Source organism: Pogona vitticeps, chromosome 1, assembly GCF_051106095.1.
Source record: "Pogona vitticeps strain Pit_001003342236 chromosome 1, PviZW2.1, whole genome shotgun sequence".
Taxonomy (NCBI): Eukaryota; Metazoa; Chordata; class Lepidosauria; order Squamata; family Agamidae; genus Pogona; species Pogona vitticeps.
The window spans coordinates 328,651,591-328,795,769 of record NC_135783.1 but is presented as its reverse complement, the minus strand read 5'-3'; the positions used below and the strand labels follow the sequence as shown (position 1 = coordinate 328,795,769).

General features: G+C 40.9%; 2 protein-coding genes and 2 long non-coding RNA genes across 5 annotated transcripts; 1 reads left to right on the top strand and 3 right to left on the bottom strand.

Annotated features, from left to right (window-relative positions):
• Nucleotides 1-35,288: 35,288 nt before the first annotated feature.
• Nucleotides 35,289-37,349, bottom strand: GPR65 (G protein-coupled receptor 65). Its single transcript, XM_078383715.1, has one exon. It carries the CDS (start codon nucleotides 37,191-37,193, stop codon nucleotides 36,165-36,167), a length of 1,029 nt encoding a protein of 342 aa, XP_078239841.1. The 5' UTR covers nucleotides 37,194-37,349; the 3' UTR covers nucleotides 35,289-36,164.
• A 16,725-nt stretch (nucleotides 37,350-54,074) lies between these two features.
• GALC (galactosylceramidase) lies at nucleotides 54,075-116,980 on the top strand. Of its 2 annotated transcripts, none has more exons than XM_020814907.3 (17): nucleotides 54,075-54,344; nucleotides 54,612-54,680; nucleotides 61,698-61,761; nucleotides 63,392-63,505; nucleotides 71,239-71,378; nucleotides 72,944-72,982; nucleotides 88,001-88,131; nucleotides 96,618-96,773; nucleotides 98,339-98,463; nucleotides 99,984-100,111; nucleotides 100,944-101,033; nucleotides 102,556-102,645; nucleotides 103,787-103,931; nucleotides 104,501-104,681; nucleotides 106,232-106,392; nucleotides 112,032-112,108; nucleotides 114,137-116,980. In XM_020814907.3, exons 1-17 carry the CDS (start codon nucleotides 54,201-54,203, stop codon nucleotides 114,278-114,280), a joined length of 1,998 nt encoding a protein of 665 aa, XP_020670566.3. In that variant the 5' UTR covers nucleotides 54,075-54,200; the 3' UTR covers nucleotides 114,281-116,980. The 2 variants fall into 2 exon arrangements, with proteins under 2 accessions (XP_020670566.3, XP_020670567.3); XM_020814908.3 differs by lacking the exon at nucleotides 88,001-88,131 and adding an exon at nucleotides 79,996-80,123.
• Nucleotides 82,449-86,886, bottom strand: LOC144586068 (uncharacterized). The gene is made up of 2 exons (XR_013540783.1): nucleotides 84,309-86,886; nucleotides 82,449-83,302 (listed from the first exon to the last, which is right to left on the bottom strand). It is a non-coding gene; the product is annotated as an uncharacterized LOC144586068 (long non-coding RNA).
• Nucleotides 116,981-128,856: 11,876 nt separating the features above from the next.
• LOC144586067 (uncharacterized) lies at nucleotides 128,857-129,960 on the bottom strand. The gene is made up of 2 exons (XR_013540782.1): nucleotides 129,774-129,960; nucleotides 128,857-129,175 (listed from the first exon to the last, which is right to left on the bottom strand). It is a non-coding gene; the product is annotated as an uncharacterized LOC144586067 (long non-coding RNA).
• Nucleotides 129,961-144,179: the final 14,219 nt, after the last annotated feature.

Below are 144,179 nucleotides of genomic sequence, written 5' to 3'. Positions count from 1 at the left end.
AGCAGGCTGGAGCTGTCTGTGGTACTTTCTCTGTCCTGCTTTTAAAGATTGCCAGGCAGCACACTAATTTGGGTTTGTAATGTTAAACAGATATTTTCCTCTGTTTTTGTAAAGGCAGATCTGTACAATATCAGAATTTTGATTTAAGAGAAGACTTAAAAATCTGAAGACACACAAATAATACTGTTTTTTTTCAAAATCAGTCAATAAAAGGAATATTTTGATGAATTTGATGGTTCTCTTGAAGCAGGATTCCCTTTCTTACAGAGAATACAGTAAAGATGCTGGTGATGAATGATAAATAAAGTATCAATGAGTAGTGAAAATGTAATGTCTTTAAGCGCAACATTCCCAGATCCAGGCAACGAAGCTCCAGCAGTAAAATCGATGAGAATGTATCGATTTTCATGAATTAATCTTACAGCACATAATCGAGGATGCATTAAACATACACACTTGGTGACAGGCATGCTAATCTGCTCATATATCTTGCTGTTGTTTTGGCAGAGGCGCATGGAGCAACATTGATTCTTCACATACGTCGTGGTTGTATGTAAATGATGTGAAATCAGAAAAGTCATTTGTGTTGAGTTCTGAAAAATCTGTAGCTTGTCTATGATATGATATGATATGATATGATATGATATTGTACTGTCTTTCTGTAGGAGACATAAGGCAGCTCACAACTATACAGTAACAAGTTTAAGCAATTGTACAAAACTATAATAAAATGCAATTACATATTAACCAAGACTGAAAAATTTGAAAACAATTTCACATTAATCAAGATTTAAAACAACATTTAAAATATTTACATTTCTGAAATTTAAATACTGTATTTAAAATATCTAAATTTCATAAACAGAGAATTCCCCACGCGCTCAAGTATTGCATAAAAGCCTGCCTAAAAAGGAAGGTCTTTTACTTGATGACAGAAGGACAAGAGAGAGGGGCCGAACCTGTATTCTTGGGACAGCGCATTCCAAAGCCTGGGAGCAGTCGGAACTAGAAATACCGAAACAGCAGAAACGCGAGGGTTGGCTTCAGTCAAGTTCTTTGTAGTCCATCATCCTGTATCCAACTGCTCACAATATAAGAACGTTTGCAGGGATTCTGTTCCGAGTGCTGTTGTCTTCAGAAGACTGAGCCTTTATGTCTTCTGCTCTTCTGACATGGAGATTTCAAAACCCACTGGCTGTCTATAATTGGCATGCAGTAACATCACAAAGCTTTTGTGTCAAATAAAGATGGTAAAGTTTTCCTGATCTTAGTAAACTACGATTTGAAATAGTTCACTTAAAAAAAAAATCTCCAACACATTTAGAAAAAAATCCCGATGATATCCACATTTTGATTTTCACATTGTTTTTTGAACTTCATTGAGGTGTTATTAATCAGATTGTAAGATATCTCATGAACTCTGCATCAAAAGATAGGAAATCCATATTTAATGAATAAGAGTACAGTATTATTATTGAAATGCAGTTTGAACTAAAAATAAACCCTATCTATATGCTTTTTAAAAAGGATAGAAAGATCTGACTCAACGTAAGTACAACTAAAGTGTGTCTTAGACCTAAGGAGAGTTTTGGAACTCTGCTGGCTGGCAGTCCTTGGGCACAAAGATTTACAGATTATAACAATTCTAGGACAAGAAAAGTGCACAGTAGGACTGTGAAGTTTTCTTGAGCCTGCTGTGTCACAGATGACATCAGAAACTGAGCACCTCATTAGCTTAAAATGGAACCTTTAGATCACAGAGTGGGTCATGCCGATTTCATCTATATTGGGGAAACTGAAATGAAATGTGATGAGCCTGGAGGAGTGGAACATCTTGTCATGATAGAATTCATCAATCCATGCAGCAAATGGCAGTTCTAGTTGGATGAAACTGGCTCTTTGGTAACTAGTTGTGCATCCCAACATTCTGCATTTCCATATCTGGATCCTCCTTGGTTCTGTGTTCAGCAGACAATCTCTTCATGACTGACACTCTTCTCTTTATGTACATACAAAAAAAAATCCTTTTTTAAAATCACCACAATTTTTAAATGAGCACGTTTTCCCCTAGTAATCACGTTGGGTTCTTTCTTTGCTCTAAGTGGTTTTATGGCCATTAATAAGCTTGGCTTTCCACCTTAATCTGTTTTTCATATTAGCAATAGTTATTATTCCCACTAGGGTTGCGGACACTTTTTTTTTGTACTACCACTAGCAGAATTCCTCAGGCATCATGCCGAGTAGCCATCTTACCTGGGCAATTCTGGGAATCATAGTCCCAAAACACAAATCTGCATGCATCACCACCATCATCTTAGAACGACAGAGCCAGAAGGGACCCTATGGATCAGCTCCTGTGAAGAAAGCACAGTGGGGAATCGAGCTCCCAACCTCTGACTCTGGAACCAGATCCCCAACTCACTGAGCTATCCAGCAGTTCCTTCTCAGGTTCTCTCTATGCAAGGAATAGGAGCTGCCTTGTCTTGTCTTGGGTCAGACCATTGATAGGTACATTTATTTTAGTGTTTTCAAAATAAGAGTATTTTCTAGGTTTTTGTTTTTGTTTTTAGTATTTTATGAATGAGAAGCTCCAAATGGCTCTTCACCAGATGGGTTACTGAAGGTATTTTGCACTGGACACCAAACTTAGGATCGTCTACACAAAGCATGTAGCCTAACATTGTCTCCCTCCCCCTTCCCTTCCTTCCTAGCGCAATTGATCTAGCCTGTGTCAAAGTGGATTATAATATAACACATGAAAGAAGACAGGGGTTGGTGAAATACAGTGAAGGTAAAGAGAAAAGAAGTCTGCATGTGGGTTTATTAAATGTGTCAGGTTGAATTATAAATAGGTAGTTCAGTGAAGTAGAAGACCTGACTACAGTGGGGTCTTGACTTGAGAACTTAATCCGTATTGGAAGGCAGTTCTCAAGTCAAAAAGTTCTCAGGTCAAATCTGCATTTCCCATAGGAATGCATTGAAAACCATTTGATCCGTATCTGCTCTTTCCCGTCCATAGAAACTAATGGGAAGCTGATAGTCCGCCTTCGACCACTAGGGGGGATATTTTGTTTCTTTTTTTCTTAGGTCAAGAAAGGTTCAGGGAAGGCAGGGAAAATACAGTCCAGGCAGTCCAGTACCAGGCAGTCTGAAGACTGTCTCCCAATCCACTCTCTAAACGCTGGGAGGAGTGAGGAAGCAGACAGGCACCTTTTTCACTGGCCAACAGTTAACTGAAAGTTCAAATTTTGCACTTTCCCTGCCTCCCATGTGGGTTTTTTTCAGTTCTTAACTCAAATCTAAGTATGTAAGTCAAGTCAATATTTTCCTATGAGAGTGGTTCTTAAGTCAAAATGTTCTTAACTCAAGCTGTTCTTAAGTCAAGCCCCCACTGTATGGACCCAAGGCAGAGGAGTTCAATTCCCCACTGTGCTTCTCGGGAGAAGAGCCACTGTACATGGTCATGGGTATTATACCTAGAAAACCCTTTCCATAAGGGTTTCCATAAGTTGGAATCACCCTGACACAATTATTACTACTAATGCATCGGGGCAGTATTACACAGAAAAGGTGTATTTTTAGGAAGACTTTGAAGGACATAAAGGAAACAAAGCCATGCATGTGTTCCATGAGGCTGTTCTTAGTACATTATATGGGGCAATGAGAAAGAAATAATGTCTTTTGAGAGGCCAGTAGACCCTTAGATGGTTGAGATGAAGAAAGCGTGCTCATGGTGAGACATTCATTTGACCAGATGGGAAAGACAGATACAAGGGTGGCAAAAACATGTCGGCTTGTGGAAGTAGAGAGTGATGTCTCTTTAAGAAACTTGATTTTGTCCAGCTGAGAGTGAAGCAACCGTTGTTCCAGGCATTGTGGTTCAATAGCTGCAGCATTGGGCTATTTCCCAGTAGAAGAGTAACATTCATAATGAAAGTAACATGCATAATGTTACTAATGAAGTAACATTCATAATGAAAGTAAGTATTAAGTATTTCTTGCATTACAGATGAAAGCCCACCTGTAACCCTCCATAGGTAAGGAAGTTGCCTGTCAATTTCTACCTAAATCTGTTTATGAATTACTCAGAACAGATGGCATTTCCCTTAATTTAATTTGGCTGTTAGACTTTCTCAGGGGGATAATTTTTGATCTAGAGATCAATGCAATTATGAAGATCAGAGTAAAAATTCAGCACCTGCTGTGTCAGTTTCCTTGTTGGATTGGATGCAACAAGTAAATCACCAAGCGTCAGTGATTTGTGGCTGACTGATCTGAAAACAGCATTTAGTGGTGTAGCTTGTGATATAAGCTTCTCAACAATTTTGCATTTGCTGCAGAATGCATCTCCCTGCCACCCAAGCATTTAACACAATAAAGTATCAGCTCTTAAACATTTGGAGGCAAAGTATAAACACATACACAAGGGCTTTATATGGACATATTTGAAATGTGCATATTTACAGATTCACTTCCACCTCCTCCATTGTTTGTTCACTTCTTATGGAACAGGTGGTGAAGGATGGGCTCCACTCTTCCTAGTGCTCTCTGTGTGCTAATTTCTGTTTTGCAGAAACTGTAAAAAAAAGATAAATGGAACAGTGATCATGGGGCCCTTTAATATTATTGGGTTCTAGCTTCTGCCAGCTAACTCTTAGGAAGAGGACCTCTTTTTACTCTACTGAGCATTTTAAGGTGGAGAATGGAGATACAAATAACAGAAGTTGTGACCTTCAGAACACATAGCATTGCCAAGTCAGCAGCATCTTATTCCTGAGATTTGGGCTGAAAACTAGAGAGCTGAAGAGGGCCCTTATCATGTCATAGAGACAGGGTAGGAAAGAGTTGTGAGGTAGAACTGCTACTGGGGATAGCTCGCTGTGGAAATGGGTATTTGGGGAGTTTGGGTAAATGGGTCCAGACATCTGGATCTGGAAACCGGGTAAAACTTGGCTAATCCAGCAAACAGGCCAGAAGGAAAAACACAGGTTTTCAGAGGCTGGGTAGGCAACAAAGTGTGTCCAGCAGCTATAATAGTTTGCTGTTGCTCCTGTTAGGGTTGACATCCTGCATGGCTTTCCTTATAGCGCACAATAAAGGTGGAGGATTTTTCAGGTCTACACTACCGCTGTGGAATAGAGCAACATCTCTTTTGTCTTATGGCTCCAAGTCCCAAGAGTCTCTCTGGGTGATTCTAGACAACTTCTGGGACTGGAAGTCCTAGAATTCTAAAAATCACACTTCTAATGGGTCCTCAGACTCGAAGGTCGTCTCACACAGAGCCATCAAACATCTTCTCCCATGAGAAGTTGTCCTCATTTAGTGATTTTTCTTCTCCACTTGGAGATCTGGGGAAGAAGAGCAATTCCCTGAGACTTCTGTGGCACCTGAAATATGACCCCCAACTCTGAAAAGTTAACCTTTTTGGACAACAGATCCCAGAATTCCAGTCACCTTGTTGGCTGACTGACTCCAATCACCTTTTCAAATGTAATAATGTTTAAGCCTTGCTTTTTCATTTTTAATTTCATTTTCTTTTTGTTTAAGGATTTGAATTTGCCTTGATTCATACTTTTCACATTCCATGATACAATTATATGCATTGTGCAGCTTTGGACCTTTGTTTTTTATCTGTGTACTTCAACAATTACATGTGCTTTCAGCTTTAATCTAATTATTTAATTAACAATAATGCTATTTGTATTAGAACCGTAGAATCATAGAATAGTGAAGTTGGAAGGGGCCTATAAGGCCATCAAGTCCAACCCCCTGCTTGATGCAGCAATACAAATCAGATATCTTAGACTTATCTTGTCTAAGTTTCCCTTGAATGCCTCCAATGTTGGAGCACTCACCCCCTCTAGAGGTTATTGGTCCCACTGTCATAGGTAAAGGTAAAGGTTCCCCTTGACAATTTTTGTCCAGTCGTGTCCGACTCCAGGGGGCGGCGCTCATCCCGCTCTTCAAGCCATAGAGCCAGCGTTTGTCTGAAGACAATCTTTCCGTGGTCACATGGCCAGTGTGATTTAGACACGGAACGCTGTTTACCTTCCCACCGAGATGGTACCTATTTTCGTTTCGTTTAGTCGTTTAGTCGTGTCCGACTCTTCGTGACCCCATGGACCAGAGCACGCCAGGCCCTCCTATCTTCTACTGCCTCCCGGAGTTGTGTCAAATTCATGTTGGTTGCTTCGCAGACACTGTCCAACCATCTCATCCTCGGTCGTCCCCTTCTCCTCTTGCCATCACACTTTCCCAACATCAGGGTCTTTTCCAGGGAGTCTTTTCTTCTCATTAGATGGCCAAAGTACTGGAGCCTCAACTTCAAGATCTGTCCTTCCAGTGAGCACTCGGGGTTGATTTCCTTTAGAATTGATAGGTTTGTTCTCCTTGCAGTCCAGGGGACTCTCAAGAGTCTCCTCCAGCACCACAATTCAAAGGCATCAATTCTTCGGCGGTCTGCTTTCTTTATGGTCCAGCTCTCACTTCCATACATCACGACAGGAAAAACCATAGCTTTGACTATTCGGACTTTTGTTGGCAAGGTGATGTCTCTGCTTTTTAAGATGCTGTCAAGATTTGTCATCGCTTTCCTCCCAAGAAGCAGGCGCCTTTTAATTTCGTGGCTGCTGTCTCCATCTGCAGTGATCATGGAGCCCAGGAAAATAAAATCTGTCACTGCCTCCATATCTTCCCCTTCTATTTCCCAGGAGGTGATGGGACCAGTGGCCATGATCTTAGTTTTTTTGATGTTGAGTTTCAGACCGTTTTTTGCACTCTCCTCTTTCACCCTCATTACAAGGTTCTTTAATTCCTCCTCACTTTCTGCCATCAGAGTGGTGTCATCTGCATATCGGAGGTTGTTGATGTTTCTTCCGGCAATCTTAATTCCGGCTTGGGATTCCTCCAGTCCAGCCTTCCGCATGATGTATTCTGCATATAAGTTGAATAAGCTGGGGGACAATATACAGCCCTGTCGTACTCCTTTCCCAATTTTGAACCAATCAGTTGTTCCATAGCCAGTTCTAACTGTTGCTTCCTGTCCCACGTATAGGTTTCTCAGTAGATAGATAAGGTGGTCAGGCACTCCCATTTCTTTAAGACCTTGCCATAGTCTGTTGTGGTCCACACAGTCAAAGGCTTTTGCATAGTCGATGAAGCAGAAGTAGATATTTTTCTGGAACTCTCTGGCTTTCTCCATAATCCAGCGCAAGTTAGCAATTTGGTCTCGAGTGCCTCTGCCTCTTCGGAATCCAGCTTGTACTTCTGGGAGTTCTCGGTCTACATACTGCTGAAGCCTACCCTGGAGGATTTTGAGCATAACCTTGCTAGCGTGTGAAATGAGTGCAATTGTGCGGTAGTTGGAGCATTCTTTGGCACTGCCTTTCTTTGGGATTGGGATGTAGACTGATCTTTTCCAATCCTCTGGCCACTGTTGGGTTTTCCAAACTTGCTGGCATATTGAATGTAGCACCTTAACAGCATCATCTTTCAAGATTTTAAATAGTTCAACTGGAATTCCATCACCTCCACTGACCTTGTTGTTAGCCAGGCTTTCTAAGGCCCACTTGACTTCACTCTCCAGGATGTCTGGCTCAAGGTCAGCAGCTGCCTTGTCTGGGTTGTCCAGGATAGCCACATCTTTCTGATATAATTCCTCTGTGTATTCTTGCCACCTCTTCTTGATGTCTTCTGCTTCTGTTAGGTCCCTCCCATTTTTGTCCTTTATCATGTCCATCTTTGCGCGAAATGTTCCTCTAATATCTCCAATTTTCCTGAACAGATCTCTGGTTTTTCCTTTTCTGTTATTTTCCTCTATTTCTTTGCATTGTTCATTTAAGAAGGCCCTCTTGTCTCTCCTTGCTATTCTTTGGAAGTCTGCATTCAACTTTCTGTAACTTTCCCTATCTCCCTTGCATTTTGCTTCCCTTCTCCTCTCTGCTATTTCTAAGGCCTCGTTGGACAGCCACTTTGCTTTCTTGCATTTCCTTTTCTTTGGGATGGTTTTTGTTGCTGCCTCCTGGACAATGTTACGAGCCTCTATCCAAAGTTCTTCAGGCACTCTGTCCACCAAATCTAATTCCTTAAATCTGTTCTTTACTTCCACTGTGTACTCATAGGGGATTTGGTTTAGATTATACCTGAGTGGCCCAGTGGTTTTTCCTACTCTCTTCAGTCTAAGCTTGAATTTTGCTATGAGAAGCTGATGATCAGAGCCGCAGTCAGCTCCAGGTCTTGTTTTTGCTGACTGTATAGAGCTTCTCCATCTTTGGCTGCAGAGAATATAATCAATCTGATTTCGATATTGCCCATCTGGTGATTTCCATGTATAGAGTCGCCTCTTGTGTTGTTGGAAAAGAGTGTTTGTGATGACCAGCTTATTCTCTTGACAAAACTCTATTAGCCTTTGTCCTGCTTCGTTCTGAACTCCAAGGCCAAACTTCCCTGTTGTTCCTTTTATCTCTTGGCTCCCTACTTTAGCATTCCAGTCCCCTAGAATGAGAAGAACATCTTTCTTTGGTGTCAGTTCTAGAAGGTGTTGTAAATCTTCATAAAACTGTTCAATTTCAGTCTCCTCAGCAGTGGTCGTTGGTGCATAAACTTGGATTATTGTGATGTTGAAAGGTCTGCCTTGGATTCGTATTGACATCATTCTATCATTTTTGAGATTGTATCCCATTACAGCTTTTCCCACTCGTTTGTTGACTATGAGGGCTACTCCATTCCTTCTACAGGATTCTTGCCCACAATAGTAGATATGATAATCATCTGAGCTGAATTCACCCATTCCTGTCCACTTTAGTTCACTGATGCCCAGGATGTCAATGTTTATTCTTGCCATCTCCTGTTTGACCACCTCCACCTTCCCAAGGTTCATAGATCTTACATTCCAGGTTCCTATGCAGTATTTTTCTTTGCAGCATCGGATTTTCCTTTCACTTCCAGGCGCATCCACAGCTGAGCGTCCTTTCGGCTTTGGCCCAACCACTTCATTAGCTCTGGAGCTACTTGTACTTGTCCTCCACTCTTCCCCAGTAGCATGTTGGACGCCTTCCGACCTGAGGGGCCCATCTTCCAGCGTCATATCTTTTAGCCTTTTGTTTCTGATCATGGGGCGTTCTTGGCAAAGATACTGGAGTGGCATTGCCAGTTCCTACTCCAGGTGGATTGCGTTTAGTCGGAACTCTCCACTATGTCCTGTCCGTCTTGGGTGTCCCTGCACGGCATAGCCCATAGCTTTTCTGAGTTACTCAAGCCCCTTCGCCACGACAAGGCAGCAATCCATGAAGGGATTGTCCTCTGAAGATACCGGCCACATAGACTACCTATTTATCTACTCGCATTTGCATGCTTTCGAACCGCTAGGTTGGCGGGAGCTGGGACAAGCAACGGGCGCTCACTCCATCGCGTGGATTCGATCTTACGACTGCTTGGTCTTCTGACCCTGCAGCACAGGCTTCTGCGGTTTAGCCCACAGCGCCACCACGTCCCCCCACTGTCATACTGCTCTAATAATTTGGAAGTACTGTATTTTCTGATATTTAATTGAAATCTGGCTTCCATAACCTTGTTGCATGTCCTGCACTCTGGAATGATCCTGCCCATTCTCTGTACGACAGCCTTTCAGCTATTTGAAAAGTGTTATCATATCACCCCTCTGTCTCCTTTTCTCAAGACTAAACATTCACAGTTCTTTCAGTCTTTCCTCCTAGGGCTTGGTTTCCAGTCCCCTGATTATACTTGTTGCTTTCCTCTGAACTTCCAGAGCACAGAGTTCTGACTCCTGTCCTCTGAAGATACCGGCCACAGAGACTGGCAAAATGTTAGGAAGAAAAACCTTAAGAACATGGCCAAACAGCCCGAAAAACCCACAACCATTGTTTTAATTTGTCAGAATCCTTCTTGAAGTGTATAGTCCAGAACTGGACACAATACTAAAGGTGAGGCTTAACCAGTGCTGGATAGGGGGGAACTAGCACCTTGTGGGATTTGGAAACTATACTTCTGTTAATGCAGCCTAAAATAGTATTTGCCTTTTTAGTAGCCACATCACACTGTTGGCTCATATTCAGTTTGTGATTTACGACAATTCCAAGATCCTTCTCGCTTGTAGTATTGCTGAGCCTGGTATTTAGCTTTTGCTGTTCCCCGCTAGCTGATTGAGCATTTTCCTGCTTTAGATTCCAATCTTCTAACACTCCCATTTCAATCTGGATCATATCACCATAGGGTTTTTGAGGTCTAAATATTCAGAAGTGGTTTGCCATTGCATTCTTATGTTTAGTACTCAAAATCCTTTGCCAGTGTCACCTTCCAATACTGCTAGTAGTCTGTACATGCCCTTCAAGAATATCTGTAGTCCCATCACTACTGGAACGATCAATTCCCTATGGATGTGATTGGAATTTCCTGGAGGATGAATGGATCTTGATCTGGTGTCCCAGGTTTGATCCTTTCTGCCTTGAGGGATGCTGCTAGATGTCAGGACTAGACATGGGGACGAATCAAGATATTTGTTAAATATCCCTGAATAGTCAGATATTCGTTGCTTGGTATTCTTGGGGTCCAGAGACACCAAAGAATGTGAAGCAATGAATATAACCCTTTTATATTTGTTCCTTCGTTCCCTATCTGCTTATGCCCCCGCGGATCAGCTGTTCCTCAGGGGCATAAGCAGAGAGGGGGTTTCCCTTTGGGCAGCTTGTTAAAGCCTGTTTGATGGAAGTCCCACTGCCGGGGCTGGGGAATGCCTTGGTTCCCCTTTCCTCCTCTTCCTATGCCCACATGGCATAAGAAGAGGAGGGAAGGAATCCAAAGGGGGTCAAAGAGATCCCCCAGCCTGCCGCTGTGGGATCCCTTTGGTTCCTGCTTTCCCTCCTCTTGCTATGCCCCGCAGGAACAAAGTGATCCCGCAGCTGTGCTGACTTACTTTGATCCCTTTCCCCCTCCTCTTGCTAGGCTATTCGTGGTTCATGGGTCGTCAAATTTTACAACCCACAAACCCAGACGAAGTGCCATTTTGGTGTTTTGTCCTTATCTCTAGTCAGGACGCATGATGGAGTACAACCTCCTGATCGCATTACTCTCAGTTTCCATGGTATATTTAAACTCTCTCTTTACATTAAGGTGTACATGCAAAAGAAGAATTTCTGAATAAATATTCTTAAAATCTGAGGTAAAGGATGAAAGCTAGTGACTGTCCAAAGTAATCCGTCAGCTCATAATTGAACAAGAATTCAAAACCTCAGCTGTTTTGACGTTATAGCAGGGGAGTGTAACTAACATACATCTTTGGCCAAAGGACGGTAGACACTATCTAAAAAAATAGAAGAGGCAGTCCTTGTTCCCTGAGCACACAGCTTTGGAAGGGATGTGCATGATGAGGTGAAAGAGAAGGGACACTTACCTAGCTAGCCAGATGAATTGAATTAGCCCAGATTATCTGTGGATTGAAAGTTACATAAACCTCACATCCCTCGGTCTTAAACTTGGTTTTGAATAGCCTTAAAACCATAGGAAGAAAACATATAGTGAATGCAGATCTCATGTGGTGGGTTCACATAACGCTGGAAATACATCTAATCTAGAGAATTGGTGGGATAATTATAATACTCATAATGGGATGGCTTCCTGAAAGGAAAGAGTAGCTTTCTTTGTGTGCTGTGACAAATTAAAAGCATTCAAAGAAATAAACATGGTTGCCAAGGTAACTGCTGTTCATTTCAAAACTACATTTGGTAAACTATACTTAAAAAAAAATAACTAAAATTGAAAATAATGGTTTGTATCAAAGCAACTAGGAACAGACTGATCTTTTTTAAAGTACTTGAGCCACTGCTGTTTTCTGCAAATACTTTCTGAGATGTACATCTCTGCCCTCATACTTTCTTTCACAGCATTAAACTGAAAATACATTACTTGGGTTGTGGAGGAAAGCCTTCTTGGCTGTTAAAATGAAGGGTGGAACAAGTGCTAATTCACATATGCTTTCAAGTGTGCACTTGAAAATGCAAATTACTCTTTTTTGTGTATATCCCATCCTTTCTCAAGGGATCAAAGCAGCTCACATAATCTCCCTAACTCAAATGTTATCATTCTACATCCCTGAAAAGCAGTGACAACTCAAGATATTTTGAGGGTGAATTTTAGTCGTGGAGGTAGTTTCTCCAGTTACCAGACATACTGGCTGGCAGATTCTGAGAAGTATAGTCCCCAAAAGTAGCACACATCCCCCCTCACCCATTGGGGTAGTCTAGTTCAATCTAGTTACTGGTGACTACAGTGAACCAATCCAACCCCTTTTCCATAGCCATCCACTCCTTTCTGGATCACTGACAGGGATCGCTTCAGTTATTTTAGTTTCAGTCATATCTGGTCACCAATACTGAACCAAACTGGCACTAGTAAGTGTTTCCTAGGCATGACAGCTGGGTGCTACATCATGATATGCAGTACAATCAGCCTTCATCTTCCAATTTGTTTGAAAAAAAACCTGGTTTAGAAACATAGAATCACAGAAAAGTGAAGTTGGAAGGGGCCTACAAGGTTATCAAGTCCAACCCCCTGCTCAATGCAGGAATACAATCAAAGCATATCTTTGATATCATATAAGTTCAATAAAGTAAAGTAAAGTAAAGTAAATATCAGGTAACTGATTCCACTCTCCTACTGCTCTAACAGTTAGGAAGTTCTTCTTGATATTCAACCGAAATCTGGCTTCCTTTAACTTGAGCCCATTGTTGCATGTCCTGCACTCTGGGATGATTGAGAACAGAACTTGCCATTAGCCTTTTGTAGCCACATCACACTGTTAGCTCATATTTAGCTTGTGATCTATGACAATTCCAAGATCCTTCTCACTCCTAGTTTTGCTGAGCCAGGTATCCGCCATCTTGTAAATGTGCAATCGGTTTCTTTTTCCAAGGTGCAGTACTTTGCACCCTGTTGAATTTCATTCTGTTGCTTTCGGCCCAATGCTCCATCCTATAAAGGTCATTTTGAATTTTGTTTCTGTCTTCTAGGTTATTAGCTATTCCACCCAATTTGGTATAATCTGAAAATTTGACATTCATTCCCTGCACTCCCTCATCCAAGTCATTAATAAAAATGTATTGTCTAAGACTTTCACTGTGGGGATCCGATGGTTGTTGTAGGTTTTTCAGACTGTTTAAGAACATGGCGAAACAGCCCGAAAAACCTACAACAGCCATTAATAAAAATGTTGAGAAGCACTGGGCCCAGGACCGAGCCTTGGGGTACCCCACTAGTTACCTCCTCCCAGTTACAGAAGGACCCATTAATCATCACTCTCTGAGTATGATTCCGTAACTATGAATCATTCCAGCAAGTTTCAGTTTTTCCTATCAAGTCATACTTACCCTCCTGAATTAAAATTTCCAGTTCTTCTTGTTTGTTTCCCATACTCTTGGCACTCATATACAGACACCGGAGGGTGTGTGATTTGTGGCCTGTTTGTCTTTGTACATGTTTATGAGTATGATGATTATTATGATTATTGTTATGTTTATTATTGTGCTTATTGTGAATGTTACTATTATTAACCTTTTGATCAGTTTGGTCCATTCCTCTTATTGTGTGTAAGGCTTCATTTACCCTTAACACAGTGTTTGTGTCTCCTTCCCCCTTCCAATTCAGTTTAAAGCCCTCCTGATGAAGTTCTTCATGCTGTGGGCAAACACATTCCTCCCAGTCCTTCTTAGATGCAAGCTGTCTCTTGCTAGCTGTCGTTTTTCCAGGAAGATTAGGCCATGGTCCCAAAACCAAATCCTTCTCGTCAACACCACCTTCGTAGCCAGTCATTCACCCAGAGGATCTTCCTTTCTCTTTCAATTCCTCTTCCGAGCACCGGAAGGATGGAAGAAAAAACTATTTGGGCCCCAAAGGCCCTGAGTTTCCTTCCCAGAGCTTCAAAGTCAGACGTGATTTCTTGGTAGCTCCTCTTGGCTGTGCCATTTGTTCCCATGTGGACAAGTAGAAAGGGATATGTATCTGTAAGTTTTATAAGTGATGGCAATCCCTCCATCAAATCCCTTATCCATCCTCCAGGGAAACAGCATACCTGGCAAGTCCATGGATCCTCCTGGCAAATTTTGGGCTCAATTCCACATAGCAGGGAGTCCCCTACTACAACTACTCCACTCTTCTTCTTTTGTAGGGTGTGGGTTCAGTGACTATATTTTGCTGAGCTTCAACCCTACTCATGTCCTCCTGTGGGGTCTCTTTTGCATCCTGTCTGACAGATTCTTCTTCAAGTAACTGAAAGCGGTTTTGTAGTTCCACCAGGAAAAAGTGTCTTCTCCTTCTTTTGCTGTGATTCTTTTCCATGGTGGTTCCTCCACTATACTGTATTTGTAGCCTCTACAGCATTTTCCTCCACTGCACTGTTTTCCATCAGCAGTGCCCCCTCTGACAGCTGCTGCTGCTCAAGAGTTCTATCAATGTAGGCTTCATCTTCCCTGATAGCCTTCAGTGTGGCTACTCGCTGCTCTAGGTTTCTGACTTTCTCTTCTAACAGTGCCACCAGTTTACACTTGTTACATGTATATAACATTTTTCACTCAGTTTGCAATCCAGCATTATGTCATTTATAATTATGAAGTATGGATCATGGCAAAACAATGTCAAGTGCTAAAACAATTCAGCGCAATGCCACTTACGAAAGGGATAGCTACATTGTGAAATGCATTGTAAAAGAAAAAAAGGCCTGATAAATTCTCTGACTGCAGTTGTATTGGAGACTGTCAGTTAACTCTCATCTACATTCTTGCCAAGAAATGTTTGTGCAAAATAATTTTGGTGAAATTTGGGACCCAAATTACTATTTAATATTGTTAACAGAAGTAATGGGCTTGGCTCATGCACCTCTTACTTTGCAATAGTCATGTAGAAAGTTTGCTTGAAATGAGCTCTCCCAAACATGAAGTGGGGGGGGAAACGACTCTTTTCCCCCCAATAAAGAAAAGGAAATTGAACACAGGAGTGGCTGAGGGTGCTTAAAAGAAGCCACAGCATTATCTTCCTGCAAGGAATTCACATCAGTGGCTCTAGAAAAAGTTCTGCTTATTGCAGAGATTGTTTCCCTTTTCTCAGTAAGTGGAACTGGCTAGATAGCATCACCATGAATGCAAGGATCAATTGAAATGCCATACCACCTTTTTCAGGTAACCCTATTTAGCCTGATCTAGCTCAGGATAGCTTGACTGCCTAGTCGCACCCTAACGTCTCCAAGTGCCACATCTGCATGTATAGCAAAGCTGTTTAACCTATTTTTGTTGCAGTCTCACAACACCTGGAGCATCACACGTTTCTCATCTGTGATCTAGGTTTTTCCAGAGCTTAATCTTTACCTTTGTATCTTTGGTGCTCATAGATATCATGAGTCCTGCTGAGAAATGGATAACGCTTTGCAAATATTTGAATGAGCTGAGATTTTTTTTCCTGTTAAAAATAATGCCGAATATGTGTTAATGTAGCAGACGGCATGTGCCCAGTACAGGAGCATTTGCTTTGGTTAACATGCTTTTTGCTAAGCTAACAAGGACATACTTTGTGCCATTCACTTAAAAATAGTGACACAATATCTGTTTCAAGAAGACAAGGGATGAAGTTATATGGGCTCTTCTAACATATGAATAACACTTGCCAATTTTCATTCGGAAAGGGAACTGTATTTGACTTTGCGTCCTTTGTGAGCCTCAGCAAAATCATTGACCTTGACTAATATGTTTAATCTTCTAACTTTAAGTTTTCAGTACTGAAATAACTACTATTCTCGCAGTGCAGTCATTTCCTTAGCTGAATATTAATAATAAAATCATAGCTTGATTAAATGCTTGATCTTTAAAAACTGAACTTCCATTTTCAGACTTCTTAAACTCATTTGTAAAGAGCCATGATGCTTATTTATAATGACATTAAAGTGCCTTCTAGATATTTCAGTTCCCCACTGCCTACCCAAGGAAGTTTTAATATTGTTCTGTGAGAAGTATGTTGAGATTTTTATATGAAATGTATTAAATATTAATGTTGTATAGTTAAATGTAAAATGGCTGATTTTACCTGAGTCACTGTACTTGTATTAACGGGTGGGTATCAAGGATTAAGACTTAATGTTGTACAGCTGTGTACATGATGAAACTTTGTGTAACAGAAAATGAAGTAATGTATTTTCTGATTGGTCACAGAACTTTACATAAGTCATGTGTAAAATGAACGTCTTTATCTGCTGTAAGTCAGATCACTTTTTCCTATACCGTGTGTTGCTTCATGTCATGTCATGTTGCCAGAGGAATGTCTGTTCTCTATGTACATATGTAAATAGACTAAGTTGTTGGTTTTACTCTCTCAGTGTCATAGTGTCATAAGTATCTCTGCTAACCAATATCTCCTTACTCTGCTGATGTTATGAGAATAAATGTTATAATCAAAATTGTCAACATAGTGATCATAGGATCACTTTCCTTTGGAAGAGACATAATTAGAGACTTGACATTTTGCATCTGATATGTTGTTTAATTACGGTGATAAGAGTAACAATATGGGACTCTGCATGGCACTTTTCAGAGTTCAACAGAAATGCAGCATAATAATTCAGGGGAAATCGAAAAGGGAGAGGAATGAGGAATGGATTTGGTTACATATTATTGAGGAAACAGTTGGCCGAAGTATCAGATAATGGTGTCTTTTCTTTCCCTAACTGTTCAATTTGGATGTAGAACACAGAACATGGAAAGCTACATTAGATTTAGATGAAGGAGAAATGAACAATGGAAGAAGAAATATCCATAATTGAAGGTATGCAGACAACACTATAGTATTGGTGGAAAATAGTAATGATCTGAAACAATTGCTTATTATTTTAACAATGAAGGTTAAAAATATTTCAAGAGGAGAGAATGAGAAGTCTGCCACAATTTTGTAAAAGAAAAATGAAAAGATACATTTTTAGAGACAGTGAGCTACCCTATTAACTCATTTTTCAGCACATGTGAACGCCACATTTAAGCAAAACCTTTCAGGTGTCTCTGTCTATTATTTATGACTAAGGGGAGGATTTCTATGACATGTCATTTTTTCTGGTGAAAAGACCAGATTACTCATAAACATGTTTGAACTTGCTTATGGGTTCAAATGTAGGTTGCAGAGAAAATGTGAAATATCACAGAAATCATTCCTTATTTATGACACTGTGGAGAATATGGCCAAAATCCTTTTGTGTAATGCTAATGGATAACATTTGGAGCAAACTGCCTAAAATTATGAAATCACTTGGCCACTATCTGTTGCAAGCTGAAGAACACAATTCAGTACCTAACAAGCAATGTCGATAGTGATTTCATAACTTGAAACAATTTGCCTCAGACACTTACACCAGGGTAGCTACTCAGGAAGATTCTCCCTGCACTTGGAAGCCTGAAATTAAGTATGGAATAAAGCAAAGCATTTGTATTAATTTTCTTTCATTTATGTTATGTCTTTTCTCCAAGGTATTCAAGATATGATACATAGCTGTCCATAGTTTACCCTCACAACAATGGTGTGAACTAGTTTTGCCTGAGCTGTAGTGACTGTCCTGTGGTAAACCAAACCATTTCATAAATGGCGGTGGTGATTTGAATCTTGGGTATCCTCAACTTTGGCTCAAAATGTTAACTGGCTTTCTATACAATGATTCATACAAGGAATGAGTTTACAACAAGCACTGTCTCCAGAAAAGAAAAGTCAGGTAGGATTATTTTCCTTGGTACTATATCATCATCCATTTACTCTTAAAACTATTTTCATTTACAAGCCCACAAAGACATGGAGATATCCATCACCATTCTTCAATCACCAATGAAAGGCTTTCTAGATGTCATGAAAAGCTTTCAGACAACATTTGAATGAGTAAAAGGAGGGGTAACCACCTGAATTGGAAATAAATATGTTTACAGCCTGGGGAAAAGTAATCTAGCCAATATACTTTTTTTAAATGATGCAGCATAAAGTATTCAAATAACAAATAGAAAAGCATGGTTGTAAATTATCTGCGGCTATTGCCTCAGGCATCAGAGGCATAAAAGAGCTTGCATTGTTTAGTTTCAGAATGACTTCCATTATTAGAGTGCACCAATCTACCCACACATCATTTTTATGGATCTTACACCACTGCCTACTAGAATTGAATCATTTTGTTTCATTTCTATTTTTAGTATTAAGTTCACTGAAATTTGTTACCCTGCACTTTACCTCACAAAATAATTCCACTTTCTTCCTCCCCCTTATGTGTGTGTGTGTGTGTGTTTGTAAGAGAGAAAGAGAAGCCTCATTCAGTTGGTACTGAATGTAGTTGTTATTGATATGTGGGGGAAGCATGGGACCCTATAGGGATCCTATAGACCAGTGGTCCCAAAGTTTTTTGCCTCCACGGACTGGTTTAGCGTGTGGGGGCGGGGGTGTATCTGTCTGTGCATGGGAGGGGCCGTGGGAGGGGCATGCATGCATCTGCATGTGTGGGGGGGCACGGGATTTGTCTCTACAGCCTGGTCCTGGCAAGGCCACGGACTGGGACCGGTCCGCAGACTGGGGGTTGGGGACCCCTGCTATAGACTAATTGGTTGATTGGAGAATCAAAGTGAGCAATACATGCCAGAAGCATCTTCCCACTATTCATCCCCTCAGAACAGAAGCCCTGAAGCATTTTTGTCGCTTCCAAGACTATGAGAACTCCTCAGTTCCAGTAAGAGTATGCATAACATCACAAAAATGTGCTTAAGCTGATATAAATGTTTCTTTCTGAAACATATCACAGTTCTACATCCCTTCTTGGAATTTCTAGTGCCTCTTTAAGGATCATGTTCCTCTGGGAACCAATATTTTAATGGGAGATGCTAGGAATTGAACCTGAAAGGTTCAGTATTCAAGAAATACACTTTACCACTGACCTGCAGCAGTCTGCTTAAATTTACATCAGTTTTTGCAATAGCAACATATCACCAATGAAGTAATGGCTTGCCATAATGCTCCCATAAACATCATAAAAATATTGATTTTCAGACATTCCTGTGATATGCTACAATGAACTGCTATTTAGTTTTGAATGCAATTTGGTATGAATGTCCAAGGCTCGGGAAAGCTCATGAATTGCTATTTGCTTCTGAATAGTATTCAGTCATAAATACTGAAGTTTGAAGCATGGGAGAGATAAACATCTCTCTTTTCCCAGTAGCAGGGCAGTCTATGTAAAATAATATCAAAGGAATTCCCCCTGCTTGACTGTGAGCCATTCCTAACTCTAATTCTAGTCAATATTTACACAATTAAAAGGGACCCCACACGACCACCTAGAATACTGCCCCCAGCTTACAGTAATAGGTTACAACTGTAGAATTGCAGATATCACACAAAAAGAAAGTACTGTATGCTCAGAAATGGGGAGGGGGAAGAAATTCCCATAATTCACACTAGTCAATAATACATTCAAAATAACAACAAAAGACAGCCCCCTGCATTGAGGAACTTATAAGCTAAACTTCAATGTAAAAGAATCAACAGATGGACAAGATGAAAGATGAAAGAGAGGTATGAGTTGGCTCTGCCATTCAACATAATGAAGTAGCCAGTTTTGACAGGTGAAATTGGGTGCCGTTAAGGAGTATCAAATGGTTGGCTAATATATTATTATTACTGCAGAATTTGTGCTTACAGAATGTTGTGTTATTTCAGAATGATGTCTGAAAATCCTGTTGCATAGCTCTGCATGCACAACTAGAATGATGTCAATATCATCAGCAAATCACTGAATTGGCTTCCCTTGCCAATTCGAGGCTGCATGACATAATTCCCATTGCATAGGCAAAGCTATGCAAAAGATTTCAGCCTGTAACTTATTTTTGATGGAGGTACCTTGAAAATTACTGATATATTCTACATATATGCAAATACAGCATAACTGGTGATTCACCGCATCACCAGTTACATTTGACAGATTCTGGCCCCATTAGAGGAATCACCATTCCTGTGCCTCTGTCAGTTCTATTCCGAAGCTGAAGGTTTGTCAATTAATTCCCTGATTTATGCTCTAGTGAAGAGAATAAGGATGTTACCAATGTCTTTCTTATAGGCTCTTTCAGGAGTATTCTCTTAACTAGCATTTCCTCAAGGCATCCCACACTGATATTTCTATCCATTGATGGTTTGTGATTGGAGGAGAGACATTTGCCCAGAAATGGCAGTGTGAGACACTCCTCTGGACAATAGTCACACATTTGGAAGGAATCCAAATAGACAATCTAAAATCCCCACCAGTTTACAGCAATATGTTAGAATTGTAGAACTGTGAGTAATAGACATATTAACGCAGAGAATATATGCTGGAAAACAGCAGGGAAAATTACTGAGTTTCATCCATTAAGTGAACCTGCTTTTGCATGGTTGCTAATTTAAAAAATTGCAATGTGGTTAGTACCAGAGGTATTTCAGTTCAGCCAACACTGCATAACCAGCCGTTCATCAGGATGATCCTGAAATACAGTATATGTAATAGGGGGCAAATTATATGGTCTGTCTGCTCTACATAGGATGCAAGACCCCCATGGGGAATATTTTTGTCAGTTTTATGAAAAATATGCCCTGGAGAATTGCAAAGGGCAAGATATTGGAGTTCATTTGATGCTAAATGTCTTGTTAAAATTTTAAAGACAAATCACTATCATTTCCTAACACGTGTGCTTCAGAAGTCAACATAAGCTAATGCAGCATTAATGGGGGTGTATCCAGATATCACCCTAACAGACCCATTAGAATCAACAGGACTTGGCTAATCATCATGACTAGCTTAGGTCTCATTGATTTCAGTGGGTGTACTTTAAGCTGACTTAAGTTCAAGGACTGTGACGTTCAATAAATGTAAAAGTCTTTCCTTGGAAATGCACAACAAAACAGCATATGGGGTCCTACTGTGATGTCTTATTTATTGAAATGTTGAAGTTCAATGTTGGAGGGTAAGGACGTAAGAACAAGTCTGAACTGTACAGAGAACAGAATATTCCAGGATTTCATAGGTATAAAGTACTCAGAAGTGGTTTGCCAGTTCTTTCCTCTAGTCGCACTGTAGGACAGGGCATCTTGCCCCAGACTATACAGGATAGCTCTTCTCCCAGTGGGGAATCAAATTCCTGCCCCTTGGCTCCAGAGCAAAATACTCCAATGCACATGCAATTCCTATACTCGATGCTGGTAAGATATTTGATATATTCTGGTCAGAATAACATGATATACGTAACTGGTAATCTAGGAATGATAAGACTGCAATTTATAGCTGTGAATCCTTCACAGAGGTTTTTTTTTTTTTTACTGAACCTTAATGTTTATAAATGGCTTTATAATATTACTGTCACTTTCTGCTGCTGTAAGAACAGATATAGGAATCTGGCCATAGATCCAGAGGTTGGGAATTCCTATCTGTGAACTGCTGTGTGGGAAGGGAAGAAAATTCAGCATGCTAAAACTTGCCATAATGGAATCATAGAACTGCAAAGCTTGAAGGTATTTGAAAGTTTAAATCCAACCTATGCCAAGGCTCAATGCTCAAACTGAGGATCTCTATACCTAAAATATCCCCAACAGATGGCCATTCAAGTTCTGTTTAAAAATATCCAGTGCAGGAGTCTTCCAAATTAGCCTTTTTCACATAGCTCTTAGCATCAATTTTCCCCCCCTGAAGTTTAATTGGAACTTCCCTTCAGATGTAGGCAGGTCAAAATTGGTGGAAAAAACATCAGTAATATCAGATGACAACATATTACTGGCAGAAGGCAACAATGACTTGAAATAACTCTTGATGAAGATAAAAGAAGAAAGTGCATGAGCAGGACTACAGTTGTTTTTATTTATTTATTATTTATTTGATTTATACCCCACCCATCTGGCCTAAAAGGGACAGCTCATTGAGAATAGAAGCATTATGATTACAGAAGTACTATATAACTTTAATGTAAAAAATTAAAAAACTGAAATTGTTAAAGATTTCATAAAATAATTAAACTAGATTAAGACTGCAGCCAAGAAATCAGGAGACTCAAGAGAGCAAGCTAAGAAATAAGTAGAGATCAGCAAATGCAAGGATGCATAACTGGAGATGATAATCATAAAAATAACTGTATTTCCAATTACTATGTATGGATGTGACCGCTGGACAGTGAAGAAAATAACATTAAAATATTTGTTCATTCAAATTACAGTGCAGGAGGAGAGCTCTGCAGATAGCATTTCTACTACTAGCATGTACTGCCAGAAAGTGGGTCATAGATCAAATCAAGCCTGAATTCTCTATAAGCAAAATTTACAAAACTGAGGCTGTTGTAATTTGGTCCCACCATGAGAAGGCAGGACTTGCTTGAAAAGACAATAATGGCTGGAAAAGTTGAAGGGAGGAGGAAAAAAGGAAGGCAAATCTGAGATGGGTTGACTCTAAGAACGAAACAGCAGTTTTGAATTTGCTGAAGAGGCCTGTTAATGAAAGGACATTTTGGAGATCCCTTATTCATAGAGTCACTGTAACTCAGAGGCAACCTGAAGGCACAGAACAACAAGACCCAATACAGTATATGCCTTCTCTCTCTCTCTCTCTCTTCCCCCCTCCTCCATAAAGCAATAAAATATAGTTTGGTTGAAGCTAAGAAGGACATGTGGTCTCCTTAATCAATTTGTATTGACTCTTCCTCTGCAACTGCACACACCACTGAAGTACTTCTGAGCGACAAAAATAGACCTTGTCAATAGGAGGTCAGAGGGGTGATCAACTTGTTTTGCTGATGGCTTCCAGAAACGTAATTCTTAATTCAATGAAAACAAAAGGCAGTGCTTTAGACTTGGGAGGCTTCAAGGTCCTCAGTAACATTCCAAGGCAAGCTATGCCATTATTTCCTCTCAAAGATATATACCCACAGGTAATATTTGAGTAGCGCTTGCCCATAATATGTTGATTTTATTGGTTTTAACTTTTTTACTTTACTTTTTTAAAAAAAAAAAATAACCAAACCAAAGATCCTTAGAAAAAGAAAGTTGCCTGCAGATGGACTTATAGAAACTTGTAGGTATCTTTTTAAGCACTCTTGGGCATCTTGTTGTGTAGGACAGGGTAGCTCACAGCTAAGGGTGGAGGTTTAGAAAGGATTAATATTGAAGAAACCTATATGTGGGACAGGAAGCAACAGTTAGAACTGGTCATGGAACAACTGAGTGGTTCAAAATTGGGAAAGGAGTACTGCAAGACTGTAGATTGTCCCCCAGCTTACTTAACTTATATGCAGAATACATCATGCGGAAGGCTGGACTGGAAGAAACCCAAGCCGGAATTAAGATTGCCAGAAGAAATATCAACAACCTCCGATACCACTCTGATACCACTCTGATGGCAGAAAGGGAGGAGGAATTAAAGAACCTTGTAATGAGAGTGAAAGAGGAGAGTGCAAAAAACGGTCTGAAACTCAACATCAAAAAAACTAAGATCATGGCCACTGGTCCCATCACCTCCTGGGAAATAGAAGGGGAAGATATGGAGGCAGTGTCAAATTTTATCTTCCTGGGCTCCATGATCACTGCAGATGGAGACAGCAGCCCTGAAATTAAAAGGCGCCTTCTTCTTGGGAGGAAAGTGATGACAAATCTTGACAGCATCTTGAAAAGCAGAGACATCACCTTGCCAACAAAAGTCCGAATAGTCAAAGCTATGGTTTTTCCTGTCATGATGTATGGAAGTGAGAGCTGGACCATAAAGAAAGCAGACCGCCGAAGAATTGATGCCTTTGAATTGTGGTGCTGGAGGAGGCTCTTGAGAATCCCCTGGACTGCAAGGAGAACAAACCTATCAGTTCTAAAGGAAATCAACCCTGAATGCTCACTTGAAGGACAGATCCTGAAGCTGAGGCTCCAGTACTTTGGCCATCTCATGAGAAGAAAAGAGTCCTTGGAAAAAACCTTGATGTTAGGAAGGTGTGATGGCAAGAGGAGAAGGGGACGACCGAGGATGAGATGGCTGGACAGTGTCTGCGAAGTAACCAACATGAACCTGACACAACTCCGGGAGGCAGTAGAAGACAGGAGGGCCTGGCGTGCTCTGGTCCATGGGGTCACGAAGAATCGGACACGACTAAACGACTAAACACACACACAATATTGAAGAAAAGTGGAAGCAAAATAGGGAAGGGTATTTTTAAGCGGGGGTGGGGGGCACAACTGCCACATGGGATTGACACTGACTTTGAAATGTATTTATTTATTTTTTTAAACATGGAGTATGCTGATGTTGTTACGTGCTGCCAAGTCATCCTGGATGCACGGCGACTCCATGAATGAGCAATCTCCAAAATGTCATGTCCTCAGCTGCCTAGTTTAGGTCTTGTAAACTCACATCTGTGGCTTCCTTTAGGGAGTCAGTTCATCTCACATTTGATCTTCCTCTTTTCCTGCTACCTTCTACCTATCCTAGTGTCATTGTGTTGTACAGAGAATCCTGACTTCTCATGATGTGCCCAAAGTAGGGTAGTCTGAAGAAGAGTCCTGTAAGACCCCCCAAACACACCTATTTTGATATTTTGGTGGCCTGAAGGTACTGCCCACTCTTCTTTTTTGATGTTACAGAAGGTGGCCTGAAGGTACTGCCCACTCTTCTTTTTTGATGCTTTTCTGTCTGGCCCTGCACATCAGCTTATACATGCATGAATTCTTTATATGAACAGCAACACAAGAGTGCATTGTGCTTGGATTTTGTAAGTAAACTATGCTTCACTGGAGGCAGCCTTAAGGGATTTTAGGATGGAGGGTTAAACAGAGCTGTCCTTGTATTAACTCTTACGCTTCTGTTTCTGTAACACCAGCTCAAGCTTTCTTACTGCCTGTTCCACCTCCTAGCTAGAGGATGAGGATAAAGCTCCCACCCTAACATCCATCAGACAATCTATCTAGATGATGTGAATGACTTCCATACGCTTCTGTTCAAAATATTTGGCCATATATTTAGCTACTCTGGCTTCTTCCTACCTTGTTGTCATATATTATCCAAAAGAGATTTATGAATCATTCTCTACAAGGTTGCACCCTTCTGATCTGAAGATATAGACAAGGGAACTAATCACATCAACCAGAAGTCATTTATTCTCCCATGAGAGCACTGCAAAAAACCACATTACTACTTCACACCTTCTGCAGAACATGTTATTCACCTTTCGGGCAAAATGGATAGCCTGAAGGATAAGCTTTACTAGCCTAAGGGGGGGTGGGGAGAATGGCATTATAAATGAACAATTGGGTATCTTTTGGGTAAGGCTGTAAATCAATCTGAACCAGATATTAGCTGAGTTCAAGAAACAGACACTTTATCTAAAGTTTAATTTTGAAAGAGGGATTCAGTGTTTGTTGGGAAATAGCAAGAGGATAGATTAATAGGTTTTAACTGTCTCTCTAGTGGAAAACAGTGTGTTACATTTTATATTCCATCATTCTTGGAATTAATAATTGTCTTCCACTCAGCATCAGCACCCTGGATTTCCTGTCCTGCCTCCTCTGGGTGATAGACACCAAACTGCAGAACATGTTTGGCTCTCTGCCAAACTGGCATAAACCGCCAAACTGGCAATTTGTGCCCATCTCTAGTGACCAGACAAAAACAGCAACAAAATAATTCAATGAATGATCCATAATTTAAAAGCATTATATTGTAATCATGTTGGCCAATATTACTGGCTCAGGACATTCTGCTGTCTCAGGCTACGGACCACTTAGCCCGTTACTCTCCTCTATGATAGAAGCTTGCCACCCATTTCCTGTGAAATTATTGCCCAGGATAAACTGTAGATCAAAACATCAGCTGATCTTTATTTTCTGATATTTTCCTTCCAGGAATTTATTCTACTGAACACAGTTAAAATATAGCCATTAGTATGCCAGATGTGTTTAGGCAGGGAAAATAAAAACTCTTCTTTGCTACATTTCCATTAGTCCCAAATGCCTTTATTTACATAAGCTACACATGTGCAAGCAGTGGTAGATAATTGATCTTCACTTATTTTCAGGGTATTGCTATTAATTTGAAAAGTTCCTCTGGAGACAGTGCTCTCGTGACAATGGACTCACTCACAAAATAATCATGAAACATCAGCAGGCTGGTAGTTAGTGTGGGTTCTGTAGCAAGGGAGTTATATGTTGCCTACAATGTGCCCCAGCCAGCAGTCTAATGGCTGCATTTTGAACCAGCTGAAATTTCTAAACAGTGTTCAGAGGTGTCACAGAGAGCGTGTTGTTGTTGTTATTTAGTCATTAAGTCGTGTCCGAATCTTCGTGCCCCATGGACCGAGCACAACAGGCCCTCCTGTCTTCCACTGCCTCCTGGAGTGTCCCCAACAAATTTTTGGTATCACCTGGCAGGACAAAGTTCTAAATAGAGTAGTCCTAGAATAAGCTGGAATGTTTAGCATATATATATTTCTGAAACGGCGATGTCTATGTTGGCATGTCGTGGGAATGGCTGATGGTCGGATTCCTCTATGGAGAATTAGTGCAGAGAAAGTGCCCCAGAGGGAGACCACAGCTGCGATAAAAGGATATCTGCAAGCTGAATGGACCTCAGCCAATGGGAAACTTTGACATCTGAGCATTCAGCCTGGAGGCAGGGGGTGCATCACAGCTTCTCCCAATTTGAAGAAACCCTTGTCCAGCAAGCCGAGGCAAGAGACAGTCCTGAAACCAGCAAAATCAGGGAGCTGGACAAGGGACAGATTGTATTTGTTTTCAGTATGGAAGGGCTTGTCACTGTCGAATTGGCCTTCTCAGCCACACTAGATGCTGTTCCAAGTCTTCTATTCAGAGCATGTTACCATAGTCTCTCAAGACTGAAGGATGCTTAATCTAAAGTCTGCCATATTCTGGACAGTGGAAACCTCTCTATTCCTCTTTACATCCTCTAAAGTTGATCATCGTCCAAGTGACATCACATCAACAGTACATTTGATGTGTATGTAAAAAGTCAGAAAAGCTCTGATTTAGAGGCAAGAAATTAGCATATTTTTGAATTGATGCTACTCATCTGTCTAGAAACTTAATTGTAAAAATATGTTAGGAAGCAATTTTTGTTGTTTAGTTGCTAAGTCGTGTCCGACTCTTCGTGAGCCCATGGTTCAAAGCACGCCAGGCCCTCCTGTCTTCCACCGCCTCCCAGAGTTTGGTCAAAAGGAAGCAATAGTAATACTATTTAACTCAAAATGCAATATCCTAATGCATTTAATGCCTTAAGTTATTTATTTATATTTTATTATTTTAATTTTTTGTTATGTCAAACCATATTTTAAATGTTACTTATATATGTTGTAATCCGCTCAGAGTGGCTTTGACCAGATGGGCAGTATAAAAAGTAAGTAAGTAAGTAAGTAAGTAAGTAAGTAAGTAAGTAAGTAAGTAAGTAAGTAAGTAAGTAAGTAAGTAAGTAAGTAAGTAAGTAAGTAAGTAAGTAAGTAAGTACATCTAGAAATTCTCTCTTGTTTCTAGTGCTCTTAGATTTGATGGTATCTCTCTTGCAAATAGGCAAATCAAATCAGATAGACAATGAAGCCTAGAATTGCTCGAGAAAGCTCTGTTTTCTCTCTCTGTGTGTGACTGTGCATGAGTATAGGAGATGTACAGGACCCAAATATGAGGGTCATATTTCTTGTTTAGGTAAATTCTGCTATTCCTGCTATTACAACATTTTTCATTCAGGCACGCAATTCTTTCAAAGTTCTGTGCCTGAACAATCTCACCTGTCAATGAAGCCCATGTTCTGATGAGGTAAGCACAAAACATTAAAAAAGGGAGTTCTTGTTTTGCTCCAATGAACTTATGAAGATAAATCGTTAAGCCAGAACCACACAAAAATTCACCAAAGTCAAACGTTTTGAAATAACAGACAAAATGATGAATATTGTTGATATTCATAAGGACATGGAGAAGAGATGATATATTGTGTTAAAAATACTACCTATACATCTTTAACTAGCATCTTTAAGCACAGGAAATGAAGCTATCATAATGTAACTGCCATATAAAGCATTGATAGAAATAATACATGAAATATAAAAATTAATTGCATTAGCTAATCAAAGCGTAACAGCTATCAAGTGGAATATCAAAGCATTAATATTAAAATGTTAAACCCCCAACTTGGGTACCATTTTCTTCCAGCTCAGCTAAATTGTGCTATCTAAATTGCCAGCTGTAAAAGAGATGCATGCCTGCCATTCCAATAGAGAGTTCAGGACCTTAAATTCAGTAAAAAGTTACAAAAAGTGTAAAAGAATTTTCAAAAAGATTTTCCAGGAAAAATTTCAAAGAAGACTCAGAATTTGGAAAGGATCAAGAAGAGAAATAATAAAGGCCATATTTGGTAGCAAAGTCAAATTCAACAGAAAAAAAATACATTTTCTTTCAAGAACCTATTCAAAGCTTCAGGAAAGAAAGTTGCTGCTGAAATAGACAGCTAACTACCGTAGAAGCTTTCCAATTCAGGAAAACCTGCATTTCTTCCCATACGCACCTAACTAAAAGTTTCATAACAGAGCAAAGAAATAATCACCAAGCAATCTAACCCAAAGTACACATCCTTTGTCTCAGAAAAGATAAAGCAAAACTATTCACTTCTGCTAACACTCCAAAAATAGTGTGTATTCTGGCCAATGTTGTTTTTCTTCAATTAAAATTGACTCTATTGATTACTTACCGGATGAAAACATTAGCAACCTCTTTGAGTTCTCCTTTTTAATTGAGGGCCATCTTTCAAATATCTCAAACTTTGTTTATCAAGTGACATCCAATGTACAGCAAACCTAACAAGCTTTTCATTGTATGTGAGGCATTTAAGAGTGGTTTTACTAATGCCAGTCCCTAGTAAGTAACAGCTAATGTCTGGGCTAAACTATTCATTTGTGGCAGTCCATGAATAAGATTTATGCCAATTGCATTAAAATAACATAAAAATTCAGTAGAATTTTAGCTATTATTTCATAGCTGGGCAATTCAAAAATAAGCTCTTATTTTCATATTTTTACTGAGACTTCCTAATACAAGATAATGTAGTTCTGTCTTTTCTGCAACTAACCTGTAGTAGTTTTAAAAGAAACAGCTTTTGGAATGCTTCTCATGATACATACAGGATATATTTGTAGTTTTTAACTATAACTGTATAGCTGCAAAGAAACCCAAGAAAGCTGGAGAAAATCCATCATGCTGTTTGTGAGCCAGTACCTCAGCTAACAGGAAGCCCAGGCATTACCCAGAAGAAGAAGAAAAAAAAGGTGCAATCATAGTCGTGCCCTTCTTGTGGACCTCTCATAGGCAACTGGTTGGTCACTGGGTGACCATCATTCTTAGCTAAAATATCTCTTCTTCTAACTTGAATGTATTGGTTCAGATCATACACCCTTGTCATAGCTATAGGAAACAAGTTAGCTCCATGTTTCATGTTAGCCCTCCAAATATTTGAAGATGGCCAGCGTATCATCTCGTAATCTTCTCTTCTCTAGGCTAAACATACACAACTCCCTCAACTGTTTTTTCATATGGGTTGGTTTACAGATCTGTTGCCATCTTGATAACCTTCTACAGAACACCCATCAGCATTCTGATATCCATCTTAAACTGTGGTGCCCATAACTAGAAATCGTATTCCAGATCAAGTCTGATACATATGTTGCCTTAGAAGCCCTGCTGGTTTGGTGGCACTTATTCCCAGATAACTGTGCATAGGACTGAAATGTCATTCACATGTTACAGTTGTCACTGCCAGATATCAAAATATATTCATATATATTACATGGATAGCTTTCAGGCGATAGCTGTGCTAGTCTGTTCCAGAAAAACAATGAAGAGTCTTGAGGTGCAGTGTTTAAACTGCAGTACTGCAACCAAAACTCTGCTCAAGACCTGAGTTCAGTCCCAGGTACCTGGCTTGAGGTTCTCTCAGCCTTCCATCCCTCCAAGGTCGGTAAATGGAGTACCCAACTTGCTGGGGGTGGGGGCGATATATATAGCCTACATAATTAAATTGCAAGCCACCCAGAGAGTGCTTTAAGTGCTATGGAATGGTATACAAGCAGTATATTTTGCTTTTTTTTCTTTTCTCTTTTGAGGTACCTTAAAAGACTTTTTTATTTATTAGACCATTAGACATGGTCCATCTGATTAAATGGAGTGCAGAAAATGCTCAGTAATATTTGTTTGTTTCTAAGCTGCCACAAGACTAGGGCCATGGAAAGAGAGAAGTGTGTTCATACACAAGTTAGTCAACAGGTGGCACTGTGAATTCATGGAGAGTGCTTTCTAGCTGCTGTTTTATTCTTGTCTAAGGGAGAAGATAGCTTCCTGGCTCATATCCTTTAAGCGTCCTATGGTCTCAGTTCCCCCCACAGTATGACATTCACATCTTTCTTAGCCTCATCAGGGTACATCTATTGCATTCTGGCACTGCAATGAATTCTTGATCAATTGGTGAATATTCTGTTGTGTCATGTGACTGTGGAAGGGCAATCACATAAGTGCTCTCCTGATTCTGACAGGCTCCTGTTTTATGCCCAATCTCACATTGGTTGGGACACTGATCGTGAAACTAGTTACATGATTAGTTATGCTGGAGTTGGGGAAGGGTTATGTGATTTCTCTTGTGCCCTCAGCATGATATTAACCATTGTTTGAAATGTATGTCTTTGGTACCTAGCATTGCACCACCTACCTCTACAATTGTGTACTGCATTTCCATACATAAAAACTGATAAAAGCTATTTGAACTGATAATTATATATTTGAGTTTATTCTTTAAAATAGATTTATCTGAATCTCAGATCAAAGTCATTCTTTCGATGTCTCACATATTCCTGGATATCATACCAGTGAGAAGTGTGGGGCCTAATTAGGCTGAATTTCAAACACTAAAAGTTAATACCGTTTGTAGTGTGATGCCATTTTCCTTAGGGTAAACAAAAGAATGCTTTAATTTATTCAGCCTAACGTTAATTGGACTTACATTGCTAGGCTGAGTGGCCACAAGGTTATATTTTCTTCCGGAAGGCATGGAACTGAATATTAAGCAGATCCCTTCACTGACTCCTGGGTTTGTTGATGATATAAATTGTCCTGCTTATCAGGCCACATAATCACACTATCATTTGAGGAATCATACCTTGAAAGGCTTTTCAAATGAATGAATATATTAAGATGGTTCTAGTCCATTATAAACAGTCACAGAACTGGAAGATCAAATAAGGGAACATCAAGACTGTAAAGCTATATAAGATGATTATGCAGGAAATGGAAGAGCCTTACATTGTAATGTCTGAGGTAACAGATTTTTAAAAATTTCTTCTCTTAAAGAGAACAGCTATGGGGGGCAGACATTCCTCTCTTGACTTCAAGAGAGGCTCCAAGACAGTATAAATTATCCTGCTTGGGTAGATTATTTCAAATGTCATGAGAGCCTGTGAATTTTTATGTAAATTATTATTAAATTATATTGAATTGTGTAGGACCCTTTCCAATCAACATCTGGAAGTGAGAGATTGTGGGATAATCTACATGCTATTGATAACCTCTCAATAAAAGATGAAATTCCTTAAGTTCTAAGAGCATCTGATTGTCAGAGCAGGAGCCTTTTACATCTCTCATTATTTGCTAAGGGACTTACTTTCTTTTATAATTGGCCACTGGCCAAACACAGGGTTCATCTGCAAGCATGATCATTCAGTCATTAAGGTCTGCCTGAAACATGTCTTTGGAAGGCCAGTGGATTTTAGCTTCTAATGACTGGTTAGTTGTAACATACAGTTTGGCCTTTAGCAGGCATGGCTGGCTGGATTAGGTGACTGGTTTGGAGTTTGATTTCCCACTGTGCCTTCTGAGAGAACAGCCCACCTCTGTGGCCTTGGGCAAATTGCACAGTCCCAAAGTGCCCTCAGGAAGGGAATACCATTTCTGAGTGTCCTCTACCTGGAAAACTCTGGAAAGGATCACAATAAGTCTGAATTAACATGACAGTGTATAATTATTATTTTATTAGAAGACGTGGTTGGCATGCCTGAGGGCACTGGGACTGAGGCCAGGACACATAGGCCACCAGCTCTTATCTGTTGAGGGACATTGCCCAAGTACAGTGAAGGAAAAACTGTGATCTTGTAGAACTTCTGGGGTTTTATATATATACTGGGTATGTTCCAGTTGAGCTGAGACAACTGTTCCCAAGCTCTTCTTTAAATGAGGGGGGCTTTAAGGCAGAACTTGCTTTTCAACTGGTAAGTGAAGAGATTCCTCTGCCCCTCCTAATAATAGTTTTCACATCTCTCTGCAAGACATGGACATAAACTGCCCTCTAGTGAAAAAGATAGCGTAAGCCAATTGTTTTAGCTCCTTTTGTTGTGCTATGCTGTACAAGAAGAATTGCAGACAAGCAAGTTCATAAATTTAGGTCACATTATTCCACAGAGCATAGAATGACTGGGCTTAGTTTGCGTGACTCGTACGTGCAAACATTCATTTATTTCATTATTCAATTTTTAAAGCATTGAACCACTCCTTGGCATCCTTCTCAGGGTAAGTATCAAAGATCCTCCCTTCCTTCCTTTCCCGGAGCTTAGAAATGTTATTTTTGGACTGTGACTCCCAGAAGTTCCCATATATCAGGTTGCTATCTGATATCAAAAAGTAAGAATTCCAGGGTCTGACCTACAAGAAGGAGGGAGGACAGGAGTGATGTTAATGCAAAACATCAATGTTAATAAATTATATTTCTCTTTCTCTGCAGGTGTTATATGTTATACAAAATAATAAGGTAGTTAAACAAAGCTTTATGGTTGACAATAAATTGTTTTAAGTGGTGGTTAATCTCAGACATACATTAAAAACCTACAGATTAAAGGAAATGCCAGGTTCCTTCACAGTTGCTTGGCTCTCTTTCAATCCATCCCTACCATAGAGCAGCAAACTATTTTTGTTTACCGGTTCAAATCCTAATGAGTAGATCTGACTGCATAACTCAATGTTGTGCAAGCGGTAGCTGCATAATGTAATGGCACCAAGGCAGAATTGCTATTCATGAACCACTTCTGCAGGCACTTTGCATATCTGGTTGTGACAAGAACCACATGACCAACTGCACAATAAACTTGCGTAGTCACCTTGTCCCCTGGATGTAACTTCTGGCACAGTTATACCTGTGGGACTTTACAGGATTTTGGTCAGGGCATGGGAATTTGGCATTAAAGTTAATTCCACGTGTTCTATTGAAAGTGAATCGCATGTTTCCAACTGCCTTGAACTCTGTCTTTTAGTGGAAAGATGGGGTGAAAATATAATAAATAATAAACTTTAGGTATGTTTGAAGTAGCTTGAAGCAAAAAATAAAAATAATTTTTTTTCACCTACATTATCCGAATAGTGGATGCAAAAGCTTCTTTTCTGAAGGCCAAAATTCTCTTAGTTATACTATACCTGCCAACATAAATCTCATTGATGTATTGCTGCAGTTTATGAAGTTTGCATAGCCATTTGTTGTTGTGTTTGCTGTTGGCTCAATGCACAACAGCAAATGCGGAAAATAACTGTTTAACGTGCAGCAATTCACAATAAGATTTACCAGAAAGTGTCATTGTCAAAACTTGCTAGGATTTTGCCTATTATTGTCTTCACAATTACCGCTTTAAGATTTGGACCTTCTGATTCATAGGCTGAAATCCTATTGTAGTGTAAGCCCTACTGTAACCTCCCATCCTTTCTTTCCATGTAAATTAATTGCTGCTGCTGCAATTCTCAGGGGCTTGCATGCACCCAGGCTTGCTACGTGCAAGTCCATGCCCCTGAGACTGCAGCAAAGGGACTTTGTTTAATAGAGAGGAATGGACAGAAAGTCCTGCTAAGAACAGGATTTTAGCCGTAGACTGCATTCTTAGCAACTTTGTTCAACCAGCTTTTGACTGAGCAGCCTGACCAAGTCAACTTGAATCTCCTAACAAAATTCAGATTGCCAGACTTAGGTACTGCTATAAATATACGCATGCATGTGGCATCTATAGACGTAAGAAAAAAAGTACTGTGCCTGAAGACTGCCTGTATAATAGCTCAAGGCTATATTAAAAGTTAGTTGCCACCCACATCCTTGATAGTATCTGGCTACTGTTTTTCCATTTCCTATAGTATGTGTTCCTATAGCAACCTATTGGCTTAAACGGATAAAATACAGCTCTGACTTGCTGGTGGTGAAGGCAAATGACAAAAAAGGTACATCTAGATTTTTTTTTAAGAGAGGGAAGAGTGTACTGTATCTGTAAAGCCTGGGATGCTGTTACAGTACTCCATTAAGAGAAGTCAGTTAGCTGGAGCTGGAGATGTGGGCAAAGGGAATTTGAAAGAAACAATCTGCCAGTAAATAAAAATCAGCAGGGTGCAGGATGCCCGATCAATACTACTGATGTTGTACAGCCACAGCTGGCAGGGTCCATTTGAGTATCATCTGTTCTCCTCCCAAGTTTCCCCATCTTCCCTTATTTTAGCTGTAATCCTTAGAGTAGCTGGGCAGGACTAGATAGATTTTTCTCAGCAATTGTTACAAGGTATCCCTGTTAGGATTTCAAAGGATTTCAGTGTGGGTTGAATAGGCAGTTAAGTTCCATTAGCATTACCATACTACTACTACTACTACTACTACTACTACTACTACTACTACTACTACTACTACTACTACTACTACTACTACTACTAATACTAATACTAATACTACTAATACTAATACTAATACTAATACTACTACTACTACTACTACTAATACTACTACTACTACTACTACTACTACTACTACTAATCATAATCATAATAATCATAATAATCATAATAATCATAATCATAATAATCATAATAATCATAATAATCATAATAATAATAATAATATGACCCAGGTGAGAACATCTCTGGTGGCCATGCCTCCTACATTACAAAAAGTGATCACCTACATTACAAAAAGTGAATCCCACACATTACACCTGAAATTCTAATTTGCCTTAATTAGTATACTGAAATTTGACTATAGCACTAATTGGAAGAACCAGGGGATATTTTTAAAGTACTATGAGCAGAAAAAAAAGCTAACCATTGCAGTTTCATAAATGCTAGTAGTATACTTTTCATAACAATAAATTCTATATTTCGTTTATCTCAAGTAACATATGTGGATTCATTTCTGCTTCTCCGGCACAATGCTCTAGCATGAGGAACAAAACAGTCTATCTAGTAAAGGGACATTTTATTTGATAAAATATAAAATCAAGTGCGGTTATAATATTTATCCTTTTGTTTTTCAGTCAACACTGAACAATATTTTACATCTATCAGAGAGGTACAGTGTAAAATGTTAACAACATGTGAGTGTTTGCATGATGCTCTCTTCTAGTTCTTAGCAGATGATGACATAGTCCACCATAACCTGAAGCTACTCTTCCTGGGGGAAAGGGCAGAAAGAACTAGAAGAAGGCTCAGATAATTACATACAGTATGTGTCAACCCCCAGAAGCAGCCCCATGTTGATCTATAGCATAGCCTGCCTTCATAAGGCAGAGTAAGACAAGTGGTTCAGCTAGTAGATGCTAGGGGGCAGCAGCAATAGCTGCAACTTCCTACTCAATCCTCTTGAACTGCCTAGGCCATTCCCTTGAGTAGTGGTTCCCAACGTTGTGTCCCAAAGATTTTCTTGGACTACGATTCTCAGAAAGTCTGGCCAGCACAGCTAATGGTGAAGGCTTCTGCAAGATCTAGTTTAAGAACATTTGGGGATCCATTGTTGGGAAACATTCCTCTAGAGGGCAAGAGCTGCAGATGACACATGACCTGCCCTATACCCTATAAATCAACATGCTCCCCTGAGGTACAGAAAAGAACACTGTCTTGCTGCCACTGTTGGAGCTGAATCATGCTGGTAATTCATGACCCTTCTGTGGGTGATATAAGGGGAGGGCACCATGCCTCAGGCAGTGAAACATCATGGGAAACATCACAGATCTACAGCACCTTCTAGATAGGAGACAGAAGAATATTGGACTCCTAAAATGAAGAGAATAAGACAATTCCACACTTATCATGTTCAACTTTGCAAGTTGCGCAAATGCTTATAAGAATGTTTCTGTTTCTGGAACCTTCACATTTTTTTCTTCCGAACAACTGGACTCAGGAACATTTTGAGTCTTCTGTGTCTCTGCTTGGCTAGCAGAAAAGACACACATGAACATGTTCCAGATATCACTTCGTCCGGTTTCACTCACAAAGCAATAGAGAAATGGGTCAGCTATACAATTTATGCTTGTCAGAGCAGTCGTAATTCTATAGGGTATGAACATCCTTCGGGCAAAAGGGCAGTTACACGGCTCAGAGATGCTGCGCAGGAGCAGAACAACATGGTACGGGGTGAAGCACAAAAAGAAAGTGCTGACAATGCTCAGCAGTAAGTGGTTGATTCTCCTCTTGTCACTGTCTTGCGTTGCTTGATTATGCTTCACTGCTTGGTAGATTTTCTGGTAGCAGAACACCATGATAGCCAAGGGGATCACATACCCCACACCGACCCGGTAAAAATTCAACTGAGCTTGCCACTTTTCTAGAGGATATTTATCATGACACAAAGTATGGTTGGAGTGGTTGGTGATGTTCTGTTCTGTAAATGTTTCTTTTTCAATTAAAATCATGTAGTTTGATATGATTTCAAAGGCCCAAACAAAGACAGAAATAAAAAAGGCAACTCTTCTCGTACGCAGATAATGGAACCGCATAGGGTAAACTATGGCTATGTATCGATCAAGGGAAATGCAGGTGAGAAATCCAGAGCTGGTGTAATAATTCAGATACTTGAGGAAAGCAGACAAATTACAAAGGTTCGGGGGAAGGATCCAGTCATCCCCATTTTGTGCATAATAAATCCATAGGGGCAGAGTCAGCGTATAGAGGAGATCAGCTAAAGATAAACTGAAGAGATAGACCCCAAGTTCATTTTTTTTCTTCACTTCACAGTAAGATATGAAAATGGCTACAGAGTTAGCAGGAATGCTGATGATAATCAAAATGCCGTAAAGAGCAGGAAACAAATATTGATCTAGTGTGTGATCTTGTATGAAACATATATCATTGCAATAGGAAGAGTTCATTGTTTCTCGCAGGTTCCAGCTCGAAAGGTATGGAATTTTATAGGTTCCTCTCACTGTGCTCTGTCTAGCTGGTATACAAAAGAGGAGATCATAAGCTCTTAGTCATCTGGTTGTTTCTCTTCATTCAAAAGCGAGGATTCCATTCATTGATTGCTCTCCACTGTACTGTGGGGGAGGGATGGGGAGAAAATAAATAATTAGGTTATTTATTTTATGAATCTGCTAAATGTCAGAAACTCAAGGCAAATGTAGCAGTAGCACAGGGGGAGGGAGAAATTAAAAGAATGACATAGGTTGTGATTGTTAATTTAAATTTATTTCTCTTCCTCGCTCTGTTCTAAAATTCTTAAAGGAAGGAGTATGAACATTGATTATATAAGGAGTCTAGCAAAGGAAATTAGAAAAGAATATTTATTTCCTTTTGGTCTTAAATGTTTTGGCATCTCTCACAACTGCATGAATGAGAAATCCTTTGAGCATCTGAGGTCAAAACAGGCAAATGGGGACATAATGCACACAGTAAAATACTGTACTATATGTTTCATTATTTTTGAAGGGCCTTCTCAGCTTTAGAAGTTGTAAATTAGCTTGTTTTTGTTTAACAATTGATAATTAAGAAGAAAAACTAGATTCAGCTTCCATATTGATTTGTCCATTTTGATCCTGAAAGAGAATGACTAAGAAATTTTATAAAACCTTAAAATGTGAAAACAAACATATTTTCAGGTGGCAGTTTCTTTGGCACTGTACTAGCCACTGCTCCTCCCCACCCCCGGCCATACCTTCAGAGCCCCTCCCCAGCCAAGTCCTTCTTTGGATGACAGAACTATGTGTCCCACATACCGTATTTTCCGACGTACAAGATGACGTTTTGAGCCCAAAAAACATGCCTCCAAGTGTGGGGGGGTCGTCTTGTACGCCAGGTACACTTCATTTGGGCCAGGAAGGAGCTGCTGCCGCCGTTGAATGAGTGACACGGGGCCGCGCTGGCTGGGGAGGAAGGCAGGCGGGCAGGCAGGCAGGCAGTCTGGATGAAGGGAGGGAAGCACAGCCTGCCATGCCTGAGTGGCCAGAGCCCGCCGCCGGGCTGCCCACCACCCCGCGCTGCTGAGCCAGCGGCGCGCTCGCTCACCCGCCACCCGCCAGTTTCCCTTTCCCTCCTCCTCCTCCTCCTGCTGCCGCCCGCTCAGCCTCTTGCCCTCTTCCTCTCCCTCTCGCTTCTGAGCCAGTGCGCTTGCTCGCCCACCCCCTCTTCCTCCTCCTCCTCCTCCTGCCCCGCCCCGCCCATCCTCTTCTGTAGGGGAGGTTGTCTTATACAGCCAGTCGCCTTGTACGCCGGCAAATACGGTAGATTGTTCTTCACCCTTTTTACTAGTTTGACTTAAAATCAGATCTCAGGCAGCTCTGTATTGTGGGTTTGTGCTTGGAAAATGAAGACAGAAGAACTGAAGTCATTTTAGACCCCCTGTTAGAACGAAGCAATTACCATACGCTCAAAGTGAAGAAAAACTCTGGTGGAAGAACAACGGAAGTAGCATAAACACTTTGATATAGATGTTTTCAGCATCAGACTCAAAATGTGGTAAAGGAGTTAGAATGTGCCCAGGAGTTAGAATGTCTCCCACATCTCTGTCATTTCTATTTTCTCATTCTGAGCATCAAAACTAGCAGGAATGTGGGTGGTGAAGAAAGGCCAAAAGGTGTGTGTGTGGGGGATATAAAAGAGGAAGCTGATAAAGAGGTATGATAAAGAGGTATGATAGTAGTTTCTGCCATATATAGAACGTGAACAGGATCACCAGACTGGCTTTAAAAGCTTAATTGTAGTTGTTGAGAGTCTTCCTTTTCATTTTCCTCATAGACACTAATGGTGGAGACTGATTCAAACCTCACCCCCATCTTCTGGTAATTTGTATTTACAGGTACAGTAGGACCCACATATCCACTGGGGATTGGTTCCAAGCCCCCCCCCCCAATACTGAAAACCATAGATAATGGCAAATATATAGCATGGTAAAAAGGAAAAAAATAAACAGAAAAAAATTATTCTCCCATGTATTACCAGAACTGGCCACTAGAGGGTGGCAGAGACCATCTACATATTCTTCACTATGCATAGCACAGGCCCCTAACACATTCTGGTGGCTGGTTGTGGTACTACATGTGACAATAATTTTGTTCTTGATTTTTTTCTTTTAATATTTGTAATATTTTCAGACTGTGGATAAGTAGATAAGTGATCTCGAGGATAAGGGGGTCCTACTGTATTGCTAATTCATGCTCCAGTCTCACCTCTCAATCATGTTATCATCTGAAAGCACAAGCTTTCTAGTTGTGCTGTTTACGCAAATGGACAATTTGGAGTGGCAACTATGATTTTCTAATCCTTGCACCAGATGCCAGCCCCTTTTGATAAAATCAGTAACCTACCAAGCATTGAGTCTAATGACATATGGAGACAGATAGTATTCAAAAGTAAAAAACAAAAAACAAAACTCAGCATATATACATCAAATGTTTATCTACTCTTTGGCTACCATTCTATCCCGCACAGATTAAAATCAAGGAATTTTTTTTCACATCTGTGAATCCTGAACGAACAGCAGAGAATGCTATGACTATTATGTAGAAAAAAAAGAACTACCTACCTCTTAAAATGTGTGGAAACCCTTACTTGGAAAACAATTAATAGGAGCAGGCCTAAGAAAATGGGGTTTTCGGACTGACACAGTCCTTTGCAAGTGTGGGAAAGAACGGGGAAACTTCACATTTGTGTCATTGTAGTCAATACCCCTCAATATACACCATGGAAGTTTGATGCTGACTACCCCCAGTGCTCTTGGTGTCACCTGTTGTTGGGCAAATATTATTGGATATCATTTCAGATATCATTAAATTATGGTACTTCCAACATAGATAAAGAAAGATTTTGGGCAGTATGAACTTTTGATAGAAATACCTAATCCTACAATGTATTTTCTGGGTTGGGGGAAATCAAGTGAAATCAAGCAAGGGAAAATTCCAGAAGCTGACTTCTTCTTCCATTAATTACCCACTTCTCACCCAAACACAATGCAATTGTCAGGGCTGTGATTTTTCCGGGGGGCGGGGGATGTGAATGGTAGTGAGCACAAGAGGCTATGACAAGATATAGGTACCAAAGCTCTGCAAACATTGAATAAGACCATCCACAGCACAAGGCAAAAAGGCAGTAATTTCACAGCCTTAAGTGAATAAACTTCTGAATATTTACTTTTTAATCTTTTAAAAATGTATTTTGAAATACATTTGCAACCAGACTCAGAATCCCTTTGTAATACCTCTTGTGCTCACTACCATTCACACCTGTCAAAAAGTTCTCCTCCTGAGAGTTAGCTAATTGGGTCCTGACTTAAAGGGTCAAAAGTTCGGATTGCCCCTGGAAGATGCTTCCCCCTTTGAAGGTTTATGCCAGGAACCTGATCTTGGAAATCCCGAGTACGTTTACTGAAAACAAACGAAAGTATATTTACAAATTGAGACAAACACAACTATTCTCTGTGCTTTTCTTATGAAGAAATATTTTGAATATGCCATACAAAATTGTATGCTAATTCCCTGGAGATACATGAAAAAATGTCTCCCTTTCTGGAGGACTGTTGCTCCATTACTCTCCTTAAAGTAAGGCTGAGTTTTGACTCTTTAAAGAAAACCTGTCTTGCCTCTGCCTCCATGAATTTTCATTGACCTTTACTTTTAAAAACTCATAACTCTAAAATCCTTTGCTTAAACTTCCCCAAGTTTGGCACGGAACAAGAACAGGCTGTGTGCTACATCTGTGGCAAATTTGATGCTGATTCAAAGACCAGTTTCAATGTTACAATATTTTTGTTTGAGCTGTTCCCATTTTTACAATGGTAGAATGGTGATTTGCTGTGCCAGAATAATAACACCACTGCATTGTCACGCAGTGATAATCATACACTAGTTTGGAGCTTAAATAGCCTCCAAGGAGTTACAAGGAAAGGAGAAACAGAATGGGGTGACATCAGCATATCGATGGCACTGAACCTCGGATTTCTGGAGTTTGTCTCATAGGTTTCCTGTGTGTGTTAAACAGCATAGGAGACAGGACTGAACCTTTAGTGACTCAGGATGTCAAACAGGCATTCCAAGGCACCATCTCCAAAAAAGAATGGGGCCAAAGATCCAATGTAAAATACTGCCCCTAAGTCCCATCCTAGAGAGGTGCTCAGAAGGATGCCATTGCTGATAGAATCCAAAGCTGCTGAAGGATCAGACAGAATTAATAGTGACCCACTTTCTTCATTCAACTCCCAGAGTAAATAATTAAAATTAAGATCATGTCTGTTCCATAAGCAGTCTCCAGGCCAGACTGAAATGGATTGAGGAAATCTATCTCATTCAGGAACTCCTGGAGCTGAGAAACTATCAGTAGGATACAAATGCAACAAATGAAATGAATAATTAGATAAGTGAGCAAGGGACATACACAAGAAAGCAGAGAAACGTGGAGCATGTGCTCACAACTTTTTTTAAAAGAAAATTTTCTTTCTTTCTTTCTTTCTTTCTTTCTTTCTTTCTTTCTTTCTTTCTTTCTTTCTTTCTTTCTTTCTTTCTTTCTTTCTTTCTTTCTTTCTTTCAGCTGACTCATTGGATATTATCTGCCTTCCATGAAGTCCCAAGCTAGGGTACATAACCTGGAGTCAATGGACTACATGTGGTGCATGAATTCCCCACTATGCAGACTCTGTGCCTTGGAGAAAGGCCAATCAGGTTCACCGAGATGGTTCCTTTGCATACCTTTGCTAGTAGTACCACATCAGGGTAATATGTGTGGATGCTTTAGATTTCCCCCACTGCAGTCACCACAAAACAACCATTGTGCAGAGACTGCTGTAATAGGGGTAGGTTTTGTGTGTGTGTCTGTCTATGCCCTGGGCCACCTCCTCAGACCAGATGGGCCAAAAAGGTTACACATCCCTGAACTAGAGAGATTCACAAATGATTGCTCATTAAACTCCAACCCTCTGAAAGGCCAAATTACTCCTTTGCATTAGACAATCTTCTGCTCTTGCTGTAGGTATATATCCTGCCAAAAGAGAACCCACTGTCTTAGACTTTTGTGCCATGAGATTTAAGAGACTTCCATATTTCACTCTTTATCGTTTTCAAGTTCACAATTCCTGGGGACATTGTGCATGACATCAACCAGCTGGCAAGATTATCTCTATTAGAATATTATAACCACTGAACTTACCTCACATGCCTCGCCACCCAGTGCTGCTGCTCCTACTTCAGACAGTTCCCCCTGAGAGGACAATGTGATCTGATTAGAAGCAGTTCTCACATAGAAACAGGAAATGATGCAGAATTTTTCTGTTAAAATGAAAAGGGAAGAAGCTAGTAGCATAACTGAGAGAGGAAACAACACCGATACTGGCTGTGGTGGTGGGAGGAGACCGCTGTCTGTGCCATACCCAGATTACTTTGGTTTTAACACAGTCTCGTTAACTTCAGTTTCATCTATACTACAGTAGTTTTAGAGTTTTTATCTCCAAAGGTCAGTCAAAATATATCAGATTCCACTTAAAGTTCTACAGAAATATTTCAGACTTTACTTAAAGCAGAAGGAAAACACACAGGTTAAACTTTGTAATGGAAGTATTGCATATATTTGTGTCTTTATTTCATAATGTTGAGGTGGATTTTAAATCTCAATGGTGTGGTGATCAATTTGAAAGTACAAGCATTCATACTCACAGCAACCACAAACCATGTACCCAAGCAGCATTTTAAAAAGGAGCAAGTTGTTATTATCCCATGAGCTATCTCTCACACAGTCCAATACATACCGTAATATTATAATGCCCAGGATCAGTGTAAGAAGGGCTAAGAAACTACAGTGGTGCCTTGCTTTACGACGTTAATTCGTTCCAGCGAAATTGCTGTAGAGCAAAAACGTCGTAAAGCAAAATAAAAAAGCCCATTGAAATGCATTGAAACCCGTTCAATGCATTCCAATGGGCTGAAAACTCACCGTCCAGCAAAGATTCTCCATGGGGCAGCCATTTTCGCTGCCTGTGCAGTGAGGAATCCGTCCCTAAGCACAGCGGAGGGGCATTTTCTTCAGCCGGTAGCCAATCTAAAAACCTGACGATCAGCTGTTTTTGATAGCCGCAAAGCGAAAATTGGTTCCCGAAGCAGGGAACTGATTATCGCAAAGTGGAAAAAACCCATTCAAACCATCTTTTTGCGATTGCAATTGCGATTGAAAAAACATTGTCGTGAAGCGTATTTGTCGTTATACGGGTAATCGTAAAGCGGGGCACGACTTTATTTCAAGCTTGGGGCTAAAATCCACACCAGCCCCAGCTCTTCATGGCTAATATTATGTCAGGGGACTTATCTCTCTCTGGTGGGTAGAGGAATCTGGACTACCCACTGCCTGTATTTTGGCCAGATAGGGAACTTCTTTCTTCCCTCTCTTCTGTGGAAATCTGTCACAATCAGAAAAGGGAAATCAGAAAGCCTTATTGTTGCCTCATTCACTGAATATCCTTCAGTGTCCCTGACTCACCGGGTAAATATCTCAGAGCTGCATTCCTTGGTGTTTTCCTTTCAGTGCACTAGAGAAAAATTAATATTGTCTCTGATCAGGGTTGGCTTGGCAGAATGAAAGAAGCAGAAGGAGGGGGCCACCTAGAGTGGTCGTATAGACCAGATGGGCGGGGTATGTATAAATAAATAAATAAATAAATAAATAAATAAATAAATAAATAAATAAATAAATAAATAAATAAATAAATAAATAAATAAATAAATAAATAAATAAATAAATAAATAGATAGAAGAATGGTGTGCCCTTTCCTATTACGTACAGGGGACTTCAGAAAATCCGAGCAATGGTATGTTAACTTTAAGGAAAATAAGTTTTTCTACAGATTCCAGATGTGAGCTGTATGGACTGACAATGTCCCTTCCCTGAGATAACACTCTCTTACTGGGCACACTGGTTGGTGGGCAAGACAGCTGTCCCACTGTCACCTTGGCCAGACATCCCCTTCTTAGCCCAGTGAGACAAGGGATTGGTCTCTTTTGGCTTGCAAGGCTCCGGCATGATTGCATCTGCCATGTCCTTCCTCTGACGTGGTGTTTCTGGAGGACAAGCCCCTGCCATGCTTGTCAAGACAGTGTCCCAGAAAGCTTGCCATGTTTTTACAAGAGTGAGGTGCTTCGACTCTAGAATACAACTCTTGTTACTGCTGTTTAATATACTATGAGCATAGCTAGTTTCTTCCTGCTCTGTGTGACCCCTTAGTGCTAGCCAGAACTTTTCCATTAGCTGCTGATGCATGTGATGAAAAGTTGACTGGCATTGCCCCCCTCCCCCCACTGCTGCTTAATGTCGATTGCTCACTGATTAATTATTTGGGGGATTCAAAAGGGTTGCTAGAATGCATTCCTTCTTCCACAAGGAGGCAAACCTGTAGGTCCTTTAGCTTGCTGAAAAAAAAATGCTGTTCTCATCCTTTCTCCTATGGAATCTGCCATCCACCTGGAAGGAACTTGCCATTTTACAAGCACAGCAATCCCAGTAATGTGTGAACTTGGGTAAAACTGATTCACTTTTCCTTCACTGAAACTAACACATCTTCACTTAACATTTTGTATTATATAAAAGCAGAAGCTGCTTTCTGCTAAACTGTTGCAGACGGTTGATTTTGCAACTGAAAAAGTGATAACCCTAGAATTTTGAAATCGTGAGAGTGATTTATCCAAGGCTAGCTAAAGAAATGTTGCTGCTTGATGTGGTGCATCATAGAATAATGGAGTTGGAAGGGGCCTAGAAGGCCATCAAGTCCAACCCTCTGCTCAGTGCAGGAAGCCAAATTAAAGTAGATCTGAAATGGTTGTCTTAACTTTCTCTTGAATGCCTCCAGTGTTGGAGCGCTCACCTCCTGAGGTGATTGGTTCCATTGTCTTACTACTCTAAGACTGTTTTTCCTGACATTCAGCCTAAATATGGCTTCCTGCAGTTTGAGCCCATTATTATGACTCCTGCACTCTGGAATGATTGAGTATAGATCCTGGCCCTCCTCTGTATGACAACCTTTTAAGAATTTGAAGAGTGCTAGACTGCTATCATATCTCCCCTCAGTCTTCTTTTCTCAGACATAAACAGTGCCAGTTCTTCCAGTCTTTCCTCATAGGGTGGTTTCCAGTCCACTGAACATCCCTGTTGCTTTCCTCTGAACTTGTTTCACTTTGTTTGTATCCTTCTTAAAATGCATTGTCTAGAACTGGACATAGTATGCATAGCCGGTGGTGATGTATTAGGGGAGCTGAAGATCAACATCTGGAGGGCAGCATATTACTCACCTCACCCCACCCTGATTCACAAGGCCTGCACTACCATTAGGCAGAACGAGATAGCTGCCTTAGGCAGCTGATTTTAGATGTGACTAAAAGACAGCAAACTGTGGTAATGTCTTTCTTCACTCTTCTGAAAGGGATGATGAAAGAGTAGCTTGTGAGATTCCTGCCTGAGGTAATGCATGCTTGGCCTTGGCTTCTATATTGGATGTTCATTGCTATCTCCTCCTTTGCCCCAGAGCAGCAAAATGCTATAAGCCGGCCCATTGTATTGAGAATGAGCGTGTTACATGAACTGGGAAAAACTATTTATAGCAGTGGTTCCCAACCTTGGACCCCCAGATGTTCTTGAACCATAACTCCCAGAAATCCTAGACAGTACACCTAGTGGTGACAGCTTCTGGGAATTGTAGTCCAAGAATATCTGGGGACTAAAGATTAGGGATGACTGATATGTAGGCTCGTTCAAAGAATGTTTACATGCCAACAAATCCCCTTTACAGTATTTGAGTTACACATACTTCCAAGAAAGTGTGCAAGAGTTATAGCCTGTCAACCTATAGGGATTTTTTACCTGGAGATACATTTAACTTTTTCTTCTTTTGCTTCCAAAACAATACACACAAAATTCAAAGTTACATATGCTTCAATAAATTTAATAATGATTTTAAAAATGCAAATATATACATGCTTACCTGGAAGCAATTTTACTGCATTAAGTTGGGATAACTCCTTGATAAGTATAGATACAATTGAACATAGAGGATCTGGATGTTAGGCTCTTCACCTAGCTCTCCCCCTAGAGAAAAGAGAGGGAAGGAGGGAAATATTTAACAGAACAGTTTCCCAACAAATTATTATTACCTGTACAGGACAAATCTGAATCTTACACAAGTCTTAAGTAGCAGGAGTACAGATGCAGCATTTCATCACTTGTCAATGGGTAACACAGGATTAGAAACGATTATCTATCAAGCTCTGACATAAAGCCAGTACATGATTGCAGGCAAACTCATTGATATATTTGCTTTGGGAAATATAGAAGCCCTGCATTCTACATGAAACAACACATTTGGTTGAGGACATGTATTTTGGAGATTGTTCATTTATAGGGTTCCCACAAATTTAAAGTGACTTGATGACACGTAACAACACAATATGTATTTCTCCACAAAATAAATTTCTTGTTATTTGCTGTCTTATTGCTTCTTCTGATGTATGCTAATTCTAACTGGGTTTTTGTAGTACATGAGATGTTCAAGGAAGGGTTTATACTGCAGCCCCTCCCCCCAAGTTGGTTTCTATGGCTAAGCATGGATTTAACCCAATGTCCTGACTCTTAAGTCTCCGTACATAACATCACACTGGCTCTCTACAAAATAAACTATTGGTGAATAGATGTGTGGTAATGAGGTGATGAGGAAGGACTATCTTTCTCCTATACAGTCATGCCCCGCTTAATGATTGCCTTGCTTAACGAGGAAATAGCTTTATGATGAGGTTTTTGCGATCGCAAAACGATGGTCTAAATGGGGGAATTTCGCTTAGCGATGATCGGTTCCCTGCTTCGGGAACCGATTTTCGCTTTATGATGATCAAAAACAGCTGATCGTTGGGTTTCAAAATGGCCGCAGGCTGAAGACAATGCCCCCCCACTGTGCTTAGGGATGGATTCCTCACTGCACAGGCATGGAAAATGGCCGCCCCTATGGAGGATCTTTGCTGGACGGTGAGTTTTCAGCCCATTGGAATGCATTAACCGGGTTTTAATGGGTTTCAATGGGCTTTTTTATTTTGTTTGACGATGTTTTTGCTCTACAGCGATTTCGCTGGAACGAATTAACATCATCAAGTGAGGCACCACTGTATTTTTGTTTAATAGTATAGCAAGGACATGTTAAAGTAAAATCATTATTTTCCCATCAAACAGGAAGATACAACAGCATTTAAAAATTAATTGCAAGAGACTGTTATGCTATGTCTGTGTACCCAAACGCCTCCTATCAAGAAAGAGGATGCCCACAACTTCCCGATGAGAACTATACATAAAAATGCTTCCTAATCTTGTCACTTTTATGGACAACTCCCAGAAGGTCAAGCCACCACAACCTGGAAGCTTACTGTAGCTCAACATCAGGAGTCCCTCAGCTAAGAGGAAGATTAAATTGCTGTGACCTGTGTAGCCTGTGGCACAGCAGAGCTGGGGAAAGCTCTGCAGTACAGATGGGGATATTTGTATACAAATGCCCCCACAGAGCTGGATGCAACAAGGATCCTGGGGCTGGACTGTCCACTCATGCATCCACTGCTGCCAACTCTGCTCTCCCTTCCAGTTGCTCTGGAGCTTGCAGTCGGCTAGCCACTCCTGGCAGAAGGAGGGAAGACAAGTCTCCCTGCTAGGCTGACGAGTGGATAGCCGACCAAGAGCTCTGGAGCGATTGAAAGGAAGAGCTCTGTAGTCTCTGAAAACAAGCAACTATACTTTCAGACAGAGATTCCGTAGTGATCTAAAGTGTATTTGAAGATGGTAAAATAAATTGTTGGCTTTGGGTAGAGTTAAACTAGTTTATATCACTAGAGATGAGGTAATTCCTGCATGCACTTGAAAGTAAGGGAAAGGAATAATGGATGGATAATGGGGAATGTTGATCCCATAAGGAATCATTCTGAGTTGTGAATCAATGTGTATTTTGCAGAATTACTGTTAAATCATTTGATGTTTCATAATATGAGACTGTAGCTTTCCATCTTATTTTTCTATGGAAAAGCTTTTGAGAACTGTAGCAGTCTGAAGCTTTAAATGAGAAAGCAACTTCATTGCAAACTATAAAGGGATCAGTAGAGGCGGGACCAGAGGAAGGAGAAAGCTGTGGGCTGAAATGCAACTTGCATCATATCCGGTATGAATAGTGAATTTATGAATCAGTCCGTACTCTCTGTGTCAGCATTAACTGTGATTTCTAATATAATTCAGGTTGTGAATCAAATCACAGCAAAACCAAATATTTCTGATTTAACTTTCCAGTGTAGTTGCACTCTTAGTCTTGCTGAATGTACATAAGCATCTCTTTCTCTTTAAGTGTGTTTAGAAAAGCAAGGGCAGAAAGAACAAGAGAAGAAGGAGCCACCAGAGGGCGTCATTTTGGCAGGAAGAGGAAAGGAGATAAAAAGGAAAGGAGAAAGGGAAGAGGGGCGCAGTTGGAAACTGAACAGGGAGAAGTGTGTTCCATGGAGGAAGAAGAATATGAAATGAAATAGGACTGGGTTGAAATAGTACAGGGGAGTGGACGGAGTTTAAAGTCCCTAGGGAGTATGCTGAGAAGGAATGGAGGAGAAATATCTATAGAAAGCCACCTTACTGAGGTGAGACAGAAGAGAAAGAACAGAGAAAAAAGTTTAGAGAGTGGCAGCAGTGGGAGGCTCAAAGATGGGAGAACAAGCCATGTCCAGACGGCCTTGGGAAACCCTGTGGGATGAGTCCATTCAGACCAAGGTTGAGATCAAACCTGGGCAAGACAGTGTGGGAACCACAGGGGGTCTGGGTTTTGCACCCTCCCCAATAAGGTCACCCAAAGGATCTGGCGTTCCACAGAGGTGGCATTACAGAGACTTAGGTTCTACCCCTATGCAGCTAGAGGAGAATTTGTTATGATTTAATTAAAAAGCAAAAGGCACAACGTCCCTGAAGCAAGAGACGGAGTTTGTTGTTAATGTTGAATTAAGGAAGTTGTCACAAAATAAAGGACTTTTGTTAGAAATTTGTGGCATCCCTGAATCATCCATCCAGCGCATTCCAGATGAAGGAGAAGATCACAACATTAGACAGTGCTGGTCAAGTTATTTTTTCCACTCCCTCTCAGAAAAGCCCCTATGATTCAAGCATATACCAGGGTTCAGTTACTACCACCAAGCCTGTGATTTGGAAGTTTTAAATTTATTGAACCTTGTGGTACAGTGGTTAAACTGTAGTACTAAAGCCAAAACTCTGCTCGTGGTCTGGGGTCAATCCCAGGTAGCTAGCTCCCGGTTCACTTAGTGCTTTGGTCCCTGCCTTCCCACTTCACTTTCTTCACAAGAAAGTGGAGGGGGAAAGCAGGAATCATCAAAGCGCTTTGATTCCTGCTTCCCCCCCACTTGCTAAGCCCAACTTAGATTTCTTAATTTTGTGTTAGAAAAGTGGGTGGGTGTCTTATATGAGACATGGGGCATCTTATACACAGAAAAATACAGTAAATGGCTACTGTATCTGTGGATGACTTGAATCACACATGACATATTTGACATAGTTACTGTAATGCATCATGTACATATATTTTAAAGAATTTCTGAACTAGTCATAATAATATTTCGCTGTAATGTAATCAGAAGTGGAATTTCCTGCTCATATCTTCCTGGAAGTACAGGCAATACCAGTATTGTGGCTGTGTGGGACAACAGCAGCTCTACTAATAGTAATGTGCAGAAGTTGCAAACAGGTGAGTACTCTTAGTTTTATCACACTGTGATATTTCCAGAGTCATTCATAGTATCACTTTCCAAATAGCACTTGTGTTGACTGACTATAGTTACTTTTATAGTTACTATGTGACTCACAACTACTGTATGTGCAATTTCAAGTATTTACACTACATATTTAAAAGTGGCATGACATGTACACATATACATCTGTAATTTAAAGTCAACAGCAGTGGGTGGAGGTATTGTTCCAAGGCTCCTCTTTGTCAAATTACCTTGGGACATCACTTTTAAAAAAGCAGTACTCTGGGGTGGTAAATAATTCCTAGGTGTCCAACAATCAATAAATGGAATGTCCTTCAATTAACATCAGCATTCCACAAAGGTTCCACTCTGCCAAAGATTTCCTGCATGAAAACAGGGCACTCAGTGTTACAGCTGTAATCAAAATTATTCAACCCCCATTGCAAATAAAGTTTACTGTTAAAATTTAAATTTAAATCAAACAAATGCAATAAGGTAAAGGTTCCCCTTGACAATTTTTGTCCAGTCATGTTCGACTCTAGGGGGCGGTGCTCATCCCCGTTTCCAAGCCATAGAGCCAGCGTTTTGTCCGAAGGCAATCTTCCATGGTCACATGGCCAGTGCGACTTAGACACGGAACGCCGTTACCTTCCCAACAAATACAATAGGAATAGCTCAACACAACAAATGCTTCAAATGGTTTCCCCAAATTTAACTGAAAATGCAATTTCTAATTCTGCAGTCTCATAATTATTCAACCCCTTAATAGCAAGTACCTTTAGTATTTAGTAGAGCACCCTTTTGCTGTTATGACCTGTTGCAAACAAGATGCATAGCCCAGATGCCAGCTTCTGGCAGTGTTCCTGAGGAATCTTAGCCCAGTCCTCATGGCCAATGGCTTTCAGTTCAGTATTATTCTTGGGTTTGCATGCTGCAAGTGTCTTCTTCAAATCCCACCAGAGATTTTTGATGGGGTTCAAGTCAGGTGACAGCTATGGTCACTGTAGAATCATCCAGGACTTCTTCTGCAACCAAGCCTGGATGGAATTTGAGGGATGCTTGGGCTAACTATCCTGTAGGAAGATCCAATGACACCCAAGCTATCTTGTTGTATGCTATTCCTTGCTTGTGAAGGGTGCTGATCTCTTATCTTTTTGGACCATGCTTTCGGCTTACCTATATTTCTAACTTGCAGTCAAATGTGACTCACCAAACCCTTAGCCAGTTCATGTATTTCATGTGTTCCAGCTCAAGCATACATGGTGCAACTAATAAAGCCCTTGAGTTGTCGCATCAGGTTTTACATACTGTATTTTTGCTGTTGTGAGGGATTCTATTGAAGGGGTTGAATAATTTTGGGATTGCATAATTAATTAAAAGTTGCATTTTAAGTTGAATTTGGGGAAACTACTTGAAGCATTCATTGTGTTGAGCTATTTCAATTGCTTTTGTTTGATTTGTTCATTGCAAACAGCTGAAAGTCCGTAAATGTTGACAATAAACCTGATTTACAATAGGGGTTGAATAATTTTGATTACAACTATAACTGTTTCCACTCCAAGGAGGAGAACCATCCTTTTTATCCATTATCCATTGCTGGGGGCTCCCCCCCCCCTTTACTGGCTCACACAGGCTTCTGGAGAAGGCTCTATTAGCAAAGAAACCATATATTTCGATCAAAAGCTGCCACGCTGAAGTTATAGTTACAGTAGACCTGGTTGTACTTATCATTAGGATTTGCTTCAGAGAGAGGTAGAAAGAGAGAGGAGTTGGTTGAGGTGTATAATTTTACCAAACACTGTTTTCTGCTGGACATGGTACCTAGAGATAGGCACAAACTGTGAAAATAGCAGTTCTTGTTAGTTCATGGTTTGTCACTATTCACAAACTACAAACTATGAACTTTCATGATGGGCTGTTATTATTTGTGTGATTTGGGACTTCCCGGAGCTGTAGAATGGCCTTTGCATGGGTTAGGGATGCCAAACCCACTGAGAGTCTTCAGCTGCTTCTCTTCCCCAGCAGCTCCAAGTTTGATGAAGATTGGATTTCGGATGTCCGGGTTATAGCCCCCAAAGCAGGTTCCCCCACGAAAGTGCTCTTTAGCAGCTGGCTAAACTTTCCTGGGGGAACCTGTTTTGAGGGGCCACAACTCGGACATCCCAAATCCAATCTTTGCCAGACTTTTAGGGGATGGGGAGGAGAGTCAGCCCAAGAACCATTGCAATTTTAGCGAAGACTGGATTTGGGATGTATAGGGTATAGCCCAGCTATGAATTGCCAACCCCAATAATTTAGCATTTTGTTTTGTTCTGGGCAGTTGTGTCTCCCTGAACCATCCTGAAATGAACTATGAAATGGCCCATTTCATGGGTTTTTGCTTTGTGGTTCACTTCATACTTCTCGCTGCTATGTGCATCCCATTTTGCCAAGGATAGTCCTCTCAGTCAGGGTAGGGTAAAACACAACTTTCATATCACTTGCAACCCCTTGGTCCTCTTTTTTTCCAGAAGGTAAACTGTAGTTCCAGGAAACTGCCTATAATGGGAACTGGTTTTTAATAAGGTCATAAGGGGCCACCACACTATTTAGCATTCACAAATAAGGATTTCCCAAAACTGAAAGTGAACTTTTACCTACTTGTTTCACTTCCTAGTCTTTCTCTCTCTCTCCAAGCATTATTCTGTGATCTTTGGAGGCAGAAAACACCCTTAAACCCCACATAGTCCCCCATCCCTGCCGTACTGGAATACTGTAAGGACAGCCAACTATTGGAAGGAATATCTGATCCAAGTGTTTCAAAGACAGCAAGAAAACAGACCTCAAGTGTTGCCCATGGTCACATCAGGAATGACTCATCTGCTCAGTCTTCCTGTTTTGTGAAACGTATTTCTGATTCAACCACGTTAAATGTGCTTCTTTACCATTAAATTAACAAGATTTTATGCACATCGGTGTCTTTTGTTGCTGCTACATCAGTCACTTCCCTAAGCATATACTGTACAGTACCTAGAATTCTCTATTATTTTTGTGTATGTATGTAGTACTATGCGGAAGACAGCAATTTAGCCTTAGATCACACTTATCTGAGGGTAAAATTAAGTTGTTCACATATCTGCTCTCAGATTTTTGGAAGAATAGGACAACATATGAAAGGGGCAGATAAATTCTTCTATACAGGCTCTGGTTGCATATACAGTACTGTAGCTAGTCCACAACAGTACTATGTCTTCTCTAAAGCTTGGGAAAATTGTTATGTGCAATCAAGTCACATCCAACTCAAGGTGACCTTATGAATGACCAATATCCAAAGCATCCTATCCTCAACTGCCCTGCTCAGCTGTTATAAACTCAAGCCCGTGGTTCCTTAGGAGTTGTTTCATTTCACATTTGGTCTTCCTCTTTTCCTGCTATAGTCTATTTTTGGAAGAACAGCATTCTTTCCTCCCCAGAGAACTGTCCAGCAGCCTGAGCTTCAACATTTTTGCTTCCAGAAATAGTTCAGACTTGATTTGATTAGAACTCCCAGAATCCGCAGCCCAGAATCCCTCAACACGGTCACCCAGCTTTGTATATAACCGGGGGATTTTGGAAGTTGTAATTCATTTTGGAAATTGCAGTCCAAAACATGGATCTGGCCAGAAACAAGATTCTCAGAAAGTAACGTATTAAAAAAATGAATATAATTATAATAACCAGCAAGCCCAGCTGTCACACGCAACACCTCACAGAGTCACTTAAGGTATCACGTGAGGTGGGGCGACATGACGTCAGTGGAGAGGGGAGGAGAGGGTTCAACGGTTTCTTTTGTTGACAGACCTCTCCCCCCCCCGCCTCCCCCCACGCTGTGTTTTTGCGGCCAGTTCCTGGTCTGGTCAGGTGACTACTATCACGTGAGGCCTCGGGAGATTGAATGGTGCCGCCGCCGCACCGCTTCTGCCTCTCCCTCCCTTTGCCGTTGGGACGGGGATGAGCGTCCGCGAAGCAGCAGCGCCTTGTCCTGCTCCGACCCGGGTCGCTGCCGCCGCCGCCGCCGCCGCCTCGTTCCTGCACGACTGAAGTGCTGCCGCCTGCCGGCTCGCAAGGCTCGGCTTCATCCCTTCCCGCGGCTCCCCTGCGGTCGCCGAGGGGCGGTTATCCCCCCCCCCGAAGATGCGGCTGTGGGGCTTCGTCGTGCTGGCCTGGAGCGTGGCTTCTTCGGCCGCGGCTTGGGGCAAGGGCGGCAGTTACTGGCTGGACGATGCGGTCGGGCTGGCCCGGGAGTTCGATGGCATCGGGGCCGTCAGCGGCGGAGGGGTGAGCTTGAGATTTGTATTGGTAGGCAGGATTCAGAAAAAAAAATGGCACATTTGTGGGGAAGATGTGAAGTCCAGTGGGTTTGGGTGAAAGGATGTTGAGAATGAAAGTTCATCAGAGTCTTGGGAAATTGGAGGTTGTATACATTTAAAAAAAAAATAGCATTAATTGATTATAGCAATTGGAAATACAGTAAGCATGTGTTTAGCATTTTGCAAGATACATGTGTTTGAATAATCGCTCTTAACCTCTTTTTTTCTCCCCCAGGCTACCTCCCGGCTTCTAGTGAATTACGCAGAACCTTATCGTTCTCAAATTTTAGATTATCTTTTTAAGGTAATAATTACCTTGCTGTTATTATCCGTTTCTTTTCTTTTTTTTTTTTTGCTAATGCCATAAAATCAACCTCTAGTTTTTTCTTAATGTTTTGTCAGCTCTTTTGCAGCCTTGTGGTTTTCTAAACCACATATGCAGTGCTTGACATAATTGTGAAGATACATAAACCTACCTCAGTATTAATATCTTGTTAATTTTAAGTGTCTGGTAATTTATTTGGTATCTGAATTTTTTTTACTACTACATAATTAATATTACATTAGTAAAGCTTTATACCCCTTCATGGATTGCTGCCTTGTCGTGGCAAAGGGGCTTGAGTAATTCCGATAAATTATGGGCAATGCAGTGTAGGGACACCCAAGATGGACGGGTCATAGTGGAGAGTTCTGACTAAATGCGATCCATCTGGAGCAGGAACTGGCAAGCCACTCCAGTATCTTTGCCAAGAAAACCCCATGAACAGAAACAAACGGCTAAAAGATATGACGCTGGAAGATGAGCCCCTTAGGCGTCCAACATGCTACTGAGGAAGACCGGAGGACAAATACAAGTAGCTCCAGAGCTAACAAAGTGGTTGGGCCAAAGCTGAAAGGATACTCAGCTGTGGACATGCCTGGAAGTGAAAGGAAAGTCCAATGCTACAAAGAAAAATACTGCATAGAAACCTGGAATGTAAGATCTATGAACTTTGGTAAGCTGGATGTGATCAAACAGGAGATGACAAGAATAAACATTGACATCCTGGGTGTCAGTGAACTAAAGTGGATGGGAATGGACGATCTTTGGAAAAGACCCTGATGTTGGGAAAGTGTGAAGGCAAGAGGAGAAGGTGGAAGACAGGAGGGCCTGGCGTTTTCTGGTCCATGGGGTCATGAAGAGTCAGACATGAGTTAAGGACTAAACAACAGCAAAAGATTTTAAATGGTGCATTCCTAACCACTTCATATAGTTGCATCTAATAAAAGAGATATACCAGCTTAAACTCTCAGCCAAAGCCTGTCAGAAACTTGTTCTATTGTACTGGGAAGACTGCTCAGATGATTTTGTGAAAGCTTTTAGGCTTCTAAGGAGTATTGTGTACAGGTGTTTACACAGAAACGTGTGCATTATAGAAATGGACTTTCAACTGACCCTAAAGTCATGCTGTCTGAAGCCAAGAACTAACTCAATGCTGTATGATGTTTGTTGTTTTATGTTTGTAATTTTTTTAAAGTAGTTGGTATGGGAAAGTGGACAACATTGTCATTACGACATGGATGGAGAAGATGTTTAACCTTTAATCTCTGCTGTTTTCCCCAGGAGAATTTTCCCCTTCAGCTATTTATAATGGGAGAAAGAAAGATGTTGTTTTTTTAATTTTGTTTGGAAGTATGGTATAGCTGGTGAAATGTTAACACCCCCCACCCTCAGTTCCAGTTCAGCACACTCCCCTGTGTTGGCTATTTTTTTTTTTAAAAAACAACAACAACATAACTAGCTGTGCAAGGATGAACTGTGTGACAGACATTACTTTTAAACTTGCACTGATGCAAAGCCTGCATTTGCTCTTAAGGAATGTTGACAAGAGGCTTCTGTAGCTGACGCTAGAGTATCAGAAACATACTTCAGGAAACAGCTTGCCTTTTGGACTTCTTTAACACTTTACAAGGTCATTTGTGCTCCTCCCTCCCTCTGTTCCCAACTTTCTGTACAAGCTTTACAAGTTCTTATAGTGGGAGTGGTGAGCAAGAACTCAGAGAAAACTTTTACTGGCAGGAAAGGCATGTTATTGTTGCAATATTTTGATTGTTTCTCAGGAGTGAACTGGCCCAAACCTGACATTGAATGTTGAAGAAAAGTGTAGGTTTTCTAGGCTATTTGGCCGTGTTCTGAAGGATTTTCTTCCTAATGTTTCACCAGCCTCTGTGGCTGGCATCTTCAGAGGACAGGAGTCAGAACTCTGTCTGTGCTCTGGTGCAGTTCGTTGGATAGTTGAGTATAGCTTTTGTCCTTTTCAGGAGATTGGGTGATTATGGTCATCAGCGTGTTTTTTGTTGTGGGTGTACAGTATTGTGATAAGGGGGAGAGATGATAAAAATGTTGGCAGTGTCATGCAAAACCAGTTTAAAATAGACTTTCCTGTTGTCAGAACGTTCACAGAGAGTGATGCTGAGTAGCTGCTCATGGCCCTACCTGGACATACCTGTGGAGTTTTGTCTTTTATTATCTATTATCTGGTGCAGTTATCAACTGCTAAGTAAATGGTGAAAATCGATGCTGGCCACAGTGTTCAGTTTGTCTCATTTTTTCGTTCTCAGGATGAGGGTTTAAATACGGATGAACTGATTCAAAGAATGTTGTTGAAACCCCATGACAAGCTGAAGTAATGATTGTTGGGTTCTCTTGTGATTTAGGGCGGAATGTGACCAGATGTTGGCACCACATGTTTGACGTACCACATTCTTTACGGGGCTGCCCTTGTGGAATGGCTGAAAGCTCTGTCTGAATTCAGGATGCCTTGGTAGGATAGGTTCCAGGGAGCACATCACAACAGTGGCACTGGCTTATTATTTTCCAGACGCAATTCAACATAATACTGTAGTTGTGACACACCTCTTAGTATGCCTCATTGGGCCATGTACCTCTCAAGAGACCTTAGGGGCTCTTTTGGTAAATCATGATTTTAAATGTAGGATAGGACTTGACTCTGTGTTCCTAATTCACAAAGCAAGACACAGAAAGATTCTAGACCAGTGTAGTTATACATCATTTCCAGTATCAGAGGCTATATCAGTTGCTGAAGAATGTGAGACAGGAGACACAGTTGGTGGTGAACTCTTCAGGAAATGATTGGCAGTAGTGTGTGCAGAAATAGCTGATCCCGCACAGCCCTTTGTATGTTTCGCAGAGAGTTGTTCTTGGATTGTTCCACATTTGTGGAATTTTTCTTTTCCTAAAATCCTGAGAACTTACCCAATTGTGTTTTAGAACCATCATAAGATTTCCCTTGTCCAATGACAATAAATGGCCAGAGTTAATTGGGCAAGGTAAAGGTCTTTATTGGTTATTGTTTTTATACTTCATCTTTTAAAAATCATTACCTATTCTTCAGGAAAAGTTTGGATAGTGTTTACTCACGTCACTAATTGATGAAAACTTTGGATGGAGCATTTAGTAGTAGTAGGCATCCTTCAGTCTTGAAAGACTATGGTAGCGTGCTCTGTATGGAGGACTTGGAACAGCGTCTAGTGTGGCTGAGGAGGCCAATTCGAGAGTTACAATCTCTTCCACACTGAAGACAAATCCAATCTGTCCCCTGTCCAGCTCCCTGGTTTTGCTTCCTTTGTGACTTCCTCTTTGCCTCGGCCTGCTGGACAAGGGTCTCTTCAAATTGGGAGAGGCCGTGATGTACCGCCTGCCTCCAGGCTGAACGATCAGATGTCAGAGTTTCCCATCTGTTGAGGTCTATTCCTAAGGCCTTCAGATCCCGCTTGCAGATATCCTTGTATCGCAGCTGTGGTCTCCCTCTGGGGCGATTTCCCTGCACTAATTTTCCATATAGGAGATCCTTTGGAATCCGACCATCAGCCATTCTCACAATGTGCCCAAGCCAGCGTACACGTCGCTGTTTCAGTAATGTATGCAGGCTGAAAATTCCAGCTCGTTCTAGGACTACTCTGTTTGGAACTCTGTCCTGTCAGGTGATTCCAAAAATCCGTCGGAGGCAACGCATATGGAAGGTGTTCAGCCTCCTCTCCTGCCGGGCACAAAGTGTCCAGGACTCACTGCAGTACAGGAGTGTGCTCAGGACACAGGCTCTATAGACCTGGATCTTGGTATGTGTTGTCAGTTTCTTATTGACCCATACTCTCTTTGTGAGTCTAGAGAACATGGTAGCTGCTTTCCCAATGCGTTTATCCAGCTCGACATCTAGAGAGAGGGTGTCAGAGATGGTTGAGCCAAGGTACACAAAGTCATGAACAACCTCCAGTTCTTGTGTGGAGATGGTAATAGAAGGAGGTGAATCCACACCCTGGCCCATGACTTGTGTTTTCTTCAGGCTGATTGTTAGTCCAAAGTCTTGGCAGGCCTTGCTGAAACGATTCATGAGTTGTTGGAGGTCTTCAGCAGAGTGGGCAACAATGGCTGCATCGTCTGCAAAGAGGAAGTCCCGCATGCATTTCAGTTGGACTTTGTTCTTCGCTCTCAATCTAGAGAGATTAAAGAGCTTTCCATCTGATCTAGTCCGGAGATAGACACCTTCTGTTGCAGTTCCAAAGGCATGCTTCAGCATGACAGCAAAAAAGATCCCAAAAAGTGTTGGTGCGAGGACACAGCCCTGTTTCACTCCGCTTCGGATGTCAAAGGGATCTGATGTTGAGCCGTCAAAAACTACAGTGCCTTTCATTCCATCGTGGAAGGACCTGATGATGTTAAGGAGACGAGGTGGACATCCAATCTTGGGAAGTATTTTGAAAAGGCCATCCCTGCTAACCAAGTCAAATGCTTTTGTAAGGTCTATGAAGGTCACTAAGAGTGGCTGTTGTTGTTCCCTGCATTTCTCCTGCAACTGTCGGAGGGAGAATACCATGTCAGTGGTGGATCTATTAGCTCGAAATCCACACTGTGATTCTGGGTAGACTCTGTCTGCAAGCACCTGGAGCCTCTTCAGCACAACACGGGCAAGCAGCTTCCCTATAACGCTAAGAAGAGAGATACCACGGTAGTTATTGCAGTCACCCCTGTCACCTTTGTTCTTGTACAATGTGACGATGTTTGCATCCTTCATAATAGCAATATAATAGCATTATATTGCTATTAAAAACCTGTTGGTTTGTTCAGCTTCATGTTATTTGGTGTTATCAGTATCCCTGTTTGTGAATTTAAAATATTAACTGTGGAAGAAATTTATTTGCAAGATATAGTGTGTGCAGATTGTTACCTTTTTAGTAGGTTAGAATATATCAGATATTCACTTAGCCTTTTGCTTAGGTTGAGTGGCAATGTAATGATTGTTTTAAGAGCTCACAGTATTGGTGTTGTACCTTTGCCAGCCTTGAAAAAGTGGTAAGCAGGTGTGAAAGCACCACATTGCTGGGGGGGGGGGCTTTCTCCTGCAATGAGAAGAGACAATATGTTGCCATGGCTACGTCTTTCTTTATTAGTGTAATCACTGGAATGGCATTGCATTTGTCCTTCAGGTATTTTACTTGGCGATATTATGACCTTTTTCAATTAAGGAAAAAACACAGTATTGTACTGGAGCTTTCTATATTTGGAGTTGTTTTTAGTTTGGCCTTTTAAAACTGTTGAAGTGTTTTGTAATGACTGTAATTGTTTTATTACGTAATATACTTTTAAGTCATATTTGTTAGTTTTCTTGATCAATTATTATTACTTTGGTTGGGGTGTGGGATAGATTTTGAATGTAACGAATGGTGATATTGAAATAAACTGCAGAAAATGACTGTAGGATAGCTTTGGTATTGTTGTACTCAGATTTTCTGAGAGAAAAGTAAGACTTAACAAATTGCAATCGTCTTCCTTTTGAAGAGGTTTTAAACCCTTTTCCAAGTCCTGGTGTTACCGAATCGCTGGTTTCTGTGGTGTCTCAATGGTTGGTGCCTCAAGCTTGGTGCAGAGATAATTTGGGTTAATTTTCCAAGATGGTGGTGTATATCTGGTGGGACCAGGACATTATTGTTCCCTGTCCTGGTACCTCCTAACCAGGTTGGTGAAGCAGTTCTGGAATAAAAGGTGCAAGAGAAACAGTTGTATAGTTGGATTAGGCAGCAGCATGCCTAAAAACTGTTGAGGAAAGTGACAGAGTAGGATGTGATTACACAAACTGTGATGCTGAAACTAAGTTTTGAGAACTATGACAAGTTACTTTAAGCATATGGGCACATTGCTGTGGAAAAGCCTCTTGTGCTTCTGTGGTAACAACAGAGTTAGATGGCTTTAAGTGTCAGTCATTTTCCATAGCCTTATTTTTGAAGTTGCTGTTTTGAGATTGTAATTCCTTTATCCAGGTTGATGTCATTCGTTAGCATTTAAATGCTCTTCCTGTTTTTCTAACTTTGTTCCTGGGAGCTCAGTTGATGGCATATTGCCTGCACATATACACTGGAATTATAAATCTACTTCTGAAAAGGTGTAACTTTCAGGTATGATTGCAATGTTAAACATAACAAGATCATGTGTTGTCAGCTTGCCTGATTCCAGGATCCTGCCAGTGTTTTTGATGAGAAGAAGAAATAAAATCAATACAGAGTGCTGTAACTTGGAGAGGTTGGGGAGGAAGTGAGCAAGTATGCCTGTATGAAATGACAAGCTAGACTTCAGAAAATTCTCATTTTCAGTCCATTGTTACTTATTTGTTTGTTCTGCTGCACTGTGACTTCAGCTATTTGTTTAGCCACTCCCCCTTCTTCCAAGGTTACCAACTTGTTAGTACTGTATGCCTTATTTTTCCGTGTATAAAACACCCACACTTTTCGAAATCAATTTCTTTCTTTGCAAGAAACATTTCCATTGCAAACATTTAGCAATCGCCTTCCCCCTTCATTTTCTTTGCAAACGTGGAGAGAAAGCTGCTTTTTGCAACAAAAATGTAAGGGGAAAGCAGAAATTGCTTTCCCCCTGCATTTTCTTTGCAAAACCTGGAGGGGGAAACAGGGATCAAAGCACTTTGAGCTCCCTCCCCTTACTTCCGAGTTTAAAACAACCCTCAATTTTTCCTTTAATTATTTTAGGAAAAGTGTTGTTTTATACACGGAAAAATATAGTACTTGAAAAGCTCAGAATTCTCCTGATAAACCAGTCTTGTCCTGGATGTGCCAGAGTTCTAAAAAAATTTCTAGCCTATCTTTGTCTCCAATGTGCTTGCTATTTGCAACTGAGGAAATCATAGATGCTCATGATAGCAAATGACAACGCTTTATAACAGACATGATAATAAATTTGTGTCAGCTTACATAACATGGTATTTTTCATGCATAACAAAAATATTAACACTTTTTTGCTTATTTTTTAAAGCCAAATTTTGGTGCTGCCTTACAGATTCTTAAAGTAGAGATTGGCGGTGATGCACAGTCTACAGGTATGGATTTGTTCTAACTGTGTGGGAGCTGAGAAATCAGGAAACCTATCTAGTCTATGGAAAAATAAGCAAACACCAGGCAGGATTATTCTATGCTCACTTTAGAGATTTGAAGGGCAGCTGGGAGCTTCAGGTGGCCACCTAGTTTTCCTTAAAGCGTGTCATTGCTCAGTGGGATCATCGTTTGCCTAAGCTGGATAGTTTGATCATATGTCACCAAATGAGGTTTGTGCTTGCTATACCCATTGTTACTTGGCCAAAAATCTCACTGATTTCATTGACATCTGTATTCAAGTAAGCCTTTGTAGGATCCCATTGTCAAATCAGTAGGTGGAAACATCAGCTTAATTTGCTTTCTGATAAGATTCTGTGAACCCCCCTCTTTCATGTGAGCAACGTTTTTATCGGTAGCTATAAAAAATGTGTGGGAACAGATTGATGTAATGGAATGGATTCTCGGAACAATCAGAATTCCAGTGGTATACTTCTGTTGGATCTTACTGCTTTTACCAGATCTTTGATCCCCTCCCTCTGCACCCTAAATACCTCTGGAAGGCTGGGAAATCCTTTGGAAGAGGATTTGTGGCATCAAATAGGGCTGCAGCAGACTTGGGAAATTCTGCTACTGTGGTATATCAAAGTACATCCTTAGATCTTTGCAAATATTTTTTTAAAATGTAATCATTTTTGCATCTTCAGTGAAGTTGTCAGTCTAATGCAGCTTGACACAGATAATGTCTCCTTTAAATAAGGCATGCATGTTTTAGATCAATAGTGCATGAAATGCTGCATGAGCTAGTAGGCTATAGTGAATTTGAATTTAGGGCACTTAATTAGCATCACTCAGTTTATTAGCATAATTCTAGTACAAGCATGGTGGATGTTAAACTACCACTTGCATAAGAAATGGTGTTTATAATTCATAAAGAATTTGCCATTGCTTCGTGGTGTAGGGTGTGCTTCGTGGTGTGCTTCCTTTGAATGGAGGAGCTTCATCCACAGCCTGGCTTCTGACCCAGGAGAAGTATCTCACTGGTGGACCAATTCAGGGTTTTTCAGTGGTTTAAAATATTCCATTGATTGTGCTTTACCCTGAGATCTTCATATATAAGGCTGCTCCCACTTCCTCCAGCGTAATTGTTTGAAGAGATGTTCTGCTTAGGGTATATTATAGTTGATGGATGAAAACTCAAGATTTGACTCATAATCTAATATTGTTTTGACATCACATACTTTAAGAACGTTTATTTATTAATTATTTTGCTGTTTGTTTTTCAAATTTAGAGGTAACATGAGATTTTCTTAAGCTCTAGGACTACCCATTCCTGGCTTAAAGCATAACTCCACTCAGGACATGTTTCTTATCTGTTTTTGAAAGTTTGACATAAGCTTAGCTGCAGAATATGAAGGTTCCTCGTAACAATGTTGGTATGTTGGTACTGTATACACAATTAACTGCCTTTGCCCTTGGTAATAGTCAATGAGCTAAAATTATGTTACTGTGATTCATTGCACAAATGTTATTTGCATACCTGTTTTGAGAAATGTTTTGCATGCTATAGTGAAGGTCAGTTTACAGCAGATTTACATTATACTGAACAGCAGAGTGGACTTTGTTTTCTTCTCTTAGATGGAACTGAACCATCTCACATGCACTATGAAGATGATGAAAATTATTTCCGGGGCTATGAATGGTGGCTGATGAAGGAAGCTAAAAAGAGGAACCCTAATATTAAATTGATTGGTAAGAATTGCAGACCAGAGTTTCAGCATTCTGGATTTAATTATAGTTACCTTTACCTTTACCTTTGTGATTCACTTTAAACAACAAGCTTTTCAAATATCCACTGCAGTGTGCTGCTTACTTTAATAAACAATAACATTTAATAAACAATAGCACTTAATTACAACAACATTTTGTAATATAGAATGAACAGTTTATTTTTATTATTTTTAAATTAGATTTATATACCACCTATCTACTCTGGGCGGTTTACATACAACATAAAAATAGACTAAGGTGAAGTCCAGGTTAATCACAGAGTCCAGGATGGGAAAGGAAGAAAAAAAGAGAGAGAGAGAGAGAAAAGGGGAGATAGGCTAGGTAACAGCTGTAGGGAAGGACTGCTTATATAGCCATGTTTTTTTAAAGTTAGTTCTGAAGGCCCTCAGCAAGGGAGCCAAGTGGATCTCTACAGGTAAGTTGTTCCAGAGGCGAGGGGCCACTGCTGAGAAGGCTCAATTTTTAGGTTTTTCCCCACTGGGTATCTTTTGGTGTTCGACCCCTCAGCTGCTCGGCCTGACTTGCGGCTGATACGAGTAGAACTTGGTGGAAGAAGGCGCTCTGCCAGGTATCGAGGGCCTAAACCATTAAGGGCTTTGTATGTAATGGTTAGCACCTTGAAATCAATGTGAAAGTGAATAGGTGGCAAGTGTAAGGTGGCCAAGGTGGGGGAAATATGGTGAAATCTTTTCACCCTGGTTAATAGCCTGGCCACTGTCTTCTGGGCCATCTGGAGCTTCCGCATCAGTTTCAAAGGAAACCCCGTGTAGAGAGCGTTACAGTAGTCTATTACTGAGACTACGAGCGCATGGACCAGTGTGGTGAGCGCCCCCTCGTCTAGATAGGGATGCGGCTGGGCGATCCGCCGAAGATATAAATGGGCAGACCTAACCATGGATGCTACCTGGATCTCCATGGTAAGCGCCAGATCAAGATGGACCCCCAGACTGTGAACTAAATTCTTTGTGATGAGAGTCACCCCCCCAAAAAAGAGGGAGTTCCCCAAACCACTAACATTGGGGCCCGCCACCTTCAGGACCTCCGTCTTGTCTGGGTTCAACCGTAGTCCATTCAACTGCATCCATTGCAGGATGGCCTCCAGGCAGCACCCAAGGGATGGAACGGCATTCACTGCAGATGGAAAAAAGGATACGTAGAGCTGGGTGTCATCAGCATACAGTGGGGTCTTGACTTGAGAACTTAATCCGTATTGGAAGGCGGTTCTCAAGTCAAAAAGTTCTCAGGTCAAATCTGCGTTTCCCATAGGAATGCATTGAGAACCATTTGATCCGTATCTGCTCTTTTCCGTCCATAGAAACTAATGAGAAGCTGCTATTCCGCCTTCGACCACTAGAGGGGGATAGTTTGTTTCTTTTTTTCTTAGGTCAAGAAAGGTTAAGGGAAGGCAGGGAAAATACAGTCCAGGCAGTACAGTACCAGGCAGTCTGAAGAATGTCTCCCAATCCACTCTCTAAACGCTGGGAGGAGTCAGGAAGCAGACAGGCACCCTTTTCACTGGCCAACAGTTAACTGAAAGTTCACATTTTGCACTTTCCCTGCCTCCCACGTGGGTTTTTTTCAGTTCTTAACTCAAATCTAAGTACTTAAGTCGTCAATATTTTCCTATGAGAGCAGTTCTTAAGTCAAAATGTTCTTAACTCGAGCCGTTCTTAAGTCAAGACCCCACTGTATTGGTGACATGAAGCTCCACATCTCTGGATGACCCCCCCCTCCCCTACGGCCTCATATAGATGATAAACAGCATTGGGAAGATGATCAAACCCTGTGGGATCCCACAAGTGAGGGAACATGGGGCCGATACATTCTCCCCAAGCTGAACTCTCTGGGGATGGCCCTCCAAGAAGGACTGGAGCCAAGGGAAAGCAAGGCCAGCAATCCCTAATTCGGAGAGCCTCCCCAGGAGGACACCGTGGTCGATGGTATCGAAGGTGGCTGAGATATCAAGGAGGATGAGCAAGGACATTTTGCCCCTGTCAGCCTCCCTAAGTAGATCATTCAGCAGGGCAACCAGTGCCGTTTATGTGCTGTGGCATGGCCTGAAGCCCAGCTGAAATGGATCCAGGGCATTGGTTTCATCCAAGAGAGCCTGAAGCTGGTCGGCCACCACCCTCTCAAGAAAAGAAACATTAGTGACATTGGCCTATAAACTTTGGGTCTATATTTCAGAATTCTCCTGTGTTGTATGTGTTTAGGAATAATGAGCAAATCTAAACTACTTTCTCACTAGTTTGCTTCAGGACCTCTTTTGTTTCCTCTTTTTTTGGTGGTGGTTTCAGTTCTTTTCTTAACATTTATGAACTATTACATGCAGATTAAAAATAGTCTCTGCCTGCTGACTTGCAATCTTTAAAAAAAAAACCCAACCTCTGAGGAGAAAAGGATGGGAAAGGAAGAAGAAAATAAGCATGTGCCAGTTCCTTAAAAGTGACAGCATTTAAAAAATAGATAAAAATATCAGTAATGTGCCATCATGTCAATTCTGACTTATGGTGACCCTTTTGGGGTTTTCTAGGTAGAGAGTACTCAAAAGTGGTTTGCTGTTCTCTTCCTCTGGGGATATCTGAGGGAATGTGCAGTGTGCCCACGGTCACACAGGCTGTCTCTTCTGGGATGCGCGGGGGGGGGGGAATCAAACTCCCAACTGCTGGCTCTGCTAACTCACTGAGCTATCCAGTCAGCTCTTGAAATTAAAAAAAGTGGTATAATTTGACACAGTTGAAGGAGGGAACGGGTGTCTGTTTCTCAGCCGAGCCAATCTCTTCAGATCTGTTGTTGCCAACTCACTGTGTTCTACTTCCCTTTATGCTGTTGCCCTACATTTTTCAGCCCAGATTTCTGCTGGCTATATCCTTCCCCACGCAATGTGCAGTGCTGTTTTTTCCAGTGTTGAAGCTTTTAGGGTGGAGTGCTCTTCCAGTTAATAGTTTCAACTCCTGTATTATGATCAACAGATCAGACGAAGTTAATAGATTTTTCTAATTGCTTCCTGTTCCATACAGGATGGGGTTGTCTCCATTTTGGGCACTAATTGGACAGCTCCCATACCCTGTGGAAGTGGTGGCTTTAATGACAGGATTCAGACTCTTTTTTTTCCCTTCAAGGCTAAATATGCCCAGTTATTTCAGTCTTTCCTCATAGGGCTTGGTTTCCAGCCCCTTGATCATCCTTGTCACCCTCCTCATAAATTGTTCCAATTTGTTGGCATCCTTCTTGAAGTGTAGTGTCCAGAACTGGACATAATACTCAAGGTGAGGCCTAACCAGTGCTGACTTGCACCTTGTTGGTGGTAGTAATGAATCTTTAGAAACATGAAACTGATTAGGAGTATGCCATAAGCAGTATCCCGTAAGAATAACAAAAGTCCCCTTATAATGAATAGTAATTACTTTCAGAAGTGGCAAAAAGTATTGGTTTGTCACATTCATAGGTTCCAAAATTATCACTATGATAAAGTGAAAGGATATACTAAGAAATATCTGTTTGTAATATGTAATAAAGAAGAAAATGCAGATTTGAAAATGTGGCACTGCTTGAAACTGAACAAAAGTGAAAATGACACATGCTGGGGTCTGCATGTTATAATGTCCCTTGCAATGTTTCCACGACTGAGGGAAGACTTGCTACCAGGATCAATTTGTAAATGCTTATGGCTGGTTTTTTTTTTTTTTTGCTGCTTTAAAAATGTTTTGTTAATCATTTTACACACTTCTCCTTATGGTAGAGTCAGTGAAGGCAGATTCCCCACAGATTGTGCTGTCTTCCTCTTTCTGGATTGCAGATTACACTGACATGTATATTTCTCTTCTTGTTTTCTTATTTTCTTGTATTACTATTATTTTCTTTTGCCTTTGCAGTCAGGCTGTCATTTCCTGCTTCCTTTCCTTATTTGATCTAGATAGCGTGTGCAGTGGCCAAGGCTGTAGTCTTGCATGCAGGCAACATGATGATGAGGTTGAGGGTGAGGGACAGTGCTCTAAAACTGATAATACTTCTACTGTTGATTGAAATGCAGTAGTCAGGGATGCAATTGCAGATAATAAAAGATAATTTGATGGCCTAATCCAAGGGTAGGCAACTGGAGCATCTGGAGAGGTACAGCCACTCTCCTTCCTTCCTTCCTTCCTTCCTTCCTTCCTTCCTTCCTTCCTTCCTTCATTCCTTCCTTCCTTCCTTCCTTCCTTCCTTCCTTCCTTCCTTCCTTCCTTCCTTCCTTCCTTCCTTCCTTCCTTCCTTCCTTCCTTCCTTCCTTCCTTCCTTCCTTTAGCTAGCTACATTTATTTGTAGACGTTGTCTAGAGGGGTGGGGTAAAAATCGAATAAATAAATAAATAAATAATTTGTATTTATTTACTTCACTAGCTAGCCTCACAATTCAGACAAGGGATGCGGAGCAGAATTTGGCAACTTGGAGGACGGTTCTGTCATTTTTCAGGCTATGTACAATTTTTGTGCAGTTTGCATCCTGATCTACTCCAACATTGAGCTAATATTGTGCTAGTGTTAAATGTCTTTCATGCCCTTCTACTCCACCTCCAATGGTTTGTACTTCCTGAAAACCTGCTCTAGAAGGTTTTCTGCATCTGGATTCGAAGATTCAGGAGGAAGAGGAAGCCAGTCCTTCTGGATCTGTTGAGAAATGCCGCCTTGCCGTTGGAAAAACCCTATTGAATCCTGACCTGTATTTGTAACCTTGCAAGAAAAGGAACAATAAAGAGAAAACAAAACACTTTAAATTGGGAAACATATGCCACAGTTAGATGATCGTAATGGATTGTGTGTGGATTATTCTGTAGTCAGAGCACATTTTGGTTTATTCTGAGGATCAGACTTGAAGTTTCATGTTCATTAACCCATACGTTGTGTGACCTACAAGGCTGTTGTTTTGTACTCTTCTATTTTAAGTATTGGAGCAATGTAGGAAAACAGACATTGTAAGAATGAATTGGTATTTGTCAAAGTGACCTGTGACCTGTTCAAAAGGTGAATTGTCACTTCTGGCGGCTTAGAGGAGTAGCAATACATTGTTTTTTTTCCTCCTAGAAGAGGTAATTCTCTTGGTGGACAGTATGGGGGGGCCAGGGGGGAGGTGAGCACAGACTGCAGAAACAGCTGTGGGGGACTCACTTTGCCCACCACTCTGCTATTTAGTGAAAATAATTGAAAGTATTTTTGCATTTGGTATCGAGCATCTAGAACAAGTAGTTATATGATAAACAACAATGACATATTCTAATAACATCATGCAGCATCACTAAGCCCTGTTCAGTATGATGCAAATGGAGTTTTGCTCATACACTTGACATTTCACTGGCCTGCCCTCTCCCCTGTAATCCCCCCTTTGGTCCCATGACCTCTGGAGCCCATTTGAAAGAACATGCAAAGAAATGTAGAGGAACGTGGGGTCCAGTTCATTCATGGTTTAGATATAACTGGATGTAACCTCTAATTCCCTTCTCCCTTATCACGTATTTTAACTCGAACATGTTATTTTTATCTGCTCCCACCTGCTCAGTTGCTTCCACTAGAAAAAAAAAATTCAAATAGTTTCCCCACCTCAGATTGAAAATGTTATTGTGGATGGGTGATTCCAGACTTATTTATTTATTTGTTCGACTTGTATGCTGCCCGCACTCTGCAAGAGTCTCTGGGCAGCTTCCAACATCAGTTAAAACTGTTCAGTCAAAAACAAACACTAAAAACCAATCTACTTTGCCTTCATCCCATTTGTAAGCCTATTTCAGTTGGTCAGAAGTTTATTGTTTATGGCCATAGGCCTTTATAATGTGCAATGTATGATAAAAAGAAAATCCAGGTTTTAAAAACATACATTTTAGAACTACATTTTTAAAAATGTGTCCTTTGAGCAGCTCCAACTAACCTACAGACCATTAAATTAAATGGCATTATGGTCCTTGAGAAAACCAGACCTCATCTTCTTGGCAGCCAATGCAAATAGTGCTACAGCCTATGTAATGAAGGGCTGATTGTCAATAGGCAATCTTAATAAAGTGGTGCCTCGCAAGACGGTTTTAATTCGTTCCTCGAAAATTGTCGTCTTGTGAAAAAATCTTCTTGCAAGGTTCCCTATGCATCGGTCTCAAAAAAAAATCTTGTGAAGCATCGGTCTTAAATTTTTTTTTGTGAAGTACGGTCATAGAAAAAAAGTCTTGCGAGGCACCATAGTGATCACAAAAACTAATCGTCTTGTGGGTTTTTCGTCCCGCGAGGCAATCGTCTAGCGAGGCACCACTGTATTAGTTTCTTTGGTGTGGAATTAGGGTACAGCTGGATAATAAGTAACAAAAATCTTTCTCTGGGGTCCTTATAGAGGGGGCAGAACAATAAAGAGTGGATTATATCTTCTGTCTAGTTGCAGCTGAATAACATTTGTATTCTGCAACTGGAATTCTTTTGTATCTCACTTTGAGATACGCAGAGGGCATCTGCTGAAATCTAAGTTTAGTGAAGGCTCTACAAAATTGTAGGAGAGACAGTGCCTCAAAATAGTGTGGCCTTTTATGATTGAACTGAAATTGGGGAAACCAGCTAGAGAATCAGGACCCAAGAATTGTGGCTCTGTCTTAGGAAGCCTCAAAGTCAAGGACCCAGTTCCTCAACATGTTAGTGTTAAAACAGAGGGACGTTTTATAGTGAAACAGTAGACCTTCAGCTTATCATGGCACTGCTTCACCCATCCTCCAGCTTGCAGTTGCTCCAGCCAGCAGCACTTGGTCAGCTATTGGTCCTCCAGATCATGTAGTCTGAGCCAATACCTAAGACAGACCAAGTCATTTCTGGCAGCAATTGAAGGAAGACCCAGCTCTGCTCCAAGGTGAGCTGGAGGGATCCCCCAGGGAAGCCCCAGTACCTGTCTCATTAGTTTGTTCTGTGTGATTTCCAGTTTGGGCTTGGTTCCCTCTCCCCATATTTCTGCCCCATAGAGCATTTGAGCCAAAAGATTTTGTGACAGATATTTTAAGGACAGGATTTACTAACTGTCCTTCCATTCTCTCTTCCCATCCTAATGTGATTGATTTTCCCTAACTAATAGGTGGGCAAAAGGTGGTCTGTGAACTGCATATATCCCAAGCCTGCCATGCATCCCTCTAACCCTGATATACTTGCTCCTCTCCTTTTTTTCCTGTGTTTTTTTTTAACAGGCATTTTCTGCTCCTGGAAATGTAGCAGTAAAGTAGAGCCTGCAGTGAGTTATTGCCGCTTAGGCTCTGAAATTCCTATTCCTGCCCTAATGATTAACTACCTGTCTTTGCCTAAATGCCCCCTTGAGTTTCTGCACTGCCAAACTCCACTTGATGCTACTAATCCTTCCTTCCTTCTTTTTTCTCAGTATCTTGCCTAGTCTGTTTATATACAAACTCTGATGCTACCATTACAGAAGACATAATTTAAGGAAAAATCCTTAACATTGAGTGCTGTATTTCGACTGAAAACTTTTAGCCATAAATAGGTTTTACAAACTTCTCAGCAGATTTAGGGAGTTTGAGTGAGTTTCCCTATAATGTTGCCAGTTAGCACAGGGATGTTCTTCCTGGCATTTTATGTAGTATATGGTATGCATTAATTAACAAAGTTTGTCTGGATCCAAGTCTTTAGCATTTTAAGCTGAATTCTCTTGTATTTATGTGTGCGTGTCTGTTTTGTTTCTTTTTACAGGATTGCCCTGGGCTTTTCCAGGATGGGTTGGAAGAGGTGAAAACTGGCCCTATGCTCATCCGGATGTCACTGCTTATTATATTGTCACCTGGATTATAGGTGCTAAAAAATTCCATGATTTGGACATTGACTACATTGGGGTTAGTAAAGGAGTTTGTCTTAAAATGTTTGCTGTTATGCTCTGAGTACTATTTTGTGTTTGAGATCTCTAGATTTATCTGACACAAGCTCACTTCCGAGTTTTTTTTTTAATCCCTGTTTCTTTGCATGATGCATTGCATTTGCTGTGGGGTGCTCACAAGTCAGAGAAATGAAGCAAATTCAAAAAACCCTAATTCTGACAGTAGTGGGATAAGACCTTTGCCCACTTCACCTGCAGTGCTTTTTGTACATCAGCCCTCTAGCATTTAATTAATTAATTAATTAATTAAATGTCTATACATACTGCACCATCTAGTGGCAAGCCACTACTCTGGTCTGCTTCTAGCAATACAAATAAACATAAAGAAAACAACTATCCTCCATCTAACCCACTAAATATAAAAATATAAAACGAAGGCAAAACTCCTACCGTGTTTCCCCGAAAATAAAACAGGGTCTTATATTATTTTTTGTTCCAAAAATGCATTAGGGCTTATTTTCAGGGGGTGTTTTATTCTTTTCACGGTACAACAATCTTTGTTGTTGTTTAGTTGTTAAGTCATGTCCGATTCTTCATGACCCCTTAGACCAGAGGACGCCAGGCCCTCCTGTCTTCCACTGCCTCCCGGAGTGGGGCCACAGGTTCTATATCACCTTCAAGGGCAACTCCATATACAAGAGTATTGGAATAGCCAATCCTCAAGATTACCAGTGTGTGGTGTTATCAGGGGACTTCTTGCCTAGGTTAGGGACATAGTTGTGCAAACTGTCTTAGGTGGAAAAAGGCAGACCTGGCCATGGCTAAGATTTGTTTCTCTGTTGAGAGGGCTGGGTCCAGAAGCGCACACAAATTGTGAACCTGATCTTTCAGGGGGAGTGTAATCCCATATAGAGCAGGCCGAATACCTCTTGGACTATCAGGATCCTCTTCTAACAAGCAGATCTCTGTCTTGTCAGGATTCAATCAGCCTGTTCATCCCTGTCCAGTCATAACTGTAGCCAGGCAGCGCTCTAGGGTCTAGACAGTTTTCCCTACTGAAGAAGAAAAGGACAGAGAGAACTGTGTGTCATCAGCATAGAATCATAGAAAAGTGAAGTTGGACGGGACCTACAAGGCCATCAAGCCCAACTTCCTGCTCAGTGCCGGAATACAATCAAAGCATATCTGCCAGGTGATTATCTAAGTTTTTCTTGAATGCCTCCAACATATTGATAACAGTGCACTTGAAACCTCCGGATGACAGTGGCCTCATATAGATGTTAAACAGCATTGAGGTGATGATCGACACCTGTAGGACTCCACATTGTAGAATCCATGGGACTGAAACAGCCTCTCCAAATTGTACCATCTGGAACCAACCCTTAAGGAAAGACTGGAGCCAGCCTAGCACTAGCCCCTGATCCCTAATTTCACTAGCCACTGCTGGGAGAAAGGTAGCATAAATAGATAAATAAGGTAGCATAAATAGATAAATAAACATTTAGTCTGGCCTGATGAATCAGATATTTTATTACATAGGCAACATCACAACACTTCTGTGTTTTTTTTTGTGCTTTTTTAAAGATCTGGAATGAGCGCTCTTTCGACAGCAAATATATCAAGGTAGGTCAAATGACAATATTTACTTAATTATTGTAATGGAATGATGAAGTTGTCATGGATGACAGTGTTAACGCTACCAGCAAAGCAGCTAAATCCCTGCGTAGAACCTGCATGGCTTGGGATCTACTAAATGTGTGCTAGCATTCCTACTGATTTATATTGGCTTGTTTTTCATGCTATAGACACCTTTCAGTCCATCTCTGTCATCAGTGTTACGTGTCACAAAATGAGGACTAAATGCAAAATAAATAAGATGCTGTGACTCTGGAGTTTATATACCATACTTGATTTTATTTTTAAGATAGATAACAGTCTATATAATTAAAGAACCTGAAAGCCAGAAGTTTACTGTAAATTGAATCCCACCAGCTTCTATATGGCTGGTTGGATAATTCAGTGTGCTGGGTTCCTAGTGATGGAGGATTGGGAGTTCAGTTCCCCAGTGCATCTTATAGGGAAAAAGACAGCCTGTGTAGCTTGGGGGAAGTTGCTCAGCCCCAGGATGCCCCTAGAAGAAGGGAATGGTAGATCACATCTGAGTACTTCACCTAGAAGGGCCTAAAAGAGGTCACCATGTCGGAATTCATTCGTACATGTAATTATTGAAGTTCTGTATGCTTGGCTTCCAAATTAATTTGCACAGAACTACAGTGTTAGACATCAAGGGTTCCTTCATTCAGCATATCGTTGTATGGTATACTGTGTATATACTTACAATGACAATAAATTATATTATTATTATTATTATTATTATTATTATTATTATTATTATTATTATTATTATTATTATTATTATTATTATTATTATTATTATTATTATTATTATTATTATTATTATTATTATTATTATTATTATATCATAAGGATCAGTTCTGTCTCCTGAAAGAAAGGGATTAGCATCATTGCCTGGCCTGTTTCCTTTTTTTGGGAGTTGATAGTTGACAAAGCTTCATAAGGGTGTGTGTGTCATTCATTACTTCCTGGGAGGGCAGCTGAGGGGTACTTTAGGTAAAGGTAAAGATTCGCCTTGACAAATTGTCTAGTCGTGTCCGACTCTAGGGTTCAGTGCTCATCCCGGTTTCCAAGCCGTAGAGCCAGTGTTTGACCATAGACAGTTTCTGTGGTCACGTGGCCAGCGCGACTAGACATAGAACACCATTACCTTCCCACCGTAGTGGTACCTATTTATCTACTCACATTTTTACATGCTTTAGAACTGCTAGGTTGGCAGGAGCTGGGACAAGCGATGGGAGCTCACTCCGTCATGTCGATTTGAACTGCTGATCTTACGACCTTGCAGCCCAGAGGCTTTGCAGTTTAACCGTCAACGCCATCACTTCCCCTTCAGATACTTTACACATCCCTTTTTGTGATTGAAGTAAGAAGCCCAGGGGCAGGGACCTTTCATGAGTATTAGCTGACCATATCGCTGTGGTTGCTCACCCTTAGGCCCTAGGAGTCAGAATGGAACATTCCAGGGATGTATTGGAAGTGGTCATGAGCCTGTAGGATCCTAAGCCCCCTCGGTCCCTTAACACACCTTACATATTATGACAGATTGCACCTAATGTTAATTTTCTCCCTCTGGCTTTAATAAGGATTAAAAACCAAATACTCCTTTCAGACATGATATCCATGAGAAGCCACCTCTCCCGTGAGCTAGCAAGATAGTGGATTCAGAAGCACCATGTAACTATACCCTCATACGATTGCTTTGCCCAACAGGTTTGATTGATGAGAATGCATTGGAAACAGCCACAATGTAGACATGGTTAATTAAAATGGATGGAATATTGTTAGGTTATGAGCCGGTATAGCTAGTGTGTAGGAGCACTAGATTGCAGAGCCTGCGGCAAGGAGTTTAAATCCTTAATTTAGGAAAAGGGGCCAGCCAAGATCAGCTGGAGTGTGCGTGGCTGATGAGGTTATGCTCTCTACCACCTAGGATTGTGTTGCTTGCAACTAGAAAGAGGAACTGGTAAATCACTTCTGAGTACTGTATGTCTAGAAAACCCTGGGAGGATTACCATAAATTGGAATTGATTTGATGGCACATAGATGATTTTATTTTTGTTGTTGGTTAGAGGTTACAGCTTACTGGTGGTAGTTTAATTCCTTTTTTCCAATTGTGTATTCACTGCTTTTTTAGTGTGATAACCAGGAGATAAAAATCTTCAAAGCTCTTCCTGTCTCTGAAGCTGTTCCCCATTATTAGTCTGAGTTGCATGTGCAGTAATCTTATCTGCGTGCATATTATTTCTGTGGTTTGTTTTCTACTGTAAATTAATATCTTCAGTTCCAATCAGCCTTTTCCAAATTTCATTAGATGTTCATTACATCTGCCAGCATGACTGATGTTATCTAAAAATCTATTTCATAGTGCTTGATGAGATGCTTGGAAGTTTGCAAGTGTTGGGAACATCATCCTAGCATTGCATCAGTATTACGCAAGTACATTTGTTTATAATGTTGCCCCAGTATTGTTGAGTCTTCAAAATTATTCGTAGAGAACCATTTGTCCTGTGCTTCTTCATTTATACAGTGGTGCCTCACAAGACGATTGCCTTGTGGGACGATTAATCCACAACACGATGGGTTTTTGCTATCGCTGTTGCACTTCACAAAACGGTTTTTCCTATGGGCGATTTTTGCTAGACAATGTTTGGGTCCGTGCTTCGCAAGACTTTTTTTTTAGACCAATGCTTCGCAAGACGGTTTCCCCCCCCCCAAGGGAACGCATTAAATAGATTTCAATGCATTCCAATGGGGGACCGCGTTTCGCAAGACAATGTTTCCTATGGACGATTTTCGCAAGCTGACAATTTGCCCCCCGTTGGAATGCATTAAATAGATTTCAATGCATTCCAGTGGGGAACTGCGTTTCGCAAGTCTATGTTTTTGCAAGACAGCGATTTTCACAGAACGAATTAACATCGTCTTGCGAGGCACCACTGTAATTGGTCAGTGGATAAAGAAATCAATACTTTAGTCCACATCTCTCCAAGCAGATAAGTTCACATATCCACACCACACAAAAGTAAAAATTATGCATGTTATTTAAAACTCTACACATTTAATTGCTTTTGACAGTATGATCTAATGGACATTGAACTGAAGGAAGCTACTGTCAAACCTGATAATCCTGGCTGAAATTATGTTGAATTATGGTATAGTAAAAAATCCTGCTAGCATAGTAATATGGCAGTGTTCCATATGTTGTTGCACAAGTGATGACTGGCATTAAGAAAATTGCTTCTGTTTGTGCAGTGAGGTTACTGAATGCTTTGGTGACTAAGTGGCAGAAATGTCAACCCACTCATGCTAAAACCATTGTGCAGAGTGATTTAATACAGTAGGATCTTGCCCATATTCCCCAGTAGTGTGAGTAATCTAAATATTAGAGCAACAGTTCCCAAACTTGGGTCCCCAGATGTTCTTGGATTAAAACTCCCAGAAGTCTTCACTACTAGCTGTGCTGGGCAGGATTTCTGGGAGTTGTAGTCCAAGAACATCTGGGGACCCAAGGTTAAGAAGCACTGCAAGACTGTAAGTTATGGTTATTTTGTAGCTAGAGCTTTTATGGCTGGCTTTAGTTTTAACAGTCCTATTTTTCTAAACCCTGATTTATTGCTTGTCCTCTCTACATGTTTGGCTTGAGCAGATTTCTTGGTTTCTTTCAAATACAGTTCCCTGCGATACTTGAACCAAGGAATCGTGACAAGATTCTGTTTCTTTGTCCTGGTTTACAATTAGCATGGAAAGCACCATTTCCTGAAACATTAGTTTAGGAGGCTTGGAAAGAAGAAAGAAGAAGAAGAAAGAAGGACAGTGGTTAGGAATAAGCCTTTTCTCTCTCTCAGTCATTATTGAACTGGAGTTGTCTTTGAATCATGCTGCTATTTTTAGAGTCCAGAGGACATATGCTGATCAGCGTGTAATGGCATTTCATGAATTTTGGATTAATTGGCAGACAAATACATTTAGAAGTTAACTTCTGTAGTCACAGGGTATAGATTTTCACCTTTGAGAACACTGAATTTTATCTGCTTGCTTACATGGCCAACATAAAAGATGACTTCTTTAATTAATTTATTTATTTACATTATTTTTTAGCCGCACCATTACCAGTGGCTTCTGGGCGGTGTACAACAATATTAAAACTTAAAAACATTAAAAAATATATAAAATATCCTATATTAAAACAATTCTTAAAACATTATTATTAATAAGTCCTGCTGCTCATGTGGCCAGCTAGAGAATATTGTTTAATTAAAATGCTGGCTAAACAGAAAGGTCCTAGCTTGGCGCCGAAAAGCCAAAAGCATTGGAGCCAGGCGGATCTCTATAGGGAGGGCATTCCAAAGTTGGGGGGCAACAGCCGAGAAGGCCCTATTTCGACATGCCATCCCCCTCACCTTTTCAGGGATGGGACCTTCAGAAGGGGATCTTAGAGGACGGGCAGGCTCATATGGAAGAAGGCGGTCCTTTAGATATCCAGGTCCTAAGCCGTTTAGGGCTTTATATGTCAAAGTAAGCACTTTGAATTGGGCCCGAGCAGTAACCGGCAGCCAGTGTAAATTTTCCAGAATCGGCGTGATATGAGTCCTAGCCAGTAATTTATCTGTAATGTCTATATGCTACTTTTCAGTTGTAACTTAAACTGTTGGATATGTTTTAAGATACTTCACTGCAAAGGCCAGTGTCTATAACTAATGCTACATAAGCAGTTGTGTTATTTGGTAAGGTGTCTTTTGCACAATTGCTGTGGAATTGGTTACATAATTAGTGGTGTAATAGACCTCACTAAATAGTGAAAATGCTTGCACATTGTTAATTGGGTACAGAAATCCCCAACAGACTATTGGCCCAAACTGTGTTCCTGTTGTATTGCAAAATTATGCTAAAATGCATATACATGTGTATGTACATACATGTACCCAACAGTAAACAGTGTAGCACTTTGCTCAATTCTCTAGGTCTTAAAATATATTAGGAGGGCTGTCATTAGTTTTGTTGTTGTTTAGTTGTTTCCGACTCAGTTAGAACTGCCTCTTCAACTTGGATCAATGTTCAGAGGGGCTTACTCCTAGGTGTTTATAGGATGGTATGTATTTACTTACTGTTAATTAATTTGATATTATCACATCTTATTTTGAAAAGAATTGCAGGATGAATTTTAGTAAGTAATAGGTTAAGTTTTTTAGATTGTCATAGTATTAGTTTCCTATGTTGCATTTAGGAAATGGGGCATAATTTATAGGATGTACTTATCTATGACAGACAGATCAGTTTCTTAGTAATAGCATATGTAATGCTGTTGTATGTCCGTTAAATGACTTCTGTTTCATATAGGATGGAATGTTGTAAAATTAAAAATAAAGAAAGCAGGGTTTGTAGTTTTCTGGTAGTACTACATAGATGGCAGCTGATTGCTGTTTAATTTTGTTGAGTTCAGTATTAAAACAAACTAGTTTACATTTATGCAGTATCATTCTTTCTGAGGTCTGATGTATCAAATTGTCTGCAAACTTAAGAGTTCTAAAATGTTTAATGTATTCCTGAGTCCATGATCAACTATTTCTTAATGATAGGAATCTGAAACTGCTGAGTATTTTCCATTGTTGTTACTCTTCAGTGAAAATTAAAACTTAAAATATTTTATCAAGAGTTCTTATGGATTAAAATCAGGAGGTACATAACTTAATATTGCTGGGTTAGTATTCATATGCAGGTTTTTGATATGTCAAATGCTCAAGTTTCAAAACAAGAATGACCTAAGTTTAAGAAAAGAAGCAACATCTGGAATAAGCTGATAGATTCACCAGTCATAGTAATTCCTTACACAAGCATGCTTATGGATGTCTATTCACAAGTTTATTATATCTGGAATGTAAGTAGATTTAGTTGTACTTAATTAGTGGCTAGGAACCTAACTCTGGATATAGTTACAGGCATGCTTTTTAAAAAACTTTATTAATAAGTTGCTGCATTAAACTGGTTAGAAAAACCCCAACAGTTATAGGATTAAGAACTAGTAAAACCAGGACAGCTTGAACAAAACCATCCAATTGTGTGGAATTAGTTGCCTTAAAGCACCATTTACAGCAGTAGTTATCCAAATGCCTAAAGTCATCATACTTGAGTTTTAATATTGACAAAATTCAATGTGTCTTGGGGTGCATATACACCACACAGTTTAATATTGCTTTAACTGTAATAGCTGTATTCTTAGAAATCTTGCGATTTGTTGTTAATGAGGTCTTACATTCCCCTTGCTGAAAGGCAGTAGTGCATTCCCCTGAACTGCAACAGAGCATTTTAAGTATAACACTGAACAACAAATTCTGTTATTCCTTAGGATGGAGCCTTGACAACTGAAGTGATATCAGAGTGCTCGTTCTGAGCAGATAGGCGGGGTATAAATTAAATAAATAAATAAATAAATAAATACATACATACATACATACATACATACATACATACATTGATTTAACTCATGAGAGCAGATACAGTGGACCCTCGACTTACAGACGGCTCGACTTACAGACTTTTTGAGTTACAGACTTCTCTGGCTGCAAAATTTAGATTCGACTTGCAGCCAGAGAATCGACTTACAGACCAGAAAAAAACCAAAATGGAATAAAAATAGAATAAAAACCACTGGTTATGGGATTAATCGGTTTTCAGTGCATTGTAGGTCAATGGAGATTCGACTTACAGACTTTTCGACTTGCAGCCACCATTCCAATACGGATTAATTCCTTAAGTAGAGGGTCCACTGTACACCATTAGAAAATGCCCTGCTTTCACAGCCAGGATATAGAGTGAGGTGTACATAGTAAAGCTGTTTTATAGCACAATCCTTAGTGTCTTTTTGGAGGCAATGTGTGGGTTCTTAATGTATCAAGTAAAAAACAGAAAGATTCACCCCAATTCTTCAGTTTGCTCTAAGATAATATGATGCTTCTGAATTCATGAAAGCTGTACTTCAAGTAATGTTATCTGTTGCCAAGGTACTTCGCAATACTATGGACAGAATGGGTATAAAGAACATTGGCATCATAGCTGCGGATGGAGAGTGGGACATTGCAAATGAAATACTAGTCGACCCTTACCTTAATGATGCTGTTGAAATAGTAGGGTAAGTGTGGAAGCTATGCTGGGAATACTGTGTTTCCCCAAAAATAGGACAGGGTCTTATATTAATTTTTGCTCCAAAAAAGGCATTAGGGATTATTTTCAGGGGATGTTTTATTTTACAGTCGTGTCATCTTCTTCAGGTTGCTGCACAATGCTGCACATTGCTGGAGGGTGGGCTTTCACTTAATGGGCTTATTTTTGGGGTAGGGCTCATATTATGGGCATACTGAAAAATCATACTGGGGCTTATTTTCAGGTTAGGTTTTATTTTTGGGGAAACAGGGTAGATGGTTCCTTCATGCCTTTATTCAAAGTTCTGAATTCACTGAAAGCAGTGAATGGATGAAAGCTTGGCCTCTCTGCATGTTTTTTCTTTGATGTAATGGGTCTCTGGTATTATTTTGCCAGCTCTGGTTTTTCACTTGACAACAGCCTGTCTTCTGAGGCTTCCATGGCTAATGTAATTCCTGCATCCTTCTTGTTGTCTTCTGCAGCTGTGCTTTTGGAAGTCTTTTCTTTCAGAGTCAAGAGCTTCCATACTGTACAGGTTTATTCTGTACAGTGGTGCCTTGACCTAGGAACTTAATTGGTTCTGGAACTCTGGTTGTAACTCGAAATGGTTGTAAATCAAAGCACAATTTCCCATAGGAATGCATTGAAATGCCATTAATCGGTTCCGGCCAAAGAAAAAAAATCACCAAAAACCCCCACAAAAAAACCATGGCAAGACCTATCGGAAACACGATTAATCCATTCCAGCCAAAGGGGGGAGGAGAAAAGCAAACAAATCTGCAAGACCCTTTGGAAATGCAAAAAAAAGCAAAGCAAAAAGCAAACAGTGTGCAAGACACTTTGGAAATGCAAAAAACAAACAAACAAACAAAAAAACCAAAGAGCAAACAAACCCTGCAAGACCCTTTGGAAATGCAAAAAAAGCAAAGCAGAAAGCAAACAAACTTTGCAAGACCCTTCAGAAATGCAATAAAGCAAAGCAAAAAGCAAACAAACCCTGCAAGACCCTTTGGAAATGCAAAAAAAGCAAAGCGGAAAGCAAACAAACTGTGCAAGACTCTTCAGAAATGCAAAAACAAAGCAAAAAGCAAACAAACCCTGCAAGACCCATCGGAAATGGGGAAAAAATACAACAAAAAACAAACAAACCCTGCAAGACATAGAAACATCACAACATAGAAACATAATCCTGCCACCCAGCCCAAAACCACGCTGCAAAACCTACCCAGAAGAGTTTTTAAAAAGTAGTAAGCAGCACCTGACCAGGCAGTCCGAAGTCTCCTCTTTTCACACACTAACTGCTGGGGTTAAAGAGCTACAAAGAAGCAGCCTCTTCGCCACAAATGGTTAGAAATTTGAATTCCCCGCCTCTTTTCCCTGCCTTTTTCTGGTTGTAACTCGAAGCTCCCATTGCAAGTAGAAGCAAAATTTGCGGCCGGAGCTGGCAGTAACTCAAAATAGTCATATGTTAGGATGTTCATAAGTCAAGGCACCACTGTATAGCCATTCCCTCTCCTTAGAGTTCTCTAGAAGTTGAGGAGTGAGTTAATTCCCTGACAGAAAGCTCCACTATAGAGCAACTCCTAAGCTTTTGGAGAACTGCTGTAATTACCACTATAAATTGTGTATGAGTACATAGTGTAGATATGTTCATAAATTTATTACATCACCCTAATTGCTTTTAAATATAGTCTCCCTCTATATAGACAAGTTTCAGAATTTGCTTTCTGTGCCACTATCTTGGGCTATTTAAGTGCATGAGCTTGAAAAATGGACTCATGGGTGGTAATATTTTCGTTTTTAAAATCCATTTCTTTTTCGACAGATTTTTAATATTTGAAGTTCCACTCCTGCTAATTTTTGAATTGTATTTCAAATTATGTCTCTTTATTTTTGATACAGTGGTGCCTCGACTTACAAAATCTTGACTTGTGACCAATTTGAGTTACAACCAGCTCCGGTCACAAAATTTTGCTTTGACTTGCGACCGGCTCTTTGAGATATGACCGGAAAAAGGCTCCCTCCCTCTCTCCTTTCCTGCCCTTTTTTAAACCTTAGAGGTCATCTTAGTTTTTTTAAAAAGGTGGATGGATTTACCGCTTTTGCATTTGTTCCTATGGGAACTAATGCTTTGAGATACAGCCAGCGCCTAGAGATACAACCAAAAAACCCGTCCGGAATGGATTAATCACGTTTCAATGTATTCCTGTGGGAAATGGTGCTTTGAGTTACGACCAACTTGAGTTACGACCATCATTCCAGAACGAATTAAGTTTGCAACTCTGTGTAATAATTTTTTTCTTTTTGATGTGCGTTTTCTTTTTGATATGCGTTTTCTTTTTGATATGCGTGTAATACATGTGTTTCTTAATCAGATAGGTAGGTTTGTCAGGGTGGAGCACTTGGCTGTAGAAACAGGGACTAGGATTTTCATTCTCTAGTCAGTCTGACCATCTACCTAAGAACCCTTTTAAAGACCTCTAGAGCAAAATCAGACGCCTGTGTTCGTTGCCGCTTTAAGCAGATGGGTAACGTCTGCTGAAACAAAAATAGTACCATGCCTAGCCAGTGATTCCACAGCCTAGTTTAAATGCCAACGGAATGCCTGAAGAAAAAGATATTTGCCTGCTGGCAGGAAGCATGAGAGAGAATGTCAATTTAGCCTTTATTCTAAGGACTTGCAGAGTTTTGGTCTGACTGCTGAGTAAGCCATCACTCCATGAGACATACCTCTGGTGGCTGAGGACCAAAATAAACGCTTCCCTGGCATCTAGGCAGGCTTGTGTTGAGCTGAGCTGAGGGGGAAATAACGCCTCCCAGAAAGTGTGACTGCTGGCAACCCAGGAGTTTTTAGACCAACCAGGGACTTGAACCCAAGTCTCTCGAGTCTTAGCTTGTCATTCTGTCCACGATATTACACTGACTCTCAAGCATAGTTATTAAGGTGTAAACAACATTGAATGGCTTCTTACTATTACATACCTTGAAGTGCCTTGTCAGTCTGTTTTGTGAATGCAGTGTGGTACTAACTGAAAGCTTTCCGTTGTAGCTTGAAGGTGTGTGTGTGTGGGGGGGGAATGGGAAAAAAAGGAAATTACAGAATATTTTAAAAATATCCTCTGAATATTCTTGGAGCTTGAGTTTTACAGAAGGTAGGCATAAACATTCCTGAGAAACCTATATGTGGGACAGGAAGCAACAGTTAGAACTGGTCATGGAACAACTGAGTGGTTCAAAATTGGGAAAGGAGTACGGCAAGGCTGTATATTGTCCCCCAGCTTATTTAACTTATATGCAGAATACATCATGCGGAAGGCTGGACTGGAAGAAACCCAAGCCGGAATTAAGATTGCCGGAAGAAATATCAACAACCTCCGATATGCAGATGATACCACTCTGATGGCAGAAAGTGAGGAGGAATTAAAGAACCTTGTAATGAGAGTGAAAGAGGAGAGTGCAAAAAACGGTCTGAAACTCAACATCAAAATACTAAGATCATGGCCACTGGTCCCATCACCTCCTGGGAAATAGAAGGGGAAGATATGGAGGCAGTGTCAAATTTTATCTTCCTGGGCTCCATGATCACTGCAGATGGAGACAGCAGCCCTGAAATTAAAAGGCGCCTTCTTCTTGGGAGGAAAGCGATGACAAATCTGGACAGCATCTTGAAAAGCAGAGACATCACCTTGCCAACAAAAGTCCGAATAGTCAAAGCTATGGTTTTTCCTGTTGTGATGTATGGAAGTGAGAGCTGGACCATAAAGAAAGCAGACCGCCGAAGAATTGATGCCTTTGAATTGTGGTGCTGGAGGAGGCTCTTGAGAATCCCCTGGACTGCAAGGAGAACAAACCTATCAGTTCTAAAGGAAATCAACCCTGAGTGCTCACTGGAAGGACAGATCCTGAAGCTGAGGCTCCAGTACTTTGGCCATCTAATGAGAAGAAAAGACTCCCTGGAAAAGACCCTGATGTTGGGAAAGTGTGATGGCAAGAGGAGAAGGGGACGACCGAGGATGAGATGGCTGGACAGTGTCTGCGAAGCAACCAACATGAACCTGACACAACTCCGGGAGGCAGTAGAAGACAGGAGGGCCTGGCATGCTCTGGTCCATGGGGTCACGAAGAGTCGGACACGACTAAACGACTAAACACACACACACAGGCATAAACATACTCTTGAGTCTTGCTGACGCAGGAATGGTTTGATATGACCATGTTACCACAGCAGTTCCATTCCCATATATCCTGTCTCGATCTTCTTTTGAAGCTTGTATTTGACATCTTCCAACACCTCACAAGTCCTGAACCTGGGCCTTTTCTTCTCATTGGCTCATTCGTAGACTTTCCTGTTCTGCAAAGTTGTCTAATGATGGTTAATTCGCCCTAACCCCAATGCACTCATTGCTGACTAACAAACAATTCGGCCTTTAACAATTCAGTTGCTTACAGTTGACCCAGTTCTGGACCTGTTCAACAGGATTATTGAACTAGTTCTAACAAACAAACTACGTTTTCATGCCTTATTATTTTTATTTTATTTTATCATTTTTTGTGAAAAAAATATTTTTTCACAATGGTAACAAACCATGCAATAAGGTTCCTCCCCCCTTTTTTTTCCCTTTTCTTATTTGAGATATAACTAACCACTTTAGGGAAATCTTTAAAAACCTCAGCCCAACAGTTCATTGTATTTAGGTGGAAGTATTAGGCATAATCACAAATAATAAATTCAAAATCTTGTTTTTCTGTGCATTCTTACAGCTGAGTGCAACCACTTACACATGTAGAAATGCTTCAAAAATCTAACTTATGGGAGAGTGTTTCTAATCTTGTTCACTCGGAACAAATTGAGCATGGGAACATCTTTGTGATAGGTAAAACAGTTTCCTACGGTTAGTTCCGTGGTTTAGGTATCTGGCTGTGGAGCCAGAGGTAGTGGATTATCTATAGTGTCCCTTCCAGCTCTGCAATTCTAAGTTTACTGTAAGTTTATATCTAGCCACTTTTGACCTTTTTTTAAAAAATGGCAAGCTGATTTAGCAGAACTTTTGTACTTATCAATTTGCTGATGCTTGATTGATAATAACAGCCTTTGAACTGCAGACCTGGAAGGCGCCCGATGGATCATCAAGTAAGGGGAAAGAAAGGAGAAATAAATAAATGTATCATTGCCTTCCTATCTAAACAAGTTTGCTTGTCTCGTCCCCTTTAATAGTCAACCTATCATTTTCCAGATATAATCCCCAGGGAGTATGGCAATTGGCCTTGGTGTTATGTTGTGTTGTTACGTGCTGTCAAATTGGAACTGACTTATAATGACCATAATAGGGCTTTCAGGGCAAGTGAGATATTTAAGGAGTTGTTTTACCATTTCCCACACACCAGTGAGTTTACATGGCTAAGCAAGGATTTGAACCCAGGCCTCCTGAGTACTAGTCTGTCACTCTATCCACTATATCACATTAGGTATCACTTTGCTGGCAGGGGATAATTGGAATTGTAGTCCAAGACAGTCTTCCAGGTGAGGATTGGCTGAGTTAATTCTTACTTAGCCAAAGCTGTATGAAGTCAGCTAGAAATCTTACGGTGTCATTCAACATCATTGTTTCTGCTGTCTTCTCTTTAGTTTCATGAGGTGAAACTGCTAGGGCAGCGGTCCCCAACCTTGGGCCTCCAGATGTTCTTGGACTTAAACTCCCGGAAATCATGGCCAGCAGAGGTCAACATCTGGAGGTCCAAGGTTGGGAGCCCCTTTGCTGGGGGATAGAAAGTAGCCTTTGAGAGGCTAGTATCTGCTTCAGGAGCAGTGGCTACCATTTATATTGTTAGAACTAACTGTGACTGAATGATAACCTGGTAAGACTTGTTTCCTGCCCTGCTGCCATTCTGTTCAGGATGGCCTCCTTCAGAAACAGAGCAAGTTGCTTTTATATCATGTCTTACTAGTTCATCCAACTCAGTGCTGACTGGCAGTGGTTCTCCCAGGTTCCATGCAGTTGGCATATCTGGCTCATCCTGGAGATTCCAGAGATGTAACTAGGAATATTCCTCATACAAGATATGTAGTCTGCCACCCATCTGAGACCATTCCCTAATCCTTGCCACAGGTTGGAACAAGCTTTAATTATGTTCTTGTTTGTCTTGCATTCACATGATAGGCACTTCGTGTTCCATGCCATTTTGCTGCTCCCAGCTGCTTTGCCTCCCCCTTGTTGTGACCTCTTAGTGCTCAGTGTGTTCTTACGTTTATTTCCTGGCCTTGGAAAACTGGAAGTGAGCTGGCATTCAGATTTTCAATTCATAATTCTTTTAAACATATCAGTCATGTCTTGCTTGGATGTTCTCATTTGATTCCAGAATGTCTATGATTGTTGAGTTTGATATTTTATAGTTGCATCTTTACCCCGGTCCATAAATCTACATTCAAACTGGCTCCTATTACAATGTGATCTTGGAAATTAACCTTGAATGTCTTCCAATGTTGTATTGATACTAACTTTGCAGGAAAATATCTCTGGTGCCAAGGCAAGGTAGCCATAACTGTGTTCAACAAATAGTAATCACAGCAATTAATATGTCCACTCCTTTGAAAGACTGTGGTTCTTAAACTAACTTTCCCATGATGTGCTGTTTTTAAAAAATGGCTTGCTCGCTTGCTTGTTTGTTTATTTTAAAATAACATATCCCACCCAACTTAGTGGGACCACCACTCTCGGCAGTCATTATAATATGATATAAATTGTAACTCCCATCCAACCGTTTCCCAACATAATACAGTGTTGCCTCGCTAGACGATTGCCTTGTGGGACGAAAAACCCGCAAGATGATTGGTTTTTGCACTCACTATGGTGACTCGCAAGATGTTTTTTTCTATGAATGTGCTTCACAAGACTTTTTTTTGAGACCGATGCTTCGCAAGACTTTTTTTTTTGACTGATGCTTCGCAATACTTTTTTTTTTTAGACTGATGCATAGGGAACCTCGCAAGACGATTTTTTTTCACAAGACGATGATTTTCATGGAACAAATTAAAATCGTCTTGTGAGGCACCACTGTACATAAAAATATAAATCCCAGACTAATAAAGCAACAAATGATGATCTTATATCTCTTGTTTAGGCTGCTAACCAAGTACTGCTTTCTTGTTCCTCAACAAGTTTATTTCCTGATAAAGTAGTTCTTGGCCTAGAAAATTTCCTTGTCTGTTCTGCAGTGGGTTAACACACATACTTTTCTGGCATCAACCTTGTCTTCAGTTTCTCTTGTGTTTGTTGACTGTACCTGGAGGTCTCAGAAATTTAGCCAATAAGCTAGGTAGAACACCTTTCAACCTGCTCTATCTTTGGCTTCATCCCAAACTTATTTGCAGCTTTTGTAACCTGATGTTTGTGCAGCTGCTTTGCCTCCCCCTTGTTGATGTTTGTGCAGCTGCTTTGCAGGGAGATGGATCAGCAGTCTGTAACATTTTCTGCTAATAAAAAGCATGGACACAATTGATTTCTCCTTAAACTCTGGCTTAAAGTAGCTATATCTACACAAACCCACATACTAAAATTTTGAGACTGCTTTATTTGCATGTCAGGCCTCTCACATTAAATTGCAGTTGACTTTTACTTGTTTATTTCTTCTGTTTTTAACCAACAAACGTTGCATGAATGAAACCAGTACATCCATTTCCTTACCTTCTACAACCTGATTTGAGAGCAGGCTTTTTGCACTACAAGCCTTCAGCTTAGTAATTATATAATGTGGCTGCTTTGGGCCGAAAGGAAACAATGCTGATTTCTTTTTCATTCATTCTTTTTTCTAAGGAAATGGGGGGGGGCAGATTCTACTATTTCATCTTTTCTTTTTTATTTTTCAAAGCTTTTAAGATACACTTTGGATAAACAAGAGCTTCAGCGAGTGAGGATCATTGCCAGCGATAACCTGTGGGAGCCAATTTCCTTTCTTGTGCTGCTTGACTCTGAGCTCCGTGAAGCAGTCGATATTATTGGGTAGGGCTTCTTTTCAAAGCTGATCCTTTCCTCCATAACCCCCTGTGATAACATCTGGTAGATAACAGCTTTTGCAAAGTTTTATCTTTTTTCTGAAATATTAGCATAGCACATATATGCTAGTCAACAATATTATCCTCTGCTTCCAGGAAGGTTGCTTCAGGATAGGACAGTTTTGAGGGCAAAAGCATAAAGGGATTCTTCAACCTTTCCTGGGCTGCTGCTTCATTCGTCCAAATTTTGAGTTGCTGTAGTTCCATTTGGTTTCAACTGTGTTTACAAAATGGAGTGTGTTTAATACTCTGACAAGAAAAGAGTAATGAGGGAGGTACATATTTACGGTAGAAAAGTAGTGTGAAATGGTTGGTTGGGGTTGGAGCTCTCCTCTATCACTTTGGTGATCAAAATTACTTCTTCACAAATGTATTTACCGTATTTTTCGCTCCATAAGACGCACCTTTCCATAAGACGCACCGATTTTTTAGGAGAAGAAAACAGGAAAATATAATCTGTTTTCTTCGCTCCATAAGATGCACAGACTTTCCACCCCCCTGTTTTGTGGGAAAAAAGTGAGTCTTATGGTGCAAAAAATACAGTATTTGGTTTATAGGCTAAAATCCAGTAGTAAGTTGCAACACGATTAGGTCCACTGAATCAGTGGGGATTTGGTGAGCCATCTCTCTAAATTCCATTGGTTCAATGGGTCTTCTTCATTAAACTACTGGATTTCAGCCATAGTCTGCCCCTCCCCCCCATGATCTAGGGCAGTGGTTCTTAACCTTTGTTACTCGGATGCTTTTGAACTGCAGCTCCCAGAAACCCCAGTCAGGACAGCTGGTGGTGAAGACTTCTGGGAGTTGCAGTCCAAAACTCCTGAGTAACCCAAGGTTAAGAACCAGTGATCTAGGGCAGTGGTTCTTAACCTTTGTTACTCGGATGCTTTTGAACTGCAACTCCCAGAAACCCCAGTCAGGACAGCTGGTGGTGAAGGCTTCTGGGAGTTGCAGTCCAAAACTCCTGAGTAACCCAAGGTTAAGAACCAGTGATCTAGGGTACCTCACAAGACAACGTAGAGTTACAAAAGTGGCGGACAAAACTACCTGAGGAATTGTAATTGTTGTAGTCCAGAAGCAGAAATCTATATGCCTCTGATATAAAGTTGTGATAACCCCTCAAAGAAGTAAGCGTAAACTGAAGTTATTAAATACTTTATGCACAATTGAATTAAAAACAAACCCACTGAATTGAAAGCACACAGTTCATGAAACGCTCTTGCCTCAGCAGACCAACTAAGTTGCCAAAAGCCTGCTTGAATAAATAGCTGTATATTTGCTGTTAGAATCACAGCAAGGGGCAGGCTGCCCAATGGTCTCCCTATGGAGAGAATTCCATAGCTTGGGAGCCACCCCTGAATGGACTCCTGCCATACTTCAATGAAATATGGTTCTTAATATGTTGAGATCAAGAGAAAGATCTCACCTGAAAATCTCAAGAGATTTGGGAAGATTGCAGGGAGAATACAAGCTTTCCCAAAGTGTATGCTCACCATCCACCAATGTCAGTATCAATTTATATGCATTGTTAATTAAATTTTCTGGAAGCAAGGAAGCTGTATAGGTACATTGGAGCAAAAGCAGCAGAGTCTTGTGGGACTTGCAAAAGCTGACAAGAAGCCTTTACCGGCTCACTTCATCATGCAGAGTACCTGATGAAGTGGGCTGCAATCCATGAAAGCTTGTGCCATGGGAGATGTCTTACCCTTTAGGAATGGAGCAAGACAGGACGTTGGTCCAGGGCTTCAGGCAGGAGTCTTCCTTAACTGTATCTAGACATGTGGGTGTTTGAATTTAGGATATGTGCCATGGTGTCTCCCTGGGCACCACAAGACTCTAAATTGGTGCTGTATCTATCTATCTATCTATCTATCTATCTATCTATCTATCTATCTATCTATCTATCTATCTATCTATCTATCTATCTATCTATCTATCTATCTATCTATCTATCTATCTATCTATCTATCTATCTGTCTGTCTGTCTGTCTGTCTGTCTGTCTGTCTGTCTGTCTGTCTGTCTGTCTGTCGTCCGTCAGTCCGTCCGTCCGTCCGTACGTACGTACGTACGTACGTACGTACGTCCGTACGTACGTACGTACGTATGTATGTATGTAACTTATATGCCGCCCACTCTACCCAAAGGTCTCTGGGCGGCTTACAACAATTAAAATTCAATTAAAATACAATAAAAGATAAAATGATTAAAATACAATTAAAATTGCCATCAGGACCCACAGTTGATGTTATTTCAATTAAAAGTCTTCTGGAACAGGAAGGTTTTGACCTGGCGCCGAAATGTCATCAACATCGGCGCCAGACGAATTTCAGTCGGGAGAGCATTCCATAGTCTGGGGGCAGCTGCATAGTTACTGTAGCTAATGCATAGTTAATGCATAGTTAGCTTGGAGTTATAGACTCGGGGAGGTGGACCTATTTCTGGTGTCATGTTTTGGTAGGCTGACATCCATTGCGCCTTTTTTTGAAGCTTTGTTGGTTAGTTACATGCCATATAATGACCATAATAGGGCTTTCAAGGTAAGTGAGATATTTAAGGAGAGGTTTTGCCAGTCTTACTTCAGTGAACCAAGTAGGGAATTGAACCACAGTATCAGAGTCCTATTCAGTCACTCTGTGCACTATGCCACACTGGACATACTTTTGAAGCTTGGGTAGTAGTAATTTCTAATACTTGCTCTGGGTAAACGTGCCCATTTTTGCATCAACAGTTGGGTTTTTGTGGCTCAATTGTAGCATATTTTCTGCAGAATTCTCAAAATGTGAACAATGGACCTATTTGTCTTGGTTGTGGTGAAAGGGGTTTTGGGTTTAAGTCAGCCACTGAGAAATACTTTTGTGTATCTCGTTGTAGGTTTTAAAATATACAGTGGTGCCTCACATAGCGAGGTTAATCCATTCCGGATTAACCCTCGCTATGTGAAAACATCGCTAAACAGAACGTAAAAACCCATTGGAACGCATTAAACATTGTTTAATGTGTTCCAATGGGCCCTAAACTTACCGTTCAGCGAAGTTTCCTCCATAGCGGCAGCCATTTTCGCACCCTCGGTAAGCGAGGCGAGGGCGCGAAAATGCTGTGCGCGGCCATTTCGGGGCTTCCGGCGGCCATTTTGTAACCGCCGAACAGCTGATCCGCGGGCATCGCAAAGCGAAGATCAGTAAGCGAAACGCTTACCGTTCGTCGCTATGCGAGTTTTTGCCATAGGGACCGATGCTATGCCTCCGCATTAGTGATCCCGAAAAAGGGATCGCTATGTGAATTCGTCGTTATACGGTGCGCTCGTTAAGCGAGGCACCCCTGTATTTTGTTCTTAAGGGTAAATTAGAGGTCTTACTGATACAGCACCTCTTTAAAAGCAATTGGGAAGGAATACAGTGAAGCTGCTATTTTGAGTCTTGGTCCAGAGTCTTGTTGTTTGGTGACCTTAGCTTCTCGTTTCTTTGACTCCTCATTAGTAATAATAATGGAGAAGGAGTAAAGAGGCTACACTGTTAACCAGGATGTTTCTATTTTCAAATGTCATGTTTGTTGTGAACTCACTGTGAACCTACTTCAGAGGTTGAAGATAAGACAGACTGGCTTGCCAGCTTCAAAATGGAAAAAAACCAGAGCTTAGAAAAGCTGTAACTCCTGCTGTTCAGAAGAGTTTGGGAGTTGTAGTCTAAAAGAGGCCAGAAATTAATCTCTGGGAATGTGCACCACAGACCTGTAGTAAAGGTTACTGAGATGTGTGTGGAACACTTCATTCTTCAGAAACCTGTGTAAATGCTAACATCTGGTGTAATTTTCCCCCTTTAGAAATGTGATATGTAAATGACAGTATTTGTCAGGACCACATAAAACCATGAGGTCTTGGAAGCTCAATGTTCTGTTTTTGTTGCAGAGTTTTGAATTTTTGGTTACATTTCTCTAGCTGCACAATAGAAGTACAGGGATTCACAGAGCAGAATGGCTTCAAGTTCCTCAGAGTAACCCACCCCTTTTCTTATTAGCTGGCACTTATAGTTTCAGTCCCCTTCATGGATTGCTGCCTTGTCATGGCGAAGGGGCTTGAGTAACTCAGAAAAGCTATGGGCTATGCCATGCAGGGACACCCAAGATGGACAGGACATAGTGGAGAGTTCCGACTAAACGCAGTTCACCTGGAGTAGGAACTGGCAATGCCACTCCAGTATCTTTGCAAAGAATACCCCATGATCAGAAACAAAAGGCTAAAAGATATGATGCTGGAAGATGGGACCCTCAGGTCGGAAGGCGTCCAACATGCTACTGAGGAAGAGCGGAGGACAAGTACAAGTAGCTCCAGAGCTAATGAAGTGGTTGGGCCAAAGCCGAAAGGACGCTCAGCTGTGGACACGCCTGGAAGTGAAAGGAAAATCCAATGCTGCAAAGAAAAATACTGCATAGGAACCTGGAATGTAAGATCTATGAACCTTGGGAAGCTGGAGGTGGTCAAACAGGAGATGGCAAGAATAAACATTGACATCCTGGGCATCAGTGAACTAAAATGGACAGGAATGGGCGAATTCAGCTCAGATGATTATCATATCTACTATTGTGGGCAAGAATCCCGTAGAAGGAATGGAGTGGCCCTCATAGTCAACAAAAGAGTGGGAAAAGCTGTAATGGGATACAATCTCAAAAATGATAGAATGATGTCAATACGAATCCAAGGCAGACCTTTCAACATCACAACAATCCAAGTTTATACACCAACCACTACTGCTGAGGAGACTGAAATTGAACAGTTTTATGAAGATTTACAACACCTTCTAGAACTGACACCAAAGAAAGATGTTCTTCTCATTCTAGGGGACTGGAATGCTAAAGTAGGGAGCCAAGAGATAAAAGGAACAAGAGGGAAGTTTGGCCTTGGAGTTCAGAACGAAGCAGGACAAAGGCTAATAGAGTTTTGTCAAGAGAATAAGCTGGTCATCACAAACACCCTTTTCCAACAACACAAGAGGCGACTCTATACATGGAAATCACCAGATGGGAAATATCGAAATCAGATTGATTATACTCTCTGCAGCCAAAGATGGAGAAGCTCTATACAGTCAACAAAAACAAGACCTGGAGCTGACTGCGGCTCTGATCATCAGCTTCTCATAGCAAAATTCAAGCTTAGGCTGAAGAGAGTAGGAAAAACCACTGGGCCACTCAGGTATAATCTAAACCAAATCCCCTATGAGTACACAGTGGAAGTAAAGAACAGATTTAAGGAACTAGATTTGGTGGACAGAGTGCCTGAAGAACTTTGGATAGAGGCTCGTAACATTGTCCAGGAGGCAGCAACAAAAACCATCCCAAAGAAAAGGAAATGCAAGAAAGCAAAATGGCTGTCCAACGAGGCCTTAGAAATAGCAGAGAGGAGAAGGGCAGCAAAATGCAAGGGAGATAGGGAAAGTTACAGAAAGTTGAATGAAGACTTCCAAAGAATAGCAAGGAGAGACAAGAGGGCCTTCTTAAATGAACAATGCAAAGAAATAGAGGAAAATAACAGAAAAGGAAGAACCAGAGATCTGTTCAGGAAAATTGGAGATATTAGAGGAACATTTCGCGCAAAGATGGACATGATAAAGGACAAAAATGGGAGGGACCTAACAGAAGCAGAAGACATCAAGAAGAGGTGGCAAGAATACACAGAGGAATTATATCAGAAAGATGTGGATATCCCGGACAACCCAGACAATGTAGTTGCTGACCTTGAGCCAGACATCCGGGAGAGTGAAGTCAAGTGGGCCTTAGAAAGCCTGGCTAACAACAAGGCCAGTGGAGGTGATGGCATTCCAGTTGAACTATTTAAAATCTTGAAAGATGATACTGTTAAAGTGCTACATTCAATATGCCAGCAAGTTTGGAAAACCCAACAGTGGCCAGAGGATTGGAAAAGATCAGTCTACATCCCAATCCCAAAGAAAGGCAGTGCCAAAGAATGCTCCAACTACCGCACAATTGCACTCATTTCACACGCTAGTAAGGTTATGCTCAAAATCCTCCAAGGTAGGCTTCAGCAGTATGTGGACAGAGAACTCCCAGAAGTACAAGCTGGATTCCGAAGAGGCAGAGGAACTTGAGACCAAATTGCTAACTTGCGCTGGATTATGGAGAAAGCCAGAGAGTTCCAGAAAAATATCTACTTCTGCTTCATTGACCACGACGAACTATGGCAAGTTCTTAAAGAAATGGGAGTGCCTGACCACCTTATCTATCTACTGAGAAATCTATATGTGGGACCGGAAGCAACAGTTAGAACTGGATATGGAACAACTGATTGGTTCAAAATTGAGAAAGGAGTATGACAAGGCTGTATATTGTCCCCCAGCTTATTCAACTTATATGCAGAATACATTATACGGAAGGCTGGACTGGAGGAATCCCAAGCCGGAATTAAGATTGCCGGAAGAAATATCAACAACCTCCGATATGCAGATGATACCACTCTGTTGGCAGAAAGTGAGGAGGAATTAAAGAACCTTGTAATGAGGGTGAAAGAGGAGAGTGCAAAAAACGGTCTGAAACTCAACATCAAAAAACTAAGATCATGGCCACTGGTCCCATCACCTCCTGGGAAATAGAAGGGGAAGATATGGAGGCAGTGACAGATTTTATTTTCCTGGGCTCCATGATCACTGCAGATGGAGACAGCAGCCACGAAATTAAAAGACGCCTGTTTCTTGGGAGGAAAGCGATGACAAATCTTGACAGCATCTTAAAAAGCAGAGACATCACCTTGCCAACAAAAGTCCGAATAGGCAAAGCTATGGTTTTTCCTGTCGTGATGTATGGAAGTGAGAGCTGGACCATAGAGAAAGCAGACCGCCGAAGAATTGATGCCTTTGAATTGTGGTGCTGGAGGAGGCTCTTGAAAGTCCCCTGGACTGCAAGGAGAACAAACCTATCAATTCTAAAGGAAATCAACCCTGAGTGCTCACTGGAAGGGCAGATCCTGAAGTTGAGGCTCCAGTACTTTGGCCATCTAATGAGAAGAAAAGACTCCCTGGAAAAGCCTCTGATGTTGGGAAAGTGTGATGGCAAGAGGAGAAGGGGACGACCGAGGATGAGATTGCTGGACAGTGTCTGCGAAGCAACCAACATGAATTTGACACAACTCTGGGAGGCAGTAGAAGATAGGAGGGCCTGGCGTGCTCTGGTCCATGGGGTCACAAAGAGTCGGACACGACTAAACGACGACGATAGTTTCAGTAACTCACTTTGAGATGTTAGTAGTTGTAAGAATACTACTAATACTAATTTTGTTTACTTACCCGCGTGAACAGATCAAACAGCAAACTGAAACCATTTCCATCAGACTTCAACAGACTAAAGAGAAGGGAAAAAAAACATTCAGCAGAGAGGTGTGACTCTCTTTGAATTCAGAAGCAGGAAAGGAATGATTGGTTAGTGCTGGATAGATTGGCAGTCAACCCAGCCCAGAAAGGCCTTTCTCAGCCACACCTACTAGAGACAGCATGTGAGGTTATAAAAACTTGCAACAGTTTTCTAGATAATGAACTAACTAACTCTGTATCATGTCCAGCTAGATTGCTGTAAGGATAAAAGAAAATTTCTAATTTCGTTAGGTGATCAGTGAATTGTTAAGCATATTTATTTTATTAATTTCTTAGTTGCATAAAAATATAGCACTTTCCTTCAGTGAGCTCAAAGTGTACATGCATCTCCTCCTCCCTACTTTCTGCCCAGAACGATCATCTGTGGTTGGGCATGCTCAGAGAATAGGACTGGTGCAAGGTCAAACAGTAAAGCCGGGATTTGGACCCAATTCTCCTGAGTCCTAGTTCAACACCCTGATCACTACACCACACTAGCCAAGTACTATTAAACCTCTTTCAGACACAGTGGTACCTCGACTTGAGAATGTCCCTACATGAGAACGATTCGAGTTAAAAATGGCTCTGTTTGCAAAAAATTGCTTCAACTTGAGAACGGTGCCTCGACATAAGAACCAAAAAAAGAAAAAGAAAACCTTTCCTTCCCCTTTTTTGACCTAATTTCAGCTTAGGTCAAAAGAAGAAGAAAAATTCACTCCCCTAGTGGTAGATACAGATTAGCTGGCTTTGCATTAGTTCCTATGGGAACTAATGCTTCGATTTAAGAACAGTGCCTTGACTTAAGAATGAAAAACAGCAGATACGGATTAAATGGTTTTCAATGCATTCCTATGGGAAATGGTGCTTTGACTTAAGAACATTTCGATTTAAGAACGCAGTCCCAATATGGATTAAGTTCTTAAGCCGAGGTACCACTGTATATTTAGAGCGTGATCTTTTCTTCAGAATGATTACTTGCAAAGCAGGCACAACAGTGTACTTTTATGACTTAATGAAGTGTATTTAGAGTGACTGCGTGGAATTAAAATGCCTACTTTTCTTTCTTTGGCTTTTACCCAGGGCTCATTACCCAGGAACAACAACAGTGCTTAATGCCTTGCTAACCCAAAAGAAACTTTGGTCTTCAGAAGACTACAGCACTTTCAACAATGAAGTGGGTGCCGGCTGCTGGGCACGAATTCTCAATCAAAACTTTGTGAATGGGAACATGACTGCGTATGTCTTGGTGCACATGATATAAACGTGTGTCTATGTTTGTGTGTGTGTATGTATAAACCAGTAATAATGGGTGTAAGGTGTAGTTAAAAATGCTGGTCTCATTTCATGTACAGTGTTGCCTCGCATAGCTACGATAATCCGTGCAGCAAAAATCGCTGCAAAGCAATCTCATCGCTACGCGATATTAAAAAGCCCATAGGAATGCATTGAAACCCCTTCAGTGCGTTCCTATGGGCTTCAGACTCACCTTTAAGGGAAAATCCTCCATACGGTGGCCATTTTTGCTGCCCGGTAAGCGAGGAATCCGTTCCAGAAAACAGCGGACGGCCATTTTTTTTACCCGGCGGCCATTTTGGAACCGCCGATCAGCTGTTAAAAAATTATCGCGTTGCACTGATCGGTAAGCGAAACAGGGTACCGATCTTCGCAAAGCGATTTTTCCCCATAGGGAACATCGCAAAGCGATCGCAAAAGCGATCACAAAATCTTCATTGCTATGCAATTTCATCGTTAAACGGGGCGCCCGTTAAGCGAGGCACCACTGTACAGTACTTGGAAGGTGTAGCTGCTGATACAGTATTTCTAACTAATATAGTCCCTATGGGCTAGAAGTATGAACCACTGGTTTGTCAGTTTGTGATGGTTCGGCCAACAGCTTAACAGGTGTTCCGTGATTTGGTGCCCTGCCCCCTCTGGCGGGCACCCACCTGGAGACAGTGGCTCTGGCTTCCCTGCCCTTCCTCTTCAGAGCCTGGTTCTGAGTGGGCACCTGCCGTAGGGGGTAGGGCACCAAACTGTGGAGCACCTGTTAGCCAAACTGGCATGAACCACCAAATCAGTATTTTGTGCTCATCTCTAGCTAGAAGCACACATTTCTCACATATTTTCCAAAACAGAAGTGGGTTTTGACAGAGGTTGTTGCAATCTGCTTGTCCCTCATTTCTCTCTGCAGACATGTCGTGGGACTTAGGAAGCTGAGTGGAACTCAGACCATTTGCATGTATAATTATGTTTTGTCAACAGAGATTGGCAGGAGCTTGCTAGAAAGAATTTGTTAATTTGTTTAATATCGATGGTTTATTTTGTACTGTTCTAATATTGTAGTTGATTATGTTTTGGGATAAAAACTTTTTTAAAGCACACACAAGCTGCCTTGGGTCTTGCAAAGGAGAAAGGCAGGATAAGATGAACATCCATCCATCCATCCATCCATCCATCCATCCATCCATCCATCCATCCATCCATCCATCCATCCATCCATCCATCCATCCATCCGTACATCTGTACATCCGTACATCTGTACATCCGTACATCTGTACATCCGTACATCTGTACATACGTACATACGTACATACGTACATACGTACATTCCTAGCCATGTCTGAAGATGGTGGGGAAAGCACTTGGGAACTTATGCATGAAAATGACATGTCTTCCTCTCTCTTCTCTTAAGTGACACTGAACATACAGTAGTTTTGTCTTGAATTTCAATAAATTTATTGTTGCTAGACAACTTATTTTTAAATATTAATTTCTGTTTTCTCTTTTCTCCCTTACTCTAGTACTATTGCTTGGAATCTAGTAGCTAGTTACTATGAAGAGTTGCCTTTTGGACGGTGTGGTTTAATGACAGCACAAGAACCATGGAGTGGACAGTACACTGTAAATCCTCCCATATGGGTTACAGGTACACACTTTCAGTTGGAGCTTTTCGTACTGTAATTATTACAATTGAAGTTCTGCTTACCATTTTGCTTCCTGTGGTAAAATTATTCCAGCCCAGTATTCCTTAATATGGCACCTTTCTGTTGTTTGGGGCTAACCTCTACCTTACACAGCCAAATGTTAATGTAGATGATGGGAATTGCAGTTGAATATATCTGTAAGAAACTGTGTTCTTGCACATCCGTTACTTGTAATGCCATGTCCCCTTTGTTACTTGGCAAGAGCAAGAAGGGAAAGGGCATGAAATCCTAAGCAGAAGAGAGTTTGTCAGACACTATACATGCAAGGTTACATCATGTAATGTTGCCTTAATTAACTAGCAATGATACAAAGCTAATCATATTTTCCAAGATCTGGAACATTTGGTCATCTGAAGATTAACGAGTATACTGTTTTATTTTATTTCTCATTTTTAGCCTAATGAGTTCTGAATATGAAGAAACTAAAATATAAATGCATCAGTTGGATATTTGCATTTGTGTATGATGGCTTTGCAAAAAAGAAAAAGGCTTTCTTCAATCTGCCCCCTCCCCCAGGTGTTAGACTGCAGCTTCTATCATCCCTAGCCAACACCGTCAGCACAGCAAGGTGGCTGGGATGGAGGTGTGAGGCTGTGGTCCAGCACATCTAGAAGGCACCAGGTTGAGTCAATCTGTTTGTAGTTTGCTTTGACTGGTTCTCAGTTTAAGAAGTCAAGACATTCTCCCCCTCCCCCCTTGTGCAATTGACAATTTGGTCGCAAGTGATGTGAAAGCCATGTCCATCATCACATGGATGAAATGTTGGATGGAATGTGCAGACTGGCTACGTGAGGGATTGTTAAGAATTTTACTTGAGAGCCATCCTTGTTCAGACTAATTAAGGCATACCTGTATTAAAAGAAAGGAACAAAGTACTGTGGCAGCTTAGAAAACAACGTTGGTTTCAATGTGAACTTTGGTGGATCAAAAGCCAGACATAGTTGTGGATTTTGATCTGTGAAAGCTTTCAATGAAACAAATATATCATTCTTCAAGGTGCCACAATATATTGTCCCTTTCCCCTCCCTTTTTTATTTTAATTTTGCCAACATACTGCAACAGACTAACATGGTTACTGTTTTGGAAAGTTTTTGAACTTCTGCAAGTCTTGACTTTCCCCCTGATGTTCCTGATCTTTTGAATTCTTAAATACTCACATGTAACAAGTTTATTATGAGGATAATTCTGTAGCTAAGAAAATGAGTAGCATTTCCCTCATGCTGTCCCTGGGATATGTGGAATAATTGCTGCAGTAGAATATGAAGCCTTTTGTTTGAACTTCTGTCTTGATATGTTTCTGAAACTCTCCTCCCCTTTCATTTACCTTATGAAAATTAATCTTTTTCGGGTAGTATATTAATTGGGATACAAAAACAACAATTTTGAGATACTTGGAGAAGACCCTTCTTTGGATCAAATTCATTTCATCTGCTTCTCTTGTTTGTTTCTTGTCTTCACACAGCACACACAACCCAGTTCACGCAACCAGGCTGGTACTACCTGCAGGTCGATGGGCATCTGGAAGCAGGTGGCAGCTATGTAGCTCTGACTGATGGTCAAGGCAATCTTACTATCATCATTGAAACAATGGTAATGTCAGTTGTCAAAATGCACTGAAATTTGAACAGATGTCTAGAATGCCAAACAGTGGCAAAGGATGTACTTTTTCATATAGCACATAGTAAGCTGTAGAATTTGGGACCGCACAAAGTTGTCATGGCTGCTGCTTAGGCAGCTTTAGAACGTGGATGGAGTGTTAGTGAGCATCGTGTATTATATGAGCCTTTGGTCTGATGCAGGTCAGTCCTTTTCATGTTGCTGCAGTTACAACATCAGATTTGTAAAGTACTTTGAACATTTAACTACCCTGTTAATGCTTAGTATGGTTACTATAGTGCCATCTGTGCAACTAACTATTCAGAGGAATGAGGGTAGCACGAAGGACCCTTGAAAGATTATTTTCTGCAACATTCTTGCATAATCTTTATAACAGAGTAACTTTGAAATGGGGATTTTCATTCTTACACTGCCTCAATTCTGCTGAATTCTGTGGTCGATTATACAGAAGTAAATTATACATTTGCTATGTTTTGTGGGTTTGACATTTGGAGGCCTGTGTTTGACAAGAGAATGGTAACACGTGTTTTGACCTGTCTAGCTCCAGACTAAAATGAATTTTAACCAGGTCCTAGGGCCTTCTCCTTCCAAAAGTATTTTGCAGCTTTCTGCTGTCTACAAGTACTGGAAGCTGAGTTCTAATCATATGTTAATATGGGATACACATAGGCATTTGTTGTGTACAACCACAATGAATTAATTAAGAGAATTCTAGATACCTTAGCAATGGCACACTCAGCCATGAATATTAAAAGGGAAGGGAAGAAAACAGTAGTTGATATGTGTTCTTCCCTGTTCATTTCAGACACATGACCACTCTGAATGCATCAGGCCACCTCTGCTTCCATTCTTTGTGTCACCACAGAAAGCAACCTTCCATCTTAAAGGATCCTTTGTGAGTAAATGGCATTGTACTCTATTTGCTTCCCACTCATTTTTGTGTGTTGTCACTTCTGTTCCATTTGACTTGCGTATGTTTAGAAAGCATAGTCAAAGTATAATTAAGCTTGTATTATTCATAAAGCTCTCTTCCATGGATTCTTCTTTTTATACAAACACGATCAAATATTGGTCCTAATTTAGTACTTAATGCATGAAATATAATAAGTTATCACTGGATAGCTTGGAGTTTTGAGCAGTCAGTTTTTGGACTGCAGGTCCTCGAATTCACTGCTTGACATGGTCAGATGGTTTAGGCTGGCTTATACAGCAATCCTCACCTACAGATGTGCTAACTAGAGTGGGGAATCGATGGTATGAGAATACTCTTCCATTATGGAGAGCCATATTTTGCCTGTAGACAGTTTTCTGACTGCAGATCTAAGGCCAGTGGAAGGAAGTGGGATGTTCCAGGGGCACAAGGCAGCAGGTTAGAGGCTGCCATTGAATTGCTAGATACAACCCCAATTCCTCAAAAGGGTCATCAGCATTGTCAGCCTGATGCTTGTATAATTATTTTCCTTTCCCCTTGGACTGGGAATTCCAAGCATTAAAGTTTTGTGAGGGCTCTGTTAAGACATAGGACATCTTGCTGTGGTTTGTCCTCAGTCTAGGGGGCTTTGGATGTGATAGAACATCTGCCACTTCACTACCTATCCCCACCTCTTTTAGGATTTCTCTCTGCCAGAAATGACTGAACAGTGCAGTCGGAACTTAATGATGCATTGTTTGATTAAGGGGGTTAGGATTAAGTACAAGCCTCTTCTAGCAACCAAAAAATCCCGGCTATCTAGTCTCAGAGATCTGCTGACAAGGCAGTCTGCTGGAAGAACTGCTCTGATGTATGAGATCTGTTTGTGTGTGTGTGTGGGGGGGGAAGGGTGGTGGTGGAGAAGAGGCTGTGGAAAGGAGGTGTTGAGTTACCCCACATCTGGATTTCCTTGCACACAGGAATGCTGCCCAAATGGAGGCACAAAATCAGGCCAGTGTGAGGGTGGTTCAGTGGTTTAAGCATCTGGTTGTGGAGCCAGAGGTTGGGAGTTTGATTCCCCACTGTGCCTCCTTGAAATGGGCTGGACTCAGTTATCCATAGGGTCGCTTCCAGCTCTACAGTTCTAAGATGATGATGACTATGATGGTTGGGAGGAAGTTGAATGCAGTATAGATTCAGCTGGTCTACTCTTGGTTCAGCTGGCCCGTGGCTAGTTAGGATCTCACACTTATTGTTAAAGTTAAGAGGTTGGCAAAGTTACTTTTTGGATTACAGCGTCCTTCATTTCCCAGCCAGCATGACTACCACCCAGCCTGGTTGGGGAATTCTGCTAGTGAAATGTCCAGGCTTGACTAAAACGGTAATCTGATTTCGTTCTAGATTTTTACAGAGGATGTGGGGCAGACAGGTTCATAGTCCGTGACAGACAGATAACAAATCCTTTGAGTGCTATAAGAAAACTGAGTGCATTTTTTTTCTTCCTCAGAGCAAACTGACCGCTCTTCAAATGTGGTATTCTAAGCTTGAATTTACATCTTCCAACTCCACCTTGTTCCAGTCACTTGGGCCTAAAAATGTAAGTGGGTCCTTATCTGGAGGTCATCAGGGACTCTGTTACTGAAGAGCTGAGCTGCATTGCCCAGGGCGCATTAGACCATGTGTGATGTGTAACATGTACAAGTACATTTGTTTCAGTTCCCTGGATGTTATTTTGTAGAGTGCTGCATCTGTCACAAAAAAGAGAAAGAGGAAGCAGCTCTCTTAATGGGTAACATGATAGTTACCCACATCTGGCTTGTGTGTAATCTGAGTCATGTCATTGCCAGGGAGACTCAGCAGTTGTGCTTCCAGTGAAGCATTTAAAGTGGAAATGAGAAAAAATGCGTTATTCTCAAATTGCTTCCTCCCATGCAGCTTTTCTTTCACATTGTAAACTGCCTTTGAAGCTTGTGTAGCAAGGTGATGCTTCCTGCTCTGTCATCCTCTCATGACCCTTTGCACTTCTGCTCTTGGTTACTTAGCATTTGGGTCACGGGGTGGAGTTTTGATTTACGACTCCCAAAATATTGCATCATTCACCATGCTGAGTAAACTGACAGGAGCTGCAGAGGAAAACATTAGAGAGCCAAAGTTTGCCCAGGCGCATCTGGGTGGCATGCAAACAATATGTTGGACTAACTTAATTCTTAGCAACACACATCTATGTTGTTGTGATCTTTCTGAAGTTCTATAATAAGTATGCCTGAGTCCCCAGTATATTCAGGTTCTGTTAGGTGCCATCTCCTCTTTATTTTTGTGACTCATTGATGGAATACATACAAGGAATACAGTACCTCGCTAGAGTTGTCTGATAATATGTTGCATTCAGGGTGTGGCAAAGGCTATCCACACCTGTTCCAGTGTTGGATTGAAACTTTGTTATTTTAGCATAGGCTTGTTGAAATAAATAAAGGCAAGTAAACCCCGAGTAATTCTCATTAATTTCAGTGTGTGTTCTTTAATTGAGATTAGGCTTGAAGCCAACCAGTTAGTTTGACACACCACTCATGTTCTGTTTATTGTTTGTTTGTTTATTTAAAATATTTTTAGCCTACCTTTCTCCTTAAAAGATCCAAGGCAGTTACCCTGTTAGTTCTGAAGTATATACTCAAGATGAACTATTTTTTGTCTGTCTACTACTTCTGGTGAACCACTTGCTTGTCCTCTTTTCTACACAGGTCAGCGAAGGGGTGGTGACACTAAATCTGGGCCTGGATGAGGTCTATACTTTGACAACCCTGACCACGGGACATAAAGGCCGTTTGCCAGAGCCTCCCCCATCCCAGCCTTTTCCATCCTGTTACAAAGATGACTTCAATATCCGTAAGTCAGTCTGTGAAGCCCTTGTTGGGAAATCCCTTCAATCTTTATTTCCTGGTGGTCTTGGGCTACTAATAATCTTTCTTTAAAATTAAGGATGGGGACCTTATCAATAGTATCAATTCTGAGTAATGCACAGTAGACAATGTTAGAAAAACTGCAGTCATGCGGATATTGAATCTGGAGCAGCTATCTTTGTACTGAGTTTCTTTCTGCATTCTTCCAACTTTAGACAAGACCTCTCTCTTGTCATAGGTGCACAGATATCTCTCTGTGTTGTTCTTACTACCAGAGTCTCCTTACAGAAGAGTTAAGAATGAGTATCTTAGTGAACTTCACTAGACATTTCTGAAGAGGTTTTCTGTCTCCCATTTTGCTTGATGATGTGGATGACAAGCCATCAGTTGTTTCTTACCTGGGGATAGTGGAAAAATTCTGCAGCTGTGACACTAAGCATGTTGTTCCCTAGATATTGTGCTGTTGTGATCCTGGAAGAAGTTGTTGCTTCTGTTGTAGTGTAAATATCTGTAGATGTGTAGAAATTAAACCATGCATCTTTTGTTTTCCTACAGGTAACCCTTCTTTCAGTGAGGCACCCTACTTTGCTGATCAAACCGGAGTATTTGAGTACTTTATGAACACTTCTGCTCCTCAAGACCATGTATTTACTCTCCGACAAGTGGTGACACAGAGACCTGTAACTTGGGTTGCTGATGCAAGGAACACCCTGAGTATTATAGGCAATTACAAATGGTATGTAGCTTACTGCAGTGGAAGACACTTTGTTTACAGTTTGCATCAAGTTTGCCATGGAAGCTGAGTGATATTGTTGACCTGCTTAATTGCACATTTTAACATACCTGAATGCAAAGGGAGATTCTTTGCTAGTGAATGGGAGAGATCCCACCCCCTTGTTCTCCAAGGTTTTTTTTTGTGCTTATAGGTATTGAATGTAATCCAAGACTGCCACCGGCTGCCTCCTTCTGTGTAATGAAAAACTGATGAAAGCAAGGTCTTGGGTAAAGGGAAATATATGCACATATTTCACTGTGCTTAAAGAAGACGTACTTAGGCTGTGTTTATAGCTGCCTTACAGGAAGGTGTGTGTCCTGTGATTGCCTTTTATTCAATGCAGTAATCAAGTTGTTCTGATACTGGAGTCTTAGAGGTGAATTTGCTATAACTGTTTCCCCTGTCTTGCTATGGTTTGTTTAATTTACTTTTAAGAATTTCTGTGCTGTTCAGTAGAAATATTTTCAGGGTGGTTTACAGTCAAAACAATACAGTAGTATAGTGCCATAGTACTTTTGGTTATTGTTACCTGCCTTGTTGCATAGCTCTGCTGCTGCTGTTTTCGGGACTGAGCTGTGCCAAGAACTGAGAAGAATGCAACCTCTCACCAGCTGGAAAGTGGTAGTTTGTACATTTGCCAGGAACAGAACTGGAAAACAGGATAGTGAAGCAGCCCAGAGAGGTGGACAGTTGTCCTGAGCCTCTGAGCTGTTTGCTTGGATGCAGTCGCTCTTTGCTTTAGGCAGGCTGCAGGTTGTGCCTTATTCTTAGAGGCGTTTAAATGTTCAGTCTGTAATGGGTTTTGCTTTGTTTTGGCTTAAAGCTAAGCAAAAAAGAAACATTTGTATGTTACAAATGAAACTCTCCAGCAATCAGTGAAGTATTTCTATTCCAGGTGTATTACAGCATTAAAAACACGGCAGGAAATGTTGAGATTCTGTCTTGGGAAACCAACGAGAACATGCCTAGGCAGGCTAGACACCAGTAATGTTCAGTGCTGTGATGTAGTACTGTAATATCTGGTATGTCTTAACCTCCGAATAAACAATAGTAATCTAAATCTAATTTTAAATCCTATGTACGGCAGACCCACTAAATCACAAAGGACTTGGTAAAACAGAATTTATATGTTTCACTGATTCAGTGGATCTACTTTAGTTCAGAATGAGATGTGGCATCTGGTTTGACTTATTTCTCCCTGTGCCATTTTGTGCTGAAAATCCTTCACGCCACCCCACTGAATCAAGTGTAACTTTTGTGTGCAGATAAGCAGCTTATGGTGGGTTTTACTTCCATGGGCACTACAGTCCAAATCATTTTCTTCTTCTCTGCATAAGTTAGCGTTAGAGTTTCCCAAGCAAGTGTGGGAATGACAATCACATGAGTTCACAAGTATTCAAAATGTATTAGTTACAGAAGTTTACACGCACTAGTTTTCTGAAAAAACAAAAGGACCTTCTGTCAAAACTGTGGCATTGTTCTTCATTTTCCTAATACGTTGTCTTTTCCAGGGTAAACCTAACAATAACGTGTGATGTTTATATAGAATCAGATAATGGAGGTGCATTTATTGCTGGCAGAGTTAACAAGGCTGGAATATATGTTGGAGATGCTCAAGGCATTTTCTTCTGGGTTCTTCCAGATGGCACGTACCGAGTCACAGGTGACCTGCGTAAGTAACTTTTAAGTCTGCTTTAAGTGCTCTCCAGTTGAAAATTTATCCTGAGGTGTTTCTGGGAGCGTGATGCTATGAATCTGTTATGTAGAATTTTGTATTGTTTCATAGATCAACAATAGATTTCTGCTCCAGTTCTGGATGAAGCCAAGATGTTCTTGTTAGTTTGTCAGACAGCAATGATACCTGGCATGTAGGCCTTTGAAAATCAAATTTCTTCAACCCCAGACTGTTCTTAATGGTTCTTATTTGTCATGTCAAGGGCTGAAGCACTGAAGAAGGGCTAATTGGCATAAAATATCAGGTCGTCTTTTGGTTGATCAAAAGAACTTCTCTTGTAGTTCCATTGGGCTCGTATGAAGGTAGAAAATGTGCAGGGTGGAATGCTAATCCAACCACTGGCGGTATCCCATGCTGGATTTATAAAAGATTTCAGGAATATATTTTTTGGTCTGTGCTTCCAGACCAGGCCTGTAGCCTGCCTGATTCACTGGCTCTGCATTCCCATCCACTTACTATAGGCCTGGGATATCAGTCCATCCTACTGATAATTTTTCAGACTTATCCAGTTAAGTTAAAGAAATGTATTTAAAAGTGCAGTTTCAACAGAAATAAGAGAAGGCATTGCAAGAATTTAAAGGTACCACATTCACATCAAGAAAGGACAGAGCACGTACAAGATAATGTGAGGAAGTGGCCATTTGTCCTGAGAATGTGCCCTGAACTGAAGATGACACATGAAGATCTCCAGGTCAACAGCTTTTATCCCCCTCTAACTCCAACCTTTATTACAAGACTGACATCAGTTCATTAAGCCAAATTATTCTAAAATCAGCCTAGTGATTGGCTCCTATTCCGATTTAAGTCACCTTTTTAGTAAGCATGTCCTGCCTATCTGCAGGCAGTTTATTCTATTTGTACCTGATATACATCTCAGAAAACCCATGCTTGCAGTCATTCCTCAGAGTCAGAAGCTGTTTCTTCACTGACTCATTCCTTCTTTTGATATTCTGACATGACCCTGCTTGCTCTTAGGACACAGCCACTCCCTTCTAGTTGATAATCAGAACTGTCTGTTAAATGACTCATCACATGTACCTCAATCTTAATAACTCATTACAGAGATAGTAAAGAACAGATTTAAGGAACTAGATTTGGTGGACAGAGTGCCTGAAGAACTTTGGATAGAGGCTCGTAACATTGTCCAGGAGGCAGCAACGAAAACCATCCCAAAGAAAAGGAAATGCAAGAAAGCAAAATGGCTGTCCAACGAGGCCTTAGAAATAGCAGAGAGGAGAAGGGAAGCAAAATGCAAGGGAGATAGGGAAAGTTACAGAAAGTTGAATGAAGACTTCCAAAGAATAGCAAGGAGAGACAAGAGGGCCTTCTTAAATGAACAATGCGAAGAAATAGAGGAAGATAACAGAAAAGGAAAGACCAGAGATCTGTTCAGGAAAATTGGACATATTAGAGGAACATTTTGCGCAAAGATGAACATGATAAAAGACAAAAATGGGAGGGACCTAACAGAAGCAGAAGACGTCAAGAAGAGGTGGCAAGAATACACAGAGGAATTATATCAGAAAGATGTGGATATCCCGGACAACCCAGACAATGTAGTTGCTGACCTTGAGCCAGACATCCTGGAGAGCGAAGTCAAGTGGGCCTTAGAAAGCCTGGCTAACAACAAGGCCAGTGGAGGTGATGGCATTCCAGTTGAACTATTTAAAATCTTGAAAGATGATGCTGTTAAGGTGCTACATTCAATATGCCAGCAAGTTTGGAAAACTCAACAGTGGCCAGAGGATTGGAAAAGATCAGTCTACATCCCAATCCCAAAGAAAGGCAGTGCCAAAGAATGCTCCAACTACCGTACAATTGCACTCATTTCGCACGCTAGCAAGGTTATGCTCAAAATCCTACAAGGTAGGCTTCAGCAGTATGTGGACCGAGAACTCCCAGAAGTACAAGCTGGATTCCGAAGAGGCAGAGGAACTCGAGACCAAATTGCTAACTTGCGCTGGATTATGGAGAAAGCCAGAGAGTTCCAGAAAAATATCTACTTCTGCTTCATTGACTATGCGAAAGCCTTTGACTGTGTGGACCACAGCAAACTATGGCAAGTTCTTAAAGAAATGGGAGTGCCTGACCACTTTATCTGTCTCCTGAGAAACCTATATGTGGGACAGGAGGCAACAGTTAGAACTGGTCATGGAACAACTGAGTGGTTCAAAATTGGGAAAGGAGTACGGCAAGGCTGTATATTGTCCCCCAGCTTATTTAACTTATATGCAGAATACATCATACGGAAGGCTGGACTGGAAGAAACCCAAGCCGGAATTAAGATTGCCGGAAGAAATATCAACAACCTCCGATATGCAGATGATACCACTCTGATGGCAGAAAGTGAGGAGGAATTAAAGAACCTTGTAATGAGAGTGAAAGAGGAGAGTGCAAAAAACGGTCTGAAACTCAACATCAAAAAAACTAAGATCATGGCCACTGGTCCCATCACCTCCTGGGAAATAGAAGGGGAAGATATGGAGGCAGTGTCAAATTTTATCTTCCTGGGCTCCATGATCACTGCAGATGGAGACAGCAGCCCTGAAATTAAAAGGCGCCTTCTTCTTGGGAGGAAAGCGATGACAAATCTGGACAGCATCTTGAAAAGCAGAGACATCACCTTGCCAACAAAAGTCCGAATAGTCAAAGCTATGGTTTTTCCTGTCGTGATGTATGGAAGTGAGAGCTGGACCATAAAGAAAGCAGACCGCTGAAGAATTGATGCCTTTGAATTGTGGTGCTGGAGGAGGCTCTTGAGAATCCCCTGGACTGCAAGGAGAACAAACCTATCAGTTCTAAAGGAAATCAACCCTGAGTGCTCACTGGAAGGACAGATCCTGAAGCTGAGGCTCCAGTACTTTGGCCATCTAATGAGAAGAAAAGACTCCCTGGAAAAGACCCTGATGTTGGGAAAGTGTGATGGCAAGAGGAGAATGGGACGACCGAGGATGAGATGGCTGGACAGTGTCTGCGAAGCAACCAACATGAATTTGACACAACTCCGGGAGGCAGTAGAAGACAGGAGGGCCTGGCGTGCTCTGGTCCATGGGGTCACGAAGAGTCGGACACGACTAAACGACTAAACACACACACAGACAGATATTAACTGTGATTTACAGCATATATTTTAAGCCTATGTAGAGTCATAGAATTGTAGGGCTGGAAGGGACCAAAAGTGTTATTGAGTCCATCCAACCAAAGTAGGACATCAAGAGTTAAAACATCCCTGACAGGTGGCCATCTAATCTTTATTTAAAAACCTCCCATCCACCAACTCCAAGGCAGTCTGTTCTGTTGTCAAGCAGCAACTGACAAGAGGTTCCTCCTAACGTTTAGGTGAAATGCTGTTTTCATGATTTAAATTCATTACTTTGGGTCCTGCCCTGAGGAGATTAAAAAAACAACAACAACCAAGCTGTACCCAACTTTGATGTTGATAATGAAAAACATAAAAATTGTTAAAACATTTCACATATGTCAGTTCAGTCATCAATCCCGTTGAAGACTAAAGCCAAGAAGTCAAAATAAGATTGAGACTTGGAAGGGCAGCTAAAAAAAGTAACTAGAAAAGATCCTGAAGTGCAGCTGTGTTTCACTGGAGACCAAGGTTCTCTCTAAGGTGTGTCCTACTTTCGGCCCCACTCTGTGCACTGACAGCAATAGTTTTTCAGCTCCTTTGGTTCTGGTTGCAGTGGAACCCCGTGAGGGGCAGAGACCAGCTCAACAGGGCTGAAAATTAGAGAGAATGCTGCTGGAAACCAACGTGAATATCATCTATACAGTGGTATTCCTGATTGCTTTGTATACATTGTAGTCAGGAACATTTAGGGCAGGGACTTTGGAAACCTTTATTAATAAGTTTAAATGACAACAGAATGCTTCTAAGAAATTGCGTACATGACAATTTGGAAAGAAGTGTACTAAGTGCCACCTCTGGAAGTTTATAAATTAAAACAGAAGCAAGGGAACAATTGAGAAAGAAAAAAATGGGGTTTTGGAACACTGAATTATTTGTCTACATGGATTTGCTCTTAGGTCTATTAAGGTGTAAGGATCAGAGAGAAGATCCAGAGGCTTCCCAGAAAAGTTTAATTTTTAGGACATACAGTACTTAAAAGTAATGGCATTGAGGAATGACATCCGAGTCATTCTGGGAAGCACTAGAGGAGAATACACAGAGTTATTCCAGGAAGTGCAGGCCCTTTGGAGTGATGTGGACAGATGAGTGTAGTTTTCAGGAAGGAATATATCTGAGAATAAAGTACAGAGAGATAAGAGCAGGCAAGACCATCGAAGCAGTAACAACAAAATGCTCTTAAAAGTTCCAAATCATGCTGTGTTCAAGATCTTAAATAGAATCTGTAACAGTAGATAGGTTCACGAACTGATGTATAGCATTTGTATGTTACTTAAGTAACATCTTTGCTTAAAAAGAAAGTAGTCATAGCATTGGTAGAGCTGGGTTGAATCGGAATATCTGTTTGGAGAGGAAACTCAGCTGAGCCTACGTCACAGAGTTGATGTATGGATAAAACAGTATTTCACTCTGAATCTTTGTCCGGTGGGTAGGAAAAGGAGAAGTAATATTAGACATAATACAAAATGTTTCTGTTCTATCACTGAAATTTGAATTCTTGGAAACAAATTTTCAAAATGTTTGTTTGTTTGTTTGTTTGTTTGTTTGTTTTGTGTGTGGGATATGGTGGCGCTGTGGGTTAAACCGCAGAAGCCTTTGTGTTGCAAGGTCAGAAGACCAGCCATCGTAAGATCGAATCCACGCGATGGAGTGAGCTCCCATTGCTTGTCCCAGCTCCTGCCAACCTAGCAGTTCAAAAACTGTAAATGCGAGTAGATAAATAGGTACCACCAAGGTGGAAATGTAATGGCGTTCTGTGTCTAGTTGCGCTGGCCATGTGACTACAGAAACTGTCTACAGGCAAACGCTGGCTCTATGGCTTGGAGATGGGGATGAGCACCACGCCCTAGAGTTAGACACAACTGGACTAAATGTCAAGGGGAACCTTTAACCTTTACCTATTTATTTATTTATTTATTTATTTATTTATTTAAACTTAAAGGTCAGTACAATAATAAATCATAGTGACTCAGTTTCTCTATAAGTTCCATTGACTCAAATAGATTCAGTGGGCTTCTTTAGTGCAATTTACTATGCTAAGCAAAGGATTTTGGCCAACAATTCTATATAATTTCGATTCAGTTCCTAGTCAGTGGGACTGCATCAAATCCTTTAAGCCCAAGAAAAGTGTGAATACCATTTTGTCTCTCATTTTTCTGGTATAGACATACTCATTTTTTCAACAAAATGTTTGTCTGATGTTCCCCTACTTCTTATTGTGTTACTCTTTTTCATTCTCTTGAAGCTGCAGTCGATAAATAAGCCATCATTTCTGAACCCTCATATAGTATGGTACATTTAACATCCCAGAATAGAATATTCTGTCATAATTTTAATGTTGTTCAAAATATTGTTCCTATAGTGTGTGATATTATGATATGCTCTCTATATGAAGAAGCTTCAAATGTCTGTGTGTATATTTTTATATATATTGCAGACGGTGAAAACGTCTTGATGAAAGGGCTGGCGGGTGTACGGACTAAATCATGGCACACACTCACACTGATTCTTACGGTAAGCACTGAAACTGAAGTATACAGGTGTACCTTGGTTTACAAATTTAATGCATTCTCTGGGACGTTACATAATGCGAAAAATTAGTAAACTGAAACACGATTTGCAATAGGAATGGGGGCGGCACTATAAACCTCCAGGCACAATGCATCCTTGGGAAACTTGCTTCGTACTGTGAAAAAACCCCCCGTAAACGGAGGCATTATTTTCAATGGATTTCCGTTCATAAACCAAAAATTACATTAATTGAGGCGTTCATAAGCCAAGGTAGTACTGTATTGGGTTGCCCTTTGACTGGTTGTGACATTTGCCCCTACTTGAGAATTCCCAAGATCAACAAACTCTCTGTGAAAAGCCATTATTCTCTTATTGAAAACCTGTCTTAAAGGGTTTATGAGGGTCAGAGAACAGGAAGAGGGCAGGTTTGGCTGGCTGAAATCTAGAAGAATAGTATTCCACACAACCATGTTTTATGGAACCCGCAACAAAATGTAGCAGTGGGGGTTGCTTGTGTTCAAGTCTTCAGTGTTGCATTTTGGGTACTCCAGTCTGATGTATCAAATATGATGAAGAGCCTTGTGGTACTTGAAGGCTAACAAGAGTATTATGGCATAAACTCTCATGGACCAGGCAGTAGCAGCAAACCTTTTTGGGCTTGCATGCCAGAACTGGGAAAAAACAAACAAAGAGCAGGTGGCATGTCATGGCGGTGGCTGATCCGGAAGTGGCAGCAGAAGGGGGAATCCCAGCATGGAGGTGCCTTGAGACCCCACTCCAGATCCACTGCCAGTGTCAGCACTGCGGCCGCAGCTGCTTTCTCAGGTTTGGCTGCGGGGAGGGGGGGAGTAGTGATCCGGTAACTTATGGCTTGCGTGCAGGCAGAAAGGCCTCCGTGTGCCAGCTGTGGCACACATGCCATAAGTTCGCCATCACTGGATTAGTGTCTCCTTTGTCAGATGCATGATGAGCAACCGAAGTTGGCAGGTGTAAGACACACATTGTTACATGTGGAAGAAGTGAAATCAGAGGGAAGTGAAATGCAAACAAACTGTGTAAAATTTGTTTCAGTGACCATTTACAAAATAACAGGGGTGAAAATGCAAACATTTAGTTATTGATAAGCTTTCTGTTACATGCTGAAATGCACTCAATCTGCACAGTTGGTTACACACTGGGTCACAAACCGGGGTGCATGACAGGTGACTAGCACAATATGTAAAATAACTTGCCCTTAGGCATGCGGTGTTTCACAATAGGATTTTGAAAGATAGATGAAATGGGTCTGAAATGACAGCATATTTATTTCTGTGGCATGGCACGAGCCAGCTACAGTCTTGGTAACATACTGCCTTTGCTTGTTGAATTCTGTAGTGATTTCGAGCTCTGATTTTAGTGCCATGTAAGGTGATATCAAGCAAGCTTGGGTTCTTTTGCAGTGACCCTCTGTTATCTGGGAGAAAAGCTTCTCCTGAAATGCAAAGCCCTTCTATGCTAAACATATCAGCTACATTCGCAATCCGTTCTCATTTTGGTTAATACAGTACTTAAAGAAAGCTTGTTCACGACTATTAACAGAACCAGAAATCTTGCCAACAGAGAGAAACCTTTCCTGCCATTTGAAGTTCTCCAAAAGCCAAGTCTTAACACCCAGAGTTGCGTCCAGGATCTTCTTTCCATTAGCAGAAAGGCTTCATGCATGGAAGATGCATCAACCTGGTTGTTGGGGATGCTACAGTTTCTGTGCATCATAAGTCACTGTTCAGCAGAATTTCTCTGTCTTGCTGAATGCCATTTTCAGTCAGCTGGACTGTTTGCCATGTGGGAGAAGGAATGGGGAAGTCTGTTTTCTTAACCCTGTTCTATAACTGAGTTAACATTACCATTCAGTACTTTTACATATCAATTTGCTATTGCTGTGGCCTGATTTCATGTTATCAAATAGTTTCACAGATCTCATGCTTGACTAAGTCAGTTGAGTGAATGTATATCAAACCTTGTCTCTTTATGTCCTTTTCTTATTTTTCACAGGGCTCCAACGCCTCTGGCATGTTAAATGGCAATCTCCTCTGGGCGAACGTCACTGTGTTCTATCCAAAGAATGGATGGGCAGCTATTGGGACACACTCATTTGAGCTTACACAATTTGACAACTTTCAGGTTCAGGCCAGCTGAAGCTTCCACTGTTTTTTTCCTCCATTGTACTAGAGCCAAGTCAAACATCAAATGTTTGATTTTTCTGTTGTAAAAGATCCTTTTTGTTTCTTTCCTACTGTCCTTATAAACGCATTCAACTTTCTCCTAAATGGGTAAATATGTTTGCATCATCCTAATTATATTTCTCAAATAATTCATCTGTTTTTCTCCTGAGCAGAAAACCTTAATTCTACAAAGTGTTTTTTCTTTTCATTCAAATTTCTGTTGCAAGCTGTAAATGAACTGCAACTCACTCCTATGCTTTCCGCTGATTGGAATTTGAACACCCTAGCATTATTTTTAAGAAACGTGAAAAACAAATGCTGTTTTCAGTTGTTTCTGATACCTATGAAGTCTATTCTTTCACTGAGATTTCAACTTAAGCCAGGTACCCAGTGTATGTGACAATTATGGAGTGTGGTATTCTAAAGATATTACACTTCTTTTTGTATTCCATCTGAGGTGATGCAGCAAAGGACTCAGCAGATTTAATTGTCTGCTCCCATGAAATGAGAGATGACACTTATACTTGTCTGATGCCTTAATTCTTCTGCCTGTTTTTAATGAAAAAGAAACCAGCTAATGGTTGGCTGGATCTTATATGAAGTGCCTGTTTAAAAACTACCTCTGCTGCTAACAGCAGTGTGGCAAATACGATGAAAGTGCCTGTGTTTTATTCTGTGGTTAACAGCCCTGCAATTTGTATTGCTTTTTGTTTCTGTTCTCCTTTCCTTCCAAAAAAAAAGGAAGGGGGAAAGATCTCCTGAGTGTTGCTGTGAAAATTCGCCGTCCATTCACACATGAAGGTGTTCCTTTACGGCCACTTTGAAAACACTCCAAGCTGCTGTTAAGTCTACACATCTGTGTGAACAGTAATCTCTGTGTGGGTAATTTAAATGGCATTTCCCAGCTTTTATGGTGCTGGATTGACAGCTGTTTGCAAGGAGGAAATGGTTGGCACAAACAGAACCTCCATGTGGGCTAGTTGTAAAACCATGATTGGCCTGCTGCATTTTCAGTGTCATCCTGTATGAAAGATGTACAATATTTTGCATTGACCGCTAATCTGTTTTATGTGTGTAGGCCTGCTTTGTAAGAAAGATGGGAGGTCTCCCATTGGAAGCAGATCCATAATTATTTGGCAAGAGTGGAAGCATTCAATGGCCCAAGGGAGCAGAGCCATTTGCCTACTGGCAGTATACTGGGTAACCTCCATATACAAAGCACTGTCTGAGCTACTGCCAACCACAAATTCTAACCCCAAACTCCAAAAAGTGAGGGACAGAGCTGCACAAAGATATAGCCACATATTCCTCCTCCTTTAACTGCTAAGTTGTAGAATGCATCTTTTATGACACCCATGCCCAGATTCTTAAAATCATAAATTTGAACTTTTTCTGTTGTTGGCCCATCGAAATTATGGGATAGATTGTGATAGAAAATGCCCCTGTTAAGAAAGGTTCTCTCTACCTCCCTTACAATTTAAATAGGTTTCTGAGAAATGGATGCTTCAGATCTCTGTTTTTCAGGCCAAAGAATGCATGAGCCCTTTGATTTTATAAGGAGCCTCTTCAGTTTCGTAGTTAAACTAAGATGCCTCGGATTAACCTTAATTGACTGTTTCATCCACATTAGGAAACAGTTATTTGCTTTAGAACAGGCCAGGTTGTTAAATCAGTTTTGAAACCATAGCTCAATGTATAACTTGTTCCAAGGTTATTAATCATAGTTTTTCCCCCAGTTCAGATAAAAGAGAAAGTGACTTTCAATGGAAACCCTTCTTAGTTTATTCACAGCAAAGGGATTTCATTTACATACAGGTGGTGATACCCTAGCATAAGAAGCTAAGATATTATTGCTTAAATATACTTGAAGCGTAATAAAATTTATGTACGTTTAACTCATGGAGGGTACATTATGAGAGATCAATATTTCAAGCCTGTCCTGTTCATTAGCTTGATACTTCAGGGTAGGCAAAAAGTAGCAAACAGGCCAGAGAGTGTTCCTAAGATATTTAAATGCAGCCTCCTTCCACTGCTGCCCAAAGCACCTCCATTTTTTTAAGTGAAAAGTTTTGATTAAAACTTCCCCTTGTGTTCTCAACAGGAAAAGCTGTTGTATCATCTTCTTTTGGGCCGGGAATACTGTCTCCCATATTGAACTCCTTATTTTAACAGCTACACAAATGGAGAACTCTACTGAAGGATATCCATGAGTGTCTTATGTGAACATGGATGCTTTATGGTTATAATGTATTTGATCAAACATGCTGATCAGACTAGACTCTGAAAGAAAGAAATTACGTTTTTCATTATGACATTTCCTTCCTGATAGCCTGATGGATATAAGGGATGAACAACTACATCTGTTCCAAAGATGTGAACTTTTTAAAAATGTTTTTGCACTAGGTTAACAGATGGTTCTATTTTTGCATTGTGTACTAAATGTAGTTATAATCACGAGTTCAGTTTCTTGTTAATTTATGAAATATATTTGAAGTTGCAGTGTTGTAATTATTCTAAGCAGGTGAATGTTCGTTGTGTGTTGGGCTTACCTGATTCTTAACAAGCTGTGTTTATATTTTAGTGAAAGGCTGACATATATGTGATTGACTATTGCAAAAATCTGATGTTTCAAGTGGGGGAAACAAAAGGAAAAATAAATACTGTTTTAAAATTGTATCTGTCTGCAATGCAACTTTGTAAAAATATCATAATATGTGGGGAATCAGTGACAAAGTTTCCTGTATGATGTAGGACATAAGAGTTCTTGCAAATGAAGTTTGTCACGGATTTGGCGACAGGAAAAACGCAGAGTTATTGAAGACACTTATAAGTTCTACTTTTACGGTTGTATTTACAAGTATTTACAGGCAGGCATCACATCAGCATGGCAGGAACTCTTTACACAAACGGACATAGTGGCTAGCAGCAAATGGTGGAGAAGGAAGAGAGTGATACACAGGCACGGTTCACTTATATACATATACATGGCATCTCTAGTCCAATCAGAAGACACATGACTTAATCCTTTGTACCTGGTGTCTTCTTGTTTCCAGACATTGCATCATCTTCAGAGTGACTCAGCATACTCACATCTGTGCACAATGGCAGCTCGTTAATAATACATTTATTCAGGTTCAGGCCTACAAAATTTCTATATTCTGACACCATTCATATTTACTCAGTAGTAAGCCCCACTGAATTAAGTAGAACTTGCTTCCAGGGATATATGTTACAGATATTGCTGTTGTGTGTCCTCAGTTCTGTGTATGTGCAAACATGCATCTGTGAATCTGTGGTTGTTGTGTGGAAATTTGTTGCACAAGGAAGTACTAGGATTGTTAGCAGAGACCTGGAATGCACATGGCAGATGGTACTTGTTGTGTAATAAAAGCAGGGATTTAGCTGAAGAACACTGTGGCAAAAGCTTAAAGGTAAAGAAAGCGTTTGAGAAGTTTCTGTTAAGAAGAATAACAAAATGAAATCATCCACACCAGAGCTGTGGTGGGCTATGGTGCTCTGAGGCCCAGTATATCATCCCATCCTTAATCAATTGTAGGTGGCATCAGCATGCCATTATATTCAATCGTTTAAAACATAGTTTCCCACCTTCTGCATGAATGGACGCTTCTATTTTACCATAAATGATTGCAGCAGGAAAAGATGTATGTCAGGGATGGAAAGAGTGCAGCCCTCAGCCACATGTAACTCCTAGGGACCCAAATGTAGCTTATAGCTGTAGTTCCTTTTTTTTAACTTTCTAAAAATTGTTAAAAAAACACATTTTTACCAGTGTGGGAGGCTGTTTTACTGTGTTTCAGATTCCTAGCACTCCCACTCTCCAGATTTATATATTTCTAAAAGGAAAATTGAACACTTGAGAGTATAAAGGTGCAATGAAGGAGCCTCATGGCAGAGTGGTTAAATTTCAGTACTGCAGTCAAGACTCTGCTTTCGACCTGAGTTCAATCCTGGTGGGCTCAGGTAGTCAAGCTCAAGGTTGACTCAGCCTTCCATGGTCAGTAAATTGAGAACCTCCTCAGTGAGGGGGGAGACAATGTGTAGCCTCTATAATCAAATTGTAAACCACCCAGAGAGTGCTATTGGGCGGTATATAAGCAGCACAATATTTTCAGTAAAAACAAGCTTTTAGAAAAAAAATGTTTTGGGGTTGGCAGGGCATGGAAGAGCCCTCTAGAGCAGTGGTCCCCAACCTTGGGCCTCCAGATGTTCTTGGACTTCAATTCCCAGAAATTGTGGCCAGCAGTGGTAGTGGTGAAGGCTTCTGGAAGTTGTAGTCCAAGATCATCTGGAGGCCCAAGGTTGGGGACCACTGCTCTAGAGGTTGCCCACTGCTGTTTTAAAGCATAACTGGTATGGTTAAGTCAAGAGAGATTCCAAATAGCACTCCTTCCCCAACCCTATTTTAGCCCCTAGTCCTGTGACTGTAATTCAGTGGTTAGCAATATTTAAACCATCCACTGACTTACTTTAGTGAAGATAAACTTGCATGCTTTAGTGAAGTGGGCACTTGCATGCTCAGCTAGGACTGGACAAGGGCTCTTGGAGGTTCCAAATGTTATGTCATCTCATCTTTATATCAGGAGAAATTGGAATGACTCTTCATGTTTGTTATGGGCATGAACCGCTATTCTGCGATTCAGTTGCACAGCTTATTCTGTGAGTGCCCATGGCTTCCTAGTCCTGACTTCTTTGGTGATTGCCCATTCAGAGGTAGTGGTGTAGCTTCAAGCCCTGGCTTCTCTGGGCGTTGCCTCTGAGTGGGTGCCTGCAGGGCTGGGAAGCCGAGGCACCCACGGAAGAAGGTGTGCGGGCAAACTACTGGACCGCAAAAATAGCGGTCCATGCCCATCTGTAAAAAGGACAAGATAACAAGCATAGGAAGTGGCAGGCAAATGGAGAGTCTGCAGTTTCGCATTTCATAAGCTGAGTACCTCCTTATGGAAAGAAATATAATGATGATACTTTCATTTTCAAAGGCTTATACCTGAATGTTAACGTAACAGTCCAAATGGCTGAGCAATATTGGAAGCAGACTCCATATTGGACACAGAAATACAGAGCAAGATTATATTACAATGTTCGGGCTTGCCAGAAGGAGTAGGGAAGTGCAATAATAAATCTTAGGAAATACAACTGATGCTCGACTTAGAACAGATGTGCATGGAGGGTGGAAATCTTTATCCACTTTGAAATGCATTTGCAGACAATAATGCAGTCTCTATGAAGAGTGGCAGCAAAATAGAAAGTGTCAAGTCGTAGAGTGTGGAAATTCTTAACTGATAATGAGATTATTGCATTTGGAAAAAAGACTAAGCAGTTAGAAGTGTGGGTAGGGTTTAGAAAACTAGGAACTAGAATACCACAGTTATGTATATACCTTGAACGCATGGAGATGTAAATTGTGCCTTTATTCCTTTAGCCCCAAGTCCATAGAAGGATGAGCTTTTCCTGAAAAAAGCTTGTATATCTGCATCTTGCATGTGAGAAGGCTGGGCTTGTAAATAAACATGCGATATTGATTGTGAATTTGTTTTCATTCCAAACTGTCCGCCTTGCACGTATGGGTTAGATTTGACTTTTGAAAATCTGAAAAGGGCTTCACTGTTTTTCCAAATTGTTCAGAGCAGCTCGTGTGTGGTTCTCAACTAGTATGCCATGCAGTCATTTTATTTTCAGCAGGAAAACTGTCAACACGTTGCCTTCAGAGAAAGCCTGTACAATAGGAATGAGAACAAAAGAATGGCAGTGCTCCCTTCTTGCCTAACTCACATTTCTGTCCATATGTAAAGATGTCTGTGCTGGCTTTTAACCAAAACTGTCAGGATGATTTGCAAGAACACAAAGACAGCATTAAAATGAGTATAATAACTAGCATATACACTGACAAAACAAGAGGAGTAAAACAGAAAACCGTAAAGCCAAGAGAAGTAGAAGTTTCACAGATTAAAAACAACTAGGTTTCTGGAATACTTGGGCCGATGAAAAGATTGTTGTGGGCAGGCAAATTCCTTGAGGAAAACGTGGCAGATGTGGAGCACCACAAACAGTGAAACCCCTCTCTTTTGTCACAGCTCACCTAATACTAGACATAGGGAGCTAGAGAAGGATTTCAGATGACAAATGTAAATATCTAGGAGGTTTTTGAAAGAGGAATCTTTACATCACATGTTCATATCTATGTTTCAAGCTTGTGGTTGGATGTATTCTTTAAGGTTGGGAAGTGTGGCGTGAGCTCACAAGCAAAAATGAAGAAAAAGCTTGATTTGGATTGTTGCCTCATTCAACACAATTGTGTTAAATACAAAATCCCTAACTTTCTTTAAAGTCAAACAGTTGTGAATTTGGTTGACATGATGAAGTGAAGAATACAGGGCTGAACATGGTTTAAAGTTTGAAATAACGGTGTGTATTAGTGACGGGGCAGGGAACAAAGAATGAAATAAGGAAATCTTGGTATGGATGCTGTGATAACACAGGAAAGTTCCATAAATAATATGGCTTTGGCTGTATTAATAGCATCTGAATGGAGGAAAAAGGTAGTTATAGTAACCTCTCCAAAATGTTGTACAGTAAGATTGTGTATCCATAGGGCATCGTTTCCAAGCCTGCCCACCCCGCAGATGCCCGAAAGCCCTGATATAAAAGACATATGTATATGTATAGCACAGTCTCTTGTTCCCTCTAGTGGCCAGCTCTATTAGTGCACCTTGGAAATGCAGGTGCTGATTCTGTCGATACAATGGTTCTACTGTATTTAAAAGTCATGGGGAAGGTGCCGATTCATGAAGGATGACAGGGTTTGGATCAGCATTTCCCAGAAGACACTTCCCTGAGAAGCATTCTGAGATTTTGCTTTTTCTTATTGTCGCACAAATAAAAGGCCACAGTGCAGAATAATAATAATAATAGTTGTTGTTGTTGTTGTTGTTGTTGTTGTTGTTGTTGTTGTTGTTGTTGTTATTATTATTATTATTATTATTATTATTATTATTATTATTATTATTATTATTATTATTATTATTATTATTATTATTATTATTATTATTATTGGTGGCTGTTTTCGTACCACACCCACTCTTTCTTAGAATGACTCATCCTAGGTGGAAGGCATTGTGGAGGAAACAATGCAGTAGCCAGGCTATCAACAGAATTACTGTTTTTGTCACTTGCAATGAAGGAGCAAAACCCCAAACGTCCCTTGTGGTGGATGGGGGAGGGCACACAAAACTAGGCTGCAACTTAAATATGATACACGGTTATAAGACTTTGTTAAAAAAAATTCTCTTGGAATATATAGCAAATTGGGTTTCTCCCACAGTCTCTTAGCCCATGAGTAGGTGAAGAATTTTGAAACACCATTGGTAAACAGCTATCATTTTACTGGCTAGGTAGCATCCAGTGTACTTGTGTTGCATCACAACTGGTGTGTCTTTTGTCTTAGTGGTTCTCAACCTTTGGTGTCTTTCCTCCCACCATTCATCTTATCAAAGAACCTAATTCCCACCCTGATAGAAACATAAAGCTCAAATTCGTATGTTTGTAGTACTTCTGTTACTATCTTTATCTACTATACTAACTGTTTCAGGCAAAGCAATAGAAATACTTTTACAAGAGGAGCAATACCTAGGCACAGAGCTTCATACAGGCAAAGAGAAGCACTTTAAAGACTCATTGATTGCAGAGGAACAATTAAGATGTGGACTCGATTTCCATCCTAGAGAGTACAGCTTGCTTTTAGTTCTCTACTAGAGAAACTGGATGGACCTTAAAAAAAACAACACACAGCCTAAAATAAATAAATGGTGGCTACAATCCAACCAAAGTTTGGGGTTTTCTTTTTAGGTTCATACATTTTCTCTTCTAGAGAGCTAAACACAAGCTGCACTCTCTAGGATGGAAATCAAGTACACGTCTTAATTGTTTCTCTGCAATCAACAAGACTTCAAAGTGCTTCTGTTTGGCTGGATCAAGCTCTGTGCCTGGGTATTGTTCCTCTTATAGAAATATTTCTGTTGCATACAATTTCACTGCAATGGTTTCATGTGGGTTTTCTTGGCAAAGAACATCTAACAACCTTGACTCTCACCATCTCTAATGAACCGCCATAGAAACAATCTGGGTTTCAAAGGAAATCTACCCCATTGTGGGGGTGCACCAAGCTAATTTGTAACATTTAACAAAATCTACTCCCTAAAAGACATGCTGCTTCACGTGATGGCAGAGAACTTCTTGAGAGTCATTTGCTTTTGAGGTGACCTAATAAGACTAAGTACCCTGCAGCCCGAGCATCTGTGAAGGCTGAAAGGCCTCATCAGGGAGGCTGGACAGCAGAGAATTGCAGCAATCCATCTTTGTAATGAAAAACGAAAGGCAGTACCCTTTCTGGATAGGGCTCAGTTAAACATGCTGTGTTAGGAGCATGTGAAAGATTGGAGTGGGGAAAAAGCAGAGATGTATACACCAAAGCTAGAGATGAACAAGGATAAAGAAGAACCAAGTGATTGATATGTCAACACACCTGAGGCATGTTTGGGAACAGACAGCCCTATTAAGACGTGAATCGGAGGACCACTTCACATATGTACAGAGGCTAAATATGAATGGGAGTAAAGAAAAAAAAGGTGATTGATGTGTCTGAGGATGCAGTGAAATGCAAGAGCATGTCTCAGGTAGGTTCATAGATTTGCAATGCCTAAAACATTACAGAAAACCTTCAAGATAGCTCTTTTTTCCTTTTGTGTAGAAAAATCTTTGGTTTCACAGAGATGGGAAGTCTGCCTCCAACAAGACTGCTCTCAACTATGCAATGTGATTTTGACTGAATACACTCCATAATGCAACTGGTCGTCGTTGTTTAGTTGTTCAGTCGTGTCTGACTCTTCGTGACCCCATGGACCAGAGCACGCCAGGCCCTCCTATCTTTCACTGCCCGCAGTTGGGTCAAATTCATATTGGTTGCTTCGATGACACTGTCCAACCATCTCATCCTCTGTCGTCCCCTTCTCCTCTTGCATTCACACTTTCCTAACATCAAGGTCTTTTCCAAGGATTCTTTTCTTCTCATGAGATGGCCAAAGTATTGGAGCCTCAGCTTCAGGATCTGTCCTTCCAGTGAGCACTCAGGGTTGATTTCCTTCAGAATGGATAGGTACTATAGTTCTAAACATCATGTAATATGACTATGGGGGAAATCTGGCCTTAGCAACATGAAGTCAGGCTTGGTCAGACCCATCTCTTCTCTCCTGGGAAAGTCCTTAGGGCCAAGAAGGAATTTTAACCTGGCTTAAGGTACTTGAGGCCCATGGAAACAATTGTAGAAAACAAGAAGATACCGAAGGGACTGTATATTCCCTCAAATTATTGGCCAGTTTTCTCTCTGACAACAGTACGTTTTCACAGATTCATGCTTTAGCAATGACACTTGCAAGGCAAACTAATGTTTAGCTTTCCATGACTATTGATTGAACAAAGTACTCTAAAAGCAAACTAGATGGGTGTGGAAAAGCATATGCTGAACAGATGTCCACCTGAAAAAAAAATTGGTGTACAGTATATCACAGAAATGATTACACCCCCTCACATTTCATAAATATTTTAGTATATCTTTTCATGTGACAACACTGAAGAAATGACACTTGGCTACAATGAGGGAACCATGAATGCCAACATGTCCTGTGACATACTGAAGCAGAGCATGATCCCCTCCCTTCGGAGACTGGGCTGCAGGGCAGTATTCCAACATGATAACGACCTGAAACACACCTCCAAAACAACCACTGCCTTGCTAAAGAAGCTGAGGATAAAGGTGATGGACTGGCCAAGCATGTCTCCAGACCTAAACCCTATTGAGCATCTGTGGGGTATCCTGAAATGGAAGGTGGAGGTGCGCAAGGTCTCCTCTAACATCCACCAGCTCTGTGATGTCGTCATGGAGGAGTGGAAGAGGACTCCAGTGGCAACCTGTGAAGCTCTGGTGAACTCTATGCCCAAGAGGGTTAAGGCAGTGCTGGAAAATAATGGTGGCCACACAAAATATTAACACTTTGTGCCCAATTTGGACATTGCCACTTAGGGGTGTACTCACTTTTGTTGCCAGCAGTTTAGACATTAATGGCTGTGTGTTGCGTTATTTTGAGGGGACAGCACATTTACACTGTTCTACAAGCTGTATACTCACTGCTTTACATTGTAGCCAAGTGTCATTTCTTCAGTGTTGTCCCATGAAAAGATATATTAAAATATTTATGAAATGTGAGGGGGTGTACTCATTTCTGTGATATACTGTATGCATTGTGTAGATTGAGCAAGGGTCTCCTGTCAGTTTTTTTTTTCCTTGCACTTCACATTTCTTATCCCATGTGAGGACTAAGGCAGTTGGGTATGCTTGACTTTAAAAAGGAAATGGAAGAGAAAAGAGTAATTACCCTTGGCCTCACAGTCCATTGCTCCAAACATACAGTGCCTCCTTATGCTCTTATTTATTGATTTGATTTGTATACCACACCATTACTGAATACCCACTACTCTGGCAGTTTACAGAATAAAATACAATTCTCCCAATATCTACCCCCTTTATATCAATGTAATAAATACAATGAGACACCAACTCAAAAGCAGTTTACGAAAAAAACTCAGACCTAAATTTAAAAATGAATATTAATAACATAGGGGATGTGTTCTTAATGGCTACTTTATAGAGTTTTGTCTTTACTAGTTTCCTAAATTTCAGGAGAGACATCCTGGCGCACCACATTTGGAAGCTTGTTCCACAGAATAGGGCCCACCACTGAGAAGGCTGGTTCCTCCTTGTCACTTTTTCAGCCTCCCTTTGTGTGGCACTTTTAACAATAGGGATTGTGAGGAGCATGTGGAAAGGGTAGCTGTTTTGAAGGAGACATGGATTTCAGTGCAGAGATGAAGAGGGATTTACAGACATTTGCTGTCAGAGGAGTCTCTATAAGGGTTTTGAGTTTGCGTTTTTCTAGACAGGAGCCATGAGAATAACTAATACCTTCCTTAGTTTTTACTTGCAAGGATGTAGGAGATAAAATGTGTGTGTAGTTATCTCACAGATATTTTTCAACCACATGTTAGTGGGAAAACATGGAGGAAGAAGCTGGAAGGTGATAAGGAAAAGCGGGGAAATGATGTGTTGTTCCATTTTGCCCCGGCTCATGTAGAAATACTGTCAGTGAGCTCTTATGAAGGTGCTAGTCATTATCCTCACATATGTTCTAAGAGCAAAACCTGTCAGGCAGGGAAATGACATTGTGCCTCCATTATCAGATGTTCAGAAAATACCGGACAAGGCATTACAAAGGATATACTGTATCTGTTATCTCTAGAACAGGAGTGAACCATCTGCAGCCTTTGGCTTAATTTCAGAAATGTGCTGCAAGTGATCCATTGAAGTATCTATTCCTTCCATAGCAGTCTGGTGGGCAGGAGGAAGGAAAGAGTGGGAAGGGAAGATGCTGGCAGAGACAAGGAAGCAGTGGCCTCTCCACAACATGTTTCAGTTCCACCCACTACCAACATGTCGTATCCAATAAAGGCTCCTGAGAGAATTTCCAGAGTGGCACCCATATTTAGTCTGTTGCTTCAAAAACATCAAAGAGTTTTGTGGCAACCTTTAAAGGCAAACACATTTTATTTTCTAGGTCCTTGTAACCCATTTCTTCAGTATTCTTCCAAAACTTTGCCCTCCAGTCATGTGAAATACTTTAAAATATCTTGTAACTTAGCCCTGTCTAAAAATGAACTTCCCCATGACAAAGGAGAATATGATAAAATAGGCATATAATAAAGAAGTTATATGCTATAATAGGTTCTCTATTAGGCCTAAATTGTAACGAGGAAAACTGTGCTACTCAAAAATTAAATGGTGCCAAGATTATTACTCAGGCGTGGACACTGCCATAATTCTTCCTCACCATATGTGTGTGTGTGTGTGTGTGTGTGTGTGTGTGTGTGTGTGTGTGTGTGTGTGTGTGTGTGTGTGTGTGTGTGTGTGTGTGTTTGTAAGAGCTTCCTTTCAATGATTACATTTTTCTTCTTTCAGGAAGTTTGTTATATTAATCAAAAGAATGATTCTTCTTCGTGGCCTCTGTGAATGCACACTAATGGGTTAAATCTGCACTTGTGCAGAGGCCTCGGAATATTCTAGAGCTTAAAGTAACACTTTTGGCTCCGCCCCCCAGGACCTCATGGTCCGCCCGTCCTAACAGTTACCTCAGTTCCATTTTTTCCGCTGCTGCAGTTAGTCTCCTGGCTAGAGCTCCGTGAAATTCTTGGAAATTCTTGGAAAATATTTGGCTCCTGTTCGATTCTTCATTAAGGAAAGTACAAAGACTTTATTATTTAGGAGGGGAGGTGTGCGTTTTGGCCCTTTGCGAGGGTTTTCCCTCTTTCCCCCTCCCTTCCCCCCCTTCCCCCCCTTGGACTGTTCCCAGGCCTCCAAGGCTTCCTCATCTCCCAGGGTTACTTTTAAAAGCTGCATTGCCATGGAGAGTCGCACAAAAATCTTTGTGTATGCATTGAAGCGGCCTCTGCGTCCGCAGAACCCGACCCTTTACCTCATATATAACCTAGGGAAAAGAGTAAAGCCTCTAAAACTAAGGCCAAACCCTTAGTTTTATAACCACCAACCCCTCATTCTTCGGCTATTCCTAGCCTGCCACCACAGGCTTCCCCGTCCTTGCCTGTCCTCACTCCTCAGTCTCCTGTTGAGTTTCTTTCCCAGGGCTCTTCGCCTCCATCTTCACCGCTGTCGTCGGTCCCGCTTCCTCCTACTCCGGAATTATCCCTGCAACATCCTCTCCGAAAAACAAGAAGGTGAAAGCGAAGCATGTGGCGCCATCTTTAGAGATTCCCGGTCTCCGAGCCACTCGGGACCGAAGGTCTCACCCCACGGGGCTCGACATCTTCGCCCCAATGAAGCTAAAGAGCATGCACCTAAAGAAGACTTGCAACCGCTCAAGCTCTCTAAGAGCTATTTGAGACGTTGGAGGCAGCAAATGCAAAAGCTGTATTATTCGCGTCTGCTATACAGCCTTGCTGCGGAAACTTCATCCTCCGAGTCCTCCTCGTCCTCATTGGAATCCTCCAATGAGAGTTCGACATCGTCGGTACCGTCCTTCCCTGATATCAGGAGGAAGAGGCACCGATCGGTACCGAGGGAACCTCCGTTACTGAAGATGCCCGAACATCGATGGACCTCCCAGGATCCGATACTCCCGCGGGCTCCGGTACCGAAGAAAGAGATCATCTCCTGATACCAAAAGACATAAGAAGAGATGGTACCATGAAGCCTCCCTGGTACAGGAGGTTAAAACATGCTGGTACCATGCCTTGGTACCAAGCAGAAGGCTAAAACATGCTGGTACCAGGAGGTCAAAACATGCTGGTACCATGCCTTGGTACCAAGCGGAAGGCTAAAACATGCTGGTACTAGGAGGTCAAAACATGCTGGTACCATGCCTTAGTACCAAGCGGAAGGCTAAAACTTGCTGGTACCAGGAGGTCAAAACATGCTGGTACCATGCCTTGGTACCAAGGGGAAGGTTAAAACATGCTGGTACCAGGAGGTCAAAACATGCTGGTACCATGCCTTGGTACCAAGCGGAAGGCTAAAACTTGCTGGTACCAGGAGGTCAAAACATGCTGGTACCATGCCTTGGTACCAAGCGGAAGGCTAAAACTTGCTGGTACCAGGGGATTAAAACATGCTGGTACCATGCCTTGGTACCAAGCGGAAGGCTAAAACTTGCTGGTACCAGGAGGTTAAAACATGCTGGTACCATGCCTTGGTACCAAGCGGAAGGCTAAAACTTGCTGGTACCAGGAGGTTAAAACATGCTGGTACCATGCCACGGTACCAAGCGGAAGACTAAAACAATATATGCCCATAAGAAACGCCTGGTACTGAGGAAGTATTCTTAAGGAAGATACTGAATACTGATGGTATGAGGAAGGATACTGAAAAAAAAACCAGAAGTCCTTTTTCACTTCTAATGCTCCACTTCCTTCTACTTCCCATGACTCTGACTCTGAATCTTCCGACTCCATGGCACCAGACCACTCCTAACCTGACCCTGCCAGACTCTGATATTTGTGATGGCTTTCCTCCATCCCTCATTTCCGAATTTCATTCATGTTCTAACATGATACAGAGAATCGATAAGGCTCTTGATTTAACAGTACATCAACTTCAAACAGAGTCTGATAAGGTTTATGCAGATATTGAGGAATCAGTGCCTTCCCTGTGCTTGTCACTTATCCCATCTTTATTCTGCTTGCTTCAGTAGACCTGGGAAAAGCCCTTCTCTGTCCCTAAAATGTCCAGGCTTGTAGAAAATCTGTACAAGACCTATGGTACCAATACAGATTTTTAACTAGGCATCCTCCTCCTTATGTGGATGTAGACGCCACACAAGCCAGATCACGCTCGAGATCTACTACCGCACCGAGCAGCAAGGAGGTTAGAAAGCTCATCTACATGGCAGCTATGGGCGCCTACCATATCAACCTCTCTAACTGTGCACTACCCTCTCTTCAGGCAGCCCCAGCAGCATTTAATCTGAAAGGGCTTGCTCTCCATTAAGACGCCATGTCCCTCACTCAGCAAGAGAGTGTGATAGCGCATCACATTATCGAGGCCACCTCCAAACAACTCATGACTGGGGTAACCTTGCAAAGACATGATTGGCTAAGGTCAGCCAACATTTCTGATTATGTCAGATTTGGAATAGGGGACTTGCTCTTTGATGGCTCTAGGTTATTCGATCCCTAGATGGCCTTCAAAGAATGAGGAAAACAGCATGGTCGTACAACGTTCAGCCTTATAGATCTCAAAAATTCCCATTGATGCATCAGTACTCTTATAGTGTATACAGACCTTATACTTCTCAACGAAGATATCTCCCTCAACAGTTGGCTCAGTACCACAATCCAATCAACGCGACCATCCCCACCATTCCTATAGGAAGTTGACAAAAAAAATCCAACAGACACTGTGACTCCCTCCCGCTTACCACCGCTCGATTCTGCGTCACATGTTCAGTATGCTTGCTCCCTTCTTTCTGCATGGACCCACATCACCTTGGATGCCTGGGCTCTTTACATTGTCACCTATGGGTACACCATAGAGTTTTGGGATACACCGGCTCAGCGGGTGATTTACACTCACTCTTCTACCACTCTATGAGACAAGGTAAAGATCCTTTTTGGAAAATCAGACATATCTCCTGCCACTCCAGGTGGGGGCAGATCACTACGCCCCATTTTAGACCTAAAGGACCTGATTTTTCTTCATCAGCCAGCGCTGTTTTTGCATGGTGACCTTGGAACATATCCTTCCACTAATTCGACAAGGAGATTGGTTTACTTTGATAGACTTGAGTGACGCCTGCTCCCACATATCCATCAGAAGTGATCATTGCGAATACCTCCATTCTCTCTAGGAAGGCCCATTTTAGAGTTCAGCGCCTTGCCATTCAGCTCTCGACGGCGCCTCGAGTATTCACATAGGGGCCATATTGGAATCTTGGCCGGCAAGAGCTTTTCCTTTCCCAGAATGGCATGGTCTAAATTTGTTCCCTGATATGTCGCTCCCCTCCGTTGTCTTGGATCACAGCCCATTAGGCCCAAAATCTTCGGGGACTCATGATTTGTGGTGTAGTAAAACATGGTCACTTAAATATCACTTTGGCTATCTAGAACTTCATTCAAAATAGTTCCCTTGACTCCTCTGAGAATACATTCTGGAAGGAATGAATCACATGAATGAAAAGCTTGGCTTCCTAAAAGGAAGTGATAGTTACCACAGGGCAGCCATCTTGCAGGGGACAAAGCAGCGAGGCTCACTGAAGTTCTCCATTGCTGTGAAACAAGACACCATTGTAGGAGAACGGGAGGAGGGAAGACACTCAGTTATTCTGAAGCAGTGGTTCACGACTTTGGGTCCCCAGATGTTCTTGGACTACAACTCCCAGAAATCCTGACCAGCACAGCTGGTGGTGAAGGCATCTGGGAGTTTCAGTCCCGAAAACATCTGGGGACCGAAGGTTAGGAACCACTGCTCTATCTTGAGAGAGCATTATGTCAGAGAAAAATGAAATGCTATGTGGTTTGGATGGATAGGAGCTTTTGTTGCAAAAGAAGACCATGTTACTGTGGGGAAAGTCCTGCTTTTAAGGGCACTGCTTATATTTACTAATTGTGTATTCCCATCCTTTCTTGAAGGATTTTAGATCATCATTTAAGCGTTCATTCCTTCATCCCACTTTTATGCCAAACAATTAGTGCAAGGCACTACTCTGGGCAGTTAACAAGCAGACAAAACAAAAACATTCATGTAAGGATACAGATAAATAATAGAAAAAGAATAAGAACAGAACAAATCAGTAAAAACAGCATAAAACAAGCTCTGTGTGGGTGAAAGAAAAAGGTCATGTGCTCAGTAGTCCACAACATGTATGTTATAGAGGTACATTAGGTTTCTCGGTGGAGTCAGAGCCAGTCTAAAACTTTGCATACAATCTCCACATGGGTTGTGGAGTACATATGGGGAGGAAGCATGTTTCTGTCAGTCCACATGAATTTGTGTAAATTTGTATCCAAGCCAATAAGGATAAGTGCAATAGTAATTAATAAATTGTTCTCCTTGCCTAATGCCTCTAAATCAGATGCCCTTCGTGGTTGCCTCACTCCTCCTCATGACTAAAATGACCCAGTGCAGGTATATGCTCGTGCATATCCTTTAGTTAGGTAAGGAAAGAAAACAACACCTTCTAGCTCCCTTTTACTGAAGGAATGGTTAAATATCATGTACTAGACGGTTAATAATCTCGTATGTAACGGCTTAGGAACAAAAACGATACTACAAAACTAAGAAGGGCCTCACTGAAACACTAAACACAAGTGGCCTATATTTATATTTACTCAGCAGTCAACCCTTTCTTCAGTCACAAAATAAATTGTTTATTGCTTCAGCTTCCCCAGGGTTGCCCTCTTTCCTTCCAATCAGCTTCGAAGCTTCCATTTATAAAAAGGAAAGCAGAGAGATGATTCTCATTCATTGAGTGTGACCGAGTCTGTGTTTGAAAAGGACACTTATGCTAAAGCTGTGTGGGACTAGTTCATACTTCATCTCGAAGGAGACAAAGAAAAGCCCCCCCCCACCATTATTACAGGTAGCCTGACCTGTTCTTTTGAAAAAAAAAATCTGTAGAGCTATCACAAAGATTGGTTTTTAGAATGAAAAGAGAAGGTTGCCATGATTTTTTTTCTTTGAAAAACAAACAGTTCCACAACTTTTAATTTTTTTATTTGCTTTTGTTCTTGTTCAAAGTTTTTTTTTTAAAAAAAACACAAATCCATACAAGAAAACCACTAGCCACTAGATGGCAATGTTACTGCGCTTAAGGAAGAAGGCAAGCTCCTTCAGAGGTTTTTCTGCTTCCTTTTTCTGCTTTCTTTTAGACAGTGAGAAGCATTTTTATTTATGGCTGGTTTGAGGTGTCATGTTTCCCCACCAAAAAAGCATTTGCAATAAAAACTGGCCCAAAATGCTAGATGGAAAGAAGGTGCTTCAGTTTTTGTGTAACTCTAAGCAACACATTATGGTGCCCTGTTCAAATTTCCTCATGCTGGACAGGGGTGTTTATGTGTGCATGCAAAGATAACTGAATTTCACTTCTTTCTTTGCCATATTGCTTTTCACCCAAGAAGTTGCCTCACATGGAATTTTTTACCATTGTAAAAGGTGAAGCTCAGTGGTAGAATACATACATTCCACACAGGGCTGAATTCTGGAGAGCCATTGCCAGCCAGTGTAAAACAAGGATGGGAAAAATATGCAGCCATCTAGATTTTGTTGGACTGCACCTCTCAGCATGTCACACTGTTGACTATGCTGTCTAGGGCTGATGGGGGTTGTACCTGACTGTAGACAGTACAGGAGTAAATGGATGAATGATTTGCTCACTGAAAGAGTTGGGCCATCAACAGTATTTCAGTAGTTAAATCCTTATTTTTTTTTTTGGTTGGTGCAGTCTCTGGTGAATTCCTCAGTTGTCATGATCTCCTGGGGAATTAATACACTACATGTCATCTACTTTATGAATCTGAATTCCATTCAGAGCTTCTGGTAAAACTTTTGCTGATCTTGAAAAGTAAAGTAGGAAGGGTGTACCTCCCCTGTAGGTGGGCTTGTACTCTGCAATGTCTTCTTGCACAACAGAAGGCTTGTACCCAGCAATGTCTGATCCCACAACAATAACATTTAGGGTATGGTAGGGATGGGTGGGGACAGTGATTTCTCCTCCCCACTGCATTTTTAAGCATCACAGAAATCTGCTTCAGAGAGCTGGGAAATCCTTCAGACCTGCTTTTCAGGAAACACCTGAGACTGCATTGGGGAAGGGCAGCAAGGGAAGTTATGATATGCAGTGGTGCCTCGCTAGATGATGATAACCTGTGCCACTGAAATCGCTGTTCAGCGAAATCATTGTCTAGCGGAAAGCATTTCCCCATTGGAATGCATTGAAACCTGTTTAATGCATTCCAGTGGGAAAGAATTGTCATTGTCTAGCGCAGACTGGCCATAGGAAAGCCGCTTTGCAAACCGTCGATCAGCTGTTTAAATAACTGTCTTGCGAAGCTTAGATCCTGAAAACACCCATTTTGCAAGTGCAGAGGGAGCTGACAAAATAGTTGTCTATCAAAAATTGGTTTGCGAAGCAGGGACCAAACATTGTCCAGCGAAATTCCCCCATAGGAATCACTGTTTTGCAAATCACTATAGTGATTGCAAAAAGTCAATGTCTAGCGAAAAAACTGTCATGCGGGGTAACTGTCTAGTGAGGTGCCACTGTGTATGAATATCACATTGGATCTACCTTCTAGAATTTCAAATTGTTTTTAGTAGCTTTTGGTAGGGATTCTTTTTAAAGTCATCAGTGAGCAAGATACATATAAAGGCAAGTTTCATATGTAAAAGATGGCTCCTTTTGGTGGTAACGTTTTCAATTGTTTTGAGATGTTATGTGTTATTTTATGAGACCAAAGCACAAAAGAATATAAGATCTTAAAAACAGTCAAAAGAAGTTCCATCATGATGAGCAGGAAGAGATGGCATTGTTTAATCACTTCAGAGGGATTCAGATGTTTGAAAAATCTAGTTCAAAAAGATATTTTGCTTAGTCTGAAAGAAACCAGAATAAACATTTTAATTTTTTTTGCTAGTCTTTGTTCAAGATTTCTATGCAAAGAAAGACATTGCAAAACTATTACGTGTAGCCTTCAATTTAATATATGAATACACAAATAAAGTTTTCATCTGTATTATATCTCAGTGATGTTCTTACGTTCCTTCCTTGGTTTGTTTTGCTGGGTTGTGTTTTTCTTTTTTCAAAGCTGAGGCCATCATGAGAAGCTCAATAAAAAGCTTACCGTGTCACTGTCTATGCAAAGAAACTCCAAATAGTCCCAATTTTCTACCTTGAAAGAGAACCAGATGATACATAAACAATTATTTAGGAAGATAAAGCCATTGTCTTCTTTGAAAACTAGAAAACTAAACATGTATTTTGAATTTTCTTTTAAAAAAGGAATTCACTCAGTTTTTACTTGTATAGAATCCTTTACATTATTTTAATAATATAATATTCTAAATATTTTACCTCTTTCCCATGTCATAAAACTCTGCACATTGCTTTTCACTGTCATTTTGACTGTGGCTACAGCTGAAAGAAAAATAGTTAGAAATAAAGGCTTAAAATAAAGAAGGATATGTATGGAGAATATGACTTCATTGTAAGAACAGTGCGTATCTACCCAAGGAGCTTTGAAACCTTAACATGCACACAACTTGAGACAGTGTAGCCCATGGTATTTTGCTGTCTGAAGCACAGCAGCAAATGGTGTTCCCATCTTACGTGAGTCAAGGTGTGCAGTGCTCAAAACTAGCTTGGTTATTCTGACTCCTAAGAATAAAAACCACACACGCTCCAATTTAATTCCATTTTCTTTGCAAATAAGTAAGACAAATGTTTTGTTGCCTCTGCGTGACTCCGCAAATTCACTTCCTGAGATACTCACCTCATTCTGCCTTTATGGGGTGGCCCTGACAAAAGAGGAAAATATAAATGTGCAGGCATGCAGATGACATTGTTTTTATTCATTCTCTGGCATAAATATCTTCAGCTGTTTGAAACTATACACATCTAAGTAACAGAGATCTTATCCATGCTTAAACAAATTTCTCATCTAGGCTACATGCCTCTTGTTACCTCAGGATGAAGTTGTTTACTGAACCCAAACTATGGACCACATTCTCTGATCCAGCTTTCCATTTTCTGTGCCAAGGTAATCAGGAATGGTTCCAGGCAGATTGAATCCATTTTGTGGCCTAATGTAAAGCTCTCTGAATAGCCAGCTAAATCCTGGCAATGGATTAATGTCCTTCACCACACCAGAAAGCTATGAGCCAACAGGACAGCTCATGTGGCACACCAAGCTGCCCTTCAACAGAGACAAACGTTGAAGGCTCGAGGACAGCAAAGATCCTGCTGTCACTGCCTCCAGAATTTGTGGTTTCTTCCCTTTAATGTAGAGCTCAGCCCCACATCCTCCTATAAAAGGACTATGCAAAAACCTGGTGTTATGTCACTGTGTTGATAGTATCTTCTTGTCTATCTCTTCCTTTATTTTCTGAAACTCTTTCCTATTTTACAGCCTAGATATTGCAGGCCAATATCCACAAATGGTCCTTATTCAAATTTAGGGTTGCTAGGTCAGTGGATATGGAACAACTGATTGGTTCAACATTGGGAAAGGAGTACGACAAGGCTGTATATTGTCCCCCAGCTTATTTAACTTATATGCAGAATACATCATGCGGAAGGCTGGACTGGAGGAATCCCAAACCGGAATTAAGATTGCCGGAAGAAACATCAACAACCTCCGATATGCAGATGATACCACTCTGATGGCAGAAAGTGAGGAGGAATTAAAGAACCTTGTAATGAGGGTGAAAGAGGAGAGTGCAAAAAACGGTCTGAAACTCAACTTCAAAAAAACTAAGATCATGGTCACTGGTCCCATCACCTCCTGGGAAATAGAAGGGGAAGATATGGAGGCAGTGAAAGATTTTACCTTCTTGGGCTCCATGATTACTGCAGATGGAGACAGCAGCCACGAAATTAAAAGACGCCTTATATCCTGTGCTGCCTTACAGTGCACAGTGTACAGAAGGTATGGAGAGTTTTTTGAGACCCTATGTACTGCTGGGGCTTATGTAAAAGGGAGCAAACAGTGAGTCTGCCCCTTACCAAGCCCTATGCTAGTAGTGGTGCTACCATTGTTAATGTCATGGCTTGTGGAACAGGAAAGCTTATCATGAGTCGCAATGCCAGTGCTATCCTCCTTAACTTGCTTCCAATGACATTATGGGCCCAAAAGATCCTTCCCATAGATCCTGGCTTTTTAATGTACAGTACTGATGTACTGTGTGCCATCAAGGCCCAGCCCCTGCAAATCTCCCATGGCCAAGCGGGGATTCAAACTAAGGTCTCCACCATTTTATCTATTCTGCCACACTGGGTATCATATGCAACTCCAGTACAGATAAAAACATATTCTTGCTGAGCCTGTGAGCCTTGGCACCACTTGGGAATACACGGAGATGGGTGTCTAGGCTATAAAGCCATCTCATACACATATATCTAGCTTTCTCCTCTTCTGGTGCTGCTCGACCCAAGAGTTATCTTTTCATCTGGAGATCCACAGAAACCCAGAAAGACTTCAGTGATGCCCTGATGGCAACCTGAACTCTCATCACTACAGATCATTCCAGAAGGGAGTAATAGAGGAACATGAAGGGATTGTTTCACCAGTCCTGTAAAAGACTGCATGTTTCTTTCCTCATGCCTTTCCACCCCATTTTTCTTTTTTTTGTCTCATGTTTTTTCAGTTTTCTAAAACTGCAGGCAAGAACTCACCTTTATAAACTGATTATATACATGTGTCTCTGAGGGCCTTTTTCACAGAGAAGGATAAGAATACCTGAAATAAAGAAAGAAATACAGTACATTGTTTTCAGGCACACCTTTCTAATCAATCTTCATGCTCAGTTCTTTTCAGGATTATACAACGGTTTATCAAAAAGTGAGCCTATTAAGAAACTGGCATGATACTAGAATAATTTGCCTGAATAAGTGCAATAACTCTGTGGAGAAGTACGTAGTTTGATAATTGCACAATGAGCCTGTTGGTGTTAAGCTCCTTAGAGGAAGCCTTTCTCTCAGTTCTGCTACCCTCACTGGTGCATTTGGTGGAGACACAGGTGAGGGGCTTCTCTGTTGCTGCTCTTAGACTTTGGAACTCCCTCCCATAGGAGGCCAGGCTGGCCCCATCCTTGCCGTCCTTCTGCATGCAGGGAAAGACCTTTCTCTTCAGGCAGGCTTTCTCTTCATGACTGGCTATCTGAGAGGGTTTTTCAAAATGGATTGCTGTGCCTTGTTGCTGTCATGAGAGTGAAGGAGAGTGGGACTTGTAGTCAGAGATTAAAGGATAGTGGGATTTGTAGTCAATGAGGAGGAAAGAAAATGGAGTCTGTTAAGTTTTAAAAGTGAAAGGAGTTGAAGACATGGGAATGTGAGAAAGGCAGAGAAGTTGTTTTTCTTAATTTACAGCCAGGCTGGTACAGTGTGAAACCTGATAAGGATGCAAGGAGAAGGAGGCCCAGCGCAAAGACCCAACAAATTCTTTTCTAATTGGAATGGAGATAAACCACCTGCATCTTCATGAGAATTGTAGGCGGATCGGACAGTTACGCCTCTTTGAGTTAATTGGTTTACATTCATGAAGAAGGAGGTCCGAGGAATGTAGAAAATGGACGATGGGTTATGTTGGAGAGATAGATCATGGTGTGGAAGAGAACTTTTGCCTGATAGAAGTTCCTGATGGTTTGTGTTATGTAGTTTGAAAGAAAAAGAATGTAGGTAAGAGAAGAAGGAGGTGGGGCTGGTCCACCTTAGCCCAGTTTTAGTGCTTGTTATTTTAATGGGAATTATTTGATGTATTTAACTATGGCAATCCTTTGAACATGTTCTTTATGCTAGCGCTTGAGCAAAAACAAACTGTTTCAATGAAACTATATTTTCTTAATAAAAAAAATAATTATAAAAATCATCACAGAGGATTGGTCTCTTGGATCAGCAGGGTTTGGCTAAATCCAGAAGACTGGTAAAGGCCATTGACTAGCTACCAGAGAAGTCCTAATTAACTAAGCTGTTGTGAGTTCTAAGGAATCACAAAGCCCATGTTGCTGTACTTGCAAAGTACTAAGTAAAAGTAAAGTGTTCTTTTAAGGTCAGGCTCATTCCAGGTGCAAATGCTATGTACTGCTGGAGGTTGAGGACTTGCCCCAGCATAAAGTAGTAGATTTGTAGCTTGTGAACTCCCTGACTGAATATGTTCCTTAGGGAGATTTGGTTCCTGACAGTTGCTTTTAAATGTGTTTTTGGTTTTGATTTACTACTTTTAATATATTTGTTTAATTCTTTTTAATATTTAATTCTTAAATATTTAATTCTTTTAAATATTGGTATATTTGCTGCTTTTAGTTTTTAAATATTGTCATTTTAATGATGTAAGCAGCCTTTGATCCTTTTTTAATAGAAAGGTGGGGTAAAACAGACAGACAGACAGACAGATAGATAGATAGATAGATAGATAGATAGATAGATAGATAGATAGATAGATAGATAGATAGATAGATAGATAGATAGATAGATAGATAGATAGATAGATAGATAGATAGAATGACGATGGCTGAAATCCAGTAGTAAGTCACAACTAGAGTAGGCCCATTGAATCAATAGAACTTACAGGCAAGTTAAATCGCCAGATCTCTGCTGATTTCAAAGGCCTGCTCTAGTTATGATTTACTTCAGTCATATTCTTAACCTTTGGAGAATAAATAATAAAAAATAATATTTTAAAAGTGCAAAGACTTTTTGACACACTCTTGTAGTTGTCACTGGAAGCAAGAGAAATTTCCTGACACAAGCATGTTCAGTCTTACTCTGTTTATTCCCACACGTTCCCAATAGCATTGGAGGTGCCATGCTTGAACTGGATATATGTTTTTTTTAACCAGGTTTTTACCAGAGGAGATGCTTCAGGGGCCCACTTTCCATTTTCATGCACAGCTAGCTGTGTGGAACGCTGTCCATCTAGTCATTGGTTTACCTAGACTAGGTCTTCTATTTGGAGTGGCTCTGGGTCTTTGAGGCTCTCAATAACAGACTGCAGATGAGGAGGTGAAAATATATCTGAGATCGATGTGCAACTCAGTTTAAGGTATGGGTTATCGTTGACTCTTCTGCCCCTCCCCTTGAATGTCAGTTAACAGAACTAAAATTAATCTTCATGAGAATTTGCATGGTACCAAGAACTATAATCTGACACCAAAACTTTGGGGAAAAGCTTTTAGATTATTTATTTACAGAATTAAAAATCTCCTCATTCTTGCTCACTTCTTTTCCTGAAGTGTGCATTGGATCCATTTATATCATCATCATATAATCATTTAAAATTCTCCTAAATCTGTTCAGTTACCTATTAGTCTGGATCAGCACACCTATTCCCATTTTCCTCTCCATGATGACACTATTGCAAAGTTTTGAATTTGAATTTGAAAAAAAAAGTTTCATTAATTACAGTTGTGAATAGATTAACAACAAACTAATAAACTGCTTCCAACAAACTAAGGAGAGGGAAAGAGAACACTAGGGAGGTGGGGCTCTCTGAATTTGGAGGCAGGAAAGAATGATTGGTTAGTGCTGGATAGATTGACAGTTGTTACCCCAGCCCAGAAAGGCCCCTCCCAGTCACAACTACTACAGACAGCATGTGAGGTTGTAAAATATCCAGCAGACACAGATTCTTTTAGGGATTATCTTGGGTCATCATTCATCAGTACTAAAAAAAAACAAAAAAAAACTTGTTGAAACTTTTTGCAGCTATGAATGCAAAAGAGCTAGAAAGCTTTTTTAAAATGCTATTGAGCTGTGAAATGATCATTAAATCTTGATGGGGCGTTTCCTTTTAACTTTTTGAGACCACTAGTTTACTGAAACAATTTGGTGAAAGAGGAATATGCAACAATGTGGAAGAGAGACTCCCAAGGTCTCTTTAAGAGCTGTAGAGAAGTTTTTTGGGAAGCATTTCTGAAGCAAATGAAATATATGTCTCTCTTGTTCACCAGCCTGCCTGCTCTCTATAAGCAAGAGAACATCAGGATCCTGCTGTTGATTATAGTGAGTTATTATTATTTTTTTCTTCTCTATAGTCAGCAGCATTAGAGAGCTTGGCAATGCGTGCCTGTGAAGTTTGGAAGAAATCTGCATTGAGTGTATTGTTTCGTGGAGGAACTTGCTTAAGGAGGAACTATAATAATTCAGCAACAAGAGAATCCATGGATTTTAGCTTATTCTGGTTAGGGATCACATTTCCTTTAAAATGAGTGGATAAAATGTGGTGTGTGGGCCATATTTGTATCTGTGTCTTCATAAGGGTCTCCTGCTGCTGCCACTAGACAACAACACAAAACACAGGGGGTGATTGAATGAGCTCTTTTGGAGCGGGTTGATGCAGGCTAAATAGGGTTGGTTGTGACTGGGTGGAGATGCAATATGCCATTGGGTGCAATCCTCACCAGGTGAGTGAGCTCCAAACAGAGGGAGGTGGTGCTAGGTTTTTTCACACCACTGGAATAAGCATTCCCCTGCCTAGTTTACTTTGCCAGCCTCTCTCCGAGTTGGTGAGGAAGTCAGGACGTGGTGGTGGGGAAATCCCCAGGGCAACGTGCCCGTGGTAGTAGGGCAAAAGAAAATGGCTGCCTGCCCCCCCATCATGAACTTGACACGCTCCTCTCTACCTCCCTGCCCAGCCTTGCTCAGCCTGAAACTGTAGGAGGTGATGGGAAGGCTCTGAAAGCATGGAGAGGCACAGGGCACAGAAAGCCAAACAGGACGAAGAGGTGGACAAGGCGGTGGCTATTGGTGAAGGAGCAGGAAGATGCTCAACACAGCATGGTTCCAATGGGTGAGCCCAAGGCAGAGGAGAAGTGTACAGACCACCCAGGGCAGGGCTCACAATTTCAAGCAGTACTATACCAGTGCTGATGGGAGCCTCTTGCAAACATTGTGGAATGTGTGCAGCAGTGGTGGGAGCAACAGCAGGTTTCCTTCCTTCCTTCCTTCCTTCCTTCCTTCCTTCCTTCCTTCCTTCCTTCCTTCCTTCCTTCCTTCCTTCCAAAAGCACCATGGTACAATTAATAAACATATCACATAATTTTCACCCAATATTGGAAAACATCAAGAGATTTGGGGGCAGCTGACATCCAGTCTTCCATAGTACATGTTGAGTGGGCATAGAGTGTACAGATACAGCTGTAAAATTGCCTGTTCTGCTCCGCACTTGAAAAGCACTTTGTTGAAATATTAAAAAATATTGAAAACATGTGTAGTTAGCCTTAGATCTTTTTGGGGACTATTTTTCTTCTGTACCCAACCCCCAGCTCTGGATATAGGTGTGTTCATAGTTACCTCAGCCCCCTCTGGTTAACAGCAGATGGAAGGATTGTTTGTTTTAGCACTGTGCTTTGCACCTGCAGAAATTAATGAAATAAACCATCTCTAGAGAACTGCACAATGGCTTTGAATATACTTTTATTAAAAGCAATATATCAAGTGCGGTGATGGAAGCACTTTAATTGCATCAGTGCAATGCGTTGTCTTCCTTACTCCTTTGAAATTTCTCATTTTATATTAATAACTTTGAAAGGAAGAACTGGATTTAATACTTCACAGTAATTTAATATAGCACAAAATATTGTGCGAGCATTTACTGAAATGAACACTGGTTTACCATTATGTGAAGCTGCTTTTTAAAATGGTTTTAGAATAGGCTTTAGGTTTTCTTCATTTGATTGGACAACTCCCTTTCCTCACTCCTCTGGTTAGTTGTGTTTGTAAATATTTGTTCAAGCAGAAAACCAAAACAAAACAGAAAAACCTTTAAGCTTATTAAAGCAACAACTTATTCATAGGTCATTATGCCATGTTCAAAATGTTAGTAAAAATGTAAAACGTATACAAGAGGTATAATTTATTGTAATGTGAGCCAATGAAAATTGTAACCTTTAAAAAGCAGTGCAGTTTATACAGATAGTTAAAATAGCCATATTTACATTATTGAGGTTCCTGTTACAATAATAGCGCTTGCTTGTTCATTTTATACTTCTCGTGAATCCCATGGAAAACAAAACTTTCAGAGAGTGTATTGCTGTGTTACATATGGGTAATTTATACTTACCATAACTGGCCTGGCTTGTTTTAACAAGGTAGAACATTACAGATCTGTGTTGAGCACATTATTGTTGTTCATCATTTATACCGTCTTTCATGCTCTCCAACTGGCCCAGTGTGCAAAGTAATTCAGCCCCAATTACATCATTGATCTGCTCCTCACAAGATTTAGATTGGCTGTAAAAATTCCCATTTCATAGGGGTGGAATTCAGAGTAGGCAAGGTCAGAATTATCAGGTTAAACTATAAGTCTATTCAAGACTAAGGGTGCAATGAAACAGCAATTTATATTGTACTTTGTATCACTTTTGACACAATCTAGTTTGAGCTAGTTTACAGTGACTACATGTTGCGTAGTGATGGACTAGACTCTGGAGATCAGGGTTCTAATCCCCAGTTGGCCATGGAAACTCACTGGGAAAGTGGAAGTGGTAAAGGTAAAGGTTCCCCTTGACAATTTTTGTCCAGTCATGTTCGACTCTAGGGGGCGGTGCACATCCCCGTTTCCAAGCCATAGAGCCAGCGTTTTGTCTGAAGACAATCTTCCATGGTCACATGGCCAGTGCAACTTAGACACGGAACACTGTTACCTTCCCACCGAGGTGGTCCCTATTCATCTACTTGCACTTGCATGCTTTTGAACCGCTAGGTTGGCGGGAGCTGGGACAAGTGACGGGTGCTCACTCCGTCATGTGGATTCGATCTTACAGCTGAAGATCTACAGACCTTACAGCACAGAGGCTTCTGCGGTTTAACCCACAGTGCCACTATTTCACTTACCTTGAAAGCTCTATCAAGGTTGCTACAAGTCTTTTCTGACTTGACAACATAGATCACAGACACATATGGAATTCAGGCAATTATGAATCAGCCCAACCCTTTTCCATGGCTTTTTGGATCACTGGCAGAGGCTACTGATTTTTTAGCACAGGTAGGAGTGCTCCATTTGAGTTCAGTTTCTGGCATGTATGATTGCAGGTATCAAACCAAAGAGGCATCGATGGGTGTTTCATGTCACTTGGTGGCAAGCCAGTTCAGGTCTATGTTACTTACTGATAAAGTGCTGTGCCACTTCCCAACCTGAGGTTAACAAAAATCTGAGATGTGGATGATTTCTTGTTCTGTAACCATCCTGTCTATAGAGCCTGTGTCCTGAGCACACCCCTGTACTGCAGTGAGTCCTAGACCCTTTGTGCACTGCAGGAGAGGAAGCTGAACACGTTCCATATGCGTTATCTCTGACACATTTTTTGTATCACCTAGCAGTACAAAGTTCCAAAGAGCAGTCCTAGAATGAACTGGAATTTTTAGCATTTATACATTACTGAAACAGCGACTCTACATTAGCTTGGGCATGTCGTGAGAATGGCTGATGGTCGGATTCCAAAGGATCTCCTATATGGAGAACTAGTGCAGGGAAATCAGCCCAGAGGGAAACCACAGCTGCGATACAAGGATATCTGCAAGTGGGACCTGAAGGCCTTAGGAATGGACCTCAACAGATGGGAAACCTTGACATCTGAGTGTTCAGCCTGGATGGTTGCATGAAGTAACCAGGTAGTTCTTCATGGCCTCTCCCATTTTGAAGAGACACTTGTCCAGCAGGCCGAGGCAAAGAGGCAGTCCAGAAACAAGCAAAACCAGGGAGCTGGACAGGGGACAGATTGTATTTGCCTTCAGTGTGGAAGGGATTGTCACTCTCGAATTGGCCTTCTCAGCCACACTAAATACTATTCCAAGTCCTCCGTACAGAGCATGTTACCACAGTCTCTCGAGACTGAAGGATGCCTAATTTAAACCATCCTGTGCTTTCACATGAACACAATGATTGACATACTGCACTTTTAAGTGACCCTGTTTAGCCTGATCCTGCTGGGATAACTTGAATCTATACTACATCTCTTGTTCTCAGGAATCTGTCAAACTGTATCACATTTAGACTTTTCACCAAGATTTTCCCCTGCACCAGTGGCTTGGCCCCTTGGGGGAAAAAGAGATCTTGATTTGTTTTTTTACCTGTTCGTTGGGGCGTGGATCTGCCAACTTCTGCACAGCTCAATGGCCTTTATGGGGAATCTTGAGCAGAAAAGATGGCATGTTGCACAGAAATAGTAATTATTCTATGCAGATTAGCGGTGTTCTAGAGGTGAAAAATAACCAGAAAACAAACAAGATATTCTATACAATCTCTAAAACAAACAAGAAAGAAAGCAAATAAACAAACAATTATGAAACATTGCTGTGGGGAGAAAAGAGGGTTTTCTCCTCTTCTTCTCACTGAGAGCTAGAATCTGTAAGGTTCACATCTCTCTTTACCTGTGTCTGATAAGAACATCAGACCAAAGTCCTATCAGCATCCAGTCTCTATAGTGACCAGTCAATTGCCCAAGGGGAGTGGGACAGGAGCATAGCAATACCTTCTATTTTGTTTTTTCTCACCAATTGATATTCAGAAGGCTCTGATATTGGAGGTGA

Coding starts and splice junctions, on each gene's coding strand:
- GPR65 (XM_078383715.1), bottom strand. CDS start 37,193: ATGAACTCTTCCTATTGCAATGATATATGTTTCATACAAGATCACACA.
- GALC (XM_020814907.3), top strand. CDS start 54,201: ATGCGGCTGTGGGGCTTCGTCGTGCTGGCCTGGAGCGTGGCTTCTTCG. Junction 104,682..106,231: donor ATTATAGGCAATTACAAATG/GTATGTAGCTTA, acceptor TGTCTTTTCCAG/GGTAAACCTAACAATAACGT. Junction 106,393..112,031: donor CCGAGTCACAGGTGACCTGC/GTAAGTAACTTT, acceptor TATATATTGCAG/ACGGTGAAAACGTCTTGATG.